This window comes from Leguminivora glycinivorella, chromosome 4 (genome assembly GCF_023078275.1).
Source record: "Leguminivora glycinivorella isolate SPB_JAAS2020 chromosome 4, LegGlyc_1.1, whole genome shotgun sequence".
In the NCBI taxonomy this organism is placed as follows: domain Eukaryota; kingdom Metazoa; phylum Arthropoda; class Insecta; order Lepidoptera; family Tortricidae; genus Leguminivora; species Leguminivora glycinivorella.
This window is the reverse complement of record NC_062974.1, coordinates 22,111,133-22,255,311: the sequence shown is the minus strand read 5'-3', so window position 1 is coordinate 22,255,311 and position 144,179 is coordinate 22,111,133. Positions and strand designations below refer to the sequence as shown.

The window sequence follows — 144,179 nt, the reverse complement described above, 5'->3', positions numbered from 1 at the left end:
AAAAATGTAAACATTTATTATCGAAATAAATATTTTTCATTTTCATTTTCATTTTTCATTTTCAAATCCAATTTCCAAAATGTATTAATATATTTGGCGAACTGACACAAAATCTGTTTACCTAACGTATTATGATAATAATTTTGTAATTACCTTCAGTATTGTGAGCGTACCGAGTTGGCAATGAAACATTTCCATTTATTTAATATAAATTACACTAATTAAGCACATTTTCAATCACTTAAATCCATCCAATATCCAATAACACAATTACAACTATAAGCCACGGCTTATACTATTAAATAATTAAAAACCAATCACAGGAAGTTTCAAAAAGCCGCCGCTAATACCGGGCATTATTCCTGTGATGAGATCCATTAAAGAGCGTGGTGCTTCTTATAGCGGGGTAGCGGGATTAGTAACATAAGCGTAAGCGGGAGCGGATGTGGTGTCCTCTAGCATATTCACTATATCCAGTGCCAGCGCGCTTTAGCGTAGCTGATTGTTTGAAAAAATGCCTATGTAGCAAAAAGAGGCTACGAACAGAGAATCCAATTAAGTATCAAATCTTTGACTCTTTGAATCTTTTTGTACGCACAAAGCATAATATACCTACCGTCACCACACCAAGCGCAAAAAGCTTATCACCAATAGTCTTAAATTCATTATAAAGGTAAGGCACTGAAAAATATATATTAGTTTTATTTTTTCACATTCTCTCGTTTTATTAATACATATTAATATGCAGCTTTCTAGCACGAATGCTTACACAGAAAAACCTCTAAGAAACAGACTGAAAGGCATGATGAAAGTGAAAGGGTTCCAAGTTGACTAAGGAATCAAGTAGACGTGAAAATTTACCCTGTTTCATATTTCTATTGGCGTTCTCTATTAACGGTTGTATTAAGTTTAGAAAGGCCTAGAACATATTTGCATACACCCTGTTTTTATTGAATTCCGTTAACTTTAAGGTATGGTTCTTTAGATCAAATACAATTAATTTCTCTAAGAAACTAGCGTCTTAACTCTTACGGTTATCGAGTTATTAAAAAAATAAAAATAATTACTGAACACGTGTTTGACAGCCTTTACCACTTTCAATTGTTATTTGTTTTGACATGTGCCGTCAATCATTTGACACTTACTTGAATATTAATCTTGAGGGTATTCATTTATTATGTTATGTATGAAAACGATGAAAATTTTTTTTTTGCGAATTTAACTAAAAGTGATATACAGGGAGGTTCCTGATAACGAATTTAACGGAAAACAAAAAAAAACATGGTATATATAAAATCTGCGGCCAACACCATAAAATCCGCTATAACTGCCACCCCACCTTTAATCCTAATTGGATAGAAAGGAGCCGGGAGGCGTGCGGTAGTCTACACACGTAATTGAAACACCGGCATTGTAGCATTGTACACCCTGTATAAAGGCCAGTCCAAATTACATACACCCTGTAGAGTGGACACTGCCACTACCACTACACTGCCACTGCATAGTCGATATATTGGATAATCAATGCCAGTAATGGAGTGAGTTATTTAAATTGAGTGACTCTGGGGGGTAGTGTGTGTGTGTGACGGTGGAATCCGGCCCTGTAATTACTGTTTAAGGTACAGTAATGGGAATGCGAATGTAGTTACATTACTGCACTAAATTACTATTGTTTAGTAAATATGCTCGCTAGCAGAGACATTGTGTCTAAGACAAAGTAAAAAAAAAAAATCTTTTGTTGCTGCCCGGTGAGATGGCGCCAATGAAACATAATTTTATTGTAAACTAGATTTTTCCCGCGGCTTTGCTCGCGTTAGAAAGAGACAACAAGTAGCTTATGTCACTCTCCATCCATTCAAGTATCTCCACTTAAAAATCATGTCAATTCGTCGCGTTGCGTCGCACCATTTCGTCGTGAAAGACTGATAAACAAACAGACAAACACACTTTCCCATTTATTTATTTATTATTTATAATGTTTTAACACGAAATATATGGAACAAATTGTCTAAACTGAGGACCAAGTGTTTTAATATTTTGTCGAGAGATGGCAATGAGTATGTACTGCGACTACACATTTTGGACAGCAGTTCCCTACAATATAGTCGATTTTTTTTTGCTCGCTTGTGAGAAATTATACAGAACCATCATACAAAAACCCAACTGATTACTTAGAGAATAGATATGACTGTCGGTATGATTTTAAATACTTAAAGCGTAGGTAAGCGTGCTCCACCGTAGCGTAGACCGCATCATCACTTACCATCAGGTGTGATCGTGGTCAAACGTCTACCTATTCATACTAAAATAATAATAATTGGTTGTTTTTGGAAACTGCAGAGACAGGTAGTAGCATCCTGAATGAGAAAACCTAATACCACTTCGATTTCAACATAATTAAAAGTTTCCAAGTCATAAGATGTCATTACCTACACGTCGAAGTATCAAGAGGCTGAAACTTCCCGAAAACCTTTAAATTCTTGAGAAGCCTGTCATTTTCAGAGCATAGTTAATTTAGTTTAGTTAGTTTACCATCAAGCGGCTTAATCGCTGTGACGTCACCGGAGTCCATTAAACTCCTGGTTTTATTCCTAATGCTTGAAAAATGCAATGCTCAAAATAACAAACACGCTTTAAAAAGACCTAGCTCAAGCCCCTTTATTCAAGGGCTAACGTGCCACTTGACCCTAATACCGACCTTATAATATATATTCGCTTTGACAACTGGTCCGGTTTCAATATTGGCATCATTATTACATTTTTTTTGCCTATGATCTCATGCATCGCTTTTTCTTAGAAAAAAACAAACATGATGCAAAAGGGACCATAATATATTAACCCTGCAGAATTTTCGTGTCCGTTTGTATTCAAGTTTGGAGAAGAACAAAGAGCCGAGAGTACCAAGGCTGATGTAGCTCAGAATTACTAGATTATTAGTGGTAGGAATTGGCATGATGCTAGTGGAATCTACGGCTGCTAAGATGAAAAAGTTCATGAAGGAAGCAGCTAGAAAAGGGTAGAAAACGACTTTGACAGTGTGGCTAAAACCGCTCTTGACACTGGATGTTTTACGTCTATGGTTCGCTTGCTTAGAAAGCGATTGGAACAAGTCTACAACTCAAACTTAGTTGTTGACATGGAAACGTGATCGCACTTACATACGCGACTGTACATTGTAATAGTCTCATGAGACTTTGAATCCTGAAGCTAAGTCGTAAGATTGAGAATGTGTTGGTTGGTAGTTTTCTTGAAATAGCGTAATGTGTTTGTTTAGTACTGGGTGGAGTAATGTGTAGTAGTAAAGAAGGTGATCGGGGTGACTTTTGCGCTTTTATGACTTGTGTTGTGACGGTTTTTTTACTAAGACTTTTGTAATCTAGTAAAACAGTTTCATAGTTAACTTAGGGTCGGTTGCACCAAACCGTCTGTCACTGTGTAGGAATTTCCATAGACTCCTGCTGCGTGACAGCACTGTCTGTTGACTGTGGTTGATGCAAGTGATGCAACTGACTCTTATTGCGAGTGGTAGCTCTTCAATCTATATTGGTGCTTGTCGTACAAAAGACACATATTTAGGTACTTAGGAGTATATTCATAATCATAGCCTATATTGTTATATAGACTTTAAAAAAGTATTAGATAATCCATCTATTTAAATTTCTACGTATGTTACGCAAGGATATTTGCTCCTCAGAATTTCATCATGAGCTTTACGGAAAATTTACACCTCATTTAATTCTGCCAAATTAAATATTTAAAATAACTCGCTCGTTTGCAATTTAAAATACGTTAACATAAATACTTCCCTCGAAGTGTCAAATTATCGCGTATACGTGAAAATTCCTCCTAAATTCAAATCCGTCTCATGAATCCAAATAAACTCACTAATGCATCTTACAACCTAACCGTTTGTCAAACGAAATTCCCATTGGATTTAATTTGTCGCGTATTTACATAATAAATGAACGTCTCCGCCTCGAAGCGGTGTAATCCGGTTTTAACCGGATTTGAGCCGGTTTTATCCATCATTGAGAGGCTTGATTCTCGATAGGGCACAATTTGCATGTGTTAAATCGTAAATAGTTGTGGGCTTAGTGGAATTTAGTGTGCGCTTAGCATAATGTCGTGGAAGATTGCTTGGGTCTTTGTTTTGTTCTGCGTTGGGATCGAAGGAAGGTACCATGTTTAGTGTTTACAAAATAAGACGAAAAAGTATGGACATGTTTTTTAGTGTTATGAAAATACATATACCTATTCAAACGTGATTTGTATGGTCTAAAGTCGATTTATGTGTGGTCAAGAGCCGGATACTATTTTAAATTAAAGCAATATAAAAAAACATTACATTAAAAAAACCCTAACCTAGGGTGCCCGCCAGCATTATTATTAAAATGTCACTTTATTGAGCGTACTCGTTATTCACACAAGCGCTTTGTCACCTCCATGCTCTTTAACTCGCCTGCCTGCTTTATTTGACTTACACGTTTTGCACATATTAATTAACCCCAATCTTGGGATTAGTTGTCAAAGCAGTCCCCAGGTTCTCATGAGCCGTGCCGTAGCGAATGCTGGGATAGCGCAAGGAAGATGATGATGACTTTGCATGTAGGCTTACATGTAGGTTTGCATGTGTTTGCTTTGTGTGATGTGTACATAAGTCAACAGACATTTTTTAAACAAAAAAAAATTAAATAAAATTTCCCTTTTTGTTTTACTTCCACAAAGTTTGTTTAATTAAAACCGCTATCATGGCCAAGAACAATATTTTTATCCACATATAAAAAGTTAAATTTAGTCTAGAAACTTCCGGAAAGTTTGTGAAAATAGTCCTCTTATACAAGGACTTTGCACTTCGCTCAAATTTACAAGGAAACTTGGGGGTCTTGGTGGGAGAAAGTCCCATCTTAGTTTGAAATTAACACTGAGATAGGCGCTTGTCGCAGTAAATTGGATTTAGTTGTGATATATTTTATATAAGGCAGGTAAAAAAAAAACAAAACGGTTTTCAAAATATACTGTACATTAATCATTGTTTTGGTAATTAAGGCCTCCGCAAACCAACCTTAGTGAGAACTTCAGAAGAAACATTTTTATTAACCCACTCAGCACTAGAAACATGACACGTAGCCATTTTGCCTCTACTATGCATTGTTACAAGAAAATCCATGCTATCGGCTACAACGTAGCTCAGAAAATAGTTGAAAGTGTTAAAACCGACGTTGAGGTTTCGTAGCAAATGTGGAGTTACGACTTTTTTGCTACATCCTAAACTCGTGTTCTGGGCTACATGTTGCGCTGGTTTTATGCGCTTTAAGGCAAGGTCGTGTTCTCGATGTAGACCGGAAAAAAAATATTTTGTAAAAAAAAAGACTGTGAGCTAGATTATGACCTATCTTCTTCTTCTTCGATCTGTTTTCCCGGTTTTGCACATTGTCCGCTTTCCTGCTCAGTCTTCTATACTTTCGTCTGGTCTTCAGCATGAGATTGCCAATATGATCGAGATTGTTCTCTCGCATGTTCGCTGTCATGACATCCAACCAGCGATTTTTTATGTAGTTAATACCATGGAAGACCATAATGTAGTTATTTCAGTTTCTTTAGTTAATAAGTTCCTTGCAGGTAGATGTTGTTGCACGTAGCAGATGATTCCGTTGCCTCGTCAGGAAGAACTGGACTATGCGATAAATTGAAGTTTGCCTAATGAAATGGTATTCCAGTTATTATTTATTTATTAAAACACCGTCTGCGGGAGCATCAACATTTGCTTTACATTAATTACGTCAACACATCAACAACCAGTGTCCCTGTTATACTGGAATCGGTAATTCCCAGTCCCAGCTCCCTTGGTTTGCTTCACTTGGGGCCAGGTTTTTATTTATATATTACACAAAATATTTAAAAAAATGGCCGACGTAATGCATAGAGGCATAATCTATATACTTATGGTGTTATTGTTGTATGGTCGACCAAGTTACTGATGTTTGGCAGATGAAAAAATGCTCCATTTCAAAATATTAATATTTTAAATTTTGTATCTACTTATTATATTTCATAATAAACAATTTAAGGTGCCGTCAGAAAATCAGTCTGTGCAGAAAGAGTAGACGTCGAGTATTTATAAGGGAATCGATACATTTTATAATTCTTCCCTTTCCGCTCAGAATCAAGGTTTTTTTTTTATTATAGACTGATCAGCGATTGACCCTAGTTACACCTGATGGAAAGTGAAGACAGAGTCTAAGATGGAGCCCGCCGATTCAGTAATAGCCTAACGTTAATTTTCTTATTAGTTTTTTATTTAAATAGCTATACCTATTATGATTCTACAGAAAATAAATAATGCATCAAAGAAAAACAGTCGGGCGGAAACAGGTAGTAGAATTTTCAATGTCTGTATTTTTAGGCAACTTCCAGGGAGGTCGTGAATTATTTTTAAGCGAGATCCAGTGAGACGTATACATCTATCACTTCAAACTATAAGTAATGTAATTATAACTCCCGGTAGGTACAGCCGGCCTAGCGTAAGCGATTGTGATTGTGACTATCGTTCCCAAGCCCCGTAGCGGAATGATTTGGCATTTCTGCGTCGCCAAACGCCGCAGAAATGCAATCTATCTCTATCGCTCTCGCGTATTGGCGCGACAGAGCTAGACTGCATTTCTGCGGCAGCTACGGGGTCAGATCATCGGGCGCAAAGTGGAATATTCGTCTCCCTTACCGATTCGTCCATGCCCGACTCAATTAAACTTTAACCAACTTCTCGTAAACAACGCAGTTATTACGCCATCAATTCAATTACGCCATTATACCCTTCACCATACAAACACAACCTTATTTTCATAGTAATCCGGCTTGCTTTGCATTGGTATGTGATGATTCAATTTTAGATGAATACTTTTGTTTTGACTTGTAGTTTTATATGAATTGTGTTTTTCTGGTGAATTTGTTAGGCTTATTGGTAGGTTTACTACTGAGAAGTTTCTTGTCTCTGATTAACAGCTATCCTTGTGAATTAATACGGCGCCGTCGTCATCTTAGCTTAAGACGCTACAGGAGCGAAAATGCAAAATGGAAAGGAGCCCCCCTTTCAATTTGGTAATATTAGTTAAATATGTTAGTGTTATTAACTAGATTTATCGAAAAAAAAAATTGTCCATTCAGAACAATTCAGTTAAAAGATATTGCGAAAAAGTCTTTGAAATCGAGGTTCCACTCTCAACTGTTTCCTCCTTAAAAACTTAATCAATCGTAACGAAATTTAAGAATCTGAATTCATAATATATTAATATCCATATACTTTTTGGTCTAAGTACCTACATAAATATATATTTTATGAGTATTTGTTTATTTATTATTATATTATTATATATGTATATATTGGTGTATTAATGTAATTGTATATGTATATATTTGTTACCATGTGTATACAAAATTTGCATTTAATTCTTTTAGTGGTTGTACATTTTTGAATTGGTCACTCATCGTTAATTCGCTTCTACTCATTTCCTCAAAGGTTGACTGGAAGAGATCCCATTAAGGGATAAGTCCGCCTACATTGTATATTACTGACTCTGTAACTGTGTCTCTTTTGTTTCCTTTATGTACAATAAAGCTTATACATACATACATACATAACAATGAAACAGTCTGTGTCGGACCGTTTAGTTTTTTTGGCTAATTGTTACCAATTTTAAATACCACACCTTTTTTTGCGCCACAATCAATAAGGCCGTTTTTGAAAATTTTTGATGGGCTAGAGCGTCTTTAAAAATAAAAATATCAAAAAAATCAAAACGGTCCGACACAGATCAAAATAATAATAATCTGTGTTGAAGAAAGAAACACACATTGCTCTATCTTCAAAAACCAGAGAGGAAATAGTCGAGAGCGTTTGTATGGAGAATTTACCCCTCCTGTATCGTCTTAATAAAGTGGACGCTTTGAATATTTTTTAAAGAGTGACAGTGTGAAATCGATATCAATTTTATAAATTTTGCATCGCCGTGGCAGTTGATGAATTATACAGCTCTTTAATTTAAGCACTAGACAAAAAAATTAAAACTTCCCTATGGTAATTTTTTGTTGTGACCACGCAGTTTCAGCGGTTTACGCTGTTTATTATAATTGCAGTGACGCACAGGAAGCGTAAGGTACAGCGGATAGCGGGGCAAATCTCGACTGGGGGACAAATATAACTGGTCCATTTTATCCATGTTTGCATTATTAAATAGAGTGTCCACCGGTTATATATCGTAGGCGTGTTCAGTGTAATACATGTAGAACTCAACATCATAGTGTAATAATGGAAAAATGGATAAGTTACAATTGCCCCCAGTCGAGATTTGCCCCGCTGTACCTTATTGTTATTATTCGATCCCTTTCAGTATCTACAGTAAGTGACTATCGGCCCAAGCGTCAACCCACAACATAAATGACTTCCTTGAGATAAGATGGTTATTGCTTTTTTTACATTCCTAAGTAATTATTACTATACATTTTTAATGACCTCGACTGTCGTGCTATTTTAATTTTACTCATTCAAGTGCTCGTAGTTGAGTTGTTCTGTGCCGATAGGTAATTCTCGTAAATATTTAATGCGAAGTACAGTCAACCAATTTGAACCCTAGACCATTGTAGAACTATGTCATAATATTGTTATAAATCAGATTGTAAGAAATCTCTTACTGCTTATCATTTTGATATGGTTGTAAAGTGGCCTAGGGTTCCAATTGGTTGACTGTACAATTATTAAGGAGCTCACTGACTATCAGTCCGCTGGAAGTTTGCCGCCTGTCAGTTTGAAAAAACTGACAGCGCAGAAGAATTGACATGTTCTTACCATCTAGCGGATCGTCAGAAGGCGCTTTTCGAATGATCGCGATTGACGCAGTCAGTGTTCTCTCATAAATTCATGGCTTTTCTGCGATATTGCTTCTTTTTCACATTCTTAAGTCCGAAATATTTATTTGTGATGGCCTCATGTTTTTACTCGGTATAGTAGTAGAGTAAAGCTGTTCAGTGAGAAATGTGGGGCGCTACTATTAGACTAAACGCGATTGATGCGATTCCCGGCTCCTCATAAATTCATCAGGGGGCCTTCCCGAGATATTGCTTCTTTACGGCCCAGCCACGACATTGGTCTAAGCGCGACAGCGGCGAGCGGCAGCCATACGTGCGAATGAAAAGTCCCATCGCTGTGTCTCGCTTCAATGTATGGCTGCCGCTCACCGCGGTCGCGCTTAGACCAATGTCGTGGCTGAGCCGTTAGAGATTTTGTTCTTACGGAAAAGTCTCTCTTGTTTTGAGCACACTTGACCCTCGAGATGTGAATTCTATGAAGAACAGTCAGTTTACAATTCTAAATCGAAATAATACGATAACTCGTTGTAGTAAAATAATGTGTTGTTTCATCCAACGTTGTATCAAATCTGTCCACGGTCACCCCGTTTTGGGCTGTTCATTAGAAGCAAGAGATATCTGACCGTCACCATCTTGATAGCGCTGAGTGGAAAGCCCTTACAATTCTCATTCGAACAATCGCAATAAATCATTGGAAGCGCAAATTTTATCTTATCTGGCCCTTTTGGAAGTTTGGCGTGGTTGAAGTTCAATTATCCGTCAAGAAGTGATAAACTGACAAATTCTGGGTTGATTTGTTTTAAACTTTGAGGATTCTTACTGACATTAGAACTATATCTAAATTGTGTTGTTTCGGTTATCATGCGTCTTGCCCGTTTCAATATTTATAAGTACCAAATGCACAACTAAATGATTTCACTTAGATATCATTCTTATATTAGTGTACGTTTAAATTAGCGTGTCCTTTCAATTTTGACGTCAAAGCAGCACGTTCCTGAACGTCACAGCATTTCCAAAAACAATACCAAATCAACCGGAGACTATGGCCACGCCACGTATATATTTTAAATAAGTTCATTCTGACTCAAAACTGGTTAAGTAATCATCATGTCATAGATAAACGACCCGTAGCGAACAAAATGCAATTGTTACCGCCTTTTAATATAGAAGACAGAGAGGCACAAGGCGTTTTGTTGTCCTATCGTAAACAATCGATACCTTGATGGCTAGGCCGACTGAACTCTTTTAAACGGTATTGTTATGTTTGCTCTGCAAATACTGTGATATTTGTGGCCAGTTACATGTTGCAAAATTTAAAGTCGACTGGGCTTAGTAGGGCAATGACGTTGGACTGCTGTTATAGTAGAAACAAAACGTGCTGCGCACTATACGCTAGGGTTGTGTCACAGTAATCACGCGAGTTATCTTGCTTTTTTATGTATTTGAGTATAAAATTTCTACTAATATTTGATGCACTGCAACAGAACAATTATATTACCTGTTGACGTATAAGCCGTTAAAACGATTTTAAAGAATAATTAAGTTATTCGAAGCTCAATAATACACTCCCTACGGTCGTGTTTTACTCCTGTTTTCCGCACTTGTATCGTAATGTACTATTATTAACCTCGCCAGCATACTTTTTCAAATTAGAACAGTTCTCAAAAAGTTATAGAAAAAGTTAAAATTTGTTTTATTTTTATTCCTGTTTTGTTACCAAGATTTTTTTGATGAATTGAGATTTTGGTAAGTTTTATTTCATCATTAAGGTTCTCTAGTATCTATATTTTCTTAATTATAACAATTATCCTGTATATATCTTACGAAAGTCGACTTATATGTTGGTAACAAAATAGGATCGAATTTGCTGACGTGGCTATGTACAAAATGTTTGAGAACTGCTGATTAATAACTTAAAAATATGCGATATACGAGGAAGTTGGTCGTAGTATAATTCGAAGGTATACTTCCAAAATATCATCACAATAAAATATTGACATCACAACCATCATCCGAGCCTATAAAATCCGAGTCCAACGTCAAGTCCCATCCACGCCCCGCGGCCGTCACGCTACCCTCTTTATGGCAACCCTGGAGCCGTCGATACAGAAATTTATGGAACGACCTAACTCGTGGGAAAAAACGGCCACAGACGTAAATAGTGAGTTTACCGCACTATAAAGTCAATGTCGTTTGTCGGATTGATATGTTATTCTTGTGGTTATAAAGGTTAATGTTGTGTTGTAAAATTACTTTGTGTGAAATGTGCAGCTGTGATACAATATTAGGAGCTCGACGGGAAATTTTAATACTCTATTCAGAATATTCGAAGACGGGCAGGGTCGCCATGTCTCGTCCTGTCCAAATACAAACAACTAGCCGAGCTAGCATAGTTCCACATTTAAATGCGCGATGGGTACAAACGAGGTTCTGAAGACATACAATTAAACTGATAATATGGATAATTATGACATCATGTACAAGAGACAAAATACCAAGCTTTTAGTTGTCCAAGGCCAGAATCGAGCTGCGTCCTCGCTTTACAAAACACTTTAGACAACAACCCTCTCATCCCTTCATCGCTGCTTGTCCTCAAATAGTTAAAACATCCCTTTGGCACAAAAGTGGTACATCTACTCCAATTAATTAAAAAAACAAAACTGTGTCGAAGGAACGAAGCATAAAAACTGCGCACAAGGAACTTTTTCAAATTTAAAAGTACAAAGAAACTAAAAGCAGCACGTGTGCCTTTGAGAGGGCGGAAGTGAGCTTTCCAGCTAGCTTTCATATCCGGTCGCTTTCAGTCCAAAATAATACGAGATTTTTCTATCTATCCGAGTGTTTTTAAGTGGCGTATGGCAAGGCCATGCTAGGTTCCCTGTGAGATGGAATCGGAAATGAGATAGACTGCTTGTACAATTGACAAACTTATTTCATATACACATACGTTTTTTTTATTCGTATATTTTAAGTTTGAGATGAAAATAAGTAATTTATCGTATTTTTAACCCCCGACGCAAATGGGGTATTATAAGTTTGACGTGTCTGTCTGTTTGTCTGTTTATGTATGTGTCTGTCTGTGGCATCGTAGCTCCCGAACGAATGAACCGATTTAGATTTAGTTTCTATTTCTTTGAAAGCTGAATTTTATTAGTCGGGAGTGTTATTAACCATGTTTCATGAAAACTATGTCGGGGTTTTTTTTTAATTTTAATTCTGTGGTTATCAAACCAATCCATTGCGCTTTACCTACGTGATACTTAGGTATTCATAACTTTTGTTGCCCAAAAATATATCTAATCTAATCTAGTAAATGACGACCGGTCTGGCTCAGTCGGTAGTGACCCTGCCTGCTAAGCCGCGGTCCTGGGTTCGAATCCCGGTAAGGGTATTTAGGGTATTTATTAGTGTGATGAGCACAGATATTTGTTCCTGAGTCATGCATGTTTTCTATGTATGTATTTATCTATTTAAGTATGTATATCGTCGCTTAGTACCCATAGTACAAGCATTGTCATAGTCAAGTTGATCTGTGTAAGGTGTCCCCAATATTTTATTATTATTTATTTATTTATTTATAAATATGCCATGGAGCAGTTGGAAACAAAGCCACTCTTTACAGTCTTTAAACTCGCGTGAAAACGTTTTTAACGGAACGAACCCGACCCACAGGACCTTTGGCTACCGGACTAGCCAAAAAAGTTTTCCGGCCGCAGCAATAACGTGACAAAAGAACAAACACACTAGGTCAACGCTACCTAACAGCTTCACGCCTCTAAAATTGATGAGTTTGCTCAAACACAAAAAGTTCCCTTCCAATCATCAAACACACACCAACTTGAAACTATCAACAACTCAAATCCACTTTAACACATCGATGTAGGAAAGACAGTTGGTTGGAAGTTCCTTGGATTTAGTCCTTTTTGGTTTGGAAAGAGTGGACATTAAGGACAAATGCTGCAGCAAAGGTGAGGCCAGGTGTGTTCTTCTAACCGCTTGACAAGGTAAGGATTTGAACACTGAAGAAAATATTATTGGTAGTAAGCTTGACAAGGTAAGGATTTGAACACTGAAGAAAATATTATTGGTAGTAATATAAATATTGTTCCAGTTGCTAAAAGCACTCGAATCATCACTCGGAAAACGCAAGGTGGTGCAGTGTAATTACGGATGAAACTCGGAGAATAATCTACAGAACTGTGCAAGGGTAGATGTCCCACTAGAGTTTAAGGATATTAAAATTTTCTCAAATTTAGGTATTTGCCTAAGAGAACAGTTATTGTTTACGAACTATTTTGTTTATAATATGTAGAAATATTCACTAAGATTTTAGTACCTCTTCTTCCTCCTACCCTTATCCCACGTTATGTGGGGTCGGTACAACACGTCTTCCTCTTCCATTCTCCTCTATCTTTCGTCATCTCAACACTCACATCTTTCTTCCTCATATCCTCTTTCACACAATCCATCCAGCGTTGTTTGGGTTTACCCCTCCCTCTCCATCCATCAACCTTCATCTCCAACATTCTTTTGCCTATATGACATTCATCGCTCCTCATTACATGACCGAACCACGCCAACCTGCCACTCCTCATCTTTTCCGTTATAGGCGCAACTTTCAAACTTCCCCTAATATACCTACATACATATAATCACGCCTGTATCCCATAAAGGGGTAGGCAGAGCACATGAACTACTAAGTTTCAGTGCCACTCTTGGTAAAAAGGGGTTAAAAGAAATCCAGTGATATTGTAGTGACAGGTTGCCAGCCTCTCGCCTACGCCACAATTTAACCCATATGCCACAGTCAACTTCTACGACACCCACGGGAAGAAAGGGGGTGGTGAAATTCTTAACCCGTGGGGCTTACCTACAATTTACTAATATTCATAATTCAGGACGGTAAAAATACATTACGCATACTTACGCATTCATCCCCGAAACGGAGGGGTTATGTGGGACTCCTTGACCCAAGTCTACCCACTTTTACCCCAACCCCACTAAACTCCTAACCTAGTCCGAACTAGCCTTTAAGCTCAAGTTACACTGGTCAGTGCGTAAACCCAACATTCTCTCGTACAATAAGAACACAAGCCAAGAATGCTCAGATTGTACTCAAGATAAGTCTTCAGATTGCGTACAGTTGTGGGCAGTAATGAACGATATAAATCGCTGAAAGTGTGCACCTGAATGTATACCTGAAGATATTGGAGCGAGCACGTATGGGATTTATGAGTGTAATAAGAATTTAAGTTTGGGAAAAGTGCTATTATTGTAAGAATGATTGAATATTCTATATTTCCTTATCTTAGGATCTTCCGAAAGTCGAGTTCACTGCGCAGAAATATAACATGGTAGTAATAAAATATTTTGTAACTATTAAATGTACTTACACAAAAATAAATAGAGTGTTTGTCACATATGCCAGCAGAGTTTTTGATGTTCTATAGAATACATTTCATTTCATTTCATTTATTTGCCATAAATTGTATGTTTACATAAGATGGTACATGTGAATACATGTTTAATAAGTTTCAATACTATTTTACCAGATTGGTGTAGCATTATTTAAACAATTTTTACAAAAGTAAAACTAGCATGCAATACATTTTATTTTATTTTACAAGCTGAAAGTACTCTTTAAGACTATATGGACTATTATGGACACAGTTCGAAAAGATATTTTTTAGACGATTGAAGAATTTAGTGGATGAAAGAGACTTTATTTCTATCGGTAAGGCATTGTAAACCCCTGCCGCTACCTGCCTGTGGCATCTCATGAACAATGCTGATTTGCTCACAGGAGTCTGGACTGCATGGGCAAATATCTTGTTGAGCCTTTTGCTATTAAAGTTTGTTTTCGGCGGATATGTACTAGGATATCGCCTTACAATCTTGCATAGCTCCATAATATACAGTGATGTCAGAGTAGGTATACCTAATTTCTTAAATGATTCTCTACACGATTCACGACTTGACATTAATCCACTCCCGTGACTTTTTTTTTTCTATAGCCCCACTGCTGGCCAAAGGCCTCCCTTGTTTTTCGCCACTTGTGAAGTTGTGACACACTTGTTGAAATTCCTTGGCAGCTAGAAAGTTAATTATTTTATTTGAAAAATTACCCGGTTTCTTTACAACATTTCTTGTTACTCCTGAATTTTCTATAAAATTTATTTTCAGTTAAGAGAAACACAAAAGCTTATGTTATTGTTTGCGTGTTCAGTTGTTGTCACACTTATCTAACGAAAATATCTGCTGCTCTCGCGAAACGGGGAGCGGATTTACTCTTTCTCAACATAAAATAGTTCTGTCTTCTTTAAAGTAAGATAGGATTACTTTTATTTTAAAAATACAGAAAGATTTTTTCTCTACTTTTTCAACTCAAAAAACTTAAGTAGAATATTTTAAAAATTGAAATAGATATCATACACGAAAGAAAAAACGGCAAGGCCCACTGGTGGCCGAGCCGGGAATCGAACCCGGGTCTTCAGCTTACGCGGCTAACGTCTTTACCACTAGACCACACGCCCGTAGTTGTATAGAATATTTTAAGTTTAATTTTAGAATAATTTTAGATTTATTTAGTTCATTTTATTTTAAGATAATATTATGTATAATTTAAATAAAACAATTCTAACTATTAAAACAAAGAAGAATACATTGGTATTTTTATACAAATTGACTAGGTACGTTTCACACAGCTGAATGTTACAAGTCAATAATATTATAATAAGAGCTGAAAAATTTTAGCGCAGCCAGACTTGCGGGCGGAAGATAATAAAATTAATAAAATTAGGTACATTACAAGAATTAAAGAATATGAATAAAAAATAAGCTGTACCCGTATTCTAGCTCCTGCTTCGATCATATTCAAGCTTTGTCCTGCATGTGTCAACATAAATAATTTTAATTGAATTAAATAAACAAGTTTTGACACGATAGTTCTGCCTTTTCCAACGCCCCGAACAAAGTCCAAAGTGTTCATTCAAACATTGAAACTCTAAATCAATCAAACGTTAAAAGTTAACCAAATCCATCCACCGTTCAATTTGATGGAAACTGGAAATAATCATATTACGACAACTTCGCAACAAAAACCAGCTTTGTCCGGTGCAATCCAATTAATTTCAACTGATTCGAGCAGGGGTGATGGGCAATGGTGTGCCAATAGCGATAAATGTAAAGACCATCTGAATATTACGTTTCAAAAGAACCGATAACTTCATTGTATACTGTTTGATCCTTGCACTGCCTGGTAGGTTTTGATTTAGTTCTGCTTTTCCAACCACCCAAAGTTTGTCTGAACGAGATTGCTTCTTCGCGATAAGACCATCTGTAATTGTTACCTTCTTATACTGTCACTAAACATTCTTTGTAGGTTTTAATTTTTTGTTACTTTTATTTACTATAGAATAAACCTTGCACCCTAATCGCTTCAGCGGATAATTCTTTTTCACGGCGTTCAACAGTTTTATTTTGTTTCAATTCGTGTTCTCGCGTGCCTCTTGCTGTAAATGGTGACAAATATTTTTGTTGCGAGTCTGCGACGGAATTAAATTAATGAAATACTCTTGCTGATTGCTACGGTTCTGATGCAAATTATAGGTACACGAAATTAAAACTCCTGTGAATCGAGGAGATTGGTGCTTTTTTTTATGAAATAGGCAGCAAACGAGCAGACGAGCCGTCTGATGGTAAGCACTCATCGCCGCCCATGGACATAAGCAACATCAGGGGAGCCACTTATGCGTTGCCGACCTTTGAGAACCCTAAATACCTGCTTCTTGAAGAACCCCATGTCATAGCGCAAGGGAAACACCTCAGAAGGTAGCTCATTCCACAACTTGCACCTTCTGGGCAAAAACGAGCGGGAGGCCCGTTCGTTCTTGGTTTGCCACGTGTCGAGAAAGTGAGGATGATCTTTGTTTCTTTGGCGGGAAGCTTTGGCGGGCTTTACTACGTGCTGTTATCATATCAGACTTTTAAGTTTTATCGCCCACTGCTGAGCATAGGCCTCTCTTCTAGTACACCACAACTACTTGTTATAGAATACATAACATATATTAAAAACTCTGGTTATTTCTGGGTAAAATGTAGATACCTATCCATCCTTTTATATTCAATGTTTATACCAATTTCTAAGGCATGGTTTCCGGGATGAAAGTGTCCTGTGATAAAAATATGACTGCAGAAGTCATAACGGTGGAAGCTTAAAAGCTAACGAATTATTTCATTTTCTTATGCTTATTTTCTAAATAAAAAGGTCTAAATCATCCACATATATAACAAATGATGGTCCTAAAGGCCGATCTAAAATTTTCTCATGGGTTTTGATACTCGTACGATCATTAAGGTCAAGGTAATTTAGTCAAATTTAAACTACAAAAGAAACTCCTTTAGTCCCATTGGTTTCGTGTTAGTATTCTGTCCATGAACATAAGTAAATAAGTATTATATATAGGATTTTTTATACAGATAACCAATTGCAAATCAAGAATCGACCTCAATTTATACCCCTAATGTTAATACCGACTGTCCCGACCCAAAGTCTACCCGCAAAGGTCATCCAGTCATCACCCGACAAGGTAAACAGCCGTCTGCAATTTAATAAGGTTCCCCATTTTCTTCGCTTTGTGAAACTTTGAATTTTTCAATAGCCTCGGAAATATTGCAATTTCGCTGTGTATAAACAGCCCCAGGAGGTGGTGGGACAAAGTGGCAATATTCTATCTCGACGGGGCTTCTCAAACAAGGGGACACGAGGGAGACACACTTATTGAGTCTTGTATAAGTTGAAAAGGGATGGATGCAAGTTATTAATTGGAGAGAATTGACGGAAGTGCACGCGGAGTCGTGTTTTTGACAAATTTCTCTTTGATACGGCGATTACTTTCAACGTTCTTCGCTTTGAGGTGTTAGGGCGGAAAGTTGATATTGTAGGCCGATGATGTCAACAAATGGTGTGGTTTATGGAGTAAGTTGATGAAGTGAGACGTTAAAGGTACTTGTTGAGGTCGATTGTACCTTTGGGAGTGATTTAGCGGCGGTGGACATACTTAGTTTATTAAGATAATGTGCGAACTTTTTACAAGAGCGTAAAATTAAATAAAAGTTGCTGTATTGCAGTGTTAGCTAAGCAGGGAAATTTTTAAGTGTCGTGAAATTATGACTGTCATTTGTGAAAATATGCGTTTATTTTAAAGGTTTTACATACTAAAAATGGCTGTAAATTATATTATACAATTAAGTATTAAGCAATAAGTAGCTTTATGATCTGATTGTGTAAACGAGTCTTAAAATATTATTAATTTACTTTTTTTTATGTGGGAGATAGTTGATCACGAACGCTGTAAATAGTTTTAAACGTCGGGATGTGTTATAAATTATAAAATTATAATAATTTTATTTCAAAAATTTAAAGGACTAGTAAAATACAGCTTAGGTAGGTATTAATATAAGCTTTTACTTTTTATCACGATCGCAGATAGGGTTTTATTTGTGCATATTATTAAGACCCTCAAAAGAACTGGTTCTTAATTTTATAAAGTGTATAATTTTGAGTGTAAAACGTACAATAAATTAACTTTAGCAAGACCTTTTCTTCCTGCTTTTCCCAGTTTCCCATGAAATCCTCAAGTTGCAAAAGCAATAAAGGTGCTGAAATGTGCAACTTAACCGCGGCCGTAACCGGTGGCGACATCTCTGCAGTTGCACTATAAACTAGTGTTTACTGCGCCGCTGACTTTGCTTTTATGAGCTATGCGGTTGGAAAGAGAAAATTACAGCGGATAAAGTTAAATAAAATGAGTATACGGATGTAGAAAATATTGCCAGCGTGTGCCGCAGTAACTTTATTATAAGCTTAAAATACACATATTTCCCAGACAAACCCCCAAGATTTCATAGTAGATACGGTCAACCGGGGTGGCTTTAGGAGAATTTGGGATCACTTTGATGGTATTTCAACGGCCTTAAAATGAACATTATTCATTATTTACTAAATTTCTTCGTTAGTTAGATCAATAGATATTCCTGTCAATTTACCATAGAAAATCTCGAATTAAGTTACAGTATACTCTAAAACTAAATTTTCAAAGTCGCCCCCGCGTTTAAAAACCACCGCGGTACTTACATTCTTGTTTCTTTTTCTTCTTCGTCGTATCCTCGGCTTGCAATATGGTCTTTGCCACAGACGTTATTCTGTCAGCCCAACAAATATTTCCATACTCGTATTAATCCATACCAATATTATAAATGGGAAAGTGTGTGTGTGTCTGTTTGTTTGTCCGTCTTTCACGGCAAAACGGAGCGACGAATTGATGTGATTTTTTAAGTGGACATAGTTGAAGGGATGGAGAGTGACATAGGCTACTTATTGTCTCTTTCTAACGCGAGCGAAGCCGCGGACAAAAGCTAGTACATTTATATATTCTAAATCAAATCTTTTATTTATAGTTTATATTTTAGTTTTAGTGTGTTTAAAGTTTAGATTTTAGTTTTAGTTTGTAGTTTTATTTAAGGACCTATTTTATTGTTTTTATTATTATGTACTACTGTTATATGAATAAATATAGTTCTAAACTTATTTTGGCACCATCCCACTTCTAAACGACTATTATAAAAGAAGGCGGAGCGAAGGCCGAACTTTTGAACGCAACGTTTTACATAGTAATAAATACAAGAGTTTTGTAAGCCAGTACCATTTTGTAACATTCGGCGCTGAAATTCTTGGTCCACGTGGTCCCAGTTTCTTACAGAAATTGATGTGAAGCGTCTAGTTGAGGGTCAATCCGCGGCAAGAGTAACGTGAGTCACGATTTTATGGCGTTCCATTTATTCACGAATTTCACGATGCAAATTCAAGTGATTATATATATCTAAATAAGTGTTACTTTCCCAATATATACATAGATCCTTTAATTTGCAGCTGTAGTTCAAATGAAGCACTCAATGAAGTCGTGACTCACGTTACTTTTACGTGGATTCACCCTTGACGTAACTGGCCCCGTAGCCGAATGGCATTGCTGCGACGCGAAACGAAATTGAAACGCCGCAGAAAGTTAGTCTGGCTCTGTCGCACCAATACGAAAGAGTGATAGAGATAGATAGCTACGACAGAGATATTATCGTGAGCGTTTCGTGAGCGTTTGTGCATTCGGCTACGCACACTGGTTTCATAAGTGCTGGCGACTTGAACGAACAGCGATTGCGGTACAGCGAGTAAATGGCGTTAGCATTCTAGGGACAATGTATCAAGACGACTATCAAGGGTCTATTTTAGATTCAAGTTAATAAGTTATTTTCAATATCATGGTTACTTTCTTATGATTGTATTCATCTTCTACTTAAAATGTAAGTTCAATTCATATCAACACTGATAGATTGCTAACTATATGAGACAATTGCAAACTCTTTAATATTAGTTTCTGATAATGAATTTTTCATCACACCCGCACTTTAAATGTGCTATTGCACGCAGGCGGAGCGTGAGTTATAGAAAAATCGTTCTCCCAAGGGAATAATGAAATTTCTTGTACTGTACTTAACTTTTTTGCATCTATTTACATATTTTTTACATTGCGAGTGTGATGAAAAACATTGTGTGTAACTCGGGGAGTATGAATATTACTAACTCGAGTCTTTAAAGCGCTCCGGCAAGCCGTCGCGATTTAACTAACACTCGTTAGTAATATTCAACTTCCTCCCCTTGTTGCCAATGTACTATTAGGTGGCTGGATAACCTGTACTTGCATAGTTTTCCTATCAACAAATTCACCTCCAGTTGCAGTTTATAGTATAGAGCACCTCGGGAATAATGTACATTGTTTCATCGTTAGAACACATTGTTATTAGCTTCCGGAATTCTGCTGTTCCGGTAGATAGTTTTATGGACATGCCGTGGGAGTTTTCTTTTTAGATGTTAGATAACTTTCAGTATAGTGTAATCTATAGCTTAAGTAACGGTTTTACTTCATTCACGATTCTAATGTATATTATGTATGGCCTTGATATTTAAATAAATTTTATACTTATTTGTCTCATAGCATCACACTTAAACACAAAATTCAAAATATCACAAAATTATAAAATTAAGTAGTGTTAAAAAAATTCTTAGGTACTCCCAAAAATATCTACTCTACGCGCGTACTCTTGACTCACGTTTTTTTTTTTCAGAAACTGCGGCCCGGACCCGATCCGAGTACATATAGGAGTAGCCAAATGCACAAACGCTTACGGCTCAGCCACGACATTGGTCTAAGCGCGACAGCGGTGAGCGGCGGCCATACATTGGAGCGAGACACAGCGATGGAACTTTTCATTCGCACGTATGGCTGCCGCTCACCGCTGCCGCGCTTAGACCAATGTCGTGGCTGGGCCGTTATGATAATATCGCTCTCTCCGTATTGACGTGACAAAGCCAGACTTCATTTCGATCGGCGTCTGGCGTCAAAGATTGTCACTTCGGCTAGGCCAGCAGGTCTAACTTTAGTCATCCTTTGCCCTTTTTTAGGTAGGTCAACGGATTCCTCCCAACTCTCAAAGGATTACATTTATAAATAACCAAACCACGAAATAAAAGTAAACCGTGGGAACCAGCACGAGCGCAATGCACATACTTGTCAAATATTTAACACGCCTCGCACCTAGCATACAATGTTTTGTCTATCCTGGTGCTAAATATTTCACACGTCGAAGGTGCCCGGCATGTTTTATGTATGTGTAGCTCTAGCTTTGGTTACTAAAGGAAGAATATATTTTGAATGATAATTTAGGAAAGCGGTCCTCCACATGCTCAATATTTGATTAAATAATAAGTACCTGTGTGGTGACAGGTTAAGAATTTCACCACCCTCTTTCTTCCCGTGGGTGTCGTAGAAGGCGACTATGGGATATGGGTTAAATTGTGGCGTAGGCGAGAGGCTGGCAACCTGTCACTGCAATGTCACAGTTTCGTTTTCTTTCAACCCCTTATTTGCCAAGAGTGGCACTGAAGCTTTAGTGGTTTCATGTGTTCTGCCTACCCCTTTATGGGATACAGGCGTGATTGTATGTATGTTGTATGTATGTATAATAAGCACTATTTTTTTATTTGTTTTGAAAGTACCAACATGTTTTCGTTGATGTGTCATATGCATCTTTCATATAACATATTAACGATAAGGACTTGTTACTCCTTTGTTTTGCGATTAGATTAGGAATTTGAAATTATGGAGTGCAGAGACGGGCTGATGATATTGCCAGGGTGGGAGATTATAACTGGATAAAACCGGCCAAGAGCGTGTCTGGCCACGCTCAGTGTAGGGTTCCGTAGTTTTCCGTATTTTTCTCAAAAACTACTGAACCTATCAAGTTCAAAACAATTTTCCTAGAAAATCTTTATAATGTTCTACTTTTGTGATTTTTTTTCATATTTTTTAAACATTTGGTTCAAAAGTTAGAGGGGGGGGGGACACACTTTTCTTTCTTTAGGAGCGATTATTTCCGAAAATATTAATATTATCAAAAAAACATTTTAGTACACCCTTATTCATTTTTAAATACCTATCCAACAATATATCACACGTTGGGGTTGGAATGAAACAAAAAAAACAGTCCCCACTTTACATGTAGGGGGGGTACCCTAACAAAACATTTTTTCCACTTTTTATTTTACCACTTTGTCGGCGTGATTGACATACATATTGGTACCAAATTTCAGCTTTCTAGTGCTAACGGTTACTGAGATTATCCGCGGACGGACGGACGGACGGACAGACAGACATGGCGAAACTATAAGGGTTCCTAGTTGACTACGGAACCCTAAAAAGGTTCCAAGACCGATAAAAAATATGCACTGGTGACTCATCATCAGCACATATTATTTGGGTTGCCCAGCAGTACTAATGAAGGGTTAAATAGAAGAAGAATATTCTTATAAAGAGATTGATGAATGATAATATTGACAATTCGATAAGGCATAATGTTAATTTTCTGGGCTCCATTTTCAGTATAAAATCCTCACAATGCCTTCTGTATTCATACCTCAAAGCAAAAAAGTTGGACACACAACACTGTAGTTTTATAATAAATAAATAGCTGATGACAAATCATTATTCATAAAGGATTTAAAAAAATGATTCTTATAATGGGATTGGTGGTATAAATCATGACAATGGTGACATTGATGAAAAGGTACCTATCAGATAATTTCTAAAGCAATAGGCTAGTTTCCTAGTAGTCAAATCAGCTTCTTTTTATGAACTGTCAAAACGATTTGCTAATATGGAATTGCTATGAAATACTGAGGAGTGACGTCACGGTCAATTCATTTACTTTATATCTTTCTCTTTGACTTATTAAATAGAAATTATGTTTAAACATAACTACTGTCCATATTTTTCTTCTAATTCGGTGGTGCTTTATTACGTGCGCTGCATAATAGTTATTTGTTATACAAGGGGGCAAAGTTGTATTTTAACGCCGAGTGTGGAATTTGAAAAACGAGCAAGTGAAAGGATTCTATAGTTGAACCACGAGCGAAGCGAGTGGTTCGAGAATAGAATCCTGAACTTGCGAGTTTTTTAACACACGAGAAGTAAAATACATTTGCACCCGAGTGTAACACAAAACTTTTCCCCTCACTATAGCGAGGAAACTACAACGCAAAAAATGTGTTTATCACTGCTTCCAGTAGTTCCACAGGTGGTAAATCATCTTTATTACTAGATTAACCTACTTTTATCAATTTTAAAGCAGTTATTTTGACTTTATTCAAGGTCAAATTACTTTACCCACTAGTGGATAAAATGCGTTTTTACCCGCTGGTATTAAAGGACAAAACACGTGTTTCCGAGCTAGTGAGGGGAAAAATAGTTTATTTTAAGTATAGGAAACTAGCCTATTTTTATTCTCAGTATAAAATATTCACAAAGCCTTTTGCATTCGTGTTTACCTCAAAGCACGACATTAAAACACCACAAAGGCAACCAGCGTTTTGATAAAAACAACTGAAAGTTGGTCACACAACACTGTAATCTGATAGTAAATAAACGGTCACAGAGGAGCGCCGGCCATTAAGTGCACTGATTTATGTACAGGCCGGGAAGTTTGATACTGGCTGTTTACGCTTTACAGCGTTTTGGTGGCTGGTGTTTCTAGAAATATTGGGTTGAATTTTTTTTGGTAGTAAAATAGACCAAACCGATTTTGGACGGAATTTTGTTGGGTAGTAAAATCGTTTCCTAGAAATCGATTTTTGACGGTGTTTATTAGACAGAAGTACGTCCGATTTATTTCTAATCTAACTATAATACAGGAAATTTTGCTTAAAAGTTTAAGTAACAGAAGCGACTACTGTCGGAATACTCCCACCCTATATCTATTTTCGTGTAAAATGGCTGTGACCTACGGCCATATTATGAATGGATATGATGAAAGTACAGGGGTCCTGATTTTTGCGATTTTTACTTCAGAATCTTAATAAATAACCAAAAATAAAACAGACTATGATTTTATATAACTCATTTGAAGCTCCACTCCGTGTTTGTTTGAATTTCATACGTACGTAGCAATTTTATACTTTTTCTATTATATACGTTTCCTTACGTTTGAATACGCTACTGATCTTTGTTCACCTTTTAGTTTTTGCTAGCTATAATTCTATAGTTTAGTCAATATTTTGACGACTGATATTTATGAAGAATTGTTTGAAATAAAACGACAATTCTATAATACAAAATAACCTTTATTTCGTTTCATTCGCCATTGAAGCCATATTGATTACAATACATCCATTTACCACTATAAACAGTTACTTATATTATAATTTAAATACAGTTCAACATGTAACATACAATCACATTCATCTGGCACTCAGTCATTATACGAAATGACGCAATTTATTATCTATACAATTTACAAGTAGGTAGATCGAACCATATATTATCTGGTGCATCCAATAATAGTCCCTTTGACAGTCCTTTTATATGGAAAAAGAGTTACTTACGTATAAAAATGTACCTACACTAACAATAATTTTCATATTATTATGGATTTTTTAGCAGATCCCAGGCTCCCATGAGTCGCGATAACGCAAGAATAGATGGATGGATGTAATTTTTAAACTTTAGAAATTTGGTAAAAACATTTTTACAATTCGAGGAACTGTCACAGAGACGATCATTCGCCGCGAAAGGTTTCAGATAGTGTCAAAAATTTGAAGAGTACCTAGCCATACAAGTTTTAGACTAAAAAGATTTTTGATTCAAAATTTCATTGGTTGATTTTAAGGGGAAATCTATCTAAGTCACAGTTATTATTTTGCTGTCTCCTGTCAATAAAGATCAGTAATATCAGCTTATATTCGCATGTTATTCAATACCGATCGCGCAATCATTATATTCTAATATTTTATTTAGGGTGCTGCTTACTCCTAGAATCTTACAAGAACACCGATTTTACGATAGAAAAGTTAACATCAAGCTAAGAATTATTAGTAGAAAGCGCAACACATTAAAATTAAGAAACACGTATAATGCCTAAGAGTTAAAGACCCTGTTTGATCCATAACATGTTTAGATACAAGTATTCATAGCATATACATATATAATTATGTCAAGGACATTGGACATAGTAGATAAAATTTTCTCAAAGTATACGAAAAGATGATTAAGGTTAAAAGATTTTTGATTGAAATCTGCATGAAATTTTTGCACCAGTTTTGAGACCGAAGGACCACAATAAAGATAGCAGTTAAAATGTTAAGTAACAAGCATATAGGGTCTTAAGAAGAAACAGCAAGCAAGCTATGGTTGAGGTAGCTTAAATACTGATAACATAGTCAACAATCATAGTGTAGAAAATATAAAAGTCGTAAGTTAGTAAACTGATAAAGAAAACAGAATTGACCAACAACAAACAAGACAATGCTACGGAAAATTAATTGGTTAATCTATCTATAGTTAAATCTCACTTTGTAATACACGTATTTTAACCATGAATGACGACACCGATTTGAAATTGTTAATAAACTTTATTTCTAGCCTCAATTTAAGTACTATTTACTATTACGATGGTTTCAGAATTCTGACATATATTTACACAATTTGTATAATTATCTGAATATTGTAGGTTTCCATTTTTAATTACTAGTAAATATTGAATAGTACATTTATATATTTTCTATGAGTAATTGTGGTTTAATAGACATCTTCTTATCATGAATGTTGCACGATCAATGGTTTTGAGGAATCATTTCACCAATTAGTACTCCCTAATATTTGTTACATCAATGACACACTCTTTTTGTTCTCGCTGTTTGTCTACTTTTTTAGATTCTTCGAAACCATTCCGTCAACCATATCACGACTAACTACTGCTTTGGTGTTGTATCCTTTTTGTGCCTGGACGGACTTTTATGTCCTCAGGAACTCTAATCTAATAATTATTATCTAAACGATTAATATCGCATTTAAATTAATCAAAGCCATCGGCTCCATTTATCAAAATTAAATTCCTTTTGCATCGATTCCGTATGTACACAAGAGGTTGGGCGATATTGGTCCAAATTTTGCAAACGTGTAAAAATATGCAATCATTAAACAAGTGTAAAATTATCATGTATAACAAATTAACAATAACAAAATAACTAATTGCAGGATGTTTACAAAACAAATCGCCTATTTTGAGCATTGAGTTTAACACTGGTATTATAAAACTGAGAGGAATAGTTAGTCGAAACATAAGAAAAAGTCATTAATGTTACTTGACCAAATTTATCCTACACATTCGTCCAACCTAACTCAGATAATAATTATAACTTAATTATTTTATATTTCTTTATCTAGTAATAAATATAATACGTTATCTTAAAATTATGCCTTATTTTTGGTAACCGTCTTTGGGGACATTTAATTGCTTTGATTATATAGGCTGCTGCTGCTGCAATGTTTCTTACTACGACTACAGTCTAACTAGCTTCATTTCAAGAAAAATAATTAAGTAGGTATTAAAGTATACTCATAATAGGTCTTATGATTTAATTAAAAATATATCACCGTTTTGCATTTCCTTACTTTATCCTACATCAATTCAAGCGCTACGCCATTCGACATTACATCTTTGGTTTTACCTAACGTTTTATTTTATGTTCCATCTACTTAGTCGGTTTTATGATTCTTTGGCAGGCACTTTGGGTTTAGTAAGTATACGAAAAATAGTGCCGAGTGGTTATTTCAATTGACTTTGAAATTCCAAAAGTTTCGGGTAAAGGAAAACTTTCAAAGCATATTCTAAAATAGGAATTGCAATTTGTAACTTAGTAAAGTTGTGACATGATCAAACTAAAAATTGGTAAGAAAGGTCCTGAATCAACACAATTTAGATATACGTGCTAAGTGCTTGTCTGAAGTCATGAAGGGCCGCCAAAAGCTGAGGTGCGGTCGGTCGTGCTGCTGCAGAAGTTGTCCAACACCAGGACATTAGGCCATACCTGATTTCAAAAATCATCAGTTACATCCTAAAAATTACCTACATTCTCAAGACAAATTAAGTAGGAGATAAGGATATGAATGAAATGATTATCTGTTTCTTAACAATTTTGAACTTTTTGGTAAGAACTGATATTTTACTTATATGACTGTTATTCAAGTACTTACAGTTCATCCGGACAGTTATGTGGCTGAGATGGACGATAGCCTCCACTGAGGAATGCTCCAACATCAGCAGCATCCAATTCAGCTAACGGAGAAGCCCCAAGTGTCGCCAGCTCCCATAGCGTTATCCCTAACGCCCACTGACAACAAAATATAAATTAGCACATACAAAAACTTACCTGATTCTTCATAGCTTTTATTTATTTAGAAGTGTAGAACTAACTTTCTCTCCCTTTCCCCCCTTTTCTTCTCAACTTCTCACAGTACCTACGCCGACTTTTTCTATTTTTTAACATTAAAACCTTGTTCTTTGGTGACATTTTGAACTTTTAAGTTGTAGATTAGATTAGATTAGATTTATTTATTTCTCATTGAAAATGTACATTGAATTTTACATGTCAGAATAAAATAAAATCCATTTACAAAAAGATCGTCGCTACACAATATCAAAATAATAATAAATTATAATAGTCTAAAATCTAAATCATCCGATGTCAATAGTAAAATTAAGTATACAGAGAAAAATAAAAAATAAAATATCAAATATCAAAAGTGACAAATAACTACGAGTATAACTATATTCGGCTAGGTGTAAGTTTTAACATTCATACTTAATACAGGTTACCTAATAAGATTGTAGTGGTTTATAATACAATTATCTTACCACATCAGAAGCAGTTGTGTACTGATTCTGCAGAAGAGATTCTGGTGCCATCCATTTCACTGGCCTGTTCTCGTTATCACCAAGACAGTGGTAGTCATCAGGGAATAGATCTCTGGATAGACCATTATCGGTGACTTTCAGTCTCAATTTCTCATCCACCCTAAAATGTAAATTTGACATACTTAAGGTCAATTAAATTATTTTGCAATTGCAATAGCATATGTCAAGTATAAAACAATGTTATTAGGAAATAAATAGGCATTATTGAAATGACTTACTAATAATAGAAAGTTTTTTTATTTTTTTATTTAGAACACAAACAGTCACATAAACAAAATGAGTTGGTGTACTACAATGTAGGTACTAAGTAATTTGGATAAAAAAAGACCCGGAGGTTCATTACTGAATATAAAGATTGTTAACATACTAACAAAATTAGGTATGTAAGCTAATAGGTAAGCAAAATAAATCATGAACAGTAGGTAATACTTAAGAAATTTTACAGTCATTAGACTAAATACTAAATACATTTTCTTTACTACGATCGGATACAATTATAATTAATTTAATTAGAGGAGGTAAATATTAGTTACTCATATTAAACCGAACAAAAATGTACACTTAGGTATTTTATTTGTAATACTAGTGTTTTTAAATCTAAATCTAAAACACTTTTCGCTTGAGTAAAATTTTCAAACTACACAAAGAAGTGTTAAAAGGATCAATGTCAAATAGATACTTATTATAATAACTAGGGACTCGTCTGAAAAAAGTGTGCTTTGAGTAATTTTTACGAGCAAAACTAATATGAAATAGAGATCTAGGACGTAGGGGGTGTCGCGGACAACTGAAAGTAATTAAGTCTAAAAGGTTCGGACACTTCATCACGCCTTTAAGAATTTTAAATAAAAACATTGCATCTAAATAATGCCTACGACTACTAAGGGAAGAAAGTTATTAAAAAAATATTTTTAAAGTAGTGGCATAATGAACATTACGTAATTTCTAGATGCAAAAATGTTGATGTCAGCTTTATTTAATTTCAAGCAACAGATAAACTTAATTTCAAACATATTCTTATAAACTACTGTAACGTAAATTAAAGGCTGTGACGCATTTAAGTTCAACAAAGGGCAATCATTCATTCAATCACTGACCAGCATAAATAAATTAATTGAGTGGTCAGTTGGTACAACCGGCACTATGCGGGAAGTTTTAAATTTATAATTATGTCAAAAATTTTGTAGGTAATACTGTCAAATTTTTATAGACTAATTTTAATTTGTTTCAGTCGAATCACCAATAGAAATCAACTCACACGCAGTTCCTCGCAGCGACGTCAGCGTGTATAAAACGTTGGACGTGTAAGTAAGACAAGCCGCAAGCAACTTGTGCACCGAGCTCCACTAGCTCCCTCGTCGCTGGTGCTGTTTGGTGGCCCAGGCGACATGATGTTAGGAACCTGGTAGAAATCGTTAAAAGGAGTGAATATTTATGTAGTTAAATATAATGAGAAGACCAAACGAAATTAAATGAATAACACAAAGAGAATCTTAGACATTTCTAGAATTCAAAATTTAAAGTTAAGCTGGATAAATTTGAAGAAACCTCAGAAGCAGAATTGTTGGATGAAGCTGTAGCAAATATTATAATAGTAGCTTTAATAAATTTTAAAATTGACGACTACACTGACAAAGATGTTGATGAAAAAGAAGTAACAACAGAAATAGAAGTAGCTCTTAACAAAGCTAGTTACCTTTTAAGATTAGAAGAGTGAGAAGCGCAGCAATATACTAGAAGTGGTTTCCTTGCTTCTTCAGCACAGGCTGCCATTGGTGCTAGCACGTTATTGTGGACAAGACCACACAGCCTTAAGCCTTCAGCGACAAGCAGGGCTGCTTGCATGGCTGATGCTGCTTCTGAACAAAAAAAAACTGTTTGAAGAAAGAAAGATAAATATCTTGTTGTGTAGGGTTCAGTTATTCTGTTTCTTATGTCAGTCAGCTGCTCAGTGATCAGGTTTAAGATTTTAGGGACAAAACAAGAACTAACAAAATATTAAGAAAATGAAGCTTAGTAAGCGATAGCAAATGTTATATAAATCAGTAACTTACTTCAGAAACATAAAAGAGACTATACAATAACCACTTTTTTGGGTTTTCTTTTCAGGTCAGCATTAGTGTCAATAACACCAAATCAAACCTTAGATAACTTTACATACTCACCTGTCACCGTTTTAACCAAGACCTCTTCATACGTGTCTCCTCGTTTGTACACCCCCTTGTAGACTCGTCCGAACGTCCCCTCCTGCACCAGGATCTCAAGACGAATGTTGGATCGAGGAGTTGTCAGAATGCGAAGCTGCTCTGCTGGGTCTGTGATGCGATCCTTCGTTATTGTGTTCTGAAATCGGGTACTTTATTATAGCAATTGTTTTGAACTAAGGTACTTGACAGCAGTAATACGAGTATGTTTTTATTTGATGAGTATCGAAATGCAAGTCCAAAATCCAAGAGATATTATTGTTTAAATTTAGCATTATTTGAAATATCCTAGCTTTTCAAACTCCTTGTTTTTAAATCCTGTCGATTTTTTTTAGACAAAATAAATAAGTTGGCTTCTTTTGAAAATTTAAAACATCACTAATAACACGAATAGAAACGTAACGTTAAAAACAGAGATTGCTGATTTTGAGTAACAAATGCTTGTTAGCGAACACAATTTAAAAGATTTAAGTTTATTTACAGGTAAATGCATTATACCTAATAGTTAAAGCAACTTATTGCAACATTTGCAACTTAAAACACCATACTGCTTCCCCATTATACTTGTGCACATATAAATCTATACCCAGTTTCTAAGTCAGAACTCGATTGAGTCAGTAAGTACCTATATGTATGTATTTGCGAAGACAAATTCTGATGTAAAATTTGTAAAACATAAACATATTGCATCTTTACTACGGTTCTATCGGTTTTTAATCTACTCCCATTATACCTGAGATATAAATCTATACACGGCTCCGAAGTTGAACCCAGTTGGCAGGTGCTCGGGCATATAATTTCATTGAGCGCCGAGCGAAGCTATCACTAATCGAGTTTACTGCTAGATTGGAAAAGGTCTTGCGACCCATCATAGCTCTAGCCTGCTGTGTTTTACATGTTGATAGATTTTCATTTAACGTGTATGGGCGAATTTGCTTTGCTTAAAAAAATGGAAAGGCAGGCTTTATTTCAGTAAGTGTAAGATAGACCTCACAAATAAAAATCCTCTTTGCGTACAAATTCGTACGGTTGGATCACATAATTGATCAAAATACCTATGCAATTTTTTAAACACAATAGAAGTTGAATAATATTTATAGGGCAGCTACTGATGTCAATGGAAAATGTGTTAATAAAATATATTATTATAAAGGAGAAAAACGTAGGCTTTGCACTAGCAAAGCATTTTCACCTGCAGCTAATGTTTATATTTCATTAAACATAGGAGATTTGAAGGAAATGGTAATTAAGTGTTCAACGTTTTCTGTTAACTTCATTTTAAAGAACTCAATCAAATAACAGCGAGACTAATTAACAAAGTATAACAGCAATTTTCCTCAGCAGCCGGACAACTGCAAACTGCAATTAATCTCAGCGTCTCAAAGACACTATCCGAGCAAATTCATTAAGTTCGACTCCAAACCAACAGCTCCGAGCATCTTTGTGCATTGTTGATACCCCCTATTTGCATTCCGGATTCGTTAACCCTCCCCCGCTAAAGAGCACTAATTCATGTTTCCTGGAGATATCCAGCGGCGCGAGAATTTACGGACAAAAGGGGATCGCAAATTAAAAACTGGGTAGGGCCTAATAATGACACGCTGACAATGCTGGAAGTGGCTAGTGGCATAGAGAAACAGAACCGAATAATCAGGATTTAAGGCAATAGACAAAATGAATTCTTCAAATATAGTTATTTAATCTTGAAATAGGTCAAGATAAACACTGACAAGCAAAAGTATCCGGAATCATGTTTTATAAGTTTCTAGAAATTATGTATTTGTTGTATCTTTCTGAAATATTACCTTTTATACAGATAATTTTAGTCGTGTAACACTAAAATAGATGGACCGATACTCTATTCATTTTGAAATCCAGTATAAAAAATTTAAAGGAGTCCGAAGCACAATATATTGATATTGATATGGAAAATAAATAAAATAATTTAAATGGTAAAACTATACAGTATTTATTTGCTTGTTCCAAATACTCCAAATACTAAAGCTTAGGTGTTTAGAGACATCAAAGGAGATTTCACGCTAAAACTAGTAATTAAGGATCGAGAACACAACATGAACACGAACTCTGAACATTGATTAGTTAAGAAACTTACAAACAATAATTTCGGCTTTTGTACACCTGTTTACAACTTAAGACAATCAATTCAACTTCACTACACAAGATAAGTTTTGATTAAAACAATACTTCAACTCAGCTTCTGCACATCAAACGACAGTGGGCAACTTTGCCGCTTCTAGCCGAAGTTCCCTTCAATTCCGTGAACATTGGTAATTGTATTACGTTTGTATTACCTGCAGACAGGATAACTTGTCTTAAATTGGATTCTTAATGAGGTGAAGGAGTTTTATTTGAATGGAATAGAAAAGTTGGACAATTTACTGCAAGTTCACAGCGACAGTTTTTGCGAGTAGGTGAAGTTTTTACACGAGTAGGTGAGCAGCAATAGGAAAAGTGTGGACATTTTGTGAAGTTTCCTTGTTTTATGAACAAGGATGCTACTTGTTTTACTTGCTCACCTTAGTTTCATTTTAAATAAGTATACACTCACGTAGTCTAGTGATGAACAGCTATGCTCAAAAAGTTGTCTGTTCAATTAATGGAATTTAGCTTTCCACAGAAAGTTCAGATTGTATTAAAAGTCTAATTCGGATGTAATTTTCTAGGCATCTACTATCACAGTAACGTAAACAATGAAGTTTAGCGTACTTTAGGGTAGCAAAGCCTTTGAAAATTTTACTCTTCGTCTGAAGTTTGATTTCCTATAGAGATGTTGCAAAAATGCTATCACGCATACGAGTGGTTATGTGGGACTCTTTAACTCTAGTTTACTCACTAAATTGCTGACCTAACCTAAACTAATAACTAACAAGAAAATACATCAAGTTACTCTGTACTGTACTGTACCCCATAATAAACCAACACTATACGATACACAAATTATGAATTCATCAAACGATTTCGAAGATACATTGTTGACAGGTTAAGCGGAGCGGAAGATCCTTCAACGTTAATAAGCTTATTCTCAGGAGCTCCCGTGACCTCACTTCAGGAACCCTGACAAGGCCGTGTTTAAGGTTATGCAAGATAAAGAGCTCACACTTTCTGACACTTGAGTTGTTTAATTTGTTAAAGGTGTAAGTAATAGCTTTTACTTTGAGATGATCTTTGAAATCGTGTAAATAATAAGAGTTTCTTCAGGGACATTAAGGAGCAAATAAGATTTAAATTTAAAGGCAAAATGTCTGTGATGGACACGAACTCTATAGATACTCTCTGTGTACTCTAAACATTAAATTTCCTGCTTTTTATAATCAATACGAATTATGTGATGGATGATTCCGTGAAAACAATACAATTCCTGTTTTTTTACGGTACATACTTAACGTTTTCTTTTTTCTGAAGTGAAAATTGTAATGCGACTTCCAACAGTTACAACTGACACGCTCAGTGTTGCCCACTTAAATTTTGAAAAAACAACACATTACGAAGTTTCACTTCTTCCACGCACTATTTTTTTACACGTAATTTTATTGCTTTGTAAAATTTGTGTTGTAACCCACGTTACCCACCTTGCAGGTTATGATTGTCGTTTGAAAACACACATCCCAAATGACTATCTAGTGAAATACGATGAAGACAATTTTCCATCCGAGCTGTCACAACTCTGCCCTACTTCAACCTATTAAATGCAAAGTGGGTATAACTCGAAAACTAATAATGAAATCACCTGCGAGACGTGCGTGAGATTTGAGGCTGCGTAGTAAGACACTCGGGACTCTGGCTTCGCGTACACGTGTTCGCCGATGTGGGTCGTGGCGTATGGCGAGGGGGATCTTCTGCTGCCTGATTAATTAATTAAAGCTTCATATTACTACGGGGTAGATTAATTTTATTGAATAATATTATTGTCTTCGGTTAGCGCGATAGGTACTCATGAAATAAAACTGTTCGAAAGGTCGAAGTTCGAAACTTCGGGATGTCTTATAAATTCATTATACGTGATATAATCCGTTTTCATAGTTTTATTTTATGAATTATTTGGATTTGAAATTGAAGCTGATAAAACTTAAGGATGTCTCAAAATAGTCCACCATAAAATTTTTACTGTCTTTTTCTAGTGAAGAATTTTAAGGATTCTAGGATTTCGATGAAGCTTCAACTGAATAATTTTTAGTCTTGACCTTTTAACTTCTTAAAGAAGATACAGAATTTGTTTTTCAATAAACTATTGCTATAATTGATATGATTGGTTGTGTATTTACTGCTGCTAATAAGAGCTCTAAAAGTCCACAATAATATTTTTCTAATTTATAATATAAAACACTTACCAAACGGGAATTTATGTAAGCTGGCTATAGTAGCATAAGAACCAGTAGAGCTTGGTGGTCTGCCGAGGGTGTCCAATCGCAGCAGTACGTTCTGGTGGCTGCCGTAGGCTGCTGTGGTGTACGATGTACTGTGGACAAACATTTCTATTAAGATACGTATTAGGGAATATTTAGATACCATTGTCCTATTCAGGAACCAGGCAAACACTAACTACAGAGCTATCTAAAACAACATCATCAAACCGATGAGACAAATTTCAAGATTAAACACAAAATTTCATTGTAGGTACAATGAGTATAAGGTCATTGGTCTTAATTTTGTTCATATTGACCAACCTGAAACTGCGATCTGGTTCGCGCATTGGGGACGAAAAGGCTTGTTTTCTTTACGGCAAAAAACTTCTACTATATTTCTGACTTGAACTGCATCTACATTTTCGTAATTTCACTCAACCTGCACTCGAACTGCAGCACCCTAATGCTATTATTTTAAACAAATCCGCACCTCATCAAATTCACCAAATTCCTCATCACATCATCAAATAAATTAATCAGCTAACCTCAACCTGCCTACGCGCATTCTAAATCTCCATAATAATTAAACCGGATTGAGTGTCTATCGCCGCCACCGCACCATCCATCAGCAGAGACAGGGGTCGACCTATATACGATCTATTGAACTAAATATGATTTTATAGGGACACGTTTTGTTTTTGGGATAACCTTGTAAGCTCCGTGTATCAGAATTGTGCCGCTTAGCTTCAAACTCGGGTAAATCAATTCTGCTTTAAGGTTGATTATGTATAAAAATATATAATCTGAAAAATAAACAACCTTACAGCAGAATGGATATTATGTACCCGAGTTTGTAGTTCAGCGACACAATTGAGGAAAGATAATATCATAATATATCATAATATAAAGTCTAAGAAAAATACTTAATTTTATCACTAAATTATTCTTTCACCGCCGTTAATTTTGTTAACATAAATTTGACTATAATATGTATTTTCTTTTCTTTTCAAATGACTTATTCGAGCACCTAAGCTACTGCAGAGATTGTCCATAATTATAACTGATTTTGTGTGACACTCGATTTTGTGTTTCATCGAGCCAGTTGGCAAGGAACTTCTTTGTAACTACCACTTTCATTTGATAATTTAAATTATCTTTAATACAACTAGGGAACAAATCAAATTATTCTATTGAATATTTTTGGTTTGTTCTTTTTTCTAGTAGTCACACTACTATATATAAATTATAAATTGAAATAAATGTCATACACGAAAGAAAAACGGCAAGGCCCACTGGTGGCCGAGCCGGGAATCGAACCCGGGTCTTCAGCTTACGCGGCTAACGCCTTTACCACTAGACCACACGCCGGCGTGTTGTTTCCTTGCAGAATGTAACTTAAGTCAAAAAAATACTGTATTGAACGGATTAAATAGGTTGCTGGACTTGATTCTGGTTAACGATGTTGTGGACGAAGTTTCGGTTTCCAAGTGCCAGTTGTCATCGGATGAAGTTCACCACTTTGCCTTGGATATTAGTATCAAAGTTGATATAAATCAAACAGCTACTAACACAGATTTTAATTGTACCGGAAATAGTATCCAACTTGAAAGGAACTTCACGAAGGCTGACTTCCCTCAACTATATGATGGTCTAGCCACAGCATGCTGGGATGAAATATATATACAGAACAATGTTAATGAAGCTGTTAATGCTTTCTATAGTCCTATCAATAACATCATTGCTCAAACAGTACCATATAAAACACCCTGGTCTCCCAGAACTCAATACCCATCGTGGATGTCAACAGAAACCATTAAATTAAATAGACTAAAGAATCAATATCACAAATGGTATAAAGAGACCAATAACCAATTGTATTACGCCTTGTTCACCTATTATAGACGACAGGTTAAAAAATCTTCAGATCAGGATTTTAACAAATGTAATGAACGCATTCAACTAAATATTAAACGTGACGTTGCCACTTTTTGGTCTTATATAAAAAGCAACCGAGCGAATAACGAATAGTCGACCTTTGGCAATATATCCTCCTCAAAGGTAGCAGAAAATTTTGCAAGTTACTTTAGTGAAGTGTTTTTACCGATCGGGCCGCGGCTCGACGTATCAGATGCCCAGCGGCACTGGACAACGTCATCACGACACATAAATATTGGACATATATCTGATAAGGACATACGTAGCGCTATAAAACGATTATCTGCAAAGAATACTCAGGGTCCCGATCGTATTCCACAATTTTTGGTACGTGACTGTTGTGAAATTTTTATAAACCCATTGTTATACATATTTAATTTATCAATTAAAACCAATAACTTTCCTACAATTTGGAAAAAATCCAAAGTACTTCCAATTCACAAAAGCGGCCCAAAGGATGATATCAAAAACTATAGGCCAATCGCCGTTTTATCTGTCTTTGGAAAAGTTTTTGAGTCCGTTGTATACAAAAAAATATATGAGCAGATGCGAGATTGGTTCACTGATGCCCAACATGGATTCTTACCTAACAGGTCCACAACATCTAATTTGCTAAATCTAGTCACATTGATAGCTCATAATATGGAAGATAGAAAGCAAGTTGATGTGGTTTACCTTGACTTCCAAAAGGCCTTTGACCGGATAAACTGTGACATTCTTTTACAAAAAATGGCGAAAGCAGGTTTCTCGAGAATGTTGTTAGCATTCTTTGCTGACTACTTATCTGGCCGTACCCAGTATGTCACCTATAATAAAGCTGATTCTTTGGAATACCCAGTGACGTCGGGTATAGGGCAGGACAGCAGCCTTGGCCCCCTCTTATTTTTAATCACAATTAATGACCTACCCGAAGTCGTCAAGTACTCTACTGTTCTGATGTTTGCTGATGATGTCAAATTAGCTAAATCAATCCAGGTTGACTCTGATGCCAGCAAACTGCAATCGGACATTGACGCCGTTTATCGGTGGGGTTTAAATAATAGTCTACACCTCAATACTGCTAAATGTGCAAGCATGTCATACTCAAAGACATCATTAACCGACTCTCGGTTATACACGTTAAATGGCAAGGTGCTGCAAAATATTCAAACTATGCGTGACTTAGGCACGTGCTTTGATACACAGCTAAAATTCGATTAAAACATTGTACAGATTTGTAACAAAGCGCGTAAGTCTCTTGGTTTTGTCTTAAGGCAGTCAAAACATTTCAATAGTCACAATGTCATTTCGCTACTTTACAATGCCTATGTCCGCAGTGTGCTAGAAAGTAACTGCATAGTATGGAATCCACACTATCAAAAACATGTTACATTAATCGAAAGAGTTCAAAAGTCATTTGTCCTATACTATAAAATTCATGGTTTCTACCCTTACTTATACCCGACCCTGTTTGTGCTAGGAATGGTATCTTACCAAAGCCTTGAAATGCGTAGACGGATTGCGGTAATCAAATATTTCTTCAGGCTGATACGAGGCACTATATATAATCCTTCGTTGTTACAGTATATATCGTTTAAAAGTACCGCTACACATAAGAGGTACCCTCCGTCCACGCCAACGGCCGCTATTCCAGGTCGCCAACGCCGAAAACAACTTGAGCAATTCTCCCGTGTACGTGGCCTTAAATCTCGTCAACAATACTCTCCTCTATGATCCGACATTAGACCTGTTTTCGCACACGGAGTCGAGATTTCTGGCCACAGCTTCTCGTTATCTCGAATCGATCCACACGCCTACCACAATACAGTGCTAATTAAATGTTACGATTATGAGTTAATGTGCAGCGATTATTCAGACCTGCAACTATTATTATTGTTAAGTTGACAAGTAAAACATTGAATCTATTTATTTTAATTTTGATTGTAATTTTAAATATGAATTTGAATTGTATTGAATTAATTTTATTTAGTGATATTATGACCTATAACTTTCATGTTTAGCACTATGCTGTAAATGTAAGTTGGTTGAATAAATAAACAAATAAATAAATAAATGGTCTAGTGGCTCGGCCACCAATGGGCCTTGCCGTTTTTTCTTTCGTGTATGATATCTATTTCAATTTATTATCTTTAATAATTTACATTTTATTGAGGTAAATATTATACATACAACATGTTTAAAATCACAGCCACATCAATCCTGAGCGATTCCAATAAGATCATCGATTTCGGTATGATTACATTTCATATGTAATTGAAGATACGCCGAAATTGCTACTCAGGTAATCCATGAAATGAAATGTATTCAGTACATGTAAAATGTATCAATATGTTTAAATACTTCATATAAATTATTATCCATTTCGATTCATTTCGAGTTATCTTGCTCAGTGGTTTGGATAAATTTGACTCGATTATTTGTGTACAAAGTTTTTATTTTGCATTGCTTTAACTAGCGTAAATAATATCATTTTATTTTCTGAATCCTCTATACATAGAGTCTGATTGATATTAAACTGTTTTTGTTTTGTTTTAAATATACTCCTTGATACAACGTATTAACATGTAATACCAATAATACGGAATAATGGAGTATTATAGAGGTTTAATGTAAAAAATGTAGTCACAGTACATTTACTGCCATCTATATAAATAAAATAAAATCAAAAATCTCTCCAGACAAGATGAAAACTTTTGGAAACTTTGTTGACTATTTCACCCATATTCTTTAAAATTGTAAAATACTAATCAGGTCGCCACCTTACCGAGTATAAATTAAAACTGTGGTGCCATCTAAACCATCTTAGTGTTTATTTATCCTTTATAAAACCTGCCTAAACGGTTTTAAATAAGTTAATTTCAGTCGCTATATCACTACAGCCGGCGTATTAGGGCCCATTTAGACGGTACGAGAACTCGTATACGAGTTTTATTACATTGCGGTATTTGATGGGTGTGCAAAATTGTATGTAACCTCAACAGCCCGCAAAGTAACTAAAATCGCAAGCGAGTTCGCACGCCGTCTAAATCAGACCTTATGCTTCCAATTTTATCAGTTATCCACGTGGATAAGACATCTGTCACTTTCACACTGACATACTTGCCAAAGCGTGACGGATACTTTATCCACATAAATGTAGATAGGTGATAAAATTGGAAGCATGATACGGCGGCTGAACTACTTAAGAGGGCTTTCATGTGAAAAATAGTGAAATCGCAACCGAGCGCTTAATCATACCGTGTGTGGTATCAAATTAAAGGGTTTTTTGAGTAGTTTACAAATAAATAACATATAACAGGACTTTTTCTACTTGGTCTAATAAAATATGAGAAAATGTCCAGAAGTAGTAATAATTGTGACGGTGAAGGCTTGTTTTCAAAAAATTGCCAAAAATATATAATAGAATGAATGCGTTAAATTGTGGTGTAGGCGAGACGCTGGCAACCTGTCACTACAATGCCACAGTTTCGTTTTCTTTTAACCCCTTATTTGCCAAGAGTGGCCCTGAAGCTTTAGTAGTTTCATGTGCTCTGCTTACCCCTTTATGGGAAACAGGCGTGATTGTATGTATGTATGTATGTATGTATGTATGTATGTATGTATATATAAAATAGAAATTTATAGTCACTAAGGCATAAGAGCAATTTTAGTAAACGTTGCAGATTAATTTAGTACGAAAATAACTTCTATGTGATGTAGCTTTTCAAAGAAATTGTCACTTAATTTTAGGTAATTTCTGAAAAAACAATAATTCGTCTTAGCCTCGTTTACTCTTTTTCAAAACCTTCTAATAAAAATGTAGTCTGAGAAGTTTGTTGTACAGGATATATGTATTATAAATTTACCAGTTTCAGTATTCAAAATTGTCCAAATTTTACAAATAAGATCGACTAATTCAGCGCTATGCGCGAGTTTTCCTAAACGTGCATCAGATAAAAATTCATAAATAATTTAGTGAGTCAGTTTTCAAAAATCCAGTCTTATAAGAATCAACATAATAAGATTTTCTTGAAAGCAGCCTTAAGTTAAATTAAGCTACCAACTCGAAAAGTCAAGTCAATTTGGATTTTTGATAACCGTTTGTGTAAAACTCTAATTTAATATGGCTTCAGGTTATTCTCTTCTTTAAATATCATAAAATAAACAGACATCAAAGCCGAATTTTAGGAATACCTATTTCGTCTAGTACTTAAAGTTGATTAAAGTCTTTTAGTTTTATCATTTCTAAGGGACGATTTTATCGTCCGTGAGAGATATTGGGTTGGCACAAAAGTAATGACACACTCTACAAAACTCTAAGGTCATTTCTCAAAATTTTGCCACCCCCACCTGTCACTACGTTTATGTTAGAACTTTTTTTTTAGTATACAATATCTTCATAAATAAATTATCAATACATATTAAAAGACAGTTTTTACATAGAGGCCTGATGCTTTGAAATCGATTTATTTTATATTAATGAAATAAATAATAATTGTAACTAAGTTTTGTCGTTCACCTTCCGTGTCCCAACGCGGAGTACTCATGTTTCGAATTGTTAAAAGTACACAAATTATTAACTTTACTTACTTTTATTGCTGTATTTTATTTGCATATATCCTTAACTTTTAAAACTAGAGTATCTGATAATAATATTACTCTTATGTTCCAAGTTATTTGGCTTTAAAGTTTGTCCACGGCCGTTTTTGTCGTTGACCTGTCGAGACAAACTCGCAAGTACTGTGCGATCCCTACTCCACCTCTGCCGCCCCACCCCACATGAATCGAAGCCGCCAGTATCGGCCATCACCTGCAAGCAACGGCACGTGCTCACTACGCCTTGATTAGAAAATAGAAATTTTTAATTACCTCGAACGGGAGTTTGTAACGGGTAAGTAGTCGTTATTCTGTCAATCATAAACTGGTTATTGTTTGAGATAATGCATTAACTGTAACATATGTTTCGTATTTTGTTGCTTATTTTTAGGCACCTAAATATTTAGTTCGTTCGGCAAATACTTTTTTAATTTTGACGAAATAACTGCCATTTTGTCGGTCACCTGTGCATCGTTCACCTGGCTAAAATAGGCAAGTGAACGACATTTTGGGACAGGGTGATGACAATAATGATAAATTTACCAATCGTAATAATACGTTTTTACACCTTCAATATCTGTTTTGTGCGTTAAATGAGAAAAGTATTACTGTCATATCGGTTTAGGCTGCATTTCTCAAAGGATTGTTGCTTTTCTGTGGTGTGTGTCCTTCACCTGTGCGATAAAGCCAGGTGAACGACTCAGTGACAGGAAACCGACACGTCGATCACTTGTCATAAGCCAGATGAACCATTACGAGGGGCGATCAATCGGATCAATAAGTAATGATAATGAGTATTAAAACATAATCTAGAATATGAGTATTATAATAATAATAATGAGTATCCTTATATTTTTATAATTAAAAGTAACTCTTCCTTATTTTATTATTATTACAATACAAAAAGCTTAGTCGATGATGTAATCACCATTAGCATCTTTGACTTCTTGCCAACGATCCGGCAAAGTTTGGATACCTTTCGCCCAGAACTCTGATGGCTGTGCCTCGAAAAAGTTGTTCAACTCCACCTGTACATCATGGAAATCATTGAATTGTTTACCCCGCAAATGTCGTTTCAGGGCTCTAAACAAATGAAAGTCTGATGGTGCGAGGTCTGGAGAATAAGGTGGGTGGGGTATCGTCTCCCAGCCCAAGTTCTGCAGCTGTTGGCGAACGGTAGATGCGACATGAGGTCGAGCGTTATCATGTAGTAAAATTACAGTGGCTCGTCTTCGTCGTTTTTTCTTGATAGCAGAAGATAGTTCGGTGAGCTGTGTTGAATATTTGTTAGCGTTTACAGTTTTATTGTGTAATAGTTCATGAAACAGCATGCCTTGCGAGTCCCAGAAACAACAAAGCAAAACTTTTAAGCGGTTCTTTTGACTCAGCTTCGGTTGAGTTGGTGGCGTTTCTTCTCGAGGCAGCCAAAAAGCACGACGTGTATCGTTCTCATAATAAATCCATGATTCATCTCCCGTAACCAGATCAGTCAAAAACTCTTTACGTCGGGGTCGCAGCAAAAGTGATTGACAGATGGCGACACGGACTGCACGACTGGCGTCGGTAAGGATGTGCGGTACCCATCGAGCCAAAACTTTTCGATACCCAAGCTCATGCAGATGGTATTCCACAGCGTGGTGACTGCAGTTAAGTGCTTCCGCTAATTCACGAGTAGTAGCATCAGGATTTGACTGTAGTTCGCGGCGTAAATCGTCATCATTGAATGCAGGTGGTCGCCCTGAGCGTGACTGACTTTCAAGGCTCCTGTCTCCTGATTTAAAACGGTCAAACCATCTGGACACCGTGGCATGGCTTGTACTTCCAGCGCCCAATGCAGTGTTGATATTGTCAGCCGCAGCCCGCGCACTGTGGCCTAACAAGTACTCGTATAAAGTGTTCGAACTTGTCGCTCGTCCATTTTATTTCAATCTAACTAAACCAATCACGAGGGCGGCTTTATATACCCTCACATTAGAAGTACCGAGAATGTTCTACAACATACTAGAATATTATCCAAAACAATTAACTTAAGAAAGGAAATGTATAGGGCCATTTCTCAAAATTTTGGCACCGACAGGTGAAAGATTTGCTTTTTTTTAAATGTCGCATTTTTTTAAAAAGATTTGTAGGGATCGTTTGAATGCGTCTCAAACATTTCAAAAATGTCAAAGGCACCGATATCAATTAATTATTTTAGAAGTTATGATCGATTAAAATTCAGGTGAACGACATCATGATCAGGTGAAGGATAAATATACACAGGTTATCGACAACAGCAGCAGGTTAACGACAAATTAGTACAAATTTGTATGACACATTTGACAAGTTAACGACAAGCGTCGCTAACCTGCGTCCGTAGTCGATCACCTGTAGTTTGGTGGTCATTCACCTGATATGGACGTCATTCACCTGCCCATCAGCATTATAATAGTTTTTAACCGCCGCCCAAATCTCAAGGAAGGGGGTCATTAATATTTTATACCCGACCTTTAAATAAAATTATAATATAATAGCTACTCTGAAGTATAATGAAGTGACTTCACTTCAAGCAACCACTTGCTTACTGACACGGTATTTAAACTATAATTAAGATTTCATTTTTTTAAGGGGGCAAAAAACAAATGAAAAAATTAAAATATGTAAATAAAGCACGCCTCCCAAAGGTCCGGAACACCATTGTTCCGTGATGGGAAAGACATACAAATAAAAAATATAAAACGTAAACCAAGTGTCTCATTACTTTTGTGCCAACCCAATATTTCGTTAACACCAAAATTTTGGAAATAATTGCCCATTAGAGCGTTCAAATTCGTTAACGACTGGCAATTTAAGTTCGAATATGTAATAACCCAAAGGGAACTTTGCCCACTTTTGAATAATCTTCGGGATTTCATTTAATATCCATCTAAAGTTTCAAGTAATCCAATTTCAGGCATTGTTTGTTTTCTAGTTAAGCAACTTCGCATGAGCACAATTGAGTTTTATTTCAATCTCCCGGAAAAATGAGGGCAAGAATAAAATTGTTCGATGAAAATGATATTCTTCCTGTAAATGTACGCTTGTATTAAGGTTATGGTAATAAACAGGATTTGATTCGTATTTTTGACTGGGGAGAATTTCAGTAAAATGATAACGAAGGAAATATAAAAATTATGAGTACACAGTCTACTTTTTGACTGTTAAATATTCTACTTAATCAATAAATGGGTAGATAAGATACCTACTCTTTGAGATATGCTAGGAAAACCATAATTTCAATAAAGTTGTCTTATTACTTACGTAATTTTGTGCCTAATGGCCAGAAAGTAAAACATGAAACTGATTGACACCTAGGAAGTTTTACCATAAATTAACATACGTAAGGTTCGGGCGTGTCTTTTATTGAATACTGTGGCACTTTATTTTGCTTGCTTTTTATATTATTGTTTTTATTTTTTAGAATTACATAGTGACCATAGAGTACGATAGGCATGACCTAACAATAACCACCTACCGCAACAACAGGCGGTTTTCTATTTGGGCCATTTTTTTCAAAGTTGTCCACCCCACTTTTTTTTTAGATTTAGAAGTTTTTATATGTTTTCCACTCAGAATCGTGAGCTCTTTCAATCCTAATAGGAGAAAAAAGTGTCCCAAGGTTTTTTTCCCATTCTGTTACCACATTTTCATACATTTTGTATGGCGGTAACGGAATGGAAGGTTGGAAAAAATGTATGGAAATCTTGGGACATTTTTTTTTCTCCTATCAGGATCGAAAGAGCTCTCGGTTCTGAGTAGGTATGAATCGCGTAAAAAATACCCATGTTGCAAAAAAAGTGGGGTGGACAACTTTGAAAAAAATGGCCCATTTATGTAACGAGTATGGTGACAGGTTAAGAATTTCAGCACCCCCTTTCTTCCCGTGGGTTTCGTAGAATTCAACTGTGGGATATGGATTAAATTGTGGCGTGGGCGAGAGGCTGGCAACCTGTCACTGCAATGTCACAATTTGGATTTCTTTCAACCCCTTTTTGCCAAGAGTGGCACTGAAACTTAGTAGTTCATGTGCTCTGCCTACCCCTTTATGGGATACAGGCGTGATTATATGTATGTAAATATGTAACGAGTAGGTACGGACTGATATATGAGTATATTTGCTACGGATCCAGCGGTACGCACCGTAGAGCGCTGTGAATGTAAGTTTAGTTGAGCTTATACAGAATTTAATTTACATTTTATATTACTAGACTATTATTCATGTGTTTCTTGAATTACAGGAACATTTTAATTTTAATAAATAAATGTTTGATATACATATTTTTTAGTTCTGCAGGGGTAATACAATAATTATTTGAGCATTTTCAGAATTTGGGACCCCCAATTAGCGTAAGTTGTTAACAAAAATTAACTCACTGTCAGTTTTGTGACGATAATAAAATTAAGCATGAAGTTTTTATATAAATAGTGTTTTTGAGTTAATTACATGAACTTTAAGCAATAATCTACATTCAGAATGTGAGGAAACTAATTTTTTAGACAGATTTTATTTATGCTTAATGGTCGTCACAAAACTGACAGCGAGTTAATTTTTGTTAACAACTTACGCTAATTGGGGTGTCCCAAATTTTGAAAATACCCATTTGCAAAAATTCACAGTTGACACAAATAGAAAAAGGAGCAAAACAAAACTGTGTTACAATAAATTTAAATAAAAACAATGACCATAAAAACGAACAGAAAATGACAAACGCACAAATAAACGTTTATGGATTTATTATGACTCTGTTCGGATGTGTTACGACTATAAACGAATTGAACAATAAAATTTGATGAAAAGCGATGTAATTGGAACTAAATGTTATTTTTGTTATTATTTGCTCGTTACCCAACACATTTATTTATTTATTTATTTAAACTTTATTACACAACTAAAGAAACATGTACAAATGGCGGACTTAATGCCAAAAGGCATTCTCTACCAGTCAACCATTGGGTTAAACAGAGACATATATGTTGGCGCAGGAGAAATAATAGCTAACAGAGACAAATATAATCGTGACATCAAACATAAATTTACTAAACTCGGGTTGAATACTAATACTTATATAAATGTATATAAAGATAGACTAATTTAATATATACATTTCGATGCTTTCAATCAAAATATGCCAAAATTAAACTCATAATGAGCGTTCATTCAGAATTCACATGAAGTTGGGATTTCAACTACAACAGAATTACTGTTGCGACTTTACTCGGCAGTAGCGGTTTCATTGTTGCCGTTTTTATCTGTAAATTATCCAAAATGAGTGACGGATTGACCTTCACAATCACAGCAGTAAATAGTTGACAAACCTCACTCATCCTACTTTGACAAATCAAGATTCCGCGCCTTTTAGCCTCTTCTATAAAGAGTGTCCGCTGTGGCCGCCGCTGTTAAAGAAAAAATCTGCCGCCTTTCAGCCACCGGCGCGGCTACACCACTGAAACTACGGGTGGCCTCCCCCTAACAAAGGCGTCTAGCAGCTGGTGTCATCTTACACATTTCCTCCTTCTGAGGAAGTTGTGAGGAGGCCATATCAGGCCTTTGCCCTCTGTGGCTGAATCTGGCGCTGGCTGCAACAACAAAAGGCGTCTAGTTGTAGACGGTACTATTTAAGAGATAGTAGTTATGAACTTACTGTATAGAATCATGATGTCGCGCCTTCCCGCCTCTTCTATAAAGAGTACCCGCTGCAGCCGCCGCAGCCAACAGCGCCAGTGCTGCCGCCGCGCAGCCACCGGCCGCAAAAGCTACGCCACTGGAACTGCGGGTGGCATCGCCGGCCAGCATCGCTGTTTCGTTGTGGGTGACTACTGTTGAAAGACCTGTGGGGGAAGAATGAGAGATGAAGCTTCTATGGTTGTAACAGTCTCCATTACTAGTAGTATCAAGTAAAATATTTTCGAGAAAAGGTAGGTATTGCTCTGGTGCTCCACTTGGTTCGTCTTTCTTAAAACTGCTAAAACTTGCTATAAAGCTACGTTTATTAAGACAGAGATCTGATATGCACAGACGGTAATCAACCAATTTTTTTTTTGTAATTGGGAGAAGAGGTCTGTTCAGTAGTTTCTCGTATGTATCCTGCTTTAGTAAAAAGACAGTCTTAAGCAAAAAGCATTTGGTAAAGTATATTCCGAAACTATTAATTATCATCATTTTTTACATGACGTCAAATCATACAGTAAGGATTTAAAATTGTATTACTCTCAAAAACATTAGGCACTCTTAGAAATCTTACATGCCACGATAATCACGATATCTATTACCGATATAAGATAGTGTGCCGCCCTTATCCAAAGGTTCTCCACAGGTCACGTTTTCAATCAACATCAATCACTTCTGCCTCGGGCACCAATAATTAAAAACTTAATTGAACAAATCAATTTCATTGAATTTTACTTCAGCAAATAAGCGATCTCATGATGAGTTTCACTTCATTATAAAATCACTTCCGTCCTTAAGGTTGGTAAGGAGCCATTTAAATTTTCCACGCTCCGAAATAACTTTTCTCGACTAAATTTTCATTATTTAAAAGGATATTAGAAACTGAATCATTTTATGGAAGCAATTTGTAAGTAATCTTTTCTGGAGCGAGAATCTTGACATCGCGTGCCTGTTAAACGGCCACATCTCAAAATTTTAGATTTTTGATACTTTTGCAGATTCGGATTCAGAATCATTGAAATTACGACCTTAATTCGGAAAAAAAATTAAAAAGTCTGCTTTACCCCTTTTCGGAAGATGCATATTCGACGACAATAACGTATAAGCTTCTATATGCAGTTTCTTTTTGTAGCAGATCACCAGGGTACGTTATGGGTAAGGTGCAATTTTCTGAAGAAAAAAAAATTGCAGATTTTGTTGTCGTCGAATGGCTATATCTTCACAAAAATTGTCTACTCGTACTTCTTTCCTCCAATACATCCACAAATCCAAATATTTCGTTAATAATATGATCATTATTTTGGAGTTGTGGCCATATTGCACAAACTTGATTTTTTTAATTGTGTCCTCGTCATATTATACGTATAGGAAATGTGACCTATACCATTTACAATTATCCTACAGAAACATTTCCTATTTTAATGAAATGTCATCAGGTAACACTAGATTTTAACAGTATATTTTGAGGAACAAACTAAGCCCAACTATAACAAACAATACCTAAATAATATATATGTCCTAACCAAGTTAGAAAAAAAATTATAACATTATTAACCTACTTAGAGCTATTTTACTGACGCACAAACATGTGTGAAAACTTTAACACTAGATTTCTCGAAAAAGTGTATTTTTGAGATGTGACTGTTTAGCGGGCACGCGACAATCGTTTTTTGTAAGTACAGTTTAAAAGTCGGGTTTCGTAAAGCGCTTAAGAAAGTTATTTTCTTGTTCAGCCCTTTATGTGGCTTTTTAAACGCTTTCGCAGAACTTTTTTATGTAGGTTTTCTTTCATATTTCTTGACTTGGTGTCAATTAAGTCAAAGTGTTTATCATTTCATGAGCTTTGTATGTAAACTATGGAGATACTCGTACCTATATAATTGGGTAAATGACATTTAACATGCTTTAAGGTAACCAAATTAAAATTACTGACTGTCACTTTTTCTGCAAGTGTAATCGTTTGAGAAAATGCATAATATTACCAGTACCTATATAAATAATTCTGTGCTACATAATTATAATGAAAATGAGGTATTAATATCATATTAATTGATTTAATTATGCCAGCAAGGATGATTTATATAGGATTTACAATTTTCATACTAAGAATCGTACCTCATTTTTTTAGCGCCACCTATTAAATACTATCATAACTACACTGGTGATGCCTACATTTTTTTTGTTTCAAAATGTGTATTGACGTGATATCATGATACCAAAATAAAGAAGCATGTCATTTGTTATTATAAAAAATAAAAACAATCAAAAATATTTGGGGAAAATATGATTTTGGTGGCCAAGTTGGTTGGTTCTAGGCTGCGAAAAAGCGCCATCTAGTTTTAAGCCTAAAAGGCCCATACAATTCAGGGGTATGCTTTTTTGTATGGGCTTTGTTTGTCTCGGTATTATATCGCCCTTGTCTCACAGTGACGAAAATGATGAAACAAAAATAAGACATCAAAAACCGGTCAAGTGCGAATCGGACTCGCCCACCGAGGGTTCCGTAATACAAACTTTCAAACTCCCCAGTTAAAATAATCTCATGTTTTCACATAACTCTAACGACTTGACTAGAAGACAAAAGTATTGCAATTGGTACTAATGAGCATTATTGTGTATAGGCGCAATCTCTCGGTGAATTCGCTAACTAATTTGACCTAGTAACTTGAAATTTACAGTTTGCCCCCCTTTCATTTTGGCCATTTTCTACAATTAAATAAATAAATTTAAAAAAATTATACCTTCTATTTGTAGAGCTTCACAATGTTCACAACTATTCCAAATTTCAAGTTGATAGCATTAGTAGTTCTCGAGATATTTAGGAATGTGACAGACGGACAGACAGACGGACAGAGTCGCACCATAAGGGTTCCTGTTGTACCTTTTTGGTACGGAACCCTAAAAGGTGTGGCAGACGTATGTTCAAAGGACAGACGTCATAACTCCGAAACATTTGCCTCATTATGCTATTTCTTGACAATCTCTTCCAAAGTTCCCAAGTACCATTTTTATAATAACAAGCGTGTAAGAAGAAACATAAAATTTACAAGTCAAATAAAAGCACAATAGAACAATCGATACTTTGTTGTAAACACATTAAGGAGGGGTGCGTCCCTTAAAGTCTTCATCACAGTAGACATAGCATAAACAGTAAACACTTGCTCTTGCCTTACAACATTGCTCCTCATTAGTTTTGTTGAACAAATAAATCATGATATTTAAATTTTTGTAAATGTTAAGTACCTACTGGCCGACTGGGGCCCGTTTCTCGAAAGGTACAAGCCTTGTATTACAAGTGTGTTTCCATGACAACCCATACGATTTGACAGCTCGCGCACTTGTAATACAAGGCTTGTACCTTTCGAAAACCGTTTCTGACCCTCTGGGCCCGTGCCCAGAGGGTCAGTACTTACATTTACAAAAATTAAATTATTAACTACAATTAAACACGGCTAGAAAATGAGTGAAGTTTAATAATTCGCAAAAACAATAAAAACCTAACCATGTCGAACCGAAATGATTCAAAAATCTCCTGATATGTACCTAAATATTTATTTAAACAGCGATTAAAAACGTAGCCTAGTCTTTATCTATTCATATATCCGAATATCCGGATATATCTTCTATGGGTCGCAAATCTCAATCGATTCTCGTGAAATTTTGTGACCATATTTTATGATTACGTAAGTATTTTTTTCGATCCAGGGGGGATACCATGACGTGCTAAAGCCGTTCAGTTTAGGTTGAGAGAGAGGGACGGAGCTATGTAACTGCTATAGCTGTGTCCCTTTCTCTCAACCTAAACTGAACGTCTTTAGTACGTCATGGTAACCCTCCAGTTCTTGGAAATTTTCCGAAATGCGTAAATTGCCATAAATGGCTTAAGTCCAATTTAGCGAATATGGCGCTTAAGACTAAGATGAATTGACTGTGATGATGACTTGAAGAACTAAGTGTTTTTCACTTTTCTAAGCATATCGCGGAGTACAGAGCCAATAATTTTCACTGTCTAAAGTTTTCAAAACTATAATATTAAACATAGCATCACAGAATATATAATAGTACAAGTCCAGAAGGCTCACTCCTTTGACGTTTACAAAATGCCGCCATTCTAAGTTCTTACCTACATTAACCATTGGACCGCACGCGAGCAGCCGACATTGAATTCTATTGCGCCGCGCGAAGGTCGTCACCACTGAGTGGGCCGCGAATTCGCGGCCGCCGGCATGTACTTGTAGCGCGGCGATAGAATCGCGGAGTGAGCCGCCCCTGATAGCATGCTGCTCGTAATGTGAAATCGTTCTGATAAAAATCGTTTACTGTGCTTACGTCTTTATCCCTCTGGATACACTCGTAGGACAGACTGCGAGGGAGTGATTTGTGGAGTGTATAAAATTGGCCCATTTGATAAATGCCTTAAGGAGTACTTGAAAATTGAAACCTTTACTGTCGAGTTGTTCTTTATTGGAAATGTGATACTTAGAGAATTTTTTATATTTTATTGTTTTTAATTTAACTAGACTAAAGAATCTGGTAGACTTGCCCTGGACACTTAAACAATTTTTTTAAAACTGTGCCTCACCTTCTATAATGCTTCAGAGCAGCAATAATATAACGTACATATTACACACCTATATGACAACTTCAATGCACTTTTTCAGCTCGCAATATTATTAAAAAAAACTAAATCATTTGACGATATAGTAACCTACATAGTTTTAGTCACAAGGAATTATCGCGGTAAATGAAGACAAATATCTATTAGTAATATATACTTTTTTACCTATTTACTGTATTTAGGTACTCAGCATTTGTGAGTTGTGAGTAACAACAGCAACAAGGCGACTTTGAAGCTCAAAATAGAACGGTACATGAAAATTTTCAATAACCTCGCTCAAACTAATACCTACACGACGAAATATATGGATAATATTACCTCTTCATTTTTAATTAAAATGTCTGGAGCCAGTATCAATATCTCAAAGAGCGTTGTCGTTGACATTTAATAACGTGCTAAACAATAATTGAAAGCTCTTATGTTACTAAAAATGTGCTTCCAATTTCGACCGTATATTAAAAGACATAAGTTCGTATTATATTACAGTGTACCTACTGAAATGTCTTTTAGCGACCAGTGTGCGTAGCCCAATGACACAAACGCTCACGAAACGCTCACGAAACGAAACGCTCGTAGATATCTATCTCTATCGCTCTTGCGTTTTGGCGCGTCAAAGCCAGACTACCTTTCGCGGCGTTTCGTTTAGTTTCGCATCGCAGAAACGCCATTGTCATTGTACGACGTACCTGGCGACCCAGCCGAAGTGGCAATCGTTGACGCAAGATAGCGATCGAAATACAGTCTGGCTCTTTCGTGCCACTATAGAAGAGAGATAGGGAGAGGTGGCTTTGTGACTTGTGAGATTGTGACTTTAGGTAGGCGTCCGGTATCGATTTGCCATATTTTGGAATGACGTATTCTCGTATAAATATAGAGGCGCTTAAGACCTTTTGCACAGTTATTATTTAGCCATTTCGTTCCCGTGCAAAGTTTTTCTATTATCCTTAATATTTCATTTAGTGGGATTCGTCTAATGCTTTCGCGGAAAAGATTTTGGATCGTATATTAGTTCGAGATTGGCTTTCGTTTCAGATTTGATGAGACATCTTTTTAATTTAAACTTTTTTCCCAAAATAGAATATTACAAGGAATAAACTGTGTAAACGGATTATATCGCGCTTAATAAATTCACATTACGGATTGACGATGACGTTTCGAACCCTTAACAGGGTCTGAGGTCAACAGGTTAATGAGGAAAAATTGCACAAAAACTACTACTACAAGAAGGCTTAAAGAACAATAAATTTAGGGTAAATTTTTAAGGCTGGTTCACACATGAGTTCGTAAGGCCATCAGTTATACATTTTACAAAAAATACATAAAATTAAATTAAATAAATTACTTATTTGGTGACAAAATTATTAAAAATCGTAATCCTCATAGAGAATATGATGATCAAAACGCTATTTTGTAGTACATGTTATGTTTCTTAATTTTATGTACAGTCAACCAATTGCAACCCTAGACCACTATACAACCATGTCAAAATGGCAAGCAGTAAGAAGTTTCTTACAATCTAATTTATAACGTCACTATGACATAGTTCTACAGTGGCCTAGGGGTCCTAGGGTTGGTTGACTGTATACCCCGTTTCCTTATCAAAATAGATTTTCTAAATATAACTATCACATTCCTAATATCGTAATGTACATACTGGCTAAAGTATTGGGTTGGCACAAAAGTAATGACACACTCTACAAAACTCTATACATTTCCTTCCTTAAATTAATTGTTTTCGATAATATTCTAGTATGTTGTAGAACATTCTAGGTACTTCTAATGTGAGGGTATATAAAGCCGCCCTCGTGATTGGTTTAGTTAGATTGAAATAAAATGGACGAGCGACAAGTTCGAACACTTTACTTATACGAGTACTTGTTAGGCCACAGTGCGCGGGCTGTGGCTGACAATATCAACACTGCATTGGGCGCTGGAAGTACAAGCCATGCCACGGTGTCTAGATGGTTTGACCGTTTTAAATCAGGAGACAGGAGCCTTGAAAGTCAGTCACGCTCAGGGCGACCACCTGCATTCAATGATGACGATTTACGCCGCAAACTACAGTCGAATCCTGATGCTACTACTCCTGAATTAGCGGAAGCACTTAACTGCAGTCAGATTACTTTCTATGTGACAGAGCTTTACTTAGATTCTTCAAAGATTGCAAGGTCATCCCCGGCGAGGCTCTGACAACCCAACATAGGTTGCTAGTAGCGTGTTTAAGACTCCCTAGTTGGTTCTCTAAATCACAGTTTGAGCCTAAACCTCAACCACGCGTAAAATGGTATAACTTAAAAAAACCACCAGGAAAGACCTTCAGCGAACAAACAGAGAAATTTCTTAAAAACACGATAACAAGACCCGGCTGGCCGGATGCCAACGCTCGATGGAACGAATGCCACTCCTACTGCATAAAAACGGCTAAAAAATGTTTAGGCACTACTAAAGGGAAGCTGAAGATCGAGAAAGATCCTACATGGTGGAATGAGGAAGTAAAAGCCACGCTGAGAAACAAAAAAGTAACGTTTAAAAAGTGGCAAGCTTCGGGACTGGACGCTGACAGAGAAGACTATAAGCGAGCAAAAAAAGTGGCTAAGTCCTGTGTGGCGGTGGCAAGAGCTCAAAGTAGAGACACTTTCTATAAGAACTTAGAGGCAGCTCAATCGGAACATGAAGTATTTAAACTTGCTAAAGTGCGCCAAAATCAGACAAAAGACATAAAACGCAATAAATACATTAAAGATGTATCGGGCAAACTTTTAACTCGAAACGACGAGATAAATAAGCGATGGCAGGAGTACTATCAAAATTTACTAAACGAAGAGTATCCGCACGAACCGTTAAACGCGATACCACCAGCACAAGGCCCAATTGAAGATATCACAATCTCGGAAGTAGGAACAGCCCTAAGTAAAATGAAGAACGGGAAAGGAATAGGACCCGATGAGATACCAGCTGAAGTGTGGAAAGAAGCTGGACATACAGGAGTGGCTTGGCTGCATAACCTCTTCACCGAAATTGTGGTAACCGGCAAGATACCAGACATGTGGAGAACTAGCAAATTAGTACCTTTTTATAAAAATAAAGGGGACGTGGCAAACTGCAGTAACTACCGAGGCATTAAATTAACCTCCCATGCATTGAAAATTTGGGAAATTGTTCTTGCCAATCGCTTAAACAAGATTGTCAAACTCACGCCAAATCAATGTGGTTTCACTAGCGGAATAGGCACGATAGATGCAATACATAGTGTGAAGATTCTTATGGAAAAATACAAATTGCTAAAAAAAGACCTGCACCTTGTATTCATTGATCTTGAAAAAGCTTTTGACCGCGTTCCAAGAGCTCTGATTTGGCAAGCTTTGAGATCACAACTCGTCCCTGAGCAATACATCTCATTGATAAAAGACCTATATCAGGGGATAACTACACGAGTTAGCGGTCCCTCGGGGCAGTCCGACGAGTTCGAGGTAAAAGTCGGAGTCCACCAGGGTTCCACTATAAGCCCGCTATTATTTAATCTAGTGATGAACTATATAACGGAACACCTGCAGCGCCCGCCACCTTGGACATTACTCTACGCTGACGACATAGTTCTTATCTCAGAAACCTTAACGGATATGCAGGAACAGCTCAACGTATGGCAGCGGGCTTTGGAAAGACATGGGCTTCGAGTGAACAGGGACAAAACCGAATACATGAGATGCAATCTGTCTGGAGGCGACACCAATAGTGACGGATCGGTAATGATTGAAGATTTTTGTTTAAAACAAGTACAACAATTTAAATATCTCGGCTCAATCGTTGCCCCGAACCAAGCAACTGAAAAAGATATCCAGCATAGAATAACAACCGCCTGGCTCAAATGGAGGTCACTATCGGGCGTGCTATGTGACACCAGAATGCCCATCAAGCTTAAGGGTCAAATTTATAAACAGGCAGTCCGACCAGCGCTGATTTACGGATCGGAATGCTGGCCAATGAGAAAGGAAGATGAGCAACGGATGCACGTTACTGAAATGAAAATGTTGCGATGGGCCGGCGGAGTTACGAGACTGGACAGAATAAGAAACGAATATGTAAGAGGAACGTTCAAAGTCACAAAAATTGAGCACAAACTGCGAGAGCAACGCTTGCGTTGGTATGGGCATGTCATGAGACGAGACCCGGGTCATATGACTAGAGCAGTGATGCAAATTGAGGAAGTAAAGCGAGGCAGGGGTCGGCCACCATCCACCTGGAAGAGCACCATTGAAAAAGACCTTAAAGCCAATAACGTAGACGAAGTGACAACACAAAATAGACTATTGTGGCGAAAACGTACGAGGAGGGCTGACCCCAAGTGATATGCGAATATAGCCAGGAGAAAGAAGAAGAAGAAGAAGACTTAACTGCAGTCACCACGCTGTGGAATACCATCTGCATGAGCTTGGGTATCGAAAAGTTTTGGCTCGATGGGTACCGCACATCCTTACCGACGCCAGTCGTGCAGTCCGTTCGCCATCTGTCAATCACTTTTGCTGCGACCCCGACGCCGACGTAAAGAGTTTTTGACTGATCTGGTTACGGGAGATGAATCATGGATTTATAATGAGAACGATACACGTCGTGCTTTTTGGCTGCCTCGAGAAGAAACGCCACTAACTCAACCGAAGCTGAGTCAAAAGAACCGCTTAAAAGTTTTGCTTTGTTGTTTCTGGGACTCGCAAGGCATGCTGTTTCATGAACCATTACACAATGAAACTGTAAACGCTAACAAATATTTAACACAGCTCACCGAACTATCTTCTGCTATCAAGAAAAAACGACGAAGACGAGCCACTGTAATTTTACTACATAATAACGCTCGACCTCATGTCGCATCTACCGTTCGCCAACAGCTGCAGAACTTGGGCTGGGAGACGATACCCCACCCACCTTATTCTCCAGACCTTGCACCATCAGACTTTCAGTTGTTTAGAGCCCTGAAACGACATTTGCGGGGTAAACAATTCAATGATTTCCATGATGTACAGGTGGAGTTGAACAACTTTTTCGAGGCACAGCCATCAGAGTTCTGGGCGAAAGGCATCCAAACTTTGCCGGATCGTTGGCAAGAAGTCATAGATGCTAATGGTGATTACATCATCGAGTAAGCTTTTTGTATTATAATAATAATAAAAAATATAAAACGTAAACCAAGTGTCTCATTACTTTTGTGCCAACCCAATATCTAAATTAGTAAAAGCCTCGAGGCGCGTGTACTCTTCAAGTTCAAGGCCAGATACGTATGGCCGTTCGTTATGTGTGACAATTTGATTAGGGGCTGTAGGGAACTTGAAGATAATAACGATGTAGCACAAATTATTACTGGTTCTTAGTTACAAAGTTTACATTTATTATTGTTGAAATTATTGTGTAATTTGCAATGATAACTACTTTGAGTTAATGTTTTTTCAACAAACACTGCGGACCATAATAGGTGCAGGCATAAGCAGGGGCCGCTCACTCCGCGATTCTATCGCCGCGCTACAAGTACATGCCGGCGGCCGCGAATGCGCGGCCCACTCAGTGGAATAGAATTCAATGTCGGCTGCTCACGTGCGGTCCGATTGTTAATGTAGGTAGGTAATTTAGAATGGTGGTGGCATTTTTTAAAAGTCAAAGGAGCCTTCTGTACTTGTACTATTATATATTCTCTGGTAGCAGTGTAGAATGTGTACTTTATATTCGACACCCATTTTGAAGACTCAGGGGATGATGTCTGCAATAAGTCTAGCATAGCAGATTTTTGCGCAACTTACAGGTTTATATTTGAAAAGATAGCTACTTAAGTATCGCACTATAATTATAATTCAATATAATTCTGAATGAATCTGGTTTTCATTTGTATTAAGGCGCGTATTCACTATAAACATTTTTTTTTATTCACGGTTTCTAAACAATGTTTATGTACCGTTTTTTTAAACAAAAATGTTTATAGTGAATTCGCACCTTTATTTTCAGCTCTTTATTTACAACAAAACTTAATCTTAAAAAATGGCATCATTTTTATAAAAAAAAAACACAGCCAAGCAGATGTCTGCCCTTACTTGAATAATCTTCTGCAGACTCAGTTTTACATTCTCAGCTAGAAAAACATGAAATATCACCCCACACGGAAAAAAACATGCCGGATGCAAAATGACTCAACCCATGCCAACATCGCCAAATGCCTTCCTTATTTGACAAATAAAACACCACATATATCTTACAGAACGACGAAACTTCGATAGTGGTGAGAATAATATAGTAGGCACCCAATTTGTCAAGAAAACTTGGGTATGATGTTTGTAAAAAGTTTCAGTTGCTTAGAAACGTCTTAGTTTATAGGACTTTTTGAAACTATTGTGGCATAAAAGAAAATTGCAGTAAGCGTGTAAAGACGTGTCCACATCAGCGCATGTTTAACATCTTCTTTTGCATCCATAGTGCAGGCAAAATTTTCTTGGCTTTGCGACTAAATGCTATTTGAAACATTTTTAGTCCAATAGCAAAGATTAAAAAAAAAGTAAATCGTGCCACGCGAAACGTCCGACGATATAGGGATATATAGCGTGAGTTTTTAATATTTTTACGCATTTCAAAATAATTTGAATACTTCAGTTCAATTCTGCCCGTTAGACCCTCTCGATTACAAGTAAATTGTACATTGCTAAAATTGTACCGGTTTTAAGCGATGTACTTAGATATAATTTAAAATGTCGGTTGAATTCTTCTAGGAAATCCAGTTGATTGACATGTATTAAAATCTATATTAATTACAGTTCACAGTCTCTTAACGAAAAATGCAAGTTGTTTATAGACGCACACAAGTGTGTACATGCCTCAATCTCTTTATTCTCTTTATCATGGGGTAGCCATGTTTAGTTGTTCACTATTCTGCTATGCAGCCCACCCTATTTTGAAACTGTTCCCAATGTTGCCATGCTGATTTACTGTTATTATTATTGCCAGGGAAAGTGTGGAACTTTGTAAAATTGTTCCCAGTTTTATATTGGTAGTTGTAAAATAATTTATTGAGTAGGGGTTGAGATGAAGTTGGGTGTAAGAGGATCCTTCATTGTTTTATTAGACTATTGAATTACCAATAAGATTTTGCGTTTGGTATCAACTCTCGAAATTGGTATCTAGACTAGTCATAAAACTAGTTAATTTGTTTTTTATAGAAAACAGTAAGAACAACAAAACAATGTAGGTAAATAATTTGATAGTATTGAGTTATTTGGCAATAACATAATATGTGTGTGTGTTCTGATATGTCGGAGACACAATAATATTATCATAGATTAGAAAAGGTTATATTGTTACGTGATTCGTGGTACAAGGAAGCTATCAGAGGAAGCGTGATGATTATAAATTGTGTATTTTGCGACCTTAGTTGTGTAACATGTTATTACGGGAACATTATTTTTAGTAGGTACATAATTATGACTTTTTTTGTCGCACTACTTTGCAAAGCGCCGCACTTTATTTTTGTCAGGTCGAAACTTCAAAGAGTCATAATGTTATTATGTAGCTACTGAAAAATGTTGTGCGATACTCGTGCGAAGTGGGAATGTAACTTGAATCGTGATGTACATCTCACCTTTCAAACAGATCTTGTTCCTCTTAAACAGAAGTCGCACATCTTTGTGGGCGCGATCAGGGGCTGAGATGTTCAGTTGCATGGTCACCAGGATCTCAGCGCTTCTGCTGCCGGTGCATGGCAGACGCACCCTGTTCAAAAAATAAGAATTTGATTTGAAATAAGGCCTTCCACGGAATGTCGTTAACGACATGCAATTCTTCTAATACTTCTGAAGACGCTAAGAGAGCGAAGTTTTGTCTAATTTGGTTAACAAATTGGTAGTATTTTCTCGAGCATTACGGATTTGATTGAAATAGCTGCCATGCAAGGCAAAAGCATGTTCTAAATCACATTCTCATGAAATGCCCCTATATGAATAATAGATTGTACAAGTAACGTATATAGATATTTCTTTTCCAGCAATTAATAAATCAACATGTCTATCTAAGTTTATCTGTACTTAATGCTGACACAAGAAACCGCAGGCTGTCTCATGCACCCAAATATATACATATTATTTCGTGTGAAACCATCGTTTCATTCCCTTCATTGCCTTCGGAATTGTTGGCTATTTGTTACGATAAAGACTGATGAAATCCCCAGAAAATTCGCATTTGCACAATGTCTATTGTTGGACAATTTCAATAAATAGGTAAGTCTGAATTTCAGAATAATTCTTAATCATAAATGTATTTGCATGTCCAGTTGATATGTAATACATCTATCTCATTATTGATCCCATTATTTATTTATATTAAATTCAAGAAGCACAATATAATAATTATGATATGCGCCACAAAACTAGTTACGAGTAGTTAGACTGTGGAGTCGTTTCAGTCATTAAAAATCTATCCTCACAATATTTTGATGTGTACAAAATTAGTAGCAGTACAAAATTAAAGGCAGTTTATTAGGCACCTAAGCTTGCCTAAGATTGAAGTACATGGAAACTTAAAGCCCGTCTATAATCCCTATCCACATCTTAACCGTGTTTACCTGAAAGCTTGCAACTTGGTAGGAACCAGCCCCCTCTCAGAGATGTTGACTTGCGGCGGCAACATCGCTCCTCGGCTCTCGTAGTCTATGTCCATGATGTACGGTAGCTGTAACAAGCGATAATAAATAAATAGGTTGCCTGGAAGAGATCGCTCTTTAGCGATAAGTCCGCCTGTTGTTTACCTCTGTAATAAAATTTATTGTAATGTACCCATGTGTTCCTATGTACATTTCTGAGGTTGTGCAATAAAGTGGATTTGTATTGTATTGTATTGTATAAATAGTATAAGACATTCTTACACAGATTGACTGAGTTCCACGGTAAGCTCGAGAAGGTTTGTGTTCTGGGTACTCAGACAACGATATAGATACGTAATATACAAATACATAAACATAATACTTAGTACTAAAGTACAGAAACGACACTTCCTACAAAACAAAAGTGAGACAGCAGTTCAGGGTCGAATCGTGTCGTGCCTACTATTCCTTGCGGATATTTAGGGTTGTCGAAAATCAAGTGATTTATTATCTTATACACATAATCACTACATAGTATAAAACAAAGTCGCTTTCTCTGTCCCTATGTCTCTATGTATGCTTAAATCTTTAAAACTACGCAACGGATTTTGATGCGTTTTTTTTTTAATACATAGATTCATTCTAGAGGAAGGTTTACATGTAGGTATAGTACCCGTGCGAAGCGTGCGAATGATAGCGCACGATAAGAGACGTCAGGTGGTATGTAGGTACTCTTATGAACCAAACCTAATAATAGTAAAATGACTAAGTACGTAGCAATGTGAGCTGAAAAGAGTTGGATTCGTCTGATGGACAGTTTCGGATCACTGAGATATGTATAACGGGTTGATTAAGACATTCAGCGGTAGGCGTGTGTTAGATAAAATATCATAAACTTAATTTACTAGAATGTTGATAACCGGAAACATACTCTGTTTATTTGGATTTCGCATATGATTTTGTGACGTAATAAGTTATAAATAGTATTGAGATAAATCTAAAATGACTTTTCTGAAATTCTAACTGTAAAATAAGTAGTTTTAAGGAAATTACATGAATATTTAAAACCGGAAGTTGTAACGATCAAGTGAATATTTAAAACCGGAAGTTGTAATGATCAAGTTGGTTCGATGAAGGTGGGGAGTTTAGCATAAAAAGGGGTTGTCCACCGGTGGAGGGGACATTCTTGCTCTGACCCTAGCTGACAATACAAGTCTTAAAGGCTAAACTCCGCACCTTCGTGTCCTACTTTGGAATTTTGGTTTATGTATAAAATTAATACATTGATTTTTGGTACATTAAAATAGTGACCTAATTTACTACGTGGTATTCTGGATTTATAATCTTGGAAGTGACAAAATAAATGTAAGTAAATATGAATAAATGTTTTTATTTTTCAATTACTTTTATTTTTATTTCGAATCGATTACCTACCTTTCTACCTAACAGCATAAGCACTGAAATAGATTTCCCTAAATATTCTTGGAAATGTTGCAATACAATTATTAGTTTAACTACCTTCACTTTAGTTATTTTAACGTATTTAACTTTAATTTAATACTTTCATATCTTTAATATTTTTTTCTATCACGCGCTTTTTTTTTAATAAAAAATTAACCCGATAAGCGTGAGTTGGCAGTGAATAGGTTAAGATGCAGTGTAGAAGTAAAAGGATTGTTTTTTGTATTAAATTTATCGTAAACGAATAATCATTGTGTAAACTATATAGTAGTAGGTATGTTTACAAATAAACACTGAAAATTTAATCACCTTAACGAATTCAGTCAGAAAATACCTTAAGACGAGTAAAATTATCACTTCATTCTATGAGAATTAAAATAAATAGGTAAGTTTAGAGTTTATAGAGGAAAAAGAGTGCTCGAAGGAATTACTTAAATCATGTGAATAAAATAACCTCCGTAAATGTCGCTTACATTGTAATTCGTGGACAAAGTGCACAGAAGCTCGTTAGAACATTCCAGAACGAATGCTGTCCTTTTGTTTCGTAAATGGAACAGCATTCAAGCCAAATTGGAAGCGCGGGACCTTTGCATGTTTCAGGTTCTGTTTTGTGTTAAATTGTAACAGTGTGACACTATTGCGTATTTAAAAAGAAAATAATTGTTTCTGAAAATGTGAAATGTAATCCATGGCTAAGTAGGTAGAGATTCTGATAATTGGTTATGGAAAATCTTGTTAAATTTTTTTATTTTTTATTTAAATATTAATATTGTACGAATAATGTTAGGTATAAATAGTACAATCTATAAGACAGATATCTATTTACAGCGCGGTACCAACTTTCGTTGAACGGATAATAAATAATAAGACATACATATGTAAGATATAGCCACTTATCGATGAATAGTTTCGTTAGCGGAGTTAGACGATGTTGTGATGAAATTAAGGGTCTATAAGAAAATGCTTCTCATTTATTTCCGTATATGTTTGTATCCAGAACTGGATCCTAGACGGCAACCGTTAGCTACTGGTTAATGGGATATAGGGACAGAAAAGAGAGAAAGAGAGACTTACCGGTTTTCTACCCAAAGACTGCCACATAAACTCCAAGTCCGCTATATGCGCTGGCACAGGGACGATGAAACCTGTCGCGTAGGTATTTACCACGCCTTCTCGCACGTAGTACAGCTCTGCGTCGAGACCTGAAGCAAAGAAACCTTGTATAAGTAAACAATTACGTACAACAACATATATATCAGGCAGAGTGAGGGCAAATGGACTAAAATATTAACGGAATGGTGGCCGCTTACAGATGTAAGAAGCGCTTGGCATCCGTTGGCTTGTTGGGTGAACGACATCCGGAAAATTGCTGGATGAGACTAGCTCAGGACCGGGACAAGTGGCGTACAAAAAGAGAGGCTTATGCTCAGCAGTGGGCGATAAAGCTGAGATAATGATGATGATTATTATTATGTCGGACAGACGAAGCGAAAGCCACTTGGGTAAAATAACATATAGGTACCTAGCTGATGTCAAGCAACATCAACCAAGGTCCGTTGCAGTCTCAGAGCGCGTCATGGATAAAGATTCGTATTTATTATTCTGACTACACTACCGAAAAACGTGCGAAATAATTTTTAAGAAAAAAAAAAACCGCCTTCCTTTGGGGTTCTGGTGATAAATACTTTCAAATGTTGTCATGTTATCAATTCGTCTGTATATTTTTTAATGTTTGTTATTCGATATCTCCGTCATTTCTGAACCAATTTTGAAATCTGGATGATTCAGAAGTACTTACAGATGAGAATGATTTGATAGAACGGAACTCTAACCAGGGGCGGCTCACTCTTCATCAGCAGTTCCACTGCACCAAATGTCACTGTTCTAGACGTAAGTGCATGCTGTTCTTATAAAAATACCAAAGTCACTATAAGTGTGCCGTTCAGATTTGAGGAGTTCCGTTCTGACCATCATCAGCAATTCCACTGCACCAAATATCACTGTTCTGGACGTAAGTGCATGCTGTTCTTATAAAAATACCAAAGTCACTATAAGTGTGCCGTTCAGATTTGAGGAGTTCCATTCTGACCATCATCAGGAGTTCCACTGCACCAAATGTCACTGTTCCGTACGTAAATGCATGCTGTTCCTTTAAAAACACAAAAATCACCATATATATGCCTTTCAGATTTGAGGAGTTCCCTCGATTTCTCCAGGATCCCATCATCAGAACTGGGTTCTGAGAAAAATAAGACCAATCTGTATGCATATACATTCAATCAAAAAAAAAAATTTCAAAATCGGTCCAGTAACGACGGAGATATCGAGGAACAAACATTAAAAAAAATAAAAAAAAAAACATACAGACGACTTGATAACCCCTTCCTTTGAGATTTGGAAGGCGGTTAAAAACACCAATTTTTAAAGTCTGCCGTACCTATATTTTAACCTGGACTCGCCCCTAGTAAGTAGACTAATAGCTCAGCTAATGTTTTATGTAAATTACCTACATTCGACATCCAACAACGTGAATTTTAACAAATGGTTGATAGTTAAGCCTAGTTAACGTATTAAAACAAACGTTGAACTTTACCAGTGAATAATATACGCCATGGGACCGTACCTACATTTTGAGTAAGTAATCACACTGATGAAACCTTTTTGTGTTTTCATTTCTAAAATAGGTATGTAGGTAAAGTCAATACGGAGAATGCTATAAGGTTACGTGTGACTGACCTATAGATGTAAGCATGTTTACACATTTTTAAGTGCTTTATACTTTTGTTACTATCATTCTTGTGTCAAAATGTTATAAAAGCTTTTGCTGTCGTAAAATACATCAGTTGCCTATTTCACAATATTAACAATTTTGATTAGACTTATATTGACCGGGATATAGACCGTGATTACCTTTTTGACCAAGCGCACTATTGCCTGCAGAATTAAAGAACATATTGCTGCAGTCAAAAAGAACGATACTCGCAAGTTTGCTATTGCTCAACATCTCATTGAGTCGGGTGCAAATCATTGGATCGAGTTGCATAGTCCTAAGGTAATTTCGACGGAACGCCACTACATACCGAGATTGGTAAGAGAAGCCATTGAGATTCACAAATATAAAAATTTCAATCGTGAGGATGGCTTCAAACTATCTAATGTATGGAATCCAGGATTTGTTTGTGTAAAAAACCGGTGAAGTCAGAATTGAACAAACGTAGTGACACTGTGAGTGTAGTGTGTTTGGACAGACCATCGAGTGTGAATGCGACCAGTGGTAACGCTGAAAGTGAACGCAGCCGACGCGCGCGAAGGAGGATAGATCGCGCGCTGTCTATGCAACTTTAACACTTTCGAAACCGGGCTCTACGCGGCGCTACGACATTTTCGCTACATACGGGGAAACCCATGTAATCGGCTACGCTTCTACGAGCGGTGTACCCGACAGTCGGGTTCTTGGTAGCGAAAGTGCATCCACCCGCCTTCGTCAGTTTTCCGTGATCATGATGCATGCAACTGCGTCGAAATATCGGGAGCTCGACAAAAATCAAAAAGGTAATCACGGTCTATATCCCGGTCAATATAAGTCTAATGAAAATAACCGTGACTCATTCAAAACTCTTATTAACAATTTTGGCCGAGCACAGTGACACTAGTTTCGCCCTTCATTGCCTGTTCAACATGGTATTGTAACTGCGTAATACTGTTACTTATCAACTCAGAAATAGGCAAAGAGTTGTCAGTTTCAATTGTCAATGTCATCGTGGTGTGATAGCCCCTAGGAACATGGATTGATGTTGGGAATTCATAATCATCACCGCTCTACAAATTTTACACAATTTCAACGTCTTTTATAAAAACAAATTGAATAAAAGCGCAACAAAGGTGCCTTTATATCCACCTAACGCACCTAAACACAAAATTTTCGCGCACAATCATTCATTATGCAAACGAATGCACTTAAAAAAACTAAGTTACGACGAAATGCTCTTGCAGTCCTCAATATTTGAAATTGCAGGGAAATCTTATTATTCTAATTCGTACGAGCGATTGCACAGGGCGCATCCCTATTTCCTACCGTCCCTAGGGTACCTGTCAATCAATGGCGTGCACGATTTATCGAATTTAAACTGTAATATGAAGGCGATACGAGTGAAGGTAGGCGTCTTTGTAAATAACACGATGCAGTAGGGTTGCCAGCGTCAATTATCCAACTAACACTATTTGCTTTTGAAAAGTGTAGGGAGGGCTTCCAAATTACAGTTTTGAACTTTGTTTTTAAAGAATTGAGTTGATTTTTGTGTGAGTTCGGGTTGGAAGAAATGATGTGTGCATCGATTGCAGATAAATGTAATTCCAGGGTACTTGATTGGATTATGTTTTTATAAGGCCATTGAAATGTATTGCGTGTGCCTAACAGTAGAAACTTTAAAAAAACACACTTTTTGGACAGTCACTATGCAATAATAATTAATACAATACAAAAATATAGCAATACCAGCACGCAAAAAAGGTAAACAAGAAGTTTGTCCTTTATATTAAACTAGGATAATAAATTTATTTTAGGTCATGATTAGGGATTGCAATCCGGTCCGGCGGATCCGGTAATCCGGCCGGATCCGGTGCTTTTTTCATGCCACCGGATCCGGTGAAATTCGCCGGATCCGGTACCGGATCCGGTAGTGTAATTTAATATATTAGAATAGTGCAAAAAAATCTCATTTACGCTAACATTTGAACGTAGCTCAACAGAGGATTGCAATCCGGTCTGATTTCAAATCAAAAAATAATTTAATACGTACGTTTTATGCATTACTAGGCCGTTTGGAAGTAAAATAATGTGCTCAAGTGACGCGTCAAACTTTCCGTTTTTGAATCTGTATTGAAATCTGTGCCATTGTTTGCTTGGATGCAAAATGTGGAATAGTGGAGAGTGACAAAGGACCATACGACAAAACTTTTCGTTAACATGTCACTGAGGTCGATCCTTTGCGTTTTCTGGCCAAACACTATCCGAAATCAAGACCTAATTGAGTATATGCTAGCAAACACCCATTAGTGAGGAAACCGCGACACAAAAAGTACATACATTGGTCGCACACAATTATAAGAATTCCCTCTAACGAAATAACGCAACCATTTCAATCGCCTGCTGCTGGAAGGAGCCTTGGCTCCGGGCGCCCTGTAAACTCATGGAAGCGGTCCGTTAAGGATGAACTACGAGCGACCGGGTCGAGCTGGAGCGAGGCCACGAGGGTAACTGAAGATAGGAAGGCATGGCGCGAGCTTGAGAAGGCCCTTTGTATCTCTATGGTGACGTAGGACTACAAGAACGACAACGTTTTCAGCATGATATAAGAAGTATGAGGGCACATTGCTGCAAGAATCATAAAAAAACAATTCAAAGCTTAAATATGAACCATTTTAAAAGGTATCCAGTAAGATTGTGGTTTCAGCAATAGCAAATAATACTACTGTAGTTTTTTTTTAAGTTCTTATTTGCGTGTGAGAAAAGTTAACTGTAAAATAACACAAAACATTATTCTCTTTTTTTTAATAGTTATCTCATAATGTATGTAGGTAATGTTATTAATGTCCGTTCTTACTTGTATCTTAAAAGCTCTATAGGTATTACTGTAAAACAATACAGTAGAAATAATTTTGTTATCCTATGAAAGTTTAAAAAGAACGACAGAATTTTATTTGCGACAGATTATTTTAATAAAATTTACTTGTTACCTGGTAAAAATGTTGATTTCTAAGCTTTAAACTTTTGGTTTATTAATCGTGAAGCAAAATACCATCATATTATGCTGAAAACATACAAAAAAAGTTACTATTTGGGTACTTTTAATCCTCAAGGCCAATCCGGCCGGATCCGGCCGGATCCGGCCGGATTGGATATCAGACCGGATTGCAATCCCTAGTCATGATCCTCAATGCAGCGAGCTTTCAGTAGATTCAAATCACGTCGTTAACGTGAAATCATGGTATGATAACCATAGATACCTGTATTAACAATATGTACCTGTTAACAATAGAAAAATAAAACTAAAATGTACCATAATTATAGAAAATGTATTAACCGTACGACAGTCGGCAAAGTTAAGAGGATATGGTAGCGAAAATGCTAAAATGGAAAGGAGCCCCCGTTTCAACTTGGGAATTTTAGTTAAATATACAAGTGTATATAACTAGATTTATCGAAAAAAAATTGTCCATTAAGAACAACTCAGTCAAAAGATATTTCAAAAAAATCTTTAAAATCGAGGTTCCGCTCTCGACTCTTTCCTCCTTCAAAACTTAATCAATCGGAACGAAATTTGAGAATCTAAATAACAATAAAAAAATCTATGTCGGACCGTTTAGCTTTTTTGATTAATTGTTACCAATCTTGAGTATCACACCTTTTTTGCACCACAATGAAAAAGGCCGTTTTTGGAAATTTTTGATTGACTATAGAATCTTTAAAAAGCAGAATATCAAAAAAATCAAAACGGTCCGACACAGATAAAAATAATAACAATCTGTGTTGAAAAAATCATTGCTCTATCTTCAAAAACCAGGGAGGAAATAGTCGAGAGCGTTTGTATGGAGAATTCACCCCTACCGTATCGTCTTAAGATGATTATTACCACGACCAGTTCTCGAGTGTTATAAAAGGTGTACCTAACAAAAATATACCTAGGAAATCCGTTTAAATGTAATAATATTCGATATATTGTTTTAATTGGAAAAACAGTAAAAAAATCTACGCAACAACTTTCGGCTACCCCTGCTCCATAACAAACATCCGAGTTTTGCGCCAAAAAATATTTTGTTCTATTTTTCCATCCCAATCAAAACACAATACTGAAACGTACCCCCACTATTTTTATGAAACCTTGTATTTATATAGTAGGATAGTAAACTTCAGCTCTTTACCAAACTCCCTAAAAACACAGTTACTCGCAAAGACAGCTGTTACGTCGTCTTTAGTAAAAATCACATACAAAAAGTCACCGCACCAAAATGTTGCACCCTATTGGACCTAACTCCGATAGAAAAAGGCACACAATTGTAGAAACTTTCATATCAGTGGGATATATACTTCGTTCTTCTTTTACGAAGTAGCGGAGGAGGGTGATTCATCAATTGAGTGAAGTGGCACTTCATATTCGGACAGTTTCAGTCGTTAACGATCGATTTGACTGTTGGGGCTTGTGTCTGAGGTGTTGGATACAAATGATGTAAATGTATTGTTTTCGCTGTGATGTTAACGATGATGAGCAAGTTCTTTTGCTTACTAAACATTTTTTTCAGTACAGATGGTGGTTTTTTTACGCACTAGTGCGAGAAGTGCTTCATTATATGCCAGGTCGAAACTTCGGAGGCTCATCTGTACTGAAAAACGTCGTACGATACACGTGCGAAAATGAAATTCGTAACTCGTGTCGATTTAAAACACTCCCTATGGTCGTGTTTTAATTTATCGCTACTCGTTTCGAACTTTCTTTTTTACGCACTTGTATCGTAATGTACTATTTCAGTGCAGATGATGGTTTTTTTTACGCACTAATGCTAGAAGTTGTTCATTTCTTGTCAGGTCAAAACTTCGGAGGGTCATCTGTACTGAAAAACATCATACGATACACTTGCAAATAGGAAATTCGTGACTCGTGTCTATTTAAGACACTCCCTTTGATCGTCTTTTAATCTATCGCCACTCGTTTCGAGCTTCCCTTTTTTCGCACTTGTATCGTAATTTATTTCTTTGGTTACCTGTTTGTTAAGAATGCAATAACTGCAAGAACATGAAAATGACTACAATGCTACTCTTTGATAAACATCCTCGGAAATGGATCGAAACATGTCGAGCGCTATATCGACTTAAATACGTGAGTAACCCGCTTAAAATATTTTTAAAAACATGAAAATGATAAGGAACTGCTGCTTTTCCGTACAAGTTTAGTCGCTATTTCTTGATCTTGGTATGTTGTTGATACCGCCACCCATGGACACATAACAAACACAAACTGTAAAATGTACTCTCTAAACAATATAAACGAACTCATATAACCCGGCAACCTTAAAATCTGGGGTGAACTGGCATCTTCTGGGCGAGTTCACTCCATCGTAGGCCACGTCTTTGCCTTTGGATAGTCTGTGGCCAAGATTAAGCCCATTTACAATTTTAATAAAATGGACTTGAACAATAGTAAGCCTAGCGGTAAGTACGTGCGACTTTCGTTCCGGAGGTCGCGGGTTCGAACCCCGGCTCGCATCAACGAGTTTTTCGGAATTTATGTGCGAAATGTAATTTGATATTTGCCTGTCGCTTTTCGGTGAAGGAAAACATCGTGAGGAAACCGGACTAATTCCAATAAGGTCTAGTTTACCCTTCGGGTTGGAAGGTCAGATGGCAGTCGCTTTCGTAAAAACTAACGCCAAATCTTGGGATTAGTTGTCAAAGCGGACCCCAGGCTCCCATGAGCCGTGGCAAATACCGGGATAACGCAAGGAGGATGATGATGGACTTGAACAATTAAAATTTCACGACATTTTACCCAAACGCTTCGAAAATACATACCTACCTAATACGTTGCCACTGCATTAATACTATACTGTTTAAATTATACCAAGCTTACCTTGCTTATACAACTCGCATGTTTATTAAAACGCACTAATGACAGTACGGAGCCCTGCAGCAATGCCTTTGTATTAATGAGTCAAAGGCGCTAATACCTGTCGACCCAAACAAGGTACTTTGAACTCTAGTCCTTACTTACCCAAAACATAAATTCCCCTAGCAAGGTTTCCTTAATGACAACAGTGTTGCATTTCATAAAGGTGTAAAGTAATGTGAAATTAACTATATTTGCGTACAAGAAAGCGAGTCGGTTGGAATTTGCTAACGAGGGGAAATGATCAAAGACAACGGGATAACAAGTTTTGGTGTCAAAATAAATAGGATAATATTTTCGGCGAAAGGATGAGCGGAAATGAGATGGCGAGTGGACGCAATTTGGCAACACAAACTGTTTTGTAACAAAGAATTTACCGGTAAAGTTATATTTTATAATATATTCATATGTCCCTAAAGAATAGCTGAGTGTGAAATCTGCTACCAAACGGTTGTGAATTAAAAAATACCTAATATTAGACTTTTAATATTCACCGGGATATACCATGATTACTTTTTTTCATCACACCAACTGGTAAAGGCTTTCTTTGCTATTCAAAAACAGATAGCAAAATTGCATTTTATCCACATGGGGGCAAAGTAATTTCATACAAATTTTAACTCGATGTCTTAATCTGGCTGCTACGTTTTACCTAGAAATGATGATATTGAATCATAAATATTGATTAAATTGATGGATTTCATTTATTTTGATGTTTTATAGTCAGTACTTTGTTCGTGTTGGTGTGGTGAAAAATTTTGTGTTTCACTCGGTGGCAAAGTTTGTTTAACCTTCGTGCCTTGATACCCTCGCAACGCTCAAGATTCCACTTTTTGAACCACTCGCTACGCTCGCGGTTCAATATTGGAATCTTTCGCTTGCTCGGGTATCAATATTGGCACGTGCGGTTAAACAACTACTTTGCCCCCTTGTAAAACAAATAACTATTGATAATTATTTCGAAATAGAGTTACATGCTGCGCTGGTAGACTAGTGGTAAGTACGTGCGACTTTCGTTCCGGAGGTCGCCCGGGTTGGAAGGTCAGATGGCAATTGCTTTCGTAAAAACTAGTGCCTAATACGCCAACTCTTGGGATTAGTTGTCAAAGCGGACCCGAGGCTTCTATGAGCTGTGGCCAATGCCGGGATAACGCAAGGAGGATGATGATGAGAGTTACATGCTGCATCGAAAATTTCCAAATATCAAGGCTCGACAAAAATCAAAAAAGTAATCTCGGTATACTATCCCTCCTCTCTTATTTGTCCACCCCATGTAACCAGTTTATCTGGGGTCGGTGTATTATCTCTTAGGCTTATACAATGTATACCGTAAACGTCAGGCATATGTCTATCTTGGATAGATAATTTCCTATCGCCATTTTTATGATTTAATCATTTTTAATTTTATACGTTTCAGTACTGTGGCATCTATTCCATTACTATCTTCATATATTCATTGTAGAGTGACTGATGTCAAAGACATATTTGTTGAATAACAGATGCTTATCTAAAATTTTAGATAACCATCTGTTAATCAACAATATGAAACCCGGTCCTCCCAATTAGCCTTATAGCGCGACAAATGGCGAATTACGGTCGAAATCTCCGCCCATTTGACGGCAGTAATGGTTCGTTAAAGTTTGAAAGCGGAGCGCACTGTATTTAGTCTGTGGTCATCTAGAATGACAAGTATAGTAGCTTTTAATTTATACTTGTTATTTTTATATCCTTTTTTAAAGTTATAATGGATACAAGAAATTGATATGGAATGGTAAGGCTTTGAGCATTTAAAGCCTAAGAGTCGCGCCTTTAAGTGTTTTTATCGTTTTGCCAAAAACTTCAATTTGACGTACTGATTTATTCCATGAATTAATATTTATCTGGAAATAGCTATTTGTATGTCCATGCGACTAACCGTAATCCGTATAAAGAACTATACACTAAACTTGACGCCTTTTGCTGCAAAAATCGGTAGACTGTGCTGACTAGAAAATCATGATGGCTACACACTTGCCAGGCTCCCATACTTAGGGAATTACTCTGAAAAATGTGAATGTACTTATAAGAACATACCTATTGTCAGTTAGGATTACAAAATTTACACAATTATGTTGTACAGAATGGTTTAGTTTAGAGTTAGTTTGTAGATAATGTTTTACTACATTTTTAATGCTGCTATATTTACAAAGTAGGTAACTTAAGTCACTATCAGAAATATTTATCTGATACTGAATACTTTTGCTGTTTGTTAAAATACTTTGGAGTTGTTTATATCTGAAAAGTTTTACAAATACTAAAATCTAATATAGTATTATTTACTTTATATATTTGTAGAAGGAGGTCTTGTTATTTTTACTTTTTACGGTGACAAAATACGTAGTTTTAAATGTTATCTGTTTGACTACAAAACATTAGAATTAATCACCTGTTCAACAATCTGAAATTTTATTACTTATAAATAAAAACGAATTGGTTTCATAAAATATAAAACATTTTAAAGTGGCTACTAGGGCGTTAGGTAACATTCACGCGAAATAGTCCTTCCAAAACTGTTGTATGTTACAAATACATTAATTTTAATATCGTTCTCCGACATCGCACCTACAAAAATCTCGCGTGTTACCACCGACTTAAGGAGGCAAGGAGACAATAAATAGCATGTTATCACCGTTTTAATAAATGTGCCGGAGTTCAGACTGTAAATAAAGGGGGAGGTAATAAAGGCTTTATCTGGTCCCGGGGCGACAAAAATTCTAGGAGTTTGTGCGGTAGATTAGTTGTGATTTTAATGGGCTGGTCTGTTTTATGAAGTAAGCAGTGTGCATGCTAATTTGTTTCGTGATAACCGAATGCATGCAAAATTTTGGTCGCTTCTCGCCGATATACCTGATACATATACTACAGACTACAGTAGTATATGTATTTTATATACTAACACCTCACCCACACACGTATGTGCTACTTGTATTTAAGGCTGCGTTTGCGTCATTTAAAATATTATACGTCTAAATTCGAACCAGCAGGCCTAGCACATGATGGCCGCGGGAGTATGTCGCCGCGAGATAGACTACCTGTCCTTATGTCATTAATACAATTAGACAAAGACGTGTCATCTATCTCGCGGCGACATACTCCCGCGGCCATCATGTGCTAGGCCTACAGGGGCGGCTCACTCAGCGATTCTGTCGTCGCGCTACAAGTATTATGCCGGCGGCCGCGAGTTCGCGGCCCATTCAGTGGTGACGACCTTCGCGCGGCGAAATAGAATTCAATGTCGGCTGGTCTCGTGCGAGGCGTTTGTTACTGTAGGTAAGAATTTAGAATGGCGGCATTTTGTGCACATCAAAGGAGTGAGCCTTCTGTACTTGTACTATTATATATTCTGTGCTCGAACCTAGTTGTTTACTGCCATGCCCAACACCACATGGCTACCCTGTCAGGCCTGCTATAGACACCACATACCGATATTGCTGTGCCAAAATTTGGCATTTAATGTTCTTACCTACTTAAATATAATAAGCTAATTTGATATAATTATTTTACAGACATCGTTTTCTCGTTCCCAAAACAGCGTGGCAAAAGTTGACATCTTGCTGCGCGACGTTTTTCACGACCTTTACTTAGGGCGTTTTCAGAATTTGGGTCCCCCAATTTTACTAGCGTAAGTTGTTAACAAAAATTAACTCGCTGTCAGTTTTGTGACGACAATTAAGCATAAAATATGTCTAAAAAGTAACTTTTTTTCATATTCTGAATGTAGATTGCCACTTAAAATTTATGTAATCAACACAAAAACAATATTTTTATAGAAATTGCATGCTCGTCATAAAACTGACAGTGAGTTAATTTTTGTTAACAACTTACGATAATTGGGGAGGTCTCAAATTCTAAAAATGCCCTTAAAACGATAACAATAAATCAATTTGTTTCTGAAATTATTAAATAGCTATTTAGTTCAAATTAGATTTTCTTTGTTTAACAATTAGGTATGTGTGATTCATGCGCATAATACTTTATGAAAAAATACTCAAAGTCGATGCAAAACTTCGCTCAACTATTCCACATAAAAAAGTTCAAATATGCTAACGCCCAAAACTTTCCCAAGGCCCATAATTCCAAAATGTGTAAGTCAAAGTACACTCGACTGAAATTTATGCCGCCTTTTCGAAGTTCTGTTATCACCGCCATAAATTCGAGTTTATTCCTTATTTTGCGAGCGAAATATTCGCTTTTCTACCCGTGTACTAGCTAAATGCACAAACGCTCGCGATAATAACTGTTTCGTGGCTATCTATCTCTATCGCTCTCGCGTATTGGTGCGATAGAGCTAGGCGTCTGGCGTCGACGATAGCGATTCGGCTACGCCGCCCGTTCTTGTTTTTGAATGTAATTGAAAGTGACTTACGGAGTGCTTTGCTGGCTTATTATTTATTAGTTCTGGATTCTGTTGTTAATAAATATTTGATTTGCTCTCGTTATTGTTGATGTAAAATTATATATAAAAAAAAGCCCTTTATTCATTTTTTAACTAATACATTACACGTGTTTATATTTACAGTTAGTTTTATTATGAATCCCTATGGTGGGTAAAGGCCCAAGGATGGAAAATTATATACCTACTTACTATTTTTCATTGACTTCGAAATGGGCCTGATATTAGTAGCCAAATAATGGTTATATGGCCTACGCACCAGGAAGTTTAAATTTTTAGGTACAGATTTCCATCCAGTTATCCAACTATTTGTTTTAGACAGTTCTATAAAATGTTATATTTATTATAAAATAAAATTTCAAGTAAGTACTTCACAAGCAAAGTTGGCACTTGTGCCAATTCTCATGAAATTATTAAAAAAAATGAACTGGTGACTTAATACGTTAATAACATAATAGTTGGTAGGTATAGCGATTAGGTACAAAAGTCGCGCATCTGAAGGTGTTTTCAATATAAATAAATTAAGTCGCAACAGGAGGGGTCAAATTGTCCATTCAAACGCTCTCGACTATTTCCTTCCTGGTTTTTGAAGATAGAGCAATGATTTTTTCAACACCGATTATTATTATTATTGTATTTTTATCTGTGTCGGACCGTTTTGCTTTTTTTGATATTCTTATTTTGAAAGACGCTAGAGCCTATCAAACATTTCCAAAAATTGCTTTATTGATTATGGTGCAAAAAAGGTGTGGTATTCCAAATTGGTATCAATTACCCAAAAAACACACAGACCGACACAGATTATTTCATTGTTATTCAGATTCTCAAATTCCGTTACGATTGATTAAGTTTTTTAAGAGGAAACAGTCGAGAGCGGATTTTTTCACAATATCTTTTAACTGAGTTGTTCTTAATGGACATTTTCTTTTTTGTGACAGGGGGACTCCTTACCATTTAAGCATTTTCGCTCCAGTTGCGTCTTAAGAGGGCTTTCGTGTGAAAAACAGTGAAATCGCAACCGAGCGCTTGATCATACCGTGTGTAGTATCAAATTAAAGGGCTTTGCGAGTTGTTTACAAATATATATCACATTATAGGACTTTTTCTACTTGGTCTAACATAATATGAGAAAATGTCCAAAAGTGGTAACAATTGTAACGGTGAAGGCTCGTTTTCAAAAAATTGCCAAAAATAAATAATAGCAATTTATAATCACTAAGGCATAACAGCTATTTAAGTAAACGGGGCCGATTTTTGAATCTCACGGCGTTCGAATTCAGAAAATTGTCACTGAAAATAGTAGGCAATTCACCGTTTTCAACCGGTATTTTACTGACAGTGAGACTCAAAAATCGGCCCCAACGTTACAGATTAATTAAGTACAAAAATTATTTCGATGTGATGTAGATTTTCAAAGAAATTGTCACTTAATTTTAGGTAATTTCTGAAAAAAATTGAATTCGTCTTAGCCTCGTTTACTCTGTTTTAAAACCTTATAATAAAAATGTAGTCTGAGAAGTTTGTAGTACAGGGTATACGAATTATAAATTTACCTGTTTTAGTAATCAAAATTGTCCAAATTTTACAAATAAGATCGACTAACTCAGCTCTATACGTGAGTTTTTCTAAACGTGCATTAGAGAAAAATTCATAATTAATTTAGTGACTTGGTTTTCAAAAAAACAGTCTTATAAAAATCAAGATAATGAGATGCTCTAACTGAAATTTTAATTAAATAAATCTATTGGATAACGGAAAGTGTAGTATTTCACCGACTAAAACTATCAATTTTACATTATTTTGACGTTTTTTTTAAAGCAGCCTTAAAACGAAATGATATTTTAAAATACTTTTCATCGTGTAAGTGTGCCCTATACTGATCGCGACTGTACCTCAGTTGGAGCACTTACAGACACTCACAGACTTTTGAAATATATACTACTAATAAAAAATAAACTAAACCGGGTTTCCCTTCCTTTTCATTTAATTTTCCACGTGCCGCTGAAACGATGCCGTTGGCGAAAAAAACACCCTAAAATTCTTTATAAAAGACAGTTTCATCGAAAATCGGCCTCGTTAAAATTTATGTTTTTAATTATCACCTTTCTAAAAAAGCCTCCTTTGATAAGTTTTTCGTCATTATGCCCTAATTGACCTACCAACGTGCAACGTTTCATGGAAAAACTCGTTTTCGCTTTGTACAAATAAAAGATGGGCCAAGTGCGTGCCTGGACACGAAAATGGTTCCGATTTGTTTGTTTAACTAGTACCTAATAATACAATAACATAATTCGATAGCTTCAATTTTGTTATGGAATAAATAGGCTCTAAGGGCCGTCTACATACTATTGTACGTCTCGCAATGTTTCGAGTTTTTGAACCAATTCCTCCCTAAGAGCGTGAGATAGGGGGAATCTCACCCTTTTTTTTGTATCCCTTGAACATGGATCGTCACATTTAGTATGACAGAAAGCGGAGAAAGAGATAATTCAGATAATATAGGCTAGTTTCCTACTAGTCAAATCAGCTTCTTTTTAAGAACTGTCAAAACGATTTTCGAATATGGAATTAGTGTCGTTTAACTTCAAACCTGGGTAAATCCATTCTGTTTTAAGGTTGAATATATAAAAAATATAATATGATCAGAAAGATAATCAACCTTATAGCAGAATGGATTTACCCAGTTTTGAAGTTAAGCAACACAATTAATTTGAAATAATGAGGAGTGACGTCACAGTCAATTCATTTACTTAATATCTTTCTATTTGACTTATTAAATAGAAATTATGTTTAAAAATAACTACTGTCCATATTTTTCTTCTAATTATTTGATGCTTTATTTAGTGCACTGCATAATTTATTTTATTTTAAGTATAGGAAACTAGCCTATTATAATATTATTAACTTTTGTACGGAACCCTAAAAAAGTTGAAAGCGCCATTTTTCTAGTTAATTGGAACGCTAAGATCTGCAAAGCTACGGGAATTTATAATATTTCTATTTGAAATGTTAATATTATGGCGTTGTTTTTTCAGCGAAATGATTTCATGCCTTTTAATTATAATTCTAATTATTAGGGAAAAATATCGAAAAAAATCAACATACCTATTTACAATAAATTACAGTCACTTGCAAACTTACGCGAACGTAAATATTTGAGCAAGTTTTTGTATATTCTTATTTGACCCTTGATATCATATCATAATATTAAAGATGTGTTCAGATATTTTTCTTCGCTTAAGTGTGTATGTAACTGAACATGATTAAACCTAGATATACCTAAACCCTTGAGAATCTAAGTACTTACTTTTAAAATAGCTCCTCTAGCGTCAGACTTTAAACTTATTGGTTCGAAAAACATAAAAAACAAAATCTAAATAGGCTCATCCGTTCGAAAGCTACGATGTCACAGACAGACGCACACACACAAACACGTCAAACTTATACCTAACACTCCGTCGTTTTTGCGTCGGGGAAATTAAGAGCGCTATGACAAAAAATGGCGATATATTGTAAAATTCGCAATATTCAACGATAAAATTGTACACTTTACCCATACTAAAAGACAGTAAAAGTACTTGTTTCAGTTAAAACATGTTATTAACCGTAGGTTAAACAAAAAACATATGAAAGAAAAAGCTTATTCAATTGGTAATGATTTTTTTTCTGATGCTCGTTTAGAAAAAACCGCGTGAAGCACTGATTTCGGAGCTCTTATTATGTACAATTTGATAAGCTCACTCTCATAAATGTGGTAAATTTAAGTTCCTAATATCTTGTACTTTAGGCCCATTAAACAATATTTATCATTTAATCCTTTGAAATTGAGAAATTGAGAGTAAAACGAACTCAATTTTGTCTTGAAAATACATCGAAACAAGTGATCATTTCTCCGAAAATCTACATGTTATCGAAGTTATTTTAGTATATAAATAATCTGCACAATCTGCTTAAATTTCTGTTATCCAGTTGTCGTTATAATATTTTATAATGATTTTTTGCCAATTTTTTGAAAACTAGCCTTCCTGTCGCTATTTTACCGGCGACGGACGCCTGCGATTTCAGTGCCGCGTCGGAGCTCGTGGAGGTCAGACGTATGCCGCTTCGCTCTCCGAGTTTTCATCGCGAACGTCGAGAATATTTATCGTTGTGTGGGTCGGACACCTTGTTTATACACGGGCTATCCTCGCATTGTGTGTGTGTAAACAGCGACCAACGAATTTGATCCTAGATCCGTAAATATTTGCTTTTGTAATATTTTGTTATGTTTGAATGTTAAAGTATATTACAACGTTATGATGATAAATATGTGAAAATTAAAATACGGTCAAGATGATAAGACACATCAAGATGGTACTCGGGATCTGATGATGGAGCCAGAAGGTGGTCACCAGTACCAGTGAACCATGTAAGTAAACCACCTCGTGTTTAGGCTCGTTGGGTTCGTCTCAACAAGACCTTTGACAAGAGGTGGTACTCAGGGTCTGATGATGGAGCCAGATAGTGGTCACCAGTACCAATGAACCATATGACTATACCACTTCGTGTTTGGGGTCATTGGGTTCGTCTCAACAATACCTTTGACAGGAGGTGGTACTCAGGGTCTGATGATGGAGACAGATGGTGGTCACCAGTACCAATGAACCATGGAACTGAGCCACTTCGTATGTAGGCTCGTTGGACTCGTCTCAACAAGACCTTTGACAAGAGGTGGTACTCAGGGTCTGATGATGGAGACAGATGGTGGTCACCAGTACCAGTGAACCATGTAAGTAAACCACCTCGTGTTTAGGCTCGTTGGGTTCGTCTCAACAAGACCTTTGACAAGAGGTGGTACTCAGGGTCTGATGATGGAGCCAGATGGTGGTCACCAGTACCAATGAACCATATGACTATACCACTTCGTGTTTGGGGTCATTGGGTTCGTCTCAACAATACCTTTGACAGGAGGTGGTACTCAGTGTCTGATGATGGAGACAGATGGTGGTCACCAGTACCAATGAACCATGGAACTGAGCCACTTCGTATGTAGGCTCGTTGGACTCGTCTCAACAAGACCTTTGACAAGAGGTGGTACTCAGGGTCTGATGATGGAGACAGATGGTGGTCACCAGTACCAGTGAACCATGTAAGTAAACCACCTCGTGTTTAGGCTCGTTGGGTTCGTCTCAACAAGACCTTTGACAAGAGGTGGTACTCAGGGTCTGATGATGGAGCCAGATGGTGGTCACCAGTACCAATGAACCATGACTATACCACTTCGTGTTTGGGGTCATTGGGTTCGTCTCAACAATACCTTTGACAGGAGGTGGTACTCAGGGTCTGATGATGGAGCCAGATGGTGGTCACCAGTACCAATGAACCATATGACTAAAACACTTCATGTATAGGCTCAATGGGATCGTCTCAATAAGATTTTTGACAAGAGGTGGTACTCAGGGTCTGATAATGGAGCCAGATGGTGGTCACCAAAAAATCAACTCGCATATGTGAATAACATAAAAAAACACGAAGTGGTTAGTCATATGGTTCATTGGTATTGGTGACCACCATCTGGCTCCATCATCAGACCCTAAGTACCACCTTTTATCAAAGGTCTTGTTGAGATGAACCCAACGAGCATAAACACGAAGTCGTTTAGTCACATGGTTCATTAGTACCTGGTGACCACCATCTGGCTCCATCATCAGACCCTGAGTACCACCTTGAAGTAATTAGAATTGTATTTGACATATTTTATCATCATATTAATATATACTTTTTCAGTACAGATGGTCGTTTTTTTACGCACTAGTTCGAGAAGTGGTTCATTATACATATAACAGGTCGAAACTTCGGAGGCTCATCTGTACTGAAAAACGTCGTACGATACACGTGCGAAAAGGAAATTCGTAACTCGTGTCGATTTAAAACACTCCCTTCGGTCGTGTTTTAATTTATCGCCACTCGTTTCGAACTTCCTAATACGCACTTGTATCGTAATGTACTATTTCAGTACAGATGGTGTTTTTTTTACGCACTAGTGCGAGAAGTGGTTCATTATATGCCAGGTCGAAACTTCGGAGGGTCATCTGTACTGAAAAACGTCGTACGATACCCGTGCAAAAAGGAAATTCGTAACTCGTGTCGATTTAAAACACTCACTTCGGTCGTGTTTTAATTTATCGCCACTCGTTTCGAACTTCCTTTTTTACGCACTTGTATCGTAATGTACTATACTCTAATACTTATCATATAACAAAAGCAAATATTTGGGATGGGATCTACTTAAATATAATCATAGTTTATAATTATTACTTTAAATTTTTAAATAAATTTTAACATAATTAATATTATTTTGCGCTATATTCTAGTATTTTCGTACAAAATAATGTTTATTAGAAATCAAAAGTTTATATCGAGATAGTAGATTGTGGTTGTTATCAAAATTCCATAGGAAGGATCAAGATTGTTTTGCCCATTATTGTAGTGCAAGCGAGTAATAAGACGTGCTAGAAAGGGTCGGCATATTGGGCTCGCGCGGCGGGTAAAATACCTAATTTCGCCCGACTCCGAAATGTTATAACGCTCTTAAATGAAATGAAATGAAATATTTATTTTCCAAGTAGGCATATTACAATGCGCTTATGAACGTCAAATAAAGCTACGCCGGCTCTAACCCTACGCCTCAGCCTCGAGAAGATTTCAGTCCCCCCTCAGTTGGAGGGGGGTATCCACTATGGGACCGGCAAGAAACTCGGCGGGCCACTTCTTTTCAAAACATTACATCTTATAATTAACATGCATTACAAAACGAGATACAATTTAATCAGCAAAAGTATTCATCAAAAAAAAAGAAATATTAAATTAACAGACTAGGTACCTACTCTATGGAAATAAGATGAGTTTCATTATACCGTAGTGACATAGGTTCAGCCCGCAATGTGACTCAAATCTCATGCGAGTTTGCGCGCCGTCTAAATGAGCTCTTATAGCTATCGAATTTCGTGTTTAATATTAATAATTTGGTCAGAAGCCCGTCAACTGTAGCTACAGAGGTGTTAATATTCCAATTATGATTTAAGGACTTTTATGTCTGCATAGGGGTGAGTCATCCCTTGAAAATGATACCGAACTCAATTCGATCGTATTTTGTAGACTTGAGAGTTGAGGTTGATAATGAAATAACTCATCCTAGAGAAAGTATTTTTCTAGAATGAATCACGGAATACCCATGAAAAGAAAATGATGAAGCACCTAACTATCAAAAAGTAGTAACTTGTAAATAAAATATCTAAATAAGAAATCAGATAAAACAAAGTTATGGCAATTCGACACCATTGCAGAGATTATAAACTGAAATAGATACCATACACTAAAGAAAAAGCGATCAAGCCCACTGGTGGCGAAGCCGGGAATCGAACCCGGGTCTCCAGCTAACGCGGCTGACGTGATAAACCGCTACACCACCTCGACCGCCGAGGTACCCGTCGAAATTTCTCTAGTGTATGTTATCTCTGAAGGCTAGGCGCCTTTGACCAACTCTAAGGGCGAGCAATTTGTGCTTGCACCTCCTATATGAATCCTTTTTGCAGGATTACGATATAGCGAGAGAGATGGTGCTGCCATCTATCGATGTAGGGAACAAATCAAATTATTTTATTAAATATTTTTTTGATTTGTTTTTTTAAGTAGTAACACTACTATATATAAATTATAAACTGAAATAGATACCATACACTAAAGAAAAAGCGATCAAGCCCACTGGTGGCGAAGCCGGAGGATTCATATAGGAGGTGCAAGCACAAATTGCTCGCCCTTAGAGTTGGTCAAAGGCGCCTAGCCTTCAGAGATAACATACACTAGAGAAATTTCGACGGGTACCTCGGCGGTCGAGGTGGTGTAGCGGTTTATCACGTCAGCCGCGTTAGCTGGAGACCCGGGTTCGATTCCCGGCTTCGCCACCAGTGGGCTTGATCGCTTTTTCTTTAGTGTATGGTATCTATTTCAGTTTATAATTTATATATAGTAGTGTTACTACTTAAAAAAACAAATCAAAAAAATATATAATAAAATAATTTGATTTGTTCCCTACATTGCAGAGATATTCTGAAATAAATAACCGCCATTATCAATTTATTTCTAAATAGGAGCTTTTGACCTTTATTTCCATTACAACTGTATCAAATTTTGGCCATGTACTACTAGTATCAGCTGTAAAAGTGCATGGAGAAATTATGAATGAATTCATTGATAAATTCGCCATATTACACTTTTGCAGTTGATAATACCTATCTACAACGGTCAAACGGTCTCAGAAAAACCTACATGGAACTGATTTTTAAGACAGAAAATTTGTGAATAAAGTTTTGTATTTAATATCAACAATATTAAAATTCATGGCTACAAAAACATTATAAAATTCTTCATAGGTATAACATCCGATACTCAAACTAACATTCAGGCATAGGCGAGACGACTAAAAAAAACTAATTAGTCCGTCAGTTAGATTATCAAAGAATTTTAGACACGTATTTTTTTCTTTTTTCTCGTAAACGAAAAATGACGACGGTACAGTGCGTTGAAGTTTCGCGTGATGTCACGCCTAGGTACAATTTTTACTTAGAAGTGACGTCACAAGCCCCCACTTCGGAACTTTGATGCTCTATATCTTTGTATTTTTTCATTAATTAGAAAAAGCGAAAAATATGTATTATTATTTTTGGACGATCAAACTGACGGACTAAACAGAATGCCATTTTTATATGTAGTCATTATCCCTATTACCTTATAAAAGGATTTAACCCGTTCAATGCCCTTCATTCATATTCAAGCAGCTGATGGTATCGCGTCTCCACCTGTAACTGACGTGTGTCAAGACGCCAAGGGACAATAATTTGACTCATTTGCATGTCTTGAGCATTTCACTGTCATAATGTGTGATATTATGACGTTCCGTAGGCGTGTAATGTGTGTGTAAATTTCAAGTAAATTTTTGTGGATTAAAATAGCAGTAAATAATGATAAATATTAAAATGTTTATTTTCTCCTCAGAACGCACGAAAGAGGTCAATCGTTAACACTCTGTAGCAGAGGGAGTATTATATTATTTGCTCTGTAGCGTATCCATATAGGGGTAGTTTAATAGATTAAGAGTTTTCTTTGTAAAATTCTATAAAAAATGATTGAAATAAGCAGTTTAAGTTCATTTTTTTTAATCTTAGTTTTCACTCAAACCAAAGCGCATCGTCTCCGTTGGTTAGGTCACCTTGAGAGAATGGGAGAAGATCGGGCAGTCAAAAGGATCTACTTGGGGAGACCGATTGGACGCCGTCCTGCTGGACACCCGATCGTTGGGCGGATAGAGTGGAGGTTGACATGGCCCCGTAGCCGAATGGCATTTCTCCGACGCCAAACGAAAGCGATACGCCGCTGGCTCTGTCGCGCCAATACGCAAGCGCGATAGAGATAGATATCTACTAGCGCTTCGTTTCGTGAGCGTTTCGTGAGCGATTGTGCCATTCGGCTAGCCACCCTGAGGTGAGCTCGGCGTCGGCGAAAGCTGGCGCGATACCGCTTAAGACCGAGCTCTTGTGTTGGAGGCCAAAACTCATTTTGAGTTATTGCGCCAGCCAAGTAAGTAAGTAAGTAAGTTTTCACTCAATATCGCTCTTCGGTATAAGTGCAACAGAATGGAAATAGAGGTGAGTTGTGAAAACATCGATTTTTGAGAACTTGCTATGTGCAAGTTCTCAATCGCGCGTTTTCTAGCCCGAGACTTGAACTAAAAATCCTACGCTCTTGCGAGCTTGCTAATAGTTAGTGTTTAAAAATCGACGTTGTCACAACACTCTTTTGTCACAACTCACCTCGGTATCCCCAACCAGTTGAGTATCGTTTGCCACGGAGCGTCAACGATTACACTCCTGGTGCCGTAGCCGAATGGCATTTCTACGACGCGAAACGAAAACGAAACGCCGCGAAAGTTAGTCTGACTCTGTCGCACCAATACGCAAGAGCGATAGAGATAGATATCTACGAGCGTTTCGTTTCGTGAGAATTTGTGCCATTCGGCTACGTACCCTGGTGCCGTAGCCGAATGGCATTTCTACGACGCGAAACGAAAACGAAACGCCGCGAAAGTTAGTCTGACTCTGTCGCACCAATACGCAAGAGCGATAGAGATAGATATCGAAGAGCTTTTAGTTTTGTGAGCCTTTGTGCCATTCGGTTACGTACCCTGGCTACAGGCCCAGAACGCATACACAAGGACTCAATCGTTCAAGGCGCGAAGCGTCTTGGAGTCTACTACACGTTACAGAACCTCTTGTCTACGCAGTCAGGGTCTAACAGAACTATAATGACAAGCGCATGTCGACAAACAAAAAGAATTTAAGTAAATAATATTACCGCTGAAATTTTACCAGCTAAGTACAACATTCCCACATTTTAACACACCCACCACTTTAAAACCGCTTAAAATTAGACATTTCCTTGAGACCGTTTTTGCTCGGTCACAAGATTTGACTAATAGCATTCCTTGTCGAGCGCACGCCTCCGTTCCCACGACGACAAAAGAGTGTGTACAGTTTCATACAACGCCCTATGTTTGTTAAACTGTGTAACCACATAAGCCATTTTCTTGGAAGGTATGAGTTCTACGACCAAAGTAATTTCTGCGACCAATAACTATAGCGCCTTAAGTGCCTCAGGTGGTAAGGCAGATACGATGTTTCGGATTTCAATATTGATTTCAATGCGGTGGTATTACATGCTTTTGAAATGCAGGATGACTTCAAATTTTACTGAAACTGAAATCGAATGCGAGTTGTTTAGTCATGGTTATTTAATTAAGTTTGAAGCGGGAAGGCTTTTAGTATGATTGTCTGATGAATAGCAAAGCCTTGTGGTATGAAATTTGATTTGAATATAATTATTCATTATTTCAAAAATGCTATTATACTGATAGTTATTTTAAATATACAACGTAAGGTACACTACTACTCTTGCATTGTATAAAAGCATGTTTAAAAATTTCAGAATTATTTGATGACTTTGCGTTTTGCGGATATAAATGATATGGTATAGAGATGACACGCATCACAGTAGGTATTACCATTTGTGTTCGAACAATACGATAACACTGAAAAAGAATACGACTATCTAGCTACAAAAACAAAGAAGAACATTTTTACTATGTGGCAGGGCTATTTGAATTTTATTATATTTTTTTTATTTTGCCTATCCGAGTTAGTTGCAAGTAACACAATCGTATACCTATACATCGTGTCATTTAAATTCAACTCGCAGATTTGTCGAATCTTACGTTTAATGATTCGAGGATATCAATCAAACCACGCGTCTCTTTCAATGATTTCTAATTTTCCAACACTCTGGGAACCACCTCACATGCACTCCCATACTTCATTACCTCATGTCACTCACGTTATAATTCGCGAAAGCAATTGTAACTGACATCACATTGCAGTTCTGTTGAAGACCTTTTATTACACATTTTACACAAATTGAGCTTTATGAAGAGTGACATGTTGTGACCATGTGTTGGCTTCAAGTGCTTGATATTTGAGTATGCAAATGTGGAACGAATAGTTATTACTTTCGATGACATCAGAGAGACTTGCAAAGTGTCTTGGTTGTCATTGCATTTTCAAATAATATCATGACATTGTGTCCTTATCAAGATACTAGCTTTTATCCGCGGCTTCGCCCGCGTAATAAAAGTATTCATTAAGATTTTCATTTGGATCCTTAGGTTTCTCTGTAGGTATATTTATCTGCGATTGTTTCGATTGCACATAATACTTTTGCTTGCAATGATTGTAGAAATATTACACATCGACCACAGCGTAGGTAATTCTATATACGCTGGGGAAACCTTTATAAATATCCCACATAGCCCGTATTTCGACACTATGATCGGTGGGTAAAAAGTACTTTTTTCTATTATCCCTTAAAATTTTTTACATTTTGCTTATACTTATCGCAAACGTAATCTTCAAGCAAGCAAACAACGATCGTCTTAGAGCACATTGATTGTAAGAGACCGCCGACCGATTATCCGTATCCCTCTAACGATACCCATATTATCCGTATCCGTATCCGTATACGTATCGCTATCGCTATCGCTATCGCTACCGCTACCGCTATCGCTATCGCTATCGCTATCCCTATCCCTATCCCTATCCCTATCCCTATCCCTATCCCTATCCCTATCCCTATCCCTATCCCTATCCCTATCCCTATCCCTATCCCTATCCGTTATCAAGATGTTCAATGATTTCTTATCAAGTGCTAAAATATAAAGTTTCATGGTTTTATCTTTTAAAATTAAGAAATCCCATACAAACTTTCAACCTCTTTTTCAACCCCTTCATCCCTTTTTTTTCGAAATAAAAAGTAGCCTATGTTCTGTCTCAGGGTCTAAAGATTGTCTGTTCCAAATTTCATCAAAATCGGTTGCGTGGTTTAAGCGGGAAAGCGTAACAGACAGACAGACAGAGTTACTTTCGCATTTATAATATTAGTATGGATGGATAGTATGGATAGTATGGATAGTATGGATAGTATGGATATATTTCTAATATTTTATAACAAGATATAGAGCTACAGCTAAGTACAGTCGACTACCAAGAGATGTATCCACTTTTTAGGGTTTTCACCTTATTACAATGCAATAAGTTGAAAAAGTGGATACATCTCTTTGTAGTCGACTGTACAAGATAATTATATTCCATAGTATATATTTTTTGATAAATTAGATTCATATTCTTATTGATTTTAGTCTTCAAGCACTAAAATTGTGAGTGTGCACGGGAAAACATCCCACTTTGTCGATTGCTATAAAGCCGCTTTGTCAGTTTATTCATATAAAGATACAAGTAAATCTCGCCTTAATGGTAACCGACAAAGTGGGACGTTTTACTAAATACACTCACAATTTGCCACTGTAAAAAATAAATTATGTAGCGAATTTTCATTAAGTTGTTTCTTATTTTTCGGTAATTTACAACAAATAGTAATAATATATTTTAGTTATTAATTTATGATGAGCAGACGTGATCGGAACTATGGGAGCAAAACTTTAACAAAACTTGCGTCACATTATAGAGTGCTTACATCCCTGAAAATATTAATATCCTTGTATTAAAGTATTGTAAATATTGGATTCGGGTATAGAACACTGATCTGATCTTGGTTTTTTTTTTAATTTACGTCACATCTAAGGTTTTGTTAAAGATTTGCTCCCATAGTTCCGATCACTGATGATGAGTTGATGAGTTACTGATTTTAACACTCGTTTCTGCCACAAAAACTTCTATGTCTGTTTATCATTCTAGAAATATAATGCAGATTCAATACTCTCAATCCCAATTACGTCAAATGCTTAGTCTAGATGCGGCTATAAGATTAGAATACTAGTACGAGTAGTATAATCCTAGAGAGCGGATTGGATATCTGAATTACTACAATTAGATGGTTAGGTCCACACTGGGTTCCAATTTACGTGACTTAAGTGATTGTGGCTTAGATAGCTGCACTTCAGTAACATGTAGGACTTAGATAATAGTCTTGAATTGTAATTTGCATACTTGTATGCAAGCGGATGAATGAAAATGAAAATGAAAAATATTTATTTGTTTAAAACAAAGAGGTCAATATTCAGCTACAAGGTTCTCCTAGTAGGTATACAGTACCTGTGTTAGATCCTGCTCACATCCCTTAGTTAGCTAAATAATAATATTACAAATCTAAATTTAAGTAACTAATCTTACACCTATAAACGAGCGATTCTTGTATAAATACCTATATAAATAAATAAATATACCGACGATCTCGGAAACCGATCTAACGATTTCGCTGAAATTTGTTATGTGGGAGTTTTCGGGGGTGAAAAATATCTAGCTTAGCCTTAGATCCCAGAAAACGCGAATTTTCGAGTTTTCATGCGCTTTTCTTTCACGTTAGTAAACACAAAATATGGACGTTAATCTCGCCAACCGCGCATCGGCTGGGCGTAGCTCAGTCGTGAGAGGTCGGTCTAATGTTCGCAAGCACATCGCAGGTGTCAGGGTTTTTTTTTTATCTAAAGACGTGATATAATAAAATAGAACCGAGGAAAGCTCGGTCGCCCAGGTATTAACTTATTAATATAATATAACATTTTAATACATTTTAGAAATACCGATAGTATCCAACTAAAATACAATTTGAATGAAAATATAAAAAGACTTTCAAGAATTTACTTAATTGCTCATGGCACTATCTAGTAGATTACGCTTTATACATACATATATGGTATCAAAAAAAAAACACTTTGAAAGGCCTTTTGTAGATTCTGTATTGTCAAGTTGCGGATAACCTAACAACAACGACGACAATTTTGGCAATAAACAAAGCCACCAAATAGGTACATCGATCAACCAAAAACACATTAAGTCCAAATAAACCCAAACCAACGAAACAGAACACATCTGCAAAGCAAAACCCAATAAAGCTCAATAAAGTATTTCCGACATTACAACCCACTTGTTGCCGCAAAGTATGCCCGGCCCGTCACGTATTCGACCTTACCAAATTCTGTACCTACCTCAATTATGAGTTTATTTTCTTTGGGGGATAAATTGTAACTTTTGCGGTAATTTGGGTACGTAACACTAAAGATAGGGCAATTTTTTTTATTAATTAAGCTAAACTTTTTAGTGTCTCATTGTTTTCTAATTACAGGACACTAAAGCCGGAATTGTATACGGGCCCCGTGTGGTGACGGGTTAAGAATTTCACCACCCCCTTTCTTCACGTGGGTGTCGTAGAAGTCGACTGTGGGATGTGGGTTAAATTGTGGCGTAGGCGAGAGGCTGGCAACCTGTGACTGCAACGTCACAATTTGGATTTCTTTCAACCCCTTTTTGCCAAGAGTGGCACTGAAACTTAGTAGTTCATGTGCTCTGCCTACCCTTTTATGAGATACAGGCGTGATTATATGTATGTATACGGGAACCTTAGTTCGTAGCTTAACAAGTGTAACGATCAAAATTTAAATCCAACAAATGGAATAAGAAGGTACACTAATGTGTACCTGTAATCTGTTTTAAAATTTGTAATATTTTGCTTGAGTTATAAAAATATTGGAGTATGTATTATTTTTATGCCGCAAAATATGCCCAGCCAGTACCGTCACGTATGCGACATTGCAGGATTATCTACTGAATATCTTCATTACGAGTTTATTTATTTTGTTAGAGGTTATCTTATAATGTAACTCTTGCTTGCCTTTGTTAATTGGGATAAAGAAATGGGATACTTTATTTGCCTATTTTTAAATGAGGGCATATTAAATCAGTCCGTTCTTCAAAACTATTATGTAAATAGTGGCACAAAACAAAAACAAGACTCGGTGAAGTGACGCTGTCTGAACCTTAAAAGCTGAATTTTGTTGTAAATTGTAAATAAGCGGTTGACTATTGTTTTGAGTTTACTTAAAACGCCGTATCGTGAAAATCGTGAGCCTTACTTGCTCCTGAGTTCTATTAGCAAAGAAATGGAATTTAAATCTCAATAACACTTAAAATAATTATATTAATTAAATCGCCGTAGCGTAAGTGCGTTTTCACATTAACCGATCCGATATCGGATGTCGGAAGGATTTCAAAGGCAAAAATCTAATAGAATATTGGGATATCGGTCCTACATCCGATATCGGATCGGATAATGTGAAAACGCAGTTTAGCAATTTCACTGTAAACAAATTTTATTGTGCTTATTCAGAGGCATCTATTTCATTCCGACTTCCATAACTTTTTGGCTCAAGCATTTGGCACCATTAAGCCTTATAGTGCAAAACAATGTTCCAACTTCCACCATTGGGTCCCAAAATTGTTTTAAAGAAAACAAAACGTGTTTTAGCTGAGTCAGAGCTTGAAGAAGATGCTAATTTGTCTTGAGAAGAAATAGTTATTGTTTGGAGAAATATCTGGTTAAATTCGTTGAAATTCTTGCGCGAAACACAAATAGCATATTATTTTGATAAATATTTAAGTGGCTAATAAGATAAACTAGGTATTGTTAACTGTGTTGCTTTGATATGATGAAATAAAGGACGTAGTTTCGAGCCGGTGTCATGATTGGGATATTAGGGATTGTTTCGATACGATCTGTAGAACGAAATGTTACTGTCAGCAATAGAAGCTTGTACCAAAAACTCCATTTTTGGCAAATTTTCATAACGTTTTGTTTATTCAGTAATTCTCTACTTATAGTATTAAGTACCTCAGCATTTTTATTAAAGGCTTTAATAATCTTTTAAAATCGTTATTAAGTAATTAGTTCTATTTGGCCACTAAACGTTCTTTTACACGCCTATAAAAAGTGTGTCAGGAAATTCCTTTTTAAACGATGAACGTAACAATTTTCACGTCAAAGGCGGGTTCGAATCGTATATTAAAGTAATTTTTACCTTCATATTTCTACAAATTGTATGTAGAATATCTAATGTATGACCGTTTAGGCTTTTATCGACCCTATTGTTCAATCATAAAGTATGAAATTGTACTGCATTACATATTCTAGTTTGATTATTGTTCGACAAATGGTTCGATTTTCATAAGAAATGTTGACTAACTTCACAGGGTTAATATTTTATTGGAAAAAGTGGAGTTTTGAAGTATATAATAGTTTGAAATTATTACGCCTTGTAGTGTTAAATTGCTTATGATGGTAAATGATTCTTATAGTAATTTTAGAAAAGGTAAGTTGCAAGTTTATAAGGAGTATTAGGGTAAACGCAGCTATTAACGCTCCATCGAAAATCGGAAGGTATTACCGATCTAATAAGTAATTCGGCATTTATCCGTTGCCATTAGTAACGTGAGGGTAGGTAGGTTATTTTCTAAAAGCGTTTATTTCTTGAGTATAGGGTAGTGTTACATTAGTTTGAGTGGTAGTTCGAGAAATCATAATAATACGTCAATCAAGTCGTGGGTACCGAAGAAGAAGGACATTCCATACTGGCGCTTGCACTTTCAAGTAAGGATTTGACTTATCTGGCTAAGACGTTTATGTTAACAATTGACTATTTTACATTTACTTTTGTTGTTAATTATATTCAGTCATTTATAAATTATAGATTGGTTATCACGATTTGTTAAAAAACATCCATTAACATACATAAAACATGAAATTAAATTTGGGCGGTGATAGCTTCATCAGTTTTAGTAGTAGCAGCTATCAACGACCCATAGGTCGGTAATGACTATAACGTCATGTTAAGTTTTTTCTTTCTTTTACAATATTATTCTTTAGAAACATAAGTATGTTTATAGATTATTTGAGACCTAATTATAAATTACCCGTTACCTGTGGACTATGCCACTATACTAGGTGTTGCTGTACTGTGTACTCGCTGGGCGTTCAGGTAATTACTCATACTTATAACACAATCGGTAATAGCTGCTTAAAAATCGTTGATAGCTTCATATGCATTTTTATGGGTCGCTAATGGTAGCAATCGACTCAGTAATTTAAAAATAGATTTTTAATATCATAATGTTTAATTTGAGTACAAGTAACACAATATTTACCTTTTTTAATTATCATAGTATCACATATAATAGGAAAATAAAATGTTTGAACAACGTGTATACTTAATAATTAGACCCGATTGTAAAATTGCCTTAAGGGGGGCGTTAATAGCTGCGTTTACCCTATTATAAGTAGTTATCTAATAGGTACAAAAATGAAGTATGTGTAAAAGTTAAGTACATAATAACCACAATATTTACAATAAAAAACTTAATTATATACAATATAAAACTTAATAATAACTATATAGAACTTTGATAAGATGTTCGACTGTTCGTATTATTTATACTATAATTTAAAAAGTTCGGTCAAAAGATATCCGTAGGTACTTGAGTGGTTTTTAGTTTTACTACTGTCGTTGTAAACTATGGTTATGCCATAAAATGCCATCTTCCTTACAGCTTTCAAATTCATTCATTAAATTGAATTACATTAGGTATTCCTAAATACTCGATTTTACCGAACTAGTAGCTTTTTATAATATCTGTTAGTTTTTATATTATAAATATTTATAAAATAAGTAGTTCCTAATACATAATTCAATGCTTGCGTTCCGTACTAAACTCTTAACAAAATAAAAATAAATACCGGTACTATTTTCCGCAGCCAAAGAAAAACATTTTCTTTTTTATTGTGCTTTGCTTCAGCAGATACTAAAGTCTTTTTCCTAAACTTCATATTATATAAAATATCATTTTTTTTCTTAAAAACAAGCTTTAAACCGTTATTGTACAGTTGCTTTTTCAATATCAAGTTTAAAGCTAACATACACGATATTTGGAAAGTAACAGAGACTTGGAAAAAGTTAAAAAGTTTGTTTGTTAGTTCAATACGAACAGAATCCACTTCATTCCTGGCTCCGTTTAACTGGTAAACAGGGACTGACTTCGTTACAATTTTTAACTAATACATTTAGGTAGGTACCATCAACTGTATGCCTGCATTGCCTGCTAAGTCGAAGGTCCTGGGTTAGAGTCTCGGTAAAGGCATTTGATGTTTTCTAATTTTCTATGTACATACCCACAATACAAGCCTAAGTTACTGTCAATCTGTGTAATAAATGTAACAATTATGATGTTTACCTACCGTAAAACACCATAGCTTTGCCTAATTTTTTACATATTTTGAACTGAATATTTTATATGGTAACACTAGTATCAAAATGGTATAAAATGTGGCAATACCTAAGCTTAATACAAAAATGATCCTATCCTATAATATGAGTACGTATTTAATATTTTATTACCCCAAAAATTTAAACGAACATTGTCAATTCTTGTGTTAAAAATAATAAGTAGGTATATCGAAGTGAAGACCTAAAATAAATACTGACGTATTAAGTATTAAATTATTTCGGTGCTCTTTACTCATCCTTACACATTTCACCTACTTTCACCCTAACATGACTATCCAAAAATAGCACCACGTACCTGAACTTTTAAAAAGCACTTAACAAATTACAGTAAATTCATATTCTAAAAACCATTAGCTTGCCGCCAGTGTAATGGAAGGGTAAACAAGCTATAACTCCGTCAAGCGTCAAGTGTATCTTTTACTGAACTTATCTTGCAATTCACTAGTATAACTTGGCCTCGATACCTACTTGAGACCACCGTGAGTTTTTGACGCTTTATAATTAGGGATTGCTCCGGGATTCTCGGGGAAATTCTGCAGTCTCGGGAATTGGGCACTTTGATCCCGTACCGGAATTTCCGGGGCTGATCTTGAACCAGTTCCGGGAAATTGAAACCTTTCCCGGAACTGATTTTGCAAACCCTAATATGTATTTATAATTAATTAATCGATAGCGTGAACTAAAATGATATTATTGTATGCAGAACGTGAACAGTTTTCCAAACGGTTACGAATTAGATCTAAAAATTTGTTACATACTTGTTAGAACGTGACAGACATGGTGACAAAAATGAAAGACAGCCGTCCATCTTAGTCCTGCTCACCTGGACCCATAATTAAAGTGATTCAATATTTTATCGTAAATTGCTATAAGTTATTTAGGAGATGGCTAAATATTTATACACGTGTGTTAAAAATCATTGTACGAACCGAAGATCTTTTAATGTTAGTTTTGATGACAATGTGTCGGATATCTTGTGTTGTGAGAATAACGCCACAGCGTGAAAACACAAGATAAACTGGGCAACACGTGCAAGTTAGGCTTTTATTGTTTGTGTAAAGTCGAATGATTGATTTATTGGGTAAGTTAAATAGAAAATATCTGGGCGATCGAGCTTCGCTCGGTTCTATTTTATTATATCACGTCTTTAGATAATAAAAAAACTCTCATAAATACATAAAAAAAACTTTGTTTCTGGCCGCGATTCGAAACCCTGACACCTGCGATGTGCTTGCGAACATTAGACCGACCTCTTACGACTGAGCTACACCCAGCCGATGCGCAGTCGGCGAAATTAACGATATTTTACGTTTACTAACGCGAAAGAAAAACGCACGAAAAGTCGAATATTCGCGTTTTCCGGAATCTAAGGCTATGCTAGGTCAATTTTTCACCCCCGAAAAACCCCCACATAACAAATTTCAGGGAAATCGTTAGAACGGTTTCCGAGATCGTCGTTATATAAATATACAAGAATTGCTCGTTTAAAGGTATAAGACATTTTAAGATACACCGATGAAGAAAATATTGTTAAATTGTGCATTTTATTTTACGTTATATTAGCCACTTAGAATAGATAATTAGTTGCACATTGCACCCGATTTATTTTGGCCTCGACGTTTTGGCACTTTATTGCAAAATGAATTTTGTAATCAGAGATTCGGAAAAAAAATTGCAAAAACATTTTGGCATTCATATTATTTTCCGTTTATGCATTATCCCCCTTAATGCTGATTAACTGAATTAAAACTTCAGTATATTACTAACTTTACGAATTTTATTTTAATGAGAAAGTGTGTTTAGACGTGACTGTTATCTCATTAAGCCGCTAAACAAATCTAGATCAAATTTGGTATAACTAAAAAGGAAGATTTTTCGAGTCCCGGAGACGGTCAATGAAATGCTTTTTATCAATATCAATCATCTACATTTCAAAATACAGTCACAAACAATATCTTAAAAGTACAGTAGGTATCTTAAGTAGTAATTACCTATCCCATTATTCCAAGAAAAAACGTAAAAAAAAGTAAAGAAACTCACGCTATTATTTGCCGCCTGAATACTTCGCCTCTTTTAAAAATTCATTAGCAACATCGCGCCGGTCAACTAACGTCAAACTGTATTGATGGAACACGATAATTATTGACAGTCTGCTGTCGAAGCTATCAGCGGCTATAAATACTAGTCATTACGGGCTTGGCAAATTGTTAGGTGAGCCTTCACATGAGGGAAGAAATATAGACTGGTTAGTCCGTGTCATACCTACGCCTTGAACATAGGGTGAAGTTACATCTATCAGCATCGATCGAGCCGCAATTTGTGTAAGTATGAGAAATCGCTCGTTAGTCTGAACATGCATGTCTACGCATGCTTTTAGCTTTCCGGCGGTGCGTATTTCGTAAGCGTCTTCGTGGTAAAAAATGTGGCTCGATGCTGAGCCGAATGGCATAAACGCTCACGACACGCTCACGAAACGAAACGCTGGTAGATATCTATCTCTATCGATCTTACGTATCGGCGCGACAGAGCTAGACTACCTTTCGCGGCGTTTCGTTTTCGTTTCGCGTCGTAGAAATGCCGTTCGGCTACGGGGCCTGATCGACCTGACTTCACCCACTTTTGGAGATAGAAGTGAATACCTACGTTCTATCACCGGACACAGGGTGGTTTTAGGCCCTTTAGTTATATTTGCATACATGAATTTATTATTATAACGCCGTGGCTTGCGTGGGCGACGGTCGCGCGATGGTCGCGCGATGGCGATGCGACGCATACGAAGTCAAACCTTATCGATATGGAAGTATGAGACGCGACGGCGGCGACGGCCACGCAAGACACGCCGTAAGAGCGTCGTAGTGATAAAAAAAACCGTTTATTGGAAGTAAACTGTGACATGAACAGCATTGCGATCAACCGTATTCGAAAAATATTAAGTAAGGCACAGCGGGGCAAATCTCGACTGGGGGCAATTGTAACTAATTATTTTTTTCCATTATTACACTATGATGTTGAGTTCTACATGAGTGTATCCACTGAACACGTCTACCATATATAACCGGTGGACTCTCTATTTAATAATGCAAACATTGTAAAACATGGAAAATATGGACCGGTTACCAGTCCAGTCCGGGTCCAGTTTGCCCCCAGTCGAGAATTGCCCCGCTGTACTTTAATACGTTTTTTAGGGTTCCGTAGTCAACTAGGAACCCTTATAGTTTCGCCATGTCTGTCTGTCTGTCCGTCCGTCCGTCCGTCCGTCCGTCCGTCCGTCCGTCCGTCCGTCCGTCCGTCCGTCCGTCCGTCCGTCCGTCCGTCCGTCCGTCCGTCCGTCCGTCCGTCCGTCCGTCCGTCCGTCCGTCCGTCCGCGGATAATCTCAGTAACCGTTAGCACTAGAAAGCTGAAATTTGGTACCAATATGTATATCAATCACGCCAACAAAGTGCAAAAATAAAAAATGGAAAAAAATGTTTTATTAGGGTACCCCCCCTACATGTAAAGTGGGGGCTGATTTTTTTTTTCATTCTAACCCCAACGTGTGATATATCGTTGGATAGGATAGGTATTTAAAAATGAATAAGGGTTTTCTAAGATCGTTTTTTATATTATTAATATTTTCGGAAATAATCGCTCCTGAAGGAAAAAAAAGTGCGTCCCCCCCTCTAACTTTTGAACCATAATTATGTTTAAAAAATATTAAAAAAATCACAAAAGTAGAACTTTATAAAGACTTTCTAGGAAAATTATTTTGAACTTGATAGGTTCAGTAGTTTTTGAGAAAAATACGGAAAACTACGGAACCCTACACTGAGCGTGGCCCGACACGCTCTTGGCCGGTTTTTTGTAGATAAAATTTTACCAAGACCAGTCTCGAACTGCCACAATTCGCGTAGAACCATACTTTTGACGTTTATTTTGTTAACGCATAATAGCTCAAAATAGTTCTTATATATTATGTAGTAACGAAACGCCTTCCTGGTGTAACAGTAAGACATACAAACATTGCTTTCAGTACTAAATAATACATGAAAATCTACGTTTAACCCTCCCATTGTTACTCACTGTTGCACAAACCGTAAGCTCGCTTCCTATATTTAATTCTGTCTTGTAATTGTTGAAGGGTTGACAAACGGCGCACCAGATGTTTCCCACGGTGTCCTTTGTCCGGTCTATTTATAGGCCCTAGCAAACATGCGAATTGTAGGCTTATAGTAATTGGTAGTTTAGATTTATGCTGAGGTTTATGTCATTTTGTGATTTTAATGGATATAGAGGAAATGTTGAAGCAGCTAAAGGAGTTAAGTGTATTGAAACAGGATTGTCTTTGGTATTAAAATAAGATACTAAACTAAATCTTTGCAAAACTATTTTTTATTTGTAATTTCTTATTAAATAGTTGTTATTCAAATATGACGCATGTGTTTTCTGTGTAATTTAGTCCTATAATGAAAGTTGTTTGTGTTGAAGGAACGGGTTTTCCTTCTTAGAGAAGTTTAAATTTTAACATTTTAATGGTATAGGTATTCATCATCATCGGCCTTCAAGTTTCTAACAGACTATTTAAGCAGTGTCAGGTGGGGCAACAACGTTTTTCCTGGCTGTGTAAGCCAATACGGGAGCGGGAAACACGCCCACAACTCTGACAGGTGTAGTGTACCCGTGGCGTGCTAAAGCAGAGACGCTTACGCTGTCTGAGGCATGTGCATCAAATGCAACCCTCTCGTTTGCCGCGGCGTGTCTTGCTTGGTGCCATCATAGCTGATGCCAAGAGAAGCGTCGGCCGGCCAATGCTACGGCATAAAGATTGCGCCAAGCGAGACATGCACGATGCACGCCTTCAACATCCCGATCCACAAATGGGAAGAGCTTGCCGAAGATAGACAAGTGGCGCAAATTGGTGTTTGATGGTTAGCGGCACTCGCAAGTAAGCGAACAAGCGTTATCAGTATAGATATTAATACAATGCATTATGCGAAGAAATAACTATTTTGGAGGCCATGACACTATGTTGGTTATTAAGCGACAATAAAATATCTATAATTGCAATACTTGCAGTAGTAAATAGCATTGCAATACGAGTAAGCTGCTCTTCCATCCAGTAGAATGTTCATTACATAGTTAGACTAGTTTGCAATTTTCACCGAACGTATTTAGGGCCCGTAAACAAGTGACCAATGCAATGCATGATTGAGACTTCGTGGCATGAGTGAGGGATTACCATTATCTTGCATAATTTTTTTTGTCATATTTTACCTTCGCATAACAACGCTTGGCAGAATCCTCTTTTCGCAGAATGACTTTTTGCATTAATTTCTTGGCATATTGTCATTTTGCAGAATTATTTAAAGCAGAGTAATACAATGGCATAATGGTAAATTGTATAATAGTCGTATAATCGATTAATTGTTTTGTCGAAAATTGTGTCGCATTCTATTGACTTGGCATTCTGTCATTTCGCACAATTGTCGTAGGCAGAATAATACATTGGCATAATGTTGATGCGCAGAATAATGTCACTTATGTTTTATTTATTTTTTACAATAAAACGGGTTTTCTGGTTTACTCACTGTCAACCTAACACGCTCCTCCTCGCTTCGCTCGTCGTCGCACCTGAACCGACTCTGTGACATATAAGATTTCTGTGTCGTGTGAGTATTTTGTCTGGATAGGGATTCTAACCTAATCTATATTAATAACATAACACTGTCAAGTGTCAACCTAACACGCTCCTCCTCGCTTCGCTCGTCGTCGCACCTAAACCGACTCTGTGACATATACGATTTCTGTGTCGTGTGAGTATTTTGTCTGGATGGGGTTCTAACCTAATGTACATTTCTGGCAAAATTACAGTCAGCGACATGAGTATTATGCGACATAAAATGCTGCAAAATTATAGTCGACGATATTAGCAGTATGCTATTACTAATTCGGTGAAATGTAATGTATACTATACACAATTCGGCTATATTAAAATCGACAATATTAGTATTCTGCTATCCAGAATTCTGCCAAATAAATTATATGCGATATGACAGTTATGCTATTTGTACAATTATGCAAAAGTATCATTCGGGTAAAAATGTTTCTGCGAAAGCTGCTATGCCAAATGTATTTCGGACAATCGATATTCTGCAAGATAAAGGGAACCCATGAGTGAGGCTTCGCTCATTCTACCACGTCGCCGCAGTGACCCGTTGCCCGCAGCAGCGTTTGTATGCTATCTTTGAAAACACGGTTGTTCTTTCCCGCAGCGTGCGGTGGGCACACGACGGTAGGCGAGGCGACAGCGACCGCTCTAGGACATCTATAAACATACCATACAGACGCTGTAGACGACGGGCAGGCTTCACGCCCGGGGCGGGTCAGGCGGTCTAGCCGAAGTGACAAACGTTTTGCGATTCAAACACAATCTGGCTCTGTTGCGCCACTAAAGAAGGGTGATAGGAAGATATGCTTACAAAGCGTAAGAAATTGTGACTTTCGGGTACCAAAGAACGACCACTCTCTGACATCTACAGACACACCAACAGTCAACACCTTTAGACGCCGCACACGACGGGCCTTTTCACGCCCGAGGCGTGTCAACTGGCCTAATAGCCGACATGACAGACGATTAGCGATTGAAAATCAGTCTGGCCCTGTCGAGTGTCGCGCCACTATAGACGAGGGATAGAAAGAGATAGCTCTGCTACGAAATGCTTACAAAGCGTGACTGGTTAGGTACCGAACAGAACGACGAAGCCCCGAGCGATTGACCACTTGTATATACCTCTATATGAGCGCAGGGGGGTTACCATGAAGTACTAAAGCCGTTCAGTATAGGTTGAGAGAGGGACGGAGCTGTAACTGCTATAGCTGTGTCTCTTTCTCTCAACCTAAACTGAACGTTTTTAGCACTTCATAACCCCCCAACAGTACGCCATCCATTCCAACAGTTTTGGCACTCCACAGGGAGCCGTTTGATTGCGCGTTTGGTTATCAATGTTTTATGGCGTATGTACACATGTCATAAATTTAAAGGGTCATAAAGTACAGTCAACAACACAGCTGTGAATACAAAGTCCCAAAAATATGTATACAGAACTTTATTGCCTGTACATTAAGGTGTGTACACATAATTTTGGGGCTGTGTTGTTCACTGTACGCAAGATAGGTTACATTGTTTGTTAGTAAAATTAGCTCGTTAATAATAGGTTATCCGATTGTAACATACAGTTTGAAAGAGCGTTTTTTTTTTGCTGTATTTTCTTAATGATTTTGTAATGGCTTGGCATTTGTTAAAACATAGCATAATAACTGTTAAAACAATACAGAGTGTAACAAAAATGGTGGTGATCCGTTTAAGGGCGTACTCAGTATCGTATTCTTATCAGGAAAAAGTAGAAGAAAATTTTTTTTTCGCTAAAAAAATTTTCACATTTGTATGAGCCGGGCCGCGCGAATCGGTCGAATCTCCATACAAAGATAAAAACATTTTTTGCGAAAAAAAGTTTTTATCCTACTTTTTCCTGATGAGAATACGATACTGAATACGCCCTTAAACGGATCACCACCATTTTTGTTACACCCTGTATAATTTTACAAGCCCATTTATAGTGAACGCGAACTATGTATATTATCCGATCCCGAGGCAATTGAGTGTGAAATTAAATAAATTGCATGTAAATGTGGGATTGAAAATGATACAAATTATGATTAGGTAATAGTACATTACATCAGAGGCCGGGAAAATGAGGATTTCCGGCCAAGTGGGTATATACGGCCGAGCGAGCGTGCGAGCGAGGCCGGATAGGGATACGAGGCCGGGAATCCGTTTTCACGCCGAGGCATGTATAGTGCTTTTCTCAAACATACAATGAAATAAAAAAAAATGCTCTAAAGGACAATATTTTATAAAAAAAAGTTACTTTGCAGGCCTAGGCCTAAAAAATAATATGAAATCCCTTTACAGTCCTCTCGAGTTGTTGCGCCCAAAAAGCGATACTTCCCAGCCCATTTTAAGGAACGTAAAGACAATATTTCATTGCATGTTTGAGAAAAATACTATTTGTTTTTAGATCATATCATAATATGGCTCAAACGCAAAATAAGAGACAAAGATATACCGTCCAATAATATAACTTAGAGACGGGCCGAATACGGACTTTACCGAATACGAATATTCGGCCGAACATTCGGTTCAGCTGTTACCGAACCGAACATACGGCCGAATATTCGGTTCCACCATATCCTGGCTTAGAGTTAAAACCTTTTCAATTATTGGTAATGGGTACTAAGGCTCTTAATGTTCCTATAATTTATTTAGTGCATAATTTTGGTTTTTGTGTCTTAAGCGTTATTTTTACTTTTTTACATAATTATTGTAGGTATTTATATTTTAACGCATTTATAACTCCCTTTGGTGGTTCCTTAGAATGAAATAGGATGTCATTATCCGATGAATAAATAAATAAATATTGGGGACACCTTACACAGATCAACTTAGCCCCAAACTAAGCAAAGCTTGTACTATGGGTGCTAAGCGGCGATATACATACTTAAATAGATAAATGCATACTTATATACATAGAAAACATCCATGACCCAGGAACAAATATCTGTGCCCATCACACAAATAAATGCCCTTACCGAACACAGGACCACGGCTCAGCAGGCAGGGTCACTACCGACTGAGCCAGCGACCGGTCGTCACCGAATTACGAAACAGCTTGCGCTATTTATTTACTTTGTTTATTCGGTTAATATTCGGCAATATAACCCGAACTCGGTGAACTATTCAGCCGAATACGAACAATGAAAAACTTGCCGAATATGCCGAATACCGAATATTTACCGAATATTCGACCCATCTCTAAAATAACTATACTTTTATTAAGTTGCAGTCAATGTATACATTTGTCTAATAAAAATAGTGATAATCAAAGTCACATAATCAAACGGTAACAAGCACGTCTTAGTTTAGTACAAAAAAATTGGAAGAACATAGAGGTACATTAAATTTTATTCAATCATTTTCGAAAGTCCATTTTTCACTCAACTTTATCCAAACGCACTCACCACCACCCCCAATTTCACACCTTAAACCCCTATAAATATCCAGGAATCAGTTCTTAAATATCAACGCCATCCATCATAAGTGATCTATTACCATGGGTTCTCGACAGTGTCACGTGAAAAATGACAGGAGCAGATCTAGCCAATTATAATGCAACACGAGAATGTTGGACATCGGGGTTATTCGTGAAGCTACGAGATAAGGGAGTCGAGCGGCCAGAAAAATCCGTTGTCATGTATCACATGGACAGTTAAAATGGTCCGAGACAGAGTGAACGGTCGCAAAAGGATATCAAAATTATTTGGTGAGTAATAGTTACCTATGACTTTAATTAGAGCGCTCAAATCTATACATACGTTCCTTACCTTTGTAATTTTAGTAAATTACGATACAAGTGTGGAAAATAAGAAGTTCGAAAAGAGTGGCGATAAATTAAAAGACTACCGAAGGGAGTGTTTTAAATCGACACGAATTACGAATTTTCTTACATATGGATTGTATGACGTTTTCAGTAGGTTTGAAGTTTTGACACAGGCACATAAACCACTTCTAACACTTAAGTGCGATAAAGTAGCACCTGGCAAAGTCGCCATGAATTATGGGACGTAGGGGGTAGATAATAACACCACTACTGTAGGTTAAACAATGAATATTTATTACTAGAATGCAAAGCCTTATATACTAATTTACATCCTTTGTTCTATGTTAACATATGTTGGTAATAATAGTAATTGTTTTATCTCAGGTGAGAAAGGACTGCCTTCGTATCGGATTACAAAGGGCACCGCGATTATCATTGAAGCGTAAAAAGAAATATAATAATTAATTGTCTATTTAGCGGAACACAGCTGATCACTACTAAAAGCTACTAAAAAAAACTCATGGACTAATGATTGAACTTGAAGGGGTCCACCGATTAAGGACCTCCGGACAACAACGGCCTTTCAGTTACTTCGCAAAAAGTAACAGTGCCAAATAACTTAGAGGCGGTTACCGTCCGACAGACTTGTAATTTGTTAACCCATTTTTGCCATAAGTTTTCTAAGAACTCCTGAAAGCCTGGTTAGTTCATGTGCCCGACTCAAGTTTTATAGCGTTTGTAACACTTATCACAACTCACGTGACATTCTGGCGAGTTCATCATGGTAACACTGACTGATGCGTTTTAAACGGCAATTTGTAAAAGTTTGTCATATTAATGGACCACGCTCTTATGACACTTATATTTTAAAGGTATTTTTGACTGGTCTCGAGTGTCATTTAATTTATTTTGACATTTTTTATGAGCTAATGAAGCTCTGATAGGTAAAATAATTTGTAACGAATTATTTTGCCACGTATCCTCTATTGGTTATAGGTAGATGGTATGTATGTATTATTTATTACGTTTATGTATGTATTACGGTATATCAGCCATATCAAGGTGAAATATATAAAAGTAAAGACTACCTATTTATTGAAATGGAGAACTTAACATTATACAATATTATAGTTAATACTCGTATAAATAACTGTAATAGTATTTTTCTACTCGTCGACCTTAATCTGTCAATTAGGATAACACAGACTAAACTATAAGTGCTGACTTTTCAGTGTTGGATAGTATTTGACACTTAGTTGACTATAATATTTCATTATACTTCACTTTAGTTAACTGAAATAAATTCAAAAATAGAACTTCATACAAGTTCTATACTAATTTGCGATACCTGGCAAATTTTTCTGCATCTGAAACACATTTTTTTTTAATCTATCGCGTATCGACCAATCAGAGACGGGTATTATAAACAATTGGTTGCTAGGTAATTGGATTTTGATACAACGGTGAACGACGCTATTAACATTAATTTTAACTTGAATGATAATATTTTTCGTCCATTGATGATGAAAATGATGACTCATAGAAAAAGTATTGTATACAATAGTGATATAATTAAGCTTTTCACTCTCGTACCGAACTATTAGGCCACTCAGCAAGCTTCGTAGCCTAAACATGGTACTAGACTGAAAAGCTTTGTATTATATCACGATTGTATAAAATACTATTAGACACATTTTAAGAGGCTTATTGGATATCCCTTCCCCGGACGATATTGGCCGTTTGGCAAATCCATACAATACAATACATAAAATTTTCTATATTAATAACCTATTGCACTATTTATCATACAAAACAGAAACAACAACCGACTAGCTTTCCCGAGCTCTAACGAAGGCTTGCACGATTTAAAACAAAACAAAAGCACAATAGCAGTTTTCAGGCTACGTGCTCTAACGAAGACGCATGCCGTCCATTTGTGCCCGTCGTCGCTATGTGGGTCACACCTTTGCTTATGGTAATGAGGGATAAAAATGAAATACGAAATCTGCGTAAATCATGTGCACATTTAAAAAATATTATACTTACATACATACAATCACGCCTGTATCCCAAAAAAGGGTAGGCAGAGCACATGAAACTAATAAAGCTTCAGTGCCACTCTTGGCAAATAAGGGGTTGAAAGAAAACGAAACTGTGACATTGCAGTGACAGGTTGCCAGCCTCTCGCCTACGCCACAATTTAACCCATATCCCACAGTCGCCTTCTACGACACCCACGGGAAGAAAGGGGGTGGTGAAATTCTTAACCCGTCACCACACAGGAAAAAATATTATCAAAATGGAATTAAGTATTTTTAAGTTATCTTGCACGATTCAAAACATAACAAAGCACAATAAAAGTTTTCAAGGTACGTGCTCCAAGGAAATGCATACCGTCCATTTGTAGCCGTCGCTGTGTTGGTCACACCTCTGTTTATGGTAACGACGGATAAAAATGAAGTACTAAATTGACGTAAATCATGTGTATATTTTTAGACTATTCCTTAGAAAATTGCATAAAATAACTTTAAGTTATCTTACACGATTTTAAACAAAAGAAAAGCACAATACATTTTTTCAGGCTACTACGTGCTCTAATACAGACGCATGCCGTCCATTTGTGCCCGTCGCTATGTGGGTCACACCTTTGCTTATGGTAATGAGGGATAAAAATGAAATACGAAATCTGCGTAAATCATGTGCACATTTTAAAAATATTACTAGCAAAATTGAATTAAGTAATTTTAAGTTATCTTGCATGAGTTAAAACAAAAGAAAAGCACAATAGCAGTTTTCAGGCTACGTGTTCTAACGAAGACGAATGCCATCTATTTATCCCGTCGGCATGTGGGTCACTGAGCTGTTGTATAGTAATGAAGATGACAACCCTTAGCTGCTTAGATTTTATGGTTTATGTACTCGTATTTATCGAACTATCTAAGAAACTTTGGAGCACAGTAAAAAAAGGTGTTGGTAATACAAATTCCAGTCTAGGTACGTGTCATGAAAAACTCTCTTTCTGTGCATGCGTGTACTTCTAATATGTGGGTTACCTATCGTAATGAGGGATAACAACAACCCTTTACTATTTCATTTTCTTGGGCTTTATGTACTATCTTCGTAACTATCAAATTATCTAAAAAAAATGGGACACATAAAAAAAAGCGGTGTAATAAATATAAGTTCAGTATAAGTACGTGTCCTAACGATGATCATTTGTGCACGTCTCTATGTGGGTCAGTAGCTGTTGTATGGTAATGAGGGATGACAACAACCCTTCGCTATTTAGGTCTTGGGCTTTATGTACTTTAAAATATGGTAGTGGTAATAGTAGTAGTAAACTATTTATTGTACAATTAATAACAAAAAACACAGTAAATAACAGTACAATGGCGAACTTATCCCTTTGAGGGATTTCTTCCAGTTAACCTTTGAGTGAATGAGAGGATAAAAAGAGATGAGGGTGACAAATGCAGCAACATATACAACATCAGCAATCAGATAGCCACAGATTTTTCAATCTCGACTTGAGCGATGCAACCGACTGTGCTTGCCTGATCGAAGTAGGCAGCTCATTCCACAGTTTAACCACACGCACCACGAACAACTTTTTGTAACCACGATATTTATGAGGAGGGATGGCAAATATGCTCAGAGATATACATAGATACTGTGTAAGGGAAATAACTCAAATACTTAATATTCTGTCTTTATGGAAATTACGACATAGGTTAAGACAAAGTCGGTTGGAAATGTCTAAATACCTACAATAAATGGAATAAATGCTACATTGACAATTGAAAAAATCGTGCTTATTGTAGATCAATATGGTTAGCGATTTATAGCGTAATTTGTTATATCTATACTTGATAACATAATCGTCACTACTTTTAAAAAAAACTTGTATCTTCGTCTGTCAATGAAAAGAAAATTGTAGTAAGTATGTATGGAATGCATATAGACTTACTGCATTTTAACTTTGAGGAACAGCGTGAGATACGAAATTTTTTAAAAGTAGTGACGATATGCGTTGTGAGATAATAAATACAATAGTAATTCAAAATAAGATGCGGTAAAATTTATTTTTATCCGTTTATTAGTGTTTGATATTAACTTAGAAAAGATAATATATAAAGTCCTGTGATAGAGCAAAGTCCACAAAACAACAAGAATCGATGAAGTACCTATACATAAATACTAACCTATATATTTCTATTCTTACCCAATTTTCTTTATTGTAACTATACATATTTATTACTGCTGCGCCCTTTTAGCACCTATACCTTACAAATCGCACTAAGCCCCCATAAACTACGCCATAAACCGACTTCAAGTACGTTTTATTGATATTATCCCTTTAACAGCAACTCACAGTCAAAACAGCGTATTCTATTACTAAGATTCCGTTACTTACGCTCTTTCGCTTCTGTGTTGAAAGAGTAGGCAAGTGCGTAGAAACACAAAGTCGTAACTCACTACTCACACGGTGTGTTTGTTTCACGTACCGTGGATAACTCGTGTAAGAATCTGTAAAGGTACTGTTCAAATTCAGACTAAATCAGTATTTTATTACTGTAGCAGTTTTGCAGTGCCGTAAATCTCACATTCGAGCTACCCGGATTTTTGACATTGTTGTAAGAGTTTTAAATGATTCACGGTTAGTTTCATTAGACGTAATATTGACCGGGATATTGTTTCCCGTGATCATGATGCATACAACTGCGACGAAATATCGGAAACTCAATAAAAATCTAATATAGTCTAATTCTTGTAAGTACATACTACAATATACATATACGAGTATTAGGTATAGTCAGAGCAAGTTAAGCCTGCGCAATAGTTAGGTACAGGTTTTGACACACACAATAAGAGCGTGTTAGGATCATTGTGAACACCTTGCCCGCTACGGAACTTCTGCTGCTGACTGTAAGTAAACGTTATAATTTCTTAGAGGCTTTAAGTTTACAGACGTTTAAAATAACACTGGCACAGACAGGACTATCGAAATTTCTGACAACTTTGCTTTTGAACTCCCGACGCAAAAACGACGGGGTGTTATAAATTTGACGTGTCTGTCTGTCTGTGTGTGTGTCTGTCTGTGGCATCGTAGCTCCGGGACGGATGAACCGATTTAGATTTAGCTTTTTTTGTCTGAAAGCTGAGTTAGTCGGGAGTGTTCTTAGCCATGTTTCATGAAAATCGGTCCACTATGTCGCAAACGGGGGTTTTTTCAAAATTTTAATTTTGTGATTAGGTTATTATAAGTCAGTTGCTTGTAAAAACGTAATCTTATGCATTTGCACTCAGTGAAATAAAAAAATAATATATGTAAACTAACCACAAAATTTAAATTTTGAAATAACCGCGAAATAGTAGACCGATTTTCATGAAACATGGCTAAAAACACTCCCGACTAACTCAGCTTTCAGACAAAAAAAAATCGGTTCAACCGTTCGGGAGCTACGATGCCACAGACAGACACACACAGACAGACAAACAAACAGACAGACAGACAGACACATCAAACCTATAACATCCCGTCGTTTTTGCGTCGGAGGTTAAAAAGAGAACTGAAGTACTGATAAAGTTCGCAGCGCCACCAGTAATTAAAATAGAAAGATATTAAAAAAAAATAGAACTACTCTTAGTCATCACATTGTTTGCCAACCAGAATAATTGAGATCTAATTACACGATACCGCGAGTAATCACAGCACCCCACACATTTAAAATGAAGACACAACTTTGCTATTCTTCGCTCCCAATCACCCCATTTATTCCACCATTACCCCTAATCTACACTACAAAATACCCCATACGAACGACAGGTCCTCATATAACCTACACACATAATTTACACCTTAATATATTATAGAAAAAAGGTTGAAATTTGTGAACACATCGCGGACGTCGACAATACATGGACACCCCACTAGTGATGTGGTGAGGTTCTCGTTTAGGAGAATTTCTTTCCAAAAAAAATTCCAACTTTCACTCTGACTAGCCTCCTTTTTTTTATGTGGAACCTTTTGTTACTCAACAAAAGTTTTTTTTAATTATAAATGGGCTTACTCTTGGCCACAGACTAGCCAAAGGCAAAGACGTGGTCTGCGATGGAGTGAGCTCGCCCAGAAGATGCCTGTTCGTGCACACTAGATTTGAAGGTTGCCGGTAAAAAAAATATAGGAATACAAGGAGTGTGCAATTGCTTGAACTATTTTTTTTAGTAGTTCCTTTGCTTCAAATAACGGTGTTTGGGTAATTTTACGAGGTTTTACTGCCGTTCTTTGATCACCCATTATAGTTCATTAATATTTCTATTGTATTTGTCTTATTTCTTTTACTAAGTGACTAAACATAATTTTTCTTCGAGTTTGTGAGAAAAAGGATTTAGCCTTCAAAGAACGTTTTCTGAGATTTCCGAGAATGTTTCAAATAGATTTCTTTGTTCTCGGGAAAATTTCGGGAACAGTACATCACTACAACCCACCGCTGCGACCATACGATAAGACTTCCAAATTGATGTTTGAACTGTCATTAATTCTCCGCACGACAGATGTCGCCCCTGTCTATTATTTTTGACACATACGACTGTCATTTGTCGTTTAAATGATTTATGGTTGTCTAATCGAGTGTGCGTTGAACTGGTATACAAGTTGCAGTTTATAGGAATTTGTTGTTTTACTATAAGACGTGCGATAACGACGGCGTGTTATAAGTTTGACGTGTCTGTCTGTCTGCTTGTCTGTCTGTCTGTGTGTGTGTTTGTCTGTGGCATCGTAGCTCCCGAACGGATGAACCGATTTAGATTTTTTTTTGTGTCTGAAAGTCGGGAGTGTTCTTAGCCATGTTTCATGAAAATGTAGCGCTGCGGTCGGGGGTTTTTTCACAATTTTAATTCCTACTCGCCACATAATATTAATCTACTCGTTTAAAGTATGTTAATTATGTGAAATTAAAATTATCCTTTACCCTTCTGGGACTTCTGTTCAACTATTCTTGTACCAAATTTAACTAAAGCGACTCAGCGGTTTAAGCATGAAGAGGAGTTCTATAAAGAAGTACCGATCGTATTATTTACATTTTGTTTTAACTTAGAAATGATGCCAATATATTCCAGACGACCGGTCTGGCGCAGTCGGTAGTGTAGTGACCCTGCCTGCTACGCCGCGGTCCCGGGTTCGAATCCCGGTAAGGGCATTTATTTGTGTGATGAGCACAGATATTTGTTCCTGAGTCATGGATGTTTTCTATGTATACAAGTATTATATTATATTATATATCGTTGTCTGAGTACCCACAACACAAGTCTTCTTCAGTCAATCTGTGTAAGAATGTCCTATAATATTTATTTATTTATTTATTTATTTATAAATGAATTCAGTACCTACGTCCGATTTATACCAAAAAAACAAATATTTAGCAAGAAATATTATTACATACCCAAAAGGAAATAAAATACTAATGACAAATTCTCAGTAAGTATTTTGTTTTGACAAAAATAATATTCCAGGAAAAAATCAACTCCAGATAACATGACTAATAAACAATGAAAATATCTTCCAATCAAGATCTTATTTCCTAGTGTACCGGTAAATAACATGTCAACTTGTTCCCAATTTCCTCCAAAACATACCAGTACCAATGACTTACATATAACTTCGCAAGGACGGTGACATGTGGGCCATTTTTTTCAAAGTTGTCTACCCCACTTTTTTTGTAACATGGGTATTTTTTACGCGATTCATACTCAGAATCAAGAGCTCTTTCGATCCTAATAGGAGAAAAAAAATGTCCCAAGATTTCCATACATTTTTTCGAACCTTCCATTCCGTTACCGCCATACAAAATGTATGAAAAAATGGTAACGGAATGCGAAAAAAACCTTGGGACATTTTTTTTCTCCTATTACGATTGAAAGAGCTCGCGATTCTGAGTGGATGGCACACAAAAATTTCCAAATCCAAAAAAAAAAGTGGGGTGGACAACTTTGAAAAAAATGGCCCATGTAGGTATCAAAACCGGCCAAGAGCGTGTCGGGCCACGCTCAGTGTAGGGTTCCGTAGTTTTCCGTATTTTTCTCAAAAACTACTGAACCTATCAAGTTCAAAACAATTTTCCTAGAAAGTCTTTATAAAGTTCTACTTTTGTGATTTTTTTCATATTTTTTAAACATATGGTTCAAAAATTAGAGGGGGGGGACGCACTTTTTTTTCCTTTAGGAGCGATTATTTCCGAAAATATAAATATTATCAAAAAACAATGTTAGCAAACCCTTATTCATTTTGAAATATCTATCCAACAATATATCACACGTTAGGGTTGGAATGAAAAAAAAATTCAGCCCCCACTTTACATGTAGGGGGAGTACCCTAATAAAACATTTTTTTCCATTTTTTATTTTTGCACTTTGTCGGCGTGATTCATATACATATTGGTACCAAATTTCAGCTTTCTAGTGCTAACGGTTACTGAGATTATCCGCGGACGGACGGACGGACGGACGGACAGACAGACATGGCGAAACTATAAGGGTTCCTAGTTGACTACGGAACCCTAAAAATGACAATAACACCGGTGTGCACGAATGAACGCGCTAGTAATGCGAACTCATCAACCAATCCCGTTGTAACGTTCCACCATGCGCATGAAATAAAAATGCTCAGTCAAAAATTATAGGAACTGTCTTGTCCTCACTTTTGTAATCTTTGACGAATACGGTATTGCGTTTGACTTGCGTCACCTCCATACAAAACGTCTCACAACTGTTGATACGTCACAAAGGCGACCCCTGCCTCCGAAGATCAAAAAATGTAATTATCTACCCCTGATCTACCCTCAACCATTTATATTTGTTCTACAAATTCGGCGTATGTGAGCGCGTGTCCGTTTATTGAGACGATACGGGATATTTAGGGTGTCCGAATGCTACTGGATCTTTTTTCTACTACTCGAAGACTTGAAATGTAAGTATTAGTAACAAGAAAAGTTTTTGTCGATCAATGCATAGGTAGCTATTTCTATCTGTACCTAGAATAGATACGTCTTAAAATTTGTTTACTAATCCATACTATTATAATATTATAAATGGGAAAGTGTGTGTGTCTGTTTGTTTGTCCGTCTTTCACGGCAAAACGGAGCGACGGATTGACGTGATTTTTAAGTGGAGATAGTTGAAGCGATGGAAAGTGACATAGGCTACATTTTGTGTCTTTCTAACGCGAGCGAAGCCGCGGGAAAAAGCTAGTAAGTTAATAAATAAATTGAAATACCTATCTTAAATTTTAAGTTCATGAAAAATTATAACAATTCACTTATCAGGCCCCGTAGCCGAATGGCATTTCTCCGACGCCAAACGAAAGCGATACGCCGCTGGCTCTGTCGCGCCAATACGCAAGCGCGATAGAGATAGATATCTACTAGCGCTTCGTTTCGTGAGCGTTTCGTGAGCGATTGTGCCATTCGGCTAGCCACCCTGCAGTGAAGCCGTGGTTTGCGTGGATTGTGTGGTTTACATCGCGTCACGTCACATCGCCTATCATTGATACTTCATCGACAGTTCAACATCGCCCACCTAAGATACTTACTTCTATAAAAATCGAAGGTTTGATTTCGTTGCATCGCGTCGCGTCGCATCGCGTCGCGTCGCATCGCCGTCGCGTGACCGTCGCGTCGTCCACGCAAACCACAGTTTTACCGTTTACTTTTCATCAAACGCTTACAACAAATCGCCGTCCAATGGAAACAATTACACTGCACCACTACTTTATTACTTTAGGGAACTGTCAGATCTGAAAATCTTATTAAAGATAAAAGAAACTGCAATGCATACAGAATCGGAACATAAACCAAGCTGTCAGATAAGTGCAGCAGAATAATGGCCAGTGCATGATGGAATGAAGGTTGCATAGTTTTGATATTGTGGGAGATCTAGGATGGCGGGACGTGAGAAATATAAGAAAGTAGTGTTTAGTCAGGCTCGGAGAAGCGAGAACAAACATCCTTATTTATGTTAAGTGTCATAATAGTAATATATGGAAATTTCATAAGTCGTCAGGGATAAAATTACTTTATTGCAATGCAATTTTGCAAGCAATATGCTGTTCGAATCCAAATTTAACCTTTTAAGTTTTCTACAATGACTTTGTCAGCGTGAGAATTTATGATTGTCGGTTGTTTTAATCTCTTAAAGTGTTCAGGGGGCTACCATGAAGTGCTAAAGCCGTTCAGGGTGGCTAGCCGAATGGCACAATCGCTCACGAAACGCTCACGAAACGAAGCGCTAGTAGATATCTATCTCTATCGCGCTTGCGTATTGGCGCGACAGAGCCAGCGGCGTATCGCTTTCGTTTGGCGTCGGAGAAATGCCATTCGGCTACGGGGCCAGTTTAGGTTGAGAGAAAGGGACGAAGCTATAGCAGTTCCATAGCTCCGTCCCTCTCTCTCAACCTAAACTGAACGGCTTTAGCACTTCATGGTAGCCCCCCTGATCGTAAGTGACTATCGAATAGCAGTGGCGAACACTACCTATTATCATTCGCAGGCCAATCAAAAACAGACAATAGTCTGACGCCATTCATTGGTTAAAAGAGAATGTGGTGTACATAATATTAAGAGGCAAACTTGAATACTTTAAATAGTTTAAAAGAACACTAGGGAGAAATATATTATGTCCCTCTCAAGTTGTTTGCTTGTCTTTACGATGTTAGAGCGTATTATGAGCAGACATGTCGGTTAAAGTCCGGCAACATTGCGCCACTTCGTCCACTGTCGCTGGCGACGAGTGTCATGGTACATTTGTCCTCTAGCATACCGCTCTAACCTCTTTAGGGCCCTACTCCATGAAATACCACCATGTAAGACGTCACTCTATCTCTTTTTATTTTTTTCTTGCACATAATTTTTAGGTCTACAGGATGGCGATGAGGCTTGAATTCATTTTTTTGAGTCTTACCCATTCGTTAAAGGATTACATTTATTACATTTTTTATCACCATTCCATCACTTCTTCTTCTTCATCACACGAAAGAATATAGCGAGTATACTTACAGAATTTTAAGAACATTTTATTTGCAACTAATATCTCTGTCCCGTTTGTCTTTCACAAAAGAAGGAAATTGTTTCGTTGTTTACCCATGAAAAACGGTTATACCAAAATAAAAGTCTTTTCGGCGTTCCTCTAGTTTCAATAGATCGTGTTCAGCTCCATTAGCAGAGCAACTCGATATATGATAACATGTCTCTTTGTCGCTTTAATGTCATTATAAACTGTGGCATAATTCATGTGTAGCAAATTGGTATTGCTTTAATAAATCTTAATAATGTTATAAACGTTGATGTACGAAAATCTACCTGTTTATCGTATCGGTGTATGTCTGACGCGTCTTTCTGAATGTATGTTTGTCAGTTTGTTTGTCTGTCTGTATAAATGGTATTTTTATTGCTCTAATGTCATTATACTATAACAATATACTGTATCATGATGATGTTATGGTTGTAATTTGGTGGCTTAGTATAGTGCTTAATAATCTTACTTACTAGCTTTTGCCCGCGGCTTCGCTCGCATTAGAAAGAGACAAAAAGTAGCCTGTGTCACTCTCCATCCCTTCAACTATCTCCATTTAAAAAAAAACCGGCCAAGTGCGAGTCGGACTCGCCCACCGAGGGTTCCGTACAAACTTTCTTTCAAACTACCTAATAAAAATAATCTCATATTTTCATATAACTCTAATGACTTGACTAGAAGACAAAAGTATAGGCACTAATGAGTATTATAGTGTATAGCGCCATCTCCCGGTCAATTTGCTAACTAATTTGCGCGACCTGGTTTTTCAGGGATAATTCTTTATAATGTTAACCGATTTAAACAGTTTTTACTTTATTGGACAGAAGATGGTTTACGTAACATCTCGTATTAATTTGAAGTACGATATACATCCGCAAGGGTGGGTAAATTGAAAGTAAAAATCTGAAAAGTTTTTTGTGAATAAAAAAAAAAGTATTCAAAATACAAATACGATTATATTTTTCCTGTAATATATAGCATAAAACCAATGTTTACTAAAATTTTCATAATTTTTCGTTGGTAAACTTCGAAGATAAGGGGGGGGGAACGGTATTTTTTTTTACATTTTCCTTCAAAATTCTTTTTTTTTTCCACAACAAAAAAATTATAAAAAAATAGCTTTTTTACGTTCAATTTGAGCTCTTTCTAACGATACCCCACTTGACCTAGTAACTTGAAATTTACAGTTTGCCCCCCTTTCATTTTGGCCATTTTCTACAATTAAAATTAATATATTTAAAAAAATTATACTTTCTATTTGTAGAGGTTTACAATGTTCACAACTATTCCAAATTTCAAGTTGATAGCATTAGTAGTTCTTGAGATATTTAGGAATGTGACAGACGGACAGACAGACGGACAGAGTCGCACCATAAGGGTTCCTGTTGTACCTTTTTGGTACGGAACCCTAAAAATCACAATTCGTCGCTCCGTTTTTCCGTGAAAGACGGACAAACAAACAGACACACACACTTTCCCATTTATAATATTAGTATGGATACTATAAAATAGTCCAAGGTCTATCTCTTTATCGAAAGTACCTATGTGTTTGCCTGAGGCGTCTTTCTGTAAGTCTGTTTGTCAGTCAGACTAAGTTCGTCTGTTTTTTTGTCTGTCTGTCTTGACTGTGTGTCAGTCTGTATGTCTGTCTGGCGTCTGACTGTCACGCCAGAATGCTTAAACCGTAAAATCTGATATGTAAAATTGTAAGAGGTAGGGCATAGCGAATGGTGTAGGAGGTAGGGCATAGCGAATGATATTCCGCTTTGTGTGGTAGGGCACAGCACAGCGGATATCGTCTCGCTCGAATCTAGAACAGAGCCCAACTGGGGTAGTAGGTTTTTAATCCCTTTATCACTATTAAGCGCCGGACGAAGGCAACAGCCCAAGAAGAAATATATCCTACCTCCGCCTTACAGAAGACCGCAGCCAAATAGCACTAGACCCTACTCATAGTGTTGTGTTCCTGCCGGTGAGTAAGACTGCCAGAGCTCAACGAGGGTGCGGTGTGCTGATGACGGGAGGACTTACGGAACTAACTTGTTCCGTCTAGTATCCTTTGAGTCGTCGGCAACCCGAACCCTCCTTAGAACTTGTACACTCCTTTTTGCTGTGTACTTAACACAGCAAGAGGGAATGTACAAGTTTCTAATGGGGTGGCAACGCGCATGTGACACTGTTTGAGTTGCAGGCGTCCATAGGTTACGGTGACCGCTTTACATCAGGCGGGCCGTATGCTTGTTTGCCATCGACGCAGTATTAAAAAAAATGGTTCTTATCGTATTTATATCCATTAGCAGTGTAACTCGGTATATAATAACATGTCTCTTTGTTGCTTTAATGTCATTATAAACTGTGTCATGATGTTATGGTTGGATAATTAATGTGCAGCAATTTGGTGGTTTTGTGTCGTGCTTAATTAATTTTACTAATATTATAACTGCTAAAGTACTGAAGTCTTGTTTTGTACAGTAATTCAGTTGTTTTCGATTAATTCTAATCTTTGTTGTTTTTCATTCTCTTTGCACCATTTTTACTTGTCTCTGTTTAGCCCGATGGTTGATTATTAAGTCCGTCATTTGTACATTTTTATTTATTTATGTGCAGTAAAGTTTAAATAAATAACTAATATACCTAATCTATCTTTATTGTATATTTTTGTCTGTCTGTTAGTTTTATTGTCTTTTGTCTCTCTGATTCTCTTTCTGTGTGTTATTTCTTCACACTTAAATCACTAATGCGAATTATATGAGGAAAAGAAAAATAGTTTTTATTTTTAAATAAAATAACATATTTATTCAACGCAAAATAATAAAATCACATGTAAATAGAAAATACTTAAAGGCATGTTTGACGACCGGTTTGGCTCAGTCGGTAGTGACCCTGCGGTCCTGGGTTCGAATCCCGGTAAGGGCTTTTATTTGTGTGATCACAGATATTTGTTCCTGAGTCATGGACGTTTTCTGTGTATATAAGTATTTGTATATTATGTATATCGTTGTCTGAGTACCCACAATACAAGCCTTCTTGAGCTTACCGTGGGGCTCAGTCAATCTGTGTAAGAATGTCCTGTAATATTTATTTATTATTTATTTTATTTTTATTTATATTAGGCCCTAGTTAAATTTTGAACTTAAAACAATATAACAGGCTAATAAATAAAGTAGAAAGCTACATAATATAAGAAACATAAATAATCGAAAAACTCGTTATCCTACTGACTTTGATGAAATTCATATAACGAATATATTGGTAACCTACCTGTCTTTGAATAAAAATCATAATCATGTAGATATTAATACGAGAAATATGAACATTCTGATTGTGAAATATGATCACGTCGGAAATATATTAAATGGAACGTCTTTGCTTAGCGACACGTAAAAGAATTCGAAGAAGATATGAGTCGTAATATTATGTAAAATAAAAGGGTGTTTCCTGAAAGAAGACATTATTTTGAAGTAACTAATATCTAATGAGAAAATTTCATAAAAAATAAAGCCAAATTTGTTACCATATAGAACTTAACACTCATTGCCCCGAGACGAATAAGTATAATATTAATTCTTATACCACAACTACAAAGCCTCAACGTTTGTTACATACTTAAACAAAACAGTACAGGGTGGTATTCCTAGAGTCCAACAAAATAATAATTATTATAACATTGCTGTAATATATTTAAAGTCACACACAGGTCGAACGCGATTAATTAACATTATTTTTACCTTTTTCCCAACGTTCTTCCGCGACCACGGCCAGTGCAACCTGGCCGAAACGTTGGGAAAAAAGGTAAAAATAATGTTAATTAATCGCGTTCGAGCTGTGTGTGACTTTAAACATGTGTACAAAGCGCGAGAACTTAAAGTGTTATATTGCTGTAATACGCGCGACCAGCATGTGCATCCGAGGCACACGCCACCGCTTCAAGGCCATCACCCGATGGCTCGGCTTTGACGACGGTGCTGCCCTCCCACATATAGACTAGATATTATAAACAAATATTTTATAGATTATGGTTTCCTGTGTAAATAATAATTATAATCGATGATTCATTATTTTTATTGACAGGTTTTAGTGCTCTAGTAGAAGTATATTTTTACTTACAGTAAATATTATAACTATATTTGCTTTCACCTTAGATGTCCATTATTTTCTATCTCCCCTTCGGTGACGAACCCTTAGTTTATATTTTACCCCACCGTAGTCTAAACCAAATATAATTATAACATATTAGAGACATATCGATTAAAAAAAAAACCTCAATACACAAGTGATGTCATTATGTGATGTAATCTTGAAAGAAACGCAGTTTTTTATTTAATAAAAATTGATAGTTATAGTTGTATGTATGTATTACTAAAGAAATACTAGAATAGTAGTTCTTGAGTGGCAATGTTACCGCTAACAATGACAAGTGAAGGAGGGTAGATCGCGCGCTGTCTACGCAACTTCGACATCCGACTTCTTCAGTTTTACGTGATAATGATGCATGAACCTGCGTCGAAATATCGGGAGCTCGACAAAAATCAAAAAGGTAATCACGGTCTATATCCCGGTCAATATAAGTCTAACAATGACGAGTGCCGATTGTTTGAATAACTTAAAACATTGAGTGCCGGGAACTCGCTCAGCGACTTTCAATTTGTAGTCGCTTTTCTCTTCACAGCGAGGAAACGCTACGACGAACGTAGCGCTACGACAACTGAAATATACCTACAAATATACAGATTAAGAAAACAGCCTGCTACAATAGCAGCTCTGCTTGTTGAATTGTTTGGAACATTTTTCTTTCAAAGTTGTCCACCTAATTTTTTTTCAACATGGGTATTTTTTACGCGATTCATACTCAGAATCGAGAGGTTTTTCGATCCTGATAGGAAAAAAAATGTCCCAAGATTTCCATACATTTTTCAAACCTTCCATTACGTTACCACCATACAAAATGTATGAAAAAATGGTAACGGAATGGGAAAAAATCATTGGGACACTTTTTTCTTCTATTAGGATTGAGGTTGCAACAAACATCGACATACAAATTTCCAAATTCAAAAAAAAGTGGGGTGGACAACTTTGAAAAAAATGGCACATTTACACTTTCACTGCAGGATGGGGTTAACGTGTTTAATCAGATGATAAATTTATTGCCAGAACAAGTTTTAAAATCATTAGTATCACTACCAACCATTTAATTAACACAAAACTAAAATTATTATTTTTTTTCGGTGAGAAATTACTGAAATAACATTTTCGACGTTTTTTACCCTATAGCAGTTTTTAAAGCCGTAGCAATATAATTATTTAAGTTGTCTTAACAGGTAATAATTAAAATATTTATTTTTACTAATTATTCATACGATAGGACGGTAACTTGTCAGTTTTTCTACAAACCATATTAAAAATACACATGTGAATTGATGAAAATTTTCTTTTTAGGAGCAGTAATAAAACTTAATTTGTTTTTGTCCGTTTTTCTAACCTTAGCGCAAATTATATTTATATTTGTGCTTATAATATAATATTATAGTATGATATTATCATACTGCAAACTAACTATACAGCAGTTATTGTATGTGTTCTTTAGTTCTCGTAAACAACAAACAAAGTTTCATCAGATAAGATGAACAACCCCGACAACTTGCCAAGTCTCGAGACTTAGACAAGTGCAGTTTCTAATCAGACTCACCAAGCAATTTCATCACTTCAGCCTGGCTGATGAGCACGTTGAGATGGCCCGTTGCCAATGGCAACGCCAGCCAGACCGCCCAGATAACAAGTCTCTTCAACGCCATCACAAACACTTACAGTTCAATTCCATTAAAATCAACCTCAATCTCTTTAAAGTCACGTTGTATCCATGTCTCGACCAACCCCGCTTCAAGCATGATGACAGTCAATAAAAAACAAAACACGGCGGCTCATTCCATTTTCGATTCGAATTTCGAATGCTTTCCGCGAATTTTTCGTAACGGAAACTTAGACCGGGAGCGGTAAATCCCAGCGGGATACGCTGAGGACGTCGGACGCCGCACTGCCGCTCCGAAACGCTTTCCGAGCCAACAAGTTAGTTGCTGCCATGCGCATTGAACATCCCTCTCGCAATTTGAACAAGGTCTCGCATTCTGTACACTTCTGCGTTAATTCCTAACGAAGAATAAAGGTTGCTAGGAACGAGCGATGGATGCGAAGCGTTTAGAGTATCAGAAAATGTTTAAATTTTCAGGCTTTCATTGAAAGCGACTTGTGTTTTAAAGGGAATTAATTGAGTTTGTCTCAAGGGAGTTTCCGTTTTGCATTACGCCCGCTCGGAGTATAATAAAATTAAGCTCTATTTTCTATACAGATACTGTTGAGTTTATTTAGCGACAGCGTGTAAGGCGATAAATAGATTTGTTTCTGCGCTTCAATATTTTGCATTAGATGTTTAATAGGGTTGAAAAGGGCACTTTGCTGCACTCTAAATTCATTATACTCTATTATACACTACGTACTTTTTATCATATTGTGCAAATGCCTACGCTTTGTTGTAAAAACCACTATTAAATATTATAGACATAAATATTATAGATAATATTACAACATAATGTCAACGTTAATTTTAATTTAACTACCCTAATTAGATTAATTAATGTTTTAGGTATCCTGGAAACAATTGTATACTTACAAAAAAAATCACGAAAGTTAAAATGTGGACATTTTGGTAAACTTTCCACACGATTAGACTTATATTGACCGGGATATAGACCGTGATTACCTTTTTGAGTTTTCCGTGATCATGATGCATGCAACTGCGTCGAAATATTGGGAGCTCGACAAAAATCAAAAAGGTAATCACGGTCTATATCCCGGTCAATATAAGTCTAATGAAAATAACCGTGAATCATTCAAAACTCTTATTTCCACACGATATTAAAGGTACTATAGTGGAGTTCAAAAATTAGTCAGAATGCTCCCAGAATATTTAAATAAACACTCCACACATCAACCTGATTTCAAATACACCTCTCGCAGAATAACTAATTATCTAAATAGTACAATAAAACATTACTTCCCGGCGCGCTAGATTACCGGCCGGTGGCGAATGAATAAGTAATACGTGGCACTGATGGATGGTGTGCTTAATAAGAACTGCTAAATGCTGCACCTGTATCTAAAGGGGCCTGTACTCTATCAGTTATGTCAGTTAAGCCGACTACAAACTATCGCCGGACGGTAAGTAACAGAAGTTTAAAAGTAAAGGTGCGTATTCACTTTAAACATTTTGGCTTCGTGGTTTAAACATTATTAAGAAATTTTAACTATAAAACTCCCGTGAGACTCATACTTACATATTTAAAAATATTTTAAGCGGGTTACTCACGTATTAAGTCGATATAGCGTTCGACATGTTTCGGTCCAATTTTTAAATGTTTAAGAAAGTTTATAGGCATAACCTTACGAGTATACATTTCGTTTAAATAAATTAATAAATATTGGGGGACACCTTACACAGATCAACCTAGCCCCAAACTAATCAAAGCTTGTACTATAGGTGCTAGGCGACGATATGCATACTTATAGGTATAGATATAAATACATACATATACATAGAAAACATCCATGACTCAGGAACAAATATCAGTGTTCATCACACAAATAAATGCCCTTACCGGGATTCGAATCCAGGACCGCGGCTTAGCAGGCAGGGTCACTACCGACTACGCCAGCCAGACCGGTCGTCGAAGGCGAATTATTTTTCAAATAAGGCGTAACATATCAAAAACCGACAGATATACCACCTAGACAAGTAGACATGACACAAAGTACTCACAGTCTCACATATTCTACATCAGTGTAAGCAATGCTTTCTCACGCGAGAAATACTAGACGCGTGCTCTCGAGGATAATTCTCGGCAATTGCGAACACTTGCAAAATATTTTTTACAATTTTTATGGGCGAAGGTACATTGTCCCATAGATTTTTTTACTGTGTTTGCTTGACCGTCTAGATATAATTCAAATTTTACTGTTACAAGCTTGCTTCTTGCTATTCAGTTTTACAGGATTTATCTATAGTTCTTGTACCTACAGTCAAGTTCATAAATATGTGTACAGTTTTTCACCTTAACTCCTTGCAATAAGATGAAAAAATGTACACATATTTATGAACTCGACTGTAGACATGACACAAAGTACTCACAGTCTCACATATCCTACATCAGTGTAAGCAATGTTTTCTCACGCGAGAAATGCTAGACGCGCGCTCTCGCGGATAATTCTCGGCAATTCCAAGCACTTGCAAAAATTTTTTGCAAGTTTTCTGTATTTAAGTATTTTTATTTTACATCGTTTGGCTCGCAACCTTTGGGTTATGCTAATCTAGTTGTATAGTAATTATTTTATTAAATGTAATCTTTGAAACAAGCAATTTTTATTAATGCTTTTTATTTATTCTTTTGGAATGCTGGGATAAAAACACCAAATCGTCAAACCCACTTTAACATGAACAATAATTCTCGACAGTATTCAAACAATACTTCAAAGATATCACGGCGATACGATACCGATCTGTGAGTGTTTTTACACCGACAGATCAGCACCGCACCGCTGTGATATCTTAGAAGCATGATTCGTATTGTGCTATACGGCAGTGTAAGCGAGAAATACCTTCTTGGAATCATGGAAAGCGAGCTATGCGCTTTCAAACTTTCCCAGCATTTTTTCTATATTTAAATATTTCTTCTTATTTTGTAGGGGAAACCTGTGAACGTGAACTATGGTAAGTATGCTAATTGTATTCCTTAACGAGTACATTGTTCTATGCAAAGTTTAAAATTGGCGTTGAAGTTAACAAGTACTTTTATTATTTAAGCAGTAACGTACCTATTTAAAACATACTGAAATTTATTTAAAATATCATTTTAATAAAGACTAAAGGTTCAAATTGTGTAGAACCAACGACAAGTAAAATCTAACGGTCCAGCAAATTTTGTCACTAAAAAGGAGGCAAATTTGAAAAACGTAAGGGCGAAGGTACATCGTCCTATAGATTTTTTTACTGACTGTGTTTGCTTGACCGTCTAGGTATAATTCAAATTTTACTGTTACAAGCTTGCCTCTTGCTATTCAGTTTTACAGGATTTATTTATAGTTCATGTACCTAGAGTCAAGTTCATAAATATGCGTACAGTGTTTTACCTTAACTCCTTGCAATAAGATGAAAAAATGTACACATATTTATGAACTCGACTGTACATAATAGGTGGTTCCTATTTATTTTAAAAGTTTATTATTATTTCCAAATAATACTCACTTTATGAACCAACTCAGACAGATTAAGCACACTACAATTTTCGTATTCGAATTTCGAATCCAATCAATGTTATTGTCTGCCACGAATAAAACGGGCGCCGTGCTGGCGAAAATTATCACAGTTTATTCGACAGTGGCAAATAAACTTATGCTAGTTTTTCACCATTTTTATATTTTTTACGGTTCAAGAGGCTGATTCTGATACTTTAAATCGTAGTAATCGTATGTACATAAAATTTAATAAACTGAAAAAAAAAACACACGTCGGTCAGACTCGGCCTATGTTACCCTGGTAGAGAGTAGATAGAAAGATTTTTTTTTTAACCGCCGACGAAAAAACGACCGGTGTTATAAGTTTGACCTTTCTGTCTGTCTGTTTGTCTGTCTGTCTCTCTGTTTGTGTGTGTGGCATAGTAGCTCTCGAACGAATGAACCGATTTAGATTAAGTTTTTGTTTAAAAACTGAATAAAATTAGTCGGGAGTGTTCTTAGCCATGTTTCATGAAATCGATGCACTATGTCGCGGTCAGGAATTTTTTCCAAAATTTTAATTTTGTGGTTACGTTATTAGTATAGAGCCAATTACTGAACACTGGCCAGTGACTGGCAATTTACCCATATATGTATAATCAACATGAGTCATTATGATGTTTTTTGTTCAGAATCGAATCAAAATAAAAGGAAACCAAATGAATTCGTTACAACAGAATCGGCTTTCAAATCGTAAAGTCTGTGAAGCCCTGATAGTATTCAAATATTCAATGGTAGATTGATGAACGTAGTTTTTAATTGTATTTCCGTTCAGTAGAATTGTTTTTTGCTTTGAAAAATAAAGTTTTTAATAGTGATAAATAAGTTTATTCATTTCAATAAATATTTCAAATCAATATTTCTACCATAATATTTTTGGTATTTATCAACTAAACAAATACATTTTATGATAATATAGAATAATATTATAAACTATATTCATCGAAAAATTCAAGATCTGCGGCACTTAATTAACAGCTTTTATTTTAAACATTTCTATGTTACTTACTAAAATTTTTTTTTCGACTTTTCAGTTGAGTCACTTTTACAAGTTACCTACATAGTAGGTACTTTTTGAAGCAGTCCTCTGTTAAATGATATCAAATTTATGTCCGTTTCGAAAATCTCTATAGGTATTTTAAGAACTTATTTGTACAGTTCATGATTTAATCAATAACAGTTCTGACAGGCACTCACAAACCCTTATAACAATCTTGTAACTCTAAGCTCACAAACAACAGAGCTAGGTATCGAAGTGACTTGGTTTGCTTAGTTAGTACCGAGACGATTCAAAAATATAGACTTCTAATGCTCTTACGTCATCAGTTAATCAAACTAAGGCAAACTTTTTGTATTTTTTTTAAATTAGCCTCTTTTAGTTTCCCACTGCTGGGCAAAGGCCTGCCCTCGTTTTTTCCACTCGACCCTGTTTGGATCAGCGTTTTCCCACCAGTTTGGGTAGAATGCGTCTAGGTCGTCCCGACATATCCTTTTTTTTTCTAATTAACATATCAAAAATCGCATAAATAGTTGGCCTGATAAGGGCGATTCTGGTAACAAAGATGTTCACCTAAATACTATTCACTATTCACGCTTTTGGAATGTGTGTATATTTAATAGCGAATGCCTAATTTGTACCTAATATCACACAGGATTTGAGACTCAGCCGATCTGTGTAAGAAGTCCTATAATTTAAATTTTCACGATTATTACACATATTTATTTTTAAAATCGGGACTTAATCGCGTATGACTACATATTAAACTGAACTCCAACGTTTCAGGGACGTCGTCCCCGTGGTCTCGGAGAAGACGTTGGAGGTCAGTTCAATATGTAGTCAAACGCGATTAAGTCCCGATTTTAAAAATAAATAATTCCTATAATATTTATTTTTATTGAGTACTTCTACTTAATCATATATTAAAAAATAAAAGAGGTACCGTTTGTAGCGGTCTCTGTAGCGGTAGCTGACTTTTAGTAGCGTAAACTGCTCTTAATCTTAGCCTCTTGTCACCTCGGGTCGAATTTACTTAGTAGGTAAATGACAAAAAAGTCCATCACACACAATACATGGTGGGGATGCATTATTTACCATATCATAATGCGTTCGAACTGCACAACTGCCAAAAAGTGTCACAGTGCCAGAAAATTTTGCGTGACGCCGATTTTTCTATAATGGAGTCCTTCAAATTAATACCAACATCTGAATTCTGAGGGCACGGCAGTGCCCCCGCGAAGTCAATCAAAAAAGTGGTCATCCTTTTCTCGTTAACTTGTCTCTGGTTACAAGGAAAGGGAATATTTGCCCGGTCTACTCAAACATTTAGCGATCTCTTACAATATTGGACGGATTGTTTACGGAGATGTTTTATTGTAATACAAGGGATGTTGGCAGTAAGACTCCATGGCTCCTAGCTATTTACTTAAGTTTAATATTTTGGGAATTCTCCCCTTTTCGGGAGAAAATAGATTTATTATTTACAAAAATTATGAAAAAATGTAGGCAGGTACGTAAGATAAAACTTTCCTTTAAAAAACTGCCTGGTTTCAGTTTTCTTAACTTCGGTATTATCAAATAGGATCGAGTATTATATAGAGTTACTGTCAAAGTAAAATGTGTAATCACAGTGCATAGACTGCCATGTCTCGACACAAGCTTAAACCTTTTGAACCTCAGTTTTGACAATTTGGCCCATATTCTTAGTTTGATATGTGTTAAAATGTCAAATTTTAATATTAGCGCCATCTAGCCGAGCGTCCCCCAAAGGTGTATCGCCATTTAAGTCACCGTACCTACCTTTTTCTGTGTGGTTTTGAGGTACGTTTTTTTCTTAGACTTTATCTGTCTATACGGAGTTACATAATTATGTCTTTGGTTATATAGACTAGACTCTGCCACCACCACTTCCTTCTATCATGAATAGGTACTCATATACATATTACCTATAAGAATAAGGACCTCATAAATAAATAACTACTGTTATTTTAGTAATTTATACTTATCTTTATTAAAAGTTATTCATTATTTTTTGTCAGGAATTAGCAATCTTGAGATAAGGAAGTAAAAATTATTGTCAAAAAGTTTTTCTCTAAAATCTGTAAAAAGGAAAAAAATGATTTTATTTTCCAACTCTTTAAAAGTGTTTTTTCACGACTGTCAACACTTGCAAAATTTATTCATCGCAAAAAAAGTTTAAATACACTCCGCCATTTTTAAAAATAAATGAAGTCACATTGAGCGTTTATCTCGATGACCCGTTTTTAAAAATGCAACGATAAAAGAGGCGATAAAATCTTTATAAACAGAATATTTTATTTCGATGCTTTTGTGTTAAATTTATTTGTAAGATTTTTTCTGGAGCGGGAAGGTTTTCGATAAAATGTTTTATTATGGTTTGCTTGAACTAGTTACAACAGGGGTTCCTGTATTGTTTTTTTTTTTACATTTTGTTACGTTTTTAAATTTGCGGCATGGTTTTTCAGTTTCGCCTAAAATGAGATAGGTAGTAAGATAACAGTACCTACCTAATATGGAATAATACAACTATGATATGAAGTCACTAAATCGAATTAGTAATAGTATATCCCCCTTATTCATAAACCTACTCTAAATTTATCAAGCCGGTAAAGTTCGTTTATCGTTTTCCGATGCATTGGTGTGATAGAAAAGGACAAACGAACTTTATCGGCTTCATAACTTTAGAGTGCGTTTATGAATAAGGGGGTACATATATTAGTCCTTATATCATTATCATAAGGCAGAGACAATCACGTTAAGGCACTTCCGTTATAAGAAAAAACGGAAAATTTTAAAAAGTTTGTGCAAAGAAAAATTGTTATGAAATTTGCACATTTTTCTAGGGATAAAATGGGCAATGGGCAGGTCATGCTCGATAAATTAAACAACTTTGTACTTAAGCGCGTTACTTGTAAATACTTCTTCTAAACTAAGAACAAATGTAATTTAAGACATCGAAAAACCTACAAACCCAAACAAACTCTATAATCGAATTCCCAGTAATTGTAATCCAAATACATTATCTCAAATTACAGCAAACCCGGGCAAATATTGGCTGGCGAAGCCTTAAATCTCCTCTCGAGTGCCCGTAGCGGGGCTAGGGTACTACCACAGATTATTATATTCCATAGAGTAGATCGATACGCCATAGAAAAATTGTCTTAGCTGTGTTTAGACACAGTATAAACCAGTAATAACTCTTCTTACAAACTTCACGCCGCGTGGTGTGTCCCCCTCCCTCCCCTCGCATGCAGCGAAAACATGCGAAACTGGTAATTATATGGCTGGACAGTCGGGGCCGCGTTTGCGCGCTGTTTTTTATGTGTGTGTGAAAATGACGTCAGTGCCGAGGTCATTTCGTTACTGTAGTGTTTATGGATGTATGGAGAACAGTTCTAAAAATCCGGATATAACATTCTTCACAATTCCTAGACTTCCAGAAAAGTAAGTGGTTTTTATACTTATATTTTTGCAGCGTTAGGTAAAAGTGAGATATAGTGATGCATTAAAATCAATAAGGATTTACCTGTAACGACATTAATTACTTTGCAACCAAATACTTGTTTTTTATTTAGGTAGATGATGCGATCTATCTTATTTATCTCGAAAGTTTGGTACCTACTTAAATATTGTGTAAATACTATTTCGTCAGTATTTAAGAAAAAAACACGTACCTACTTGAATGGTACGTAGTAGAAAGTGCGTTTTTGTTTTAAATAATATCTAAGTATAACATATAAATTACCACATACGTGATGTGAAAAGCCGTCCCCGTGAATATCTCATTTTGCTCGGGATCGTTACACAATCTAGTATTGCGCTTATAAGACTAATATATGAATAATATTTTTTTGTGTATTCAATATTGACTGGTGTGGTATTGTTATACTAATACGTACAGTTACCTAATAGTACCTATTAGATAACAACAACTTACTTTGTACGAAGATTTTGTTCAACCCTGCGTGACCTTGCGCAGTAGAGACCGCCCGCATCTACCTGCCGGAGATTAACTACTGAATATTCCTTATACTGTGGTTTAGAGTAAGTAAGTTATTGTGTAGCCAAATTGCGATTTTTCACTAGATCCTATTCTACGTTCTGTAACCATGTGCTTCCTGAGAATACAATGGCAATTATCAGTTATCAGCATATGCAAATATTTGCCCTGCCTCAATCTGCGTGCCGAATGAATTTTGTTTGAATGCCGTTAACTTTATCTAAGAAACTAGCGTTTTAACTCTTACGGTTATCGAGTTATTAAAAAAATAAAGATAATCACTGAACACGTGTGTGACAGCCTTTACCAATTCCTAATGTTAATTGTTTTGACATGATGTGCCGTCAATTACTTGACACTAACTTGAATGTTATTCTTAAGGGCCTATCACACTAATAAATTCATTTATTATGTATGACAATGATGAAAAATTTTTTTTTGCGAATTTAACTAATAGTTATATACAGGGTGATAATGAACCTAGCTACGTGTCTAATTTAACGGAAAACAAAAAAAAACACAATAGGAAGAGGGTCGGTCCCAAGACACTGCCCTGTGGTAACCCATTTGTTACTAAGCGTTCATTACTGAGTTGGTTGCCTAGTTTGACTGATTGTCTACGGTTAATAAAATAGCTGTTAAGCAGATACAGTGAAGGACCTTTTATACCGTGCTTCTGCAGCGCATGAATAAGGATGTGAACAGAGACTGTGTCAAAAGCATTTTTAAGGTCAAAGTAAAGATTATTTTCAGTCATATTTGACTATATCATTAGAGTAATGAAGACAGTGATGTGTGGCGTATCTCAGTATGCACTTATTTGATCTGTGCACCCGGATACTACTCCCGGGTACTCTTGTCGCGTCTCGAGTTGCCGGATCTAAACAAACGGTTATCCGTGACTTGAATAAAGAAATGATAATGCCGTTAAGTGTGAATTAAGTACAATGTTAACTGAATTTTGATGTCTATGTAGAACATTTTACGTTTAAGTTGTTAATAAAAACTTAAATTAACTTTAAAAATATAGTTGTAATTTTATAAAATGTACTAAAGGGTTTTTATCTTCTTACTGGCAGTATAACCGTTCAAGGACGGAAAATGCTCACTTTGATCCTTTGGGGGAAGAAGAAAACTGAAATTAATCTCTTTTTTTATAATAATATATTTCTCTGCCTATTCGAAAAGTATCAAACAGCGTATTAAGCAGTCACAATTATCATTGATTACAAACGCACATAAAACTTAACTCAATTTAACACCACAAACATAAAAATAGCTTTATGTAGTACCTAATTTTTAACCCCCGACGCAAAAACGACGGGGTGTTATAAGTTTGACGTGTCTGTCTGTCTGTCTGTTTGTCTGTCTGTGTGTGTCTGTCTGTGGCATCGTAGCTCCCGAACGGATGAACCGATTTCGATTTAGTTTTTTTTATTTGAAAGCTGTGTTAGTCAGGAGTGTTCTTAGCCATGTTTCATGAAAATCGGTCCACTGGGTCGCGGTCGGGGGTTTTTCAAAATTTTAACTTTGTGGTAATAGTAGATAAGGTCAGTTTTGCATTGCTGCCTTGCCTTAGTACGCTTTCACATTATCCGATCCGATATCGGATGAAGGACAGATATCCTATACATTGAAGCCGCAATCTTTGATTTTTGCCTTTCAAATCTTTCCGACATGCGATATCGGATAGGATAATGTGAAAACGCACTTATTCTCATCAGAAAATGCTTTTAAATAAATAAGTAATTATATGTCTTTCATGCCCGTTTTTAATTATCCCTTTTAAAAATATCAAACGACGTATTAAACTCATAATTGTTACACATATAAAATTTAACTCAATTTCACACCACGAACTAAAAATAGCCTTATAAAGTAATTCTATTTGATAAGGGCCGCTTTGTTGGCCCGTGGCGTGGACGCGGCTATTCGGCGTTTATACTTTTCTGGCATGCCACGCTGCATGACTGTCCACAGTTCTGGTAGAGTTCTGGTACAAGTTTAGAACGGTTGCGGAGTAAGGAATAGAGCTTATAGTATAATATACAGTTTTTACCTTCGAAATTTGCAAAACTGTGTGTAATTTCACAAATAAAATTTACTAGAAATAACCTTATAGAGTTAGAGTGGAGATGGTGCAACGACCTGGAAAAAATTTATCCCAACTGGTGGGGAAATGCGAGTGATAGGGTCGAGTGGAGGAAGAGAGGGGAGGCCTTTGCCCAGCAGTGGGACACTAATGCAGGCTAGAAAAAAAAAACCTTATAGAGGTAAAGTAATTTTATTTGATAAGGACAGCTTTGTTGGCCCGTGGCGTGGACGCGGCTATTCGGCGTTTATACTGTTCTGGCATGCCACGCTGCATGGCTGTCCACAGTTCCAGTAGGAGGGTACTGGTCCAAGGTTACAAGGCTAGCGAGTTTAGAGCTTATAGTCTTAACAGCTTATTCATAAACGTTGACTAAAGTTATCAAGCCGATAATGTTCGTTTGTCCCTCTCTATCACACCAATACGTCGAAAAGGGACAAACGAACTTTATCGGCTTGATAACTTTAATGAACGTTTAATAAATAACGCCGTGGCTTGCGATGGTCGCGTGACGGCGATGCGACGCATACGAAATCAAACCTTATCGATATGGAAGTATGAGACGCGACGGCGACGGTCGCGCGACCGTCGCCCACGCAAGACACGGCGTAAGGGTGTTACGCTGTAAAATTGTATTAAGGTCAAGTGCTATGAGTAGACACTAATGCCCGTTGAACAGCAGTCTTCTGCAATCCGAATGAGTTTTTTTGCAAAAATTTCATTTTTGGCACAAGATTTTATTGCCGACTGTACCTTTCTTTCAACAGTTATCTACTACTCTCCGAGACGTTTCTAAAAACCCCTTACTCGATGGGGTACGACAGTTCATAACGAGAGTTCCTATGACCACCTTTCTTCTCCATCATCAGATCAGCTCCATGATACCATAACATTGCATTGTCACGTAATTTACATGTGTGCAAAATTTCAGCTCAATCGGAAACCGGGAAGTGGGTCAAATTTAGCTTCTACGTTTTGACCCAAACTAACATACAAGTTAAATAAAAGCTTGTAATAATAGTCGCGTGTGTTAATCCCTGGCAGTTTGTAAGTACTTAAGCCAACCCGCTTGTCGCTTGTTTCTCAAAACTAACAAAATAAACTTAAGGTTTACAGGTTTCTAGGTTTACGACTTTATTAACTACGAGCTAAACAGGAAAAAACTTGTACTTACTGATTATCTTGCACCAAATATGAATAATATACTGCTGCTACCATTCTATTACCATATTAAATTACTTCATCAAACATTTTATTTAACAGGGCATAATAGACCACGTCTTTGCCTTTGGCTAGTCTGTGGTCAAGAGTAATCCCATTCATAATTAAAAACAATTTTTTTTTTAGAAAAATAGTGTTAGGTTCATTGAGGTATATGTACTACGTACTAGAGGCGACGTTGCTAAGAGAATTTTTACACAACGCACTGCGGTCCACTGGACCGCAACGTTGTCAGTCCTTACCGGGTCCTTGCGGTGCAGTGACGTGCCGTGATGCATTTACTTTCCACGTGAATAATGCCTTCTTGTGTGTTTAAAAATTGTACTAATCACTCGAGGAAATCAAATAAAAGCCAAGGTGTGACATTTCATCGGTAAATTAAACAAAAAACTCGTCTATAATATTTTAAGATTGAATATTCTACAAACTCGCGAGCGGGCGCGTCACTGCCGCCATTTTGGTGACGCAATCATAGACTATAAAAAGTTAACCGCGCAGATGTGCCATTTACACTGTTCCTACTACATATGTAATGTGTTTCATCTCTAATAGAGTTGCGAAATATAAATATTTCTATTTGGAAAATTAATAAGTAACTACTTACTATTTCATTAATTATGTTACTAAAATATTTAAAAAAAAATATTTTTTTAATATATATAGTTAATAGTTTTTGAGTAAAATTGTATTTTTAGCACGCTCACTTTTTGCAGTTTTCTTCGGCCTGGTCATGAAAAAATGGAACAATTTATACGCTTTGTCCAAAAAAATCGTGCTGAGGAAACTTGGTTACCAACTGACCACACATATATATGTTCATTGTGTATTTTAAAGAAGAAGATAAATACAGCACATTTATTTTGTATTGTTTAAGTTGTAAATAAATAAATAAGTTTGACTAGAATATCCGTATTTAACTATAATGTAAAATTCCCGTTAGGCAGAATATAATAATGTGTCACATCTGGTGGTAGACCTACTCTATGCGTAAATAACCGCTCCCCGCACCCCGCGCATTTGTCAGCATGTGCAGTGTTTTTAACACGCTTTTATTAGGTCGTCGTGTATGTAACTATGTATGTAATGGAATCTAAGGAAGCTAATTTAACCATCTTCCAGGAGTCGTAGCATAATGAAAATTGGCAGCTATATGTAGTTCCGATGACAATACAATAATATGGTACTGTTGAGCTGATCTGATGATGGAGTCGGAAGATATGAACTGGAACTACATGATGGAACATCGTATCATAGCCGTTTTTGGGTTTCTTAGAAAAGTCTTGTAATGAACTTTGACTACAATTAGGTTTCAAGGTCTGATGATGAAGCCGAAAGATATGAACTGGAACTACATGATGGAACATCGTATCATAGCTGTTTTTGGGTTTCTTAGAAAAGTCTTGTAATGAACTTTGACTACGATTAGGTTTCAAGGTCTGATGATGGAGCCGGAAGATATGAACTGGAACTACATGATGGAACATCGTATCATAGCTGTTTTTGGGCTTCTTAGGAAAGTCTTGTAATGAACTTTGACTACAATTAGGTTTCAAGGTCTGATGATGGAGCCGGAAGATATGAGCTGGAACTACATGATGGAACATCGTATCATAGCTGTTTTTGGGCTTCTTAGAAAAGTCTTGTAATGAACATTGACTACGATTAGGTTTCAAGGTCTGATGATGGAGCCGGAAGATATGAACTGGAACTACATGATGGAACATCGTATCATAGCTGTTTTTGGGCTTCTTAGAAAAGTCTTGTAATGAACTTTGACTACGATTAGGTTTCAAGGTCTGATGATGGAGCCGGAAGATATGAACTGGAACTACATGATGGAACATCGTATCATAGCTGTTTTTGGGCTTCTTAGAAAAGTCTTGTAATGAACTATGACTACGATTAGGTTTCAAGGCCTGATGATGGTGCCGGAAGATAAGAACAGAAAAAGGGGGCTTGAGGGGGAAGCATGAAAGAAAGATCAACGTAGTATTTAAAGTTGGGTTAGCGTTTTCTTGTGACCTTTCAGAGCAATCAAAGGGGGGCTCGGGGGCGAAGCCCCCGCATAAAAGAAAGATCAACGTTGTATTTAAAATAAGTTGGGTTAAGGTTTTCTTGTGATCCTGAACAGTAAAGAAAAGGGGGGCTCGGGGGGCGAAGCCCCCCGCATGAAAGAAAGATCAACGTAGTATTTAGAATAAGTTGGGTTAGCGTTTTCTTGTGACCTTTAAGAGCAAACAAAGGGGGGCTCGGGGGGCGAAGGCCCCCGCATAAAAGAAAGATCAACGTTGTATTTAAAATAAGTTGGGTAATGGTTTTCCTGTGACCCTTAAGAGCAAATAAAATTAAATTTTGTTTGAATTAGTTGAAATGTGACAATATTTTCTAATCGAGTCAAACAAAATCCCACTAGCTGAGAGCTTCAAAACAATGTATGGCGAAAGTATGTCTCTCTAATGTCTTCAAAAAGTCCGCGATGGCACATGTCTATATTGTCTATCTATTACGGATAACTTACTAGGTATAAACATTTTTATGATAATACCGTAATAAGAAGGTAGCCGCTAGTTATTATTAAGTAGAAATTAGCAATAAGTACACGTTAAGCCACAAATGGCATGTAAAATCCGCCTACTTGAAATAAATTTATGTATAAATGTTAAAATTTCATTATTTCATTATTAATGACTAAAAAGTATAAAATAAATTAATAGTTTAAAAAACACTATAAAACACGCTTTTATAAATGCACGTAAAAGCCAAAAATAAATTATGGATCGTTCAAGTTGTCTCTATTTGTGAGCTGAAGTTTAAAAACTATGTGCTTTTAATTATAATATTTGATTGTAAAAGCGTGGGGCGCTGGAACAGGAAAGACTTTCTTGTAAACAAATACTAATCCGAACTTCCTGGCGAATGAAGTTGCATAAGAACATAACGTTTACATATGCCGCCTAACGGTTACCAAAGAGAACCAAAGATATCTCGTCCACGAACAAGAACTCTGCATCCTGTCACTGTAGACACTTTCCCCTTTTGTACTTTGATTACCGGATAAAAGCGGCGTTCTAAGTGTCGGTGACTGTCAACTCTCCTCGCTACTAGCGCATATTTTGTCTGAGTTCGACAAACTGGTACCTACTTTGAACACTGACTTTTAATTGATTTGACTGTTTAATGTAGAACCTACTAGTCATGCTGCAACTCCAGTTAGCGCGTCAATCTGTGTAACCTCCTTCCCGTAACATAGCATAATTTGATTTATCAGCAAGTTATACAAAAAGTCTTTCCTGTTCCAGCGCCCCACGCTTTTACAATCAAATATTATAATTAAAAGCACATAGTTTTTAAACTTCAGCTCACAAATAGAGACAACTTGAACGATCCATAATTTATTTTTGGCTTTTACGTGCATTTATAAAAGCGTGTTTTATAGTGTTTTTTAAACTATTAATTTATTGCTTGGCAACGTCGCCTCTAGTACGTAGTACATATACCTCAATGGTTAGGTTAATAAGTTTTTTAGTTTATTGCAGATATTACGCTTTTGCGAAAACGAGAACATTGCGAATTACTTATTAGCATTATAAATGGGAAAGTGTGTGTGTCTGTTTGTTTGTCCGTCTGTCACTGCAAAACGGAGCTACGAATTGACGTGATTTTTTAAGTGGAGATAGTTGAAGGGATGGAGAGTGACATAGGGTACTTTTTGTCTCTTTCTAACGCGAGTGAAGCCGCGGCAAAAACTAGTAGTAGTAAAATAAAAATTCTAGCATAATGAAATAATTAATGGGTTTTAATTTTATAACTGACTTTTATTTAGCTTGTCAACGCGTTACATTTGAATTGACGTTAAACCGCATTGATAGAGGCGCCACCTGACATAACCTACTACGAACTAACGTGACGGCTATGAAATAGGTTACCTACATACAGGTAGTATTCTTTAATTTATACTCCAAATTCCAACAATAATATCCATACATGTTATTCAACCCGTCAAGTGTAAATAATTTAAAAAATGAATGATTTTTTTTTAAAGAAAAAAAAATGTTACATGACATTAACTGCGGTTCATTCACCTTAGTTTTGAAAACAATCTGAAATGATTTTTTTGTACTCTTAAAACCTTTTTCGTTTCTGAAATACCATAGTTAATTTCATAGATAATTTTGGTCTTGTGCACAGATGTGCAAACATATTTCCACACTCTTTGTTACATTGACCGCCAAGACGAAAACGTTTTCTTTTGTATGGCGACCGTCCCTTTCATAATCTGCCCTATCCTTTATCTCCAGTCACCTCAAAGCGCCAAGCTGTGAATCCCTAAGCCAATTGCGTCGACCGTTTTCCTTGAATGCCTCTGTGCCAACTTAAGTTGGTACGATTGATTCTCTATACAAAGGTAGATCCCATTTTCCTCTTTGGTTTTTGACATCAATGGATATATACATACATAAACTCACGCCTGTAGTTTCCAAACGGGGTAGGCAGAGTACATGAAACTGACCAAGTTTCAGTGCTCCTCTTGGTGACTTGTATTGCACTGTTAGGTTGCCACCTCTTCGCCACGATAGTATCTATCCGTAGATTCCATAGTCTACAGTCGACTTCGCTTATCCGCAGACAAAAATATTTTTGTACAATTTAACGAGTCAAAGCTATATGTAGGTAGGTACCTCTAAGTTTATTGTTAACGAATGTTCAATACTTATAAGAGTTATAACCTTTTAAACATTTGTGAGTTTAGTAAAACGTCCCACTTTGTCGGTTACCATTAAGGTGAGATTTACTTGTATATTTACATGAATAAACTGACAAAGCGGCTTTATAGCAATCAACAAAGTGGGACGTTTTCCCGTGTCCACTTACATTTGTTTGAAAGATCTTGATCATTCACATTTTTCACAATAAGCATACAATTCTTAAAAATACAACGTACGGAAATAGCTATGATGAAAATGTGTAAAAAAACAAATAATGTCAAAACATTGGGAGGAAAATGAGGTCTACATTTGTATAGAAAGCCGGAGCGTGTCCCCTTTCGTACTAACACAAAATGCGGCTGTTGTATGGAATCCGTTTGAAGATACGGCGTTCTGGGTGAAGTAAAGACAGGGTGACGGATTAACCGCCTATATAGGTGCAGTGGACTGTGTGGAATATTTAGGACAGTGTCCATATTGAAGGGACAAATAATAACTCTTCAGGTTTATCTTAACGAGTTTATATATGTTACTACTGTGTTAGTTAAAAACTTGCACTAATTTTAGGGAAATGGGGGTTAGAAAGAGACACTTTCCATCCCTTCAACTATCTTCACTTAAAAAAATTAATCAATTCGTCGCTCCGCTTTGCCGTGAAAGAGGGACAAACAAACACACACACCCACACAGACTATTAGATTTAGATTAGATTTAGATTTCTTTATTTCATGATAAAAATTACACTATAAATTTGCTATATGTAAAAATTATGTTTATCTTCTCATCATGATCGTCAAAATACATAATAAATTCTAAATAAAAATTATTATGTCTCCCAATATGGATCGTCATTTACAAAGAAAGTAAATACACATGCCAAGCTAAATAAAATTAAGTTACAATATCATAAAATTATCACAAAGCAAGAAAATATTATACAACAGAGAAAAATATCATAATGTCATCGGTCATTAAAAATTCAAATCCATGTACTCATTTACAGAGTACAGGGGGTTATCTAACAAAAGGTTTCTCAATTTGCGCTTAAATGCTTCGTCACATGGCTCATTTCTCAGATCGGTAGGTAAGTGCTCGTAGTAAGTAAGGCCGATGACTCGAGGATTCTTTCTTGAAAGTGCCATGCGACGGGGATTATTAGTATTATTGGTATGGATTATCAGTAAGATCTTTCTTTTTGTGAAATTAACTTCGTAAGATCCAGACAGATGCTCTGTATCTTGGTTCCTCATACACCGCAATTAAAAAAAACTGTTTTTTACCTATCTATATTAATCACTAAGGTTCTTTATCAAGTTAGCTGTCGAGGCAGTTTTAGATATTCCGCTTATGGCTGCTGGAACACAACTCCGCCATCAGTTACAAACCCGAAAAGTATTTCACACTCTAAGAGCAAAATATTTAATTATGTGATTGCATCAACTGAAATTCGCAACATGAAAATTTGCTACAACATAATAGTACCAAAAAAGGAAGTTTGAAACGGGTGGCAAAATTAAAAACACGACCTAAAGGAGTGCTCTAAATCTACACGAGTTACGAATTTCCTTTTCGCACGTGTATCGTACGACGTTTTTCAGTAGGTACAGATGGCCCTCTGAAGTTTCGACCTAACAAAAATAAACCACTTTGCGCACTAGTGTGGGCAAAAAGCTTCATCTGTACTGAAATACGAGTAGTACATTACCTACGATACAAGTGCGTAAAAAAGGAAGATCGGAACGAGTGGCGATAAATTAAAACACGACCGAAGGGAGTGTTTTAAATCGACACGAGTTACGAATTTCCTTTTCGCACGTGTATCGTACGACGTTTTTCAGTACAGCAGCTGAGCCTCCGAAGTTTCGACCTGGCATGTAATGAACCACTTCTCGCACTAGTGCATCAAAAAAACACCATCTGTACTGAAAAGATACACGAGATAACTACATGAGACATGAGATAACTAGCTTTTTCCTTTGAAAAGTCCTTTCTTACTACATCTTATAAGGAACCTGCATGCCAAATTTGGTATCTCTAGAACCAGCGGTTTTGACTGTGCGTTAATATGTCACTGTCAGTCAGTCAGTTCCTTCTCTTATATATTTAGATATTATATCACCAGGTCCCTGTACCTACCAAAAATAAAATTCCTTAACCTCAAAGGCGATAGGAATACGACCAGTTACCAAACACCGAGTCACCAAACTTTACGCCATCGCGCCTCGCCTTCCATTCGGGCCAGATTAACCGAACTTCGTGAAACTTCGGCGAACTTCGGCAAACTTCGGGCTACTCGGTTAACTTCAGCGAATCGCGGTCGGTTAAGAAGCACAACAATGTTGCATATTGGTACGTTGTTTCTGACGTGTAATAGTTTAGTGAAGATATAGTTTGCTATAGAATAATCTCCTCTTGATGTTAAGAACCTAGCGGGTCTAAGTTCATCATAATATCCCTATCCTATCTTTAACCCTTAAATGCATGATGATGCAACATATCTCTGAGGGCCCGTGGCCCAAGCTATCAAAAATGACATTTATTACTTAATTATCATCCATTGTTTATTAGTATTTCATAAATAGTTAAAAAAAACTTAATATTACATGTTATGATTTAATATTTAACGGCATTTTCGCGAAAAAAGATTCAAAAACTTTTTTTTCTAAAATAGGTAAATTTAATGTTTTTCCTACTCAGAACCACAAGCCCTTTCGATCCTACTAGTCAGAAAAAAGCGTCCTAAATTGAAATATTCCACTTCATTACCATTATTTATTTAGTCGTATGGCATCAATTTAAAAATAGGCAATTATTTCTACATTTTAAATGTCAATATTCAGGGACCTTAGCCAGTTAGCTGCATCGGGTGTGAGATGCAGCAAGTCTTCTGGCAGCCCTCGATAATTCATTACCATTTTTCAAAGACTAACATACAGCGGTTACAAAGTGAAAAGTATGAAAAATAATAGAAAAGTTTGGGACCATTTTTTGTCCCTTGTATTTTGTCTTAGATCAAAAGGGCTCATGATTCTGAGTAGGAAAAACATAAAATTTACCTACCTTAGAAAAAAAAATATTGGTGATTGTTCTCGCGAAAATGCCCTTAAGGATTAAGGTGAATGGCGGAAATGTGTGAAAAAAACAGTATTTTGTCGATTTATTTACATGAACATATTTACATAATTATATAAGAAACAAAGACTAAACTTAAAAGCTATCTAATGTCTAAAGTTAGCTTTTGTCGATTTTTAGTATGTGATTTAGGCTGATTTTTTTCAGAGTTAGCAATTATTTTAAGTTTAACCATAGGAGTTTCACAAATAGTGTACTTACCTTTCTAATAGTAGTAAAACTTTTCATATAAAATTTACAAATAAATATTTATATACTTTTATAAGTAAGATTTAGCCTATTTAACTTTTAACACTGATTTAGTATTAAAATCGATGATAAACATTTTTTTATATTATTTTTCCCAGAGTCAGAAAACCATTGTCTAGCACACATAGGTATTCATTACGCGTTAAAAGAAAAAAATCATGGGTTAAAGGATAAGTTACTAATTAAACTCATTTATATACATACTTACATTGCTGAGATAAGATAATGTAAACCCATTTTTATGCTTACTTGCTTACATTGCCGAGAGAAGACATGTAAAAAATAAAAGACAATTTTTTATTCCCTTTCATTGCTCTTACTACTTCATAAAACAAAAACTAGATTCAATTGTAAAATGCAATATCTAGCACCAGTAACTGCGGCTAAGTGCCCAGACTACCCTTTGTTTCGCGCGATTTCCCCGCTCTCCCCTAATTGGGGAGGTTGGGGAGAATTGGCCCATGAGGACCGACACCGACCATTACCTTTGAAGTAGGAAATGGAGCACTCTTGCGTACGTTTTATACCTTTTTGGCAATTATTCGATTGTATTAGGAAAGTGGGCAAAGTAACATGCATGGATCTCGTATTTATTTTACTTTTGAACTATTATTTTGGTCATTTTCAGTTTGTTGTCGTTTTTCTATTTCCTCATACATACCAGGGTACGTAACCGAATGGCACAAACGCTCACGAAACGAAACGCTCGTCGATATCTATCTCTATCGCTCTTGCGTATTGGCGCGACAGAGCCAGACTAACTTTCGCGGCGCTTCGTTTTCGTTTCGCGTTGCAGAAATGCCATTCGGCTACGGCACCTGACCTCTATTAATGTTCTGTACTTTCTGTAGAACATACAATCTATTTAAGCCCAACGAACGAACGTTTAAAGCACCCTTGAGTCCTGTTTCATTTTAAGAAAGAAACAAAATACTATATATTTTTACATTTTATACTTTTTGAAATAAAATGTTTTCGTTAAACCCATCCTTTGTCGAACAAGATAAAATAAAGAACGAATTAAATGTCGAAGTCAAAGTAGCTTGTTTAAATGTAGATTATTTGTAGGTACAAGTCTACTGGACAGCTTGACACTATTTCCCTTGGGCAATGAAAAGTTCAGTCGTTGCTTAGAAAAATATCCGCCGTTATAATTATGAAATGTCAAATCACAAATTGAAAAATTGTGTTACAAGTAATATTATTTACTCCTAGGTAAATGCTTAAACAAAGCTTAACCTAAATATCTCAATTATAGAAGTCAGTCAATTTTAAAGAGAATATTATATATAGTTGTAAATATTGAAAACTAAGCTGTCTATTGTATTTTTAACCGACTTCAAAAAAAGGAGGAGGTTGAGAATTCGACTGAATGGTTTTTTATGAATATTTATTTTTATTTTACAACAATACATATTATATACAATATAAAACTTAATAAAAACAAAAAACTTAATAATTTTTAAGAAAAAAAAACCGTCGCCTTTCGGGTTCTGGTGAAAGTTACTTGCGAATGTTGGATTATGTAGAAATGTGTAGGTATTTTTTAAAACTGCTTTTAATGCTTTAATTATTAGATGGCAACATAAATGAATATACGTATAACGTTAAGGTTTGAGGAGTTTCCTCAATTCCTCATGAATCCGATATTATATTATAAGAAATCGAAGCTTGACAAACTTTGACTTGAAAACTCAATATGCTTAACAAACATATCTAAATAAATAAATGTCACTGTTCTGAACTTAAATGCATGCTTTTCTTGCAAAAATACCAAAGTCACTTATGAGTGTGCCGTTCAGATTTGAGGAGTACGGTTCTGACTATCATCAGCAGTTCCACTGCACCAAATGTCACTGTTCTGGACGCAAGTGCATGCTGTTCTTATAAAAATAACAAAGTCACTATAAGCGTGCCGTTCAGATTTGAGGAGTTCGGTTCTGACCATCAGCAGTTCCACTGTACCAAATGTCACTGTTCTAGACGTAAGCGCATGCTGTTCTTATAAAAATGGCAAAGTCACTATAAGCGTGCCGTTCAGATTTGAGGAGTTCGGTTCTGACCATCATCAGCAATTCCGCTGCACCAAATGTCACTGTTCTGGATGAAAGTGCATGCTGTTCTTATAAAAATACCAAAGTCACTATAAGCGTGCCGTTCAGATTTGAAGAGTTCTATTCTGGCCATCATCAGCAGTTCCACTGCACCAAATGTCACTGTTCCGTACCTAAATGCATGCTGTTCCTTTAAAAACACAAAAATCACTATATGTATGCCTTTCAGATTCGAGGAGTTCCCTCGATTTCTCCAGGATCCCATCATCAGAACTGGGTTCTGAGAAAAATGGGACCAATCTGTATGCATATACATTCAATTAAAAAAAAAAATTCAAAATCGGTCCAGTAACGACGGAGATATCGAGGAACAAACATTAAAAAAAAAAAAAAAAAAAAAAAAAAAAAAAACATACAGACGACTTGATAACCGTCCTTCTTGAGATATGAGGCGACGGTTAAAAATAGTCATATACAAAACTAAAATATAACTAATTGAACTAACTAACTAAAGGTTTTTATCATAAATTACCTATTTAAATTCACCCGTCTTTTCTTGTTAGAGTTGTTAGTTATGAACATATGAGGAAACAGAATATTGGAAACTTGCCAACGGCGTAATACTGCGACTAAGTAAGAAAAAATAATTTATTTTCTTAACGCCCTCATCTTACAACTTCGGCATTGTAACAAAAGCCCTACTCAATAAAAAATACAGTCTGAGTTTCAGAAAGTACGCAAAATTTTTAGTTGAATGCGCCCCATAAAATGCCCGGCAAACTTCACTGCGCGAGAAATATTTTAAAATTCGAACTTAGTAGTGACAATAATGATTCCGCTTTAAAAGTTGCGCGATATATTCATGGCATCCAGTTCAGCGGTGCGGAAAAGTGAAACTATCCTGAACATTATTCTCTCTTCACAACTGCGACGGAAGTTAAGTCATAGGCGGTAGCGGTTTCCAAGCCGGTGGATACTTGAACCGCTGACCTTGAAACAGACCTGTGGGGCGTCCTATGTTAAGATTCAAAAACTCCTGTAAGCGCGACATGGAATGTTTTGGTTCTGGGGACTAGGAGAAGCGTGCTGAGCTGAGAACCGAGTGGCGTAGAGACCTATGCCTGGGAGTGAAGAAGAATAACGAAAGGTGGTTTGAAAACCTAAAACATAGGAGAAATAAGCGTCATCGAGCGGAAAACTTTATTTCGTCTACTGACTCAACATGATCACATATGCGACTTGTGCGGCAAGAAGTGTCGAGCAGCGATAGGCTTGTAGTCATAGGCGGAAGTGCGTGTGTCGGCTCAATCGCTCCTAATATGATGTTGCAATTATCATCCGTCAGGGAGTGGCTAATGATGATGACCTTGAAAGAATGAGAGGGATAGATGTATGACAATGATATGTGTTTTATGAAAATCTGCGCTCGAAGTAATTAAACGGCGTAAAATGAAGCACATTATTATGGCGTCCCTTAAGTCAGAAGTGAAAATTCTAAGATAAAAATAAGAGAAGGTAATCCAACCACAGCACTCACATCAAACCTATCTCTATGACTACCATCGCAGAAATGAATGAAGAATGTTTGTAGAGTTGTGGAATTGGTTAATGGTTGTAATGGTTGTTTAATAACTATGACAGTGGTCTATGCCAAAGCAACTGTTGCTGCTGTCATATTTTGGGAATATCTCATATTCTTGTCATCCAATAAATGTTGGGATTATTACCAGTTTATGTGATTGGGACGGGTGATAGGGATGTATTTAATGGAAGAGGAGGACATGCTGCACCGATCCCAATTGACTAGGATAAGGGCAAGAGGTTGATTTGGTGATGATCAACCCGCTTCGTCTATAACTTGTACCAAAACACATCAAGAATGTCGATAGTTCCGAGTAAATATTCCCTCGGATATGTTGTTTGATCGCGAGACATGTTTACCGACAAAATGTATCCACGGCTTTGGCTCTGACACGGACGAGAAAGGAAATCCGATATTATAATAAAGGACGACAAATAGGACCCTAACAAGGATCTTGGACCTTTGAATGTGGAGGGATCTGTATTTTGTATGTAAACAAGGTATGTTTTCCACGCTTATACTCGTATATACTTACTTTTTGACTAGAATTTATAACGATACTAACAGTTATAGCGAGCGGGCACGAAATTATCCATATATTGGCACTGCGGAGCCGAATTCTGGTCTTCAGGTCGCCACACCAAGTAAGGCGCTCTACGTGTCTCGTCTGCATTAGCCGTCTGCCGTGCCGTGGCTGACGAAGTGGTGGAGTAGCAGTGGCGGCTGGTGAAAATTTCTGCTAGGCAATATCAAGCAAAAAGAAACCTACCTTAACATTAGATACTTTACTAGTAATCAATTTTAGGCAAGCCGCTGGGAATCGGCTTGTATGGACGAGCCGCTGCTGTGGAGTAGGTAC

General features: G+C 36.5%; 1 protein-coding gene across 1 annotated transcript; it reads right to left on the bottom strand.

Annotated features, from left to right (window-relative positions):
- Nucleotides 1-24,568: 24,568 nt before the first annotated feature.
- On the bottom strand, nt 24,569-119,958 carry LOC125225641 (tyrosine-protein kinase Drl). The gene is made up of 13 exons (XM_048129451.1): nt 119,632-119,958; nt 62,738-62,865; nt 60,185-60,291; nt 59,207-59,337; nt 46,957-47,143; nt 34,772-34,899; nt 34,171-34,286; nt 30,384-30,561; nt 29,915-30,077; nt 29,477-29,620; nt 28,159-28,318; nt 27,498-27,634; nt 24,569-27,331 (listed from the first exon to the last, which is right to left on the bottom strand). Exons 1-13 carry the CDS (start codon nt 119,735-119,737, stop codon nt 27,220-27,222), a joined length of 1,797 nt encoding a protein of 598 aa, XP_047985408.1. The 5' UTR covers nt 119,738-119,958; the 3' UTR covers nt 24,569-27,219.
- Nucleotides 119,959-144,179: the final 24,221 nt, after the last annotated feature.

Bases quoted from the DNA above. Each gene is read 5' to 3' on its own strand.
- LOC125225641 (XM_048129451.1), bottom strand. From the start codon at position 119,737: ATGGCGTTGAAGAGACTTGTTATCTGGGCGGTCTGGCTGGCGTTGCCA. The intron at 34,900-46,956 runs GTAAGTTCATAA...GTTTGTCCACAG, and splicing joins CGACATCATGATTCTATACA to TACATCGTACACCACAGCAG. The intron at 27,332-27,497 runs GTAAGTACTTGA...TTTTGAAATCAG, and splicing joins CATAACTGTCCGGATGAACT to GTATGGCCTAATGTCCTGGT.